The following is a 102,704-nucleotide window of genomic DNA, read 5'->3' as shown; positions in this document are numbered from 1 at the left end:
GACCGACAAAAATTGAGAGAATTTATCAAACGTCTCTCTAACACCCACCCACCCATATTAAGCAGAGAAGGGCGCTGAGCATCTCCTGTTCCTGTCTCACTTGGCTTTACCCTGGGGTGGCTCCCCATTTCAGGCGGGGCTGCCCCGGCATCACTCACCCCTGCCCTGATGCGGCTTGGCGGGGTAGCGAGGGGGGAAGAGGGGACTGAGCCATCACCGCTTCCCAGCGCTGTGGGTGGGTTTAACCTACTTTGAAGGTTTACTCTGCTTCTTTGGTCAAGATCCAGATTAATCTAATCTCCAAACACTCCGGTTCCCCCCTCTTCAATCTAAAAGAAATTCCATGCCGGACGGAGGGACAAGTCAAACCCCGTTTCTGAAAAAAAGTCCCCAAATCCCATCTCCCCGCCTGTCCCACGGGCAGGCCTGAAAACCGAGCGGGCGGCGTGCCTCGAGCAGGTGTGCGGGGCCCCGCACCGCCGGGGGGCCACCCGCAGAGGCGGCCGCGGGGCCCGGCCTGTCCCCGGCCCCGCGGGGGCTCCGCGGCCGCGCAGGGGCTGCCGTCAGGGCAGACCGCCCCGACCCAAGCGCCTGTCTGCCTACACCGGGCCACTTTTCATTTTAAAAGGGCGATTCGGGATTTATTTATTTTTAAAAAATTAAATCCGCGCAGCTGCAGCGGCCTCACCCCTCCCGCACGGTGCGGGGCGGCAGAGGCGCGGAGCGGGGCGCGCACCCCCGCGGAGGGCCGGTCGAGCCCCCAGCCGCCCGCCGCGCTGCCTGCCCGCTTCCTCCGGGCGGGCGGGGGCGGCGGGGGCGGCCGCCAGCACCACCCGCGGCCCGGGTGCCGCCCCTCCGCTCCGCCCCGCCGCCGCCGCCGCCGCCGCCGCCGCCGCCGCCGCCCCGCCGGCGGCCCCAGGCCCGCGCCGCGATGGAGGGCGGGCCCGGGCTGCGCGGGGCTGCTCGCCTCCCCCCGCCGCCTTTTTTGGGTTGGTTTTTTTTTGCCTTTTTTTTTTTTTTTTTTTTTTAAGCACCCCCCTTCCCCATTTCCCCCTTTTCTTGAATGAAGCGTGAGGCGGAGCTCTAGGAAACCACCGCGCCCGGCTGCGCCGCGCGGGGCCGGGGCCGGAGCCTCCCCCTCGGGCTCCGCTCCTCCCCGCCTCTCCCCGCCCCCGCCGCGCCGCTCCGCTCCCCGCCGCTCCCCGCTGCCGCTCCCCGCCGCCGCCGCCGCCGCCGCCGCCGCCGGGAGAGCTCCCCGCCCGCGCCCGCCGCCGCCGCCGCCGCTCGGAGCCGCCGCCCGGAGCCGCCGCCGCCGCCGGCGGCAGCAGCAGCAGCAGCGCGGAGCGCCCGGAGGATCCGCCCGGAGCCGGCGGGGTGCGCGGGGCTGGGCGGGCGGGCGGGCGGGCGGGCGGGGAGCGGCGCCGCGGTCCCCATCGGCACCAGTCACACCGCACACACGCCCCGTCCGCGCCCCTCCGCGGCAGCGCCGCGGGCTCTTCCTCCTCCGATACAAAGCTGCTCGGGAAATGGCATTTCTCCCCGGAGCTACAGTCAAAAGCGATTTTCCTTCTTTATTTTTATTTTCATTTTTCATTCTTGTTTTTACGCTCTTCCTGGTGAAAACGAATTAATTACCTAAATACATTATTTTTTTTTAATTATTCTTTTTGGTGTGTGCGTGCGTGTGTGTGGAAGCACCGGGCTCCTGCGATCGGTGTCTGAATGAAACTACGTAAATGCATATGTCTGTACGTTGCACTGGAGGGAAAAACAGAGCACTTCTGCGAGAGCTTGGATTCAAATGCGGTTCATCTGGTCTCCAGGATTTTCCGTCTCTTTGGGGTTGTTCGCCTTCCCGGGCTGCGAGGCGGGATTTCTGAGCTTTGACACATCTTTGGAGATGTCAGTTAAACAGGAGTCTGGGAAAAAACAATCGAAATCGTAGAGATTTTTTTTTTTTTTTTGGTCCCCTTCCCATCCCCTTGGTGACTTGAAGCATCGACGCGGCCAGAACTTAACGTTTCTGAAGACTTGTGATGTTTGGGTTTTGTTGTTGCTATTTTTTTTTTTAGAGGAAACTTGACAGAGGAACATATTTATAGTCCAAGTAAGTACTTTACAGAGGAAATTTAGTTTGTGTAACTTAACAAAAAAAAAAAAAAAAAAAAGGCAGTGTTGAGGTTTCTAGCTTAAAGTGCGTTGGATTAACGTTCATCCAAGGCTGTTTAGCAAATCGTATTGAATTGCAGTTTTTACGGTGTGTGTTCGTCTGCTCCTTCGTGTCCGTGGTAGTTCAGCACCTAGGGGAAAATGCACCTGATTTTGAATCGGTATAATATTTTTTAAGATGTATTCCAACACCGAGGAGGAAATGGTCCTAAAGTAAATTTATAATAAGTAATAAATGTGCACCTGGAAGTAAAGTATTTACAGCATTTTAATCCCTATTTATACTGTGCATCTCAAACCGAGGAGGAAACACTGAGAAGACAAAAGTACCTCCGAGACCCTGAGAACTCCCCCACACCACCATGAATGAAACCGTGCCCGATACAGTAACTGGATTATAATTTTTGGTGTTATTAATTTTATTATTATTGGCTGCTTTACTTTTTTGGGTTCATCCTGCTCCTCTTCTTCCTCTCTCCCTTCCTCTTGCTGCTTCCTCTTGGGAATTATGGCTCATCCGGGGAGAAGAGGCTACGATAACCGGGAGATAGTGCTGAAGTACATCCACTATAAACTCTCGCAGAGGGGATACGACTGGGCTGCCGGCGAGGACAGGGCACCCCTGCCTCCGGGTCTCTCTCCTCCTGCTGCTGCTGCTGCTGCGGTTGCTGCTGCTGGGACTTCCTCTGATCACACTGGGCTGGTGTCTCCGCACCCCGAGCCCCCCGGCTCGGCTGCTGCTAGCCACGTGCCCCCGGCCGAGGGGCTGCGCCCCGCACCCCAGGTCGTCCACCTCGCCCTGCGCCGGGCGGGGGACGAGTTCTCCCGCCGCTACCAGAGGGACTTCGCCCAAATGTCTGGCCAGCTGCACCTGACGCCCTTCACGGCCAGGGGCCGCTTCGTGGCGGTGGTGGAAGAGCTCTTCCGAGACGGGGTTAACTGGGGCAGGATTGTGGCCTTCTTCGAGTTCGGCGGCGTGATGTGTGTGGAGAGCGTCAACCGGGAGATGTCTCCCCTCGTGGACAGCATCGCCGCCTGGATGACCGAGTACCTGAACCGGCACCTGCACAACTGGATCCAGGACAACGGAGGCTGGGTACGTCCCCCGATCGCTCGTTCCCTCTCCCGCTTCTGGCCCGCAGCGGGTGGGGCTCCGGGGTGGGCCCGGGGGGTTGCACCCACGTGGCGGGGAGCAAAAGGTTTGCCTGGGGGGTGTCTGCACTGGCGCATGCCGAAGCAGCGTAGGCCTTTCGCCAGCTGTCGAGTTCCACCTCGTTGCATGGTTAGGGTGGAGCAGTTTGGGAAAGGGGGAGCAGCGACAGCTCGGGAGCAAAAAGGATGAGCGAGACGCCCTCTTGATCAGTGGTCTCCGCTCTCCTACCTCCGTCCACCCTCGCCCGCTGGCAGCACCAGCCCCGGTCACGGCAGGGTCCCGCGGCGGGGTGGGAAGGGGCAGCAGAGACGCCCGTTCCAGCTGCCGGGGCAGGCACGTCGTGGCAGGTCGCAGGCTCAGGGGTGACAGGGACCGCGTGTGCGTGCGCGCAGGCATCCCTGCCCGTTAGGGGTGACGTGCCAGGGAGGCGGACGACGAACACGGGATCCCCATGCTACAGGAGAGCAGGTGGCTGTCGGTGCTGGCGACTACAGCTGTGGTGGCAACGGGGTTTTATGGTACAGGATACGTCTAGTGTGAAAAATCTGTCTTTGTCTCGAGATAAAACAAAGGTGCCAGGAGCCGTGTCTGTGGGATTGTTCTGGAAAATGAGTGTTTGTTGTGATCCAATGAGGGACCGTGTGTCTGAGGTAGAGATCACCTCTGGCCAGGGCTGCCTTCAGCATCACCCAGAAAGGGAAGATTTCAATTTGTGGAAAATGGACAGCTTTTACACTGGTAGTAAATCAAAAGCTTTTCCTTTTTCTCCCTCCCTCTTTCCAAAATAAATAACCGCATTGAAATTGGGAGGGTATCTCTTTCCTTTTTCCCTGTATTAATTGATACACTGTAACAAAACGTGGTCCCAGACACTCTCCTGCAAACCAAACCTGTTGTATGTGTAAAGCTTATGACATTAACGTGTTGGGGGAAGAAACGCTAAGAGTGATACCGAAGCAGAAACTTGAAGCACAGGCTGAGAGCTGGTGTAAGTCACCTAGAAATGGAGGTCTGCTAGGTAGGAGACCCGCAATTTCAGGTCCTGTCCCCTGTGAAATGCAATCAGAGCTGACTCTAGTTACACAGCACACCTTTAAGAGGCGTGTGTAAAGGAATGTGAAGTACAGTGTATGTTTCCCAGTTAACATGGTTTGCAAGCCCGGTGCTTGTGAAGCATTACCACATTAAATTCTCAGCATTGGGTCTCTTGCTAAGTCAGCGTTAGGCTCGGTAACGTGTCATCCACGGTGACCATCTCTGTTAAAAAATGAAGATGCTGCCTTCCTGATGCTGAACCCACCTGACCAAAGGGCATACGTGTCCGGGGATCCAGAGGACCTCTATATGCTGCCCCACCGAAGGGAGTGATGCTCTGGGGCCCTTTTCGCAGCATGAATCCACATTGCATGCCTCCCAGAGGGGTGCTGCAGGTCCCTGGCTACAAGTCATGTTGGAGGCAGGATCGTTCTCCTGCTCTCCCTTGCTTCCACCAGGAAGAAAAAAAAATTTCAAGATTCATGGGGCCAGAAGGGGGAGCAAAAAATGTGTGTGCGTGCGTGTGTGCGTGTCTGTATTTATATACATGTGTGTATACAAATATGCATACATATACAGACACACATACATATATACACACAGATAAAATTACTCCAGCGCTCAGTGGTTGGGAACACACTTGGGAGAGGGAGACCTGTCCCCTGATCCACTGTTTCATGGATCACTGCAGAGGGTTCATTGTGTTATCTTTTTTTTTTTTTCCTTTTTCACAAAACAGATAACTGGCGGGGGGGGGGAAACTCTGCAAAAAGTTCAGGCTTTTGGAGCCCTTGGCCGGTTAAAAGACGAGCAGCTAAAGGGTTAGGGATTTTGCGACTGCACTTCTGGGCTGGGATGCCTAACTTGTGCGTAAGTCCCTCCTCAGGCTGGAAGCCCGTTTGCAGAGCTGGGGCCCTCGGTTCGCTCCAGAGCCAGTGAAGTCATTCTGTTGACTCCAGTGAGCTTTGGATCAAATCCGTAAGCATGCTGGAGATATATTGTCCTGCGGGTGTATTGTGTAGAGAGAAGCATAAATAATGATTAAAACTGAGAATGTGAAAAGACAGGTGTTACCAGGTGTGACTGGCCAGATGAGGTGAGTGCTGGAGCTGTTTCTCGACAGTTAGAAATGCAAGAAACTCAGAATATGAACATCGTCTGCCTTTAAAAGGAAAAGATACTTCTTATCGATAGCCGTTTAGTTGTTTATTGAGGTTTCCTATAAACAAAATCTCCAGAATTTGGAGGCATGTGATGCCATTTACTGCCACGTGTTATTTGTAATGTACACATGGAAGAAGATGGGCAAAATATTACCCCAGGGTGGCTTTTGCCGGGCTGTCTGGTAAATGGCTGGTACCTTTGAGCCATGGGGTTTATTAAGCACAGACAAAACCTTCTAGCTGGTTACAAAGAGCAGAAGACTAAAACAAAGTTGCAAACGCAGCCTTTAGGATCCTCTCTTCAGCCAGAAGAAATCAAGGATGGCGTGGGGCAGTGGATTTTTCTGTTTTTCCTTTTTGTAGCTTTCAGGATCTGTCGGTGGAAAAGCATACATTAACATATGCAGTCAGTCTTCAGCTTGGCACTTGCAACATACCCCGCGTACAGACCTTATTAAAGCATCATAAATGGCTCTTCCGAAGTAGCTGATCGCCTTGTAGGTGGTGGTGCTTTGTAGGACCTCAGCACAGCTGCGTGAAGATCTCCCTGTCACGCAGGTTCCTACAAGTGGGAGCGCCGGCTGTTGCAGCCTTCTCCTCCATCACGTTGTGGCTCCCTGGTATGTTGCGGAGCAGTGAGTTTATTAGAGTAGGGAAAAGAGTAGTAGTAGGGAAGAGAGCATCGGAGTTAGTCACAAGCATGTGTTACACAGTGAGTAAGTTGGACAGCATGTGCTTTTAGTCTATTGTATGGGCCTGTGTCTTACACTCAGGCCTGAACTTTGGTCAAAATGACTTTCTTATTTCTCTGTTTCTTTTGAATAGGTTCTATCAGTTGAGAATGTATTTTCAGGACATGAATTCTTTATATTGCAAGGAAAATGAAGAAGGAAAGAAGCATACCAAAGGGCAAGTTGGAAGGGGCTATAGCTGGTGGAGTACAAATTTCGGGCTCTAGACATCGCTGTTAATGGTGTCTAGGGATTGTTAATACCCTTACAATACACAGCATCATGGGTTTGTTGGAAACTTAGAATAAGCAACAGATGGGGACTGCCTGCACGGAGGCTGTATTATTAGCTTGTGGTTCTGGTGGCAAATAAATGCAGCTTTCAAAGATTTTCACGTAGGCCAGGATACCGCAATATTGTACTTTGGCCTGATAACATCTTAATTGTGTTACAAAAGAAATAAGAGGAGAACCAGCTCATCTCTGCAATTTCGTGGTACTTGGTATAATGTATGCTTTCTGATTGACAACTTAATGGCTTCATTTCGTTTTTTAGAGCCTGGTGTTTGAGCTGCTGCAGAAGGACTGGCTTGGCAGCGGGCTGTCGCGCTTGGCGACTTTTGACTTTGACGTAGGGAACATTGAAACGATGCAGCCGGTGTGGGGGAAATAACTGTGTTTGTCTTGCACTGATGGCTTCCCTCTTTGGTCACACAACCTAACACGCGTGGGAGCCGTCCTCAGCTCTGGGCGCTTCTAGTCCAACATATGGCTTCCTCCCTGAGCTGTTCAAGAAAAATCAAGAACATTGAGAACTATAGAAGGAGACACAGGCACCATCATATATGTGTAGACAAGTACATTTTTGGTGTAAAGAAGCACAGGTGAGGGAAGGAGCATCATGCTGAAAATTCAGCCAAGAAAGCATGATTTTAAATGACAATATTTACATTTGATCCAGGAATGTGATAGTCATGTGTTTTCATCCGATTCTCTTCTTTTATTGTGGTTCTTTATTCTGTTTGAGGGTTAAGGCCAGGCATGGGGGAGGATTTAAATGTCTGAAGTGGACCTTAGGTGCTGCATAAGTGCTTGCATCGTCTGAATGCCTGCCTAGCCAGAACGGTGGCAGAAGTCCCTGGCTTCTCGCTGTTCCTCGCCCAAACCAGTCAGGAGCTGCTCTTGCCCTGGGAGAGGGGAGCCGCTCGGCACGCTGTGGGGGACACCGTTCCCAAGAACGGTTGTGTCCCGAAGCCCACAGGCATCCTCTGGCCCAGCCACTGTCACTCATGTGCCATCCTCACGCACAGACACAGCAGGGGAGAAGTCCCTGTGTTTCCTGGTGGCTCCTTGGTTAGGGCCTGTCCCAAGATACCGGGAGGTTTGCCTACGACACTTTCTCCAGCCCAGCAGGGGGATTTACACCCACATCTCTAACATCTCAGGAGGCTTTGCCTGCCAAGTGGCTGCTGGTTTTGCTGAGGTGTCCTCCCCTTTGGCAACAGGGCTCCTCCTCCTTCTGTGGGGGTGAGATTTCATTTGGTTGAGGAGGAAGAACCGGAGTGTCTAATTCCTGCTGTGTGATATGTTTTCTCAGGTGGCTGTCTACAGCCAAGTGAATAAATGTGTCTTGGACTAGCAACTAGACCCCAAGTTTCCCTTCTCCTGGGTTGACTGCCCTAATCACTGAGCTTCCTCTTTTTTTTTTCTTGCGTAGTAGATCATTAATTCTCTTTGCTCGGTGGCATGCCTTGGGAGGGAAAGGTGGAGAGTTGCTGTGCCCCGCAAGGGTCCCATAGCCCCCTCAGGAAGGTGAGGGATGGCAGGTGTGTCTGCCTCTGGGACAGTGCTAGAGGTCGTGGATATTGGTGTGAGGCAGGGGCCTTCCTGTGCTCGTGTGTGGGGCACCGACCGACGTCTCATCCCTTTCGGGCTCTGGAGCTGCTCTCCCAGCAGCTCGGCCAGGCACCCTCCTGCACAGCACGTTGCTTCTCTTGCAGGTCCCAAGCAAAAGCCTCTTGCTCATCTGGTACAGGATGGTGCCTTGCTCGGAGCCGGATGCCCTGTGCTGGAGCAGAGGTGCTTTGAGTTTTTTTTGCCAGCGACATGCGGCCTTGTAACGACTCAATCCCCAGTGGGGCTAACCCCAAGTCACTGTTTGACTAGTAAAAGGAAACTATCTGAAATCCACTCAGTTAAATAAATGAATTGGCAGTTTCAAGTGCTACACCTTCTAGGTCCTTTGCCAGTGTTTGTGGCTTTGTGGGTTTATAATCAAATTCTCAAAATATTATCAAAATATTTTTCTTTTTGCTGTTGCTGAAGAGTGAGAAATTCATTCTGCAGAGGATCTGTGCTGAAGCAAGGAGTAGAAGAGCTAGGGCAGAAAGAGAAAATGATTGTGGTTCTCTAGTCCCTTTCATTTATAATAGCTTTCTCCGTAGCTTGCAACAATCTTAGGTTGCGAATTTTCTCAGAAGTCTCTTCTATTTTTTTTTTCTTTTTTTTTTTTTTTTTTATTAAACGTATGTATTGACCGTGACCTTTACAATTTCAGAACCAGGGGTCTCGGTTATGGAGATGATGTCATTTGCCTTGATCTTGCAAAGAACCATAAAGTTCAAACAGCAATCCTATTAAAAAGTTTTACTTTACTTTCAATATTGAGAAAGAAGTTAGTTCTGTGCCTGCATTAACACAGGCCTCTCTCGAGCTGCTGTGTTAGCTCTGCTGGGCAGTAAGTAGCTTAGTTTGTCAAGTGCATAGCTTGAAATTCAGAGTTGGTAATCCACAAAGAAAATCCAGTTGAATTTTTCTGCCAAGGCACAATCATTTCTCCGATGGCAAAGCACAGCTCTAGCAGGAGAATCACAAGACCTATGCAATGATGTGTGAAATTGCATGTGAAGCAGAAGCATTTTCTCAGCAGCCAGATACGAGGGCCTGGGCTTCCTAAGGCAGCATGGGAACTTTGTACTGCATCGCTAGCAAACATTAAGCTCTGGTGCCTGATACAGGCGTCCTTGACGAGAGGGTCATCTTTCAGCGGGTTGGATCTGGGATAGTGGAGGGAGGTGGATTTAGAAACAGGAGCAGCACTTGGGTGTCGCTCTGAAACCTCTGCTGTGGTTTTGGTCTCGTGTGACGGTTTGTGCCTGGCGCGCTGACGAGCCAGCCTCGCGCTCCACCGTCGCCACCGAGGGATGCCAGGCCCAGGACTTGGGGCAGAACTGGCTCAAGTGGCAGCTCTCCGTACGCTGCCCTGCTTGTTAACGTGAGCTGCCAGCAGTCTTGCTGCGTCCTTGCTTTCCCTCGCTCCGCAGCCACCTCACCAGGCTAGCCCGCACTGTTTCAGCACCGCAGTCCTACCCCGGGGCTGCCAGCAGGACAGCGGGCACACGCTCCTGGCCTGGCGTCTGGGCAGCTGCAAACTGGGTCAGCAGCCTTGGCAGTCGAGCAGTTGTAGCTAAAAACCAGCACGGTAGGTCTGATTAAATAACAACTCACCTGTGGCAAAGTGAATTTTTATTTTTTGGCTATTGCGTTTCCATCCCTTTTAGTGATTGGGTTTCAGTGAAGGGCGCAGGTGGGCAGGGGTGAGTGCACAGCCGTGCACCCCGTGGCGTGCCGGCCAGGCATGCTCCCCACTCCCATGGCGCACACGCTTGTATTCAGCAGGTGTCTGGTTCTTTGCCTGTTTTGTCTTTCTGCGTCATGGAGGGCTGGTGGTCCTCGGCTTTCTGCAGGCTTTTCTGACCGCCCCTTTCCATCACCACTGCTGGCACCGGGCACTGGGCATCAGACACAGTCCTGGGTGCTGCCGCCCGGCCATGGGCTGTGGCGTGCACCGGGTCCAGCCCTTCCCACCTCCCTCCCTGGCCTCATTTCCCTTCACGCCCTTGGGAGGGTGGAGCCCAGCCCCGTTTGGTTTGTTGTTTTTTAAAAAATTATTTATTTATGAGCACCTGGTGGCTGCTCCCATACCTGCTGATTTAGTAACAATAGTAACGCTTGTTTCTCGGTGGCAGCAAAATACTGAATATTTCTGAGGGTAGTACCGTCCTGGTTTATTTTCCATTTCATACATAATAATAGGATGGATGGAGGTGTGCTGTGTTCCTCAGCAGGATAACATCCAGGCCTTCTTGGCAAACATGAATGCTGATGACAGATTTGAGGGATTTTTATTTTACTCTTGCCTTCAGTCTCATTAACAATCTGATGCCCTTTTTTTTCCTCTCTTTTTTTTTTTTTTGCTCCTGAAAGACAATGAAACCAGATAACTTTTCCAAATGTATCTAAAAGACTGGAATTTAATTTCTGTTATTTTATCCTAATGTTAGTTTGCTGTCATAATTATTGCATATCAGTACACTTTGCTAAATCCCCCTCTCTGGAAAGTTCCCTGCAGGTTTCTGGATTTTACACTTAATGAGTAAGAAAACAAAGCTGGTTTAGAAAGTGTTGCTATTTACTTCGATAGGAACAGGAAGAGGCGCTTAATTGGACAATTGTAGTTATGTTTACTTTGTATATGCGGCAAGAAAAATAAGATCAAATGAAAAAGCCACAGCTTTTTAATTAGTAGAGAAAAACGGCCTTTTCTGCAACGCATGACTAAACTTTGGGAGCTGTTTTCATGGGAGAGCTGTGAGTGGAAGTACTAAGCTGCATTCAGGAAAGGTTTAGGTATTTATGAGGGTAAGAAAAACATCTATACTTGTGTTTGAAAAAAATTGGAAGGGCAGTCATACACCTTGGGGTAAAAAGGGTAAAAAGCTGCTGAAATGACATCACCAGGTGCTGAGGGTAGATGTTTCTCTGGGGAATGCTATTTTGAAATTATCTATTACGTTGCTTTTCCCCCAGACCACCTGGTGCTGGTCAGTGACTGGAGATACTGGGATGGATGCACTGCTGGTCTCATCCATCTGGGGAAAAACTTATTACTTCTACATGTGTTTTGTAAAGGTAATTGTAAATGCGCTTGTTGTGTTGCTAAGAGCACCCACATCACTGAATTTGCTCCTGCGCTGACTGAAGATCTGTTATGAATAGCCACATTTAGAGTTAGTTAAAAGAAATAGTCAGCATCCTTCAGTGCATATGTAATTTTATTGCTATTTTATTTTATTGAAGGAGAAAAGGATGATTCCGTTTTGTTGCTTGAAAAGGCAACTCAGTGGGTTTCAGGGTACTTCAGTGAGTGATTTATGTACACGGCCAGGTACAATCAAAAAGAAAAGGCCCCATTTTTCCCACAGAGTGATTGCAAGAGGCTGTTGTGCAGTTGTTTGAGAAAGCAAGCAACTGAGAGTCAAAACTTAACTTCCTCTTCTTGGCTCTAGTACTGAGTACACAATAAGATATGGGGCAAATCATTAGTATCTCTCTTTTCCAGTTAACCCAGCTATGAAATTGGTATTCTTGCTAGCTATTCAGCACACCAGGTCTGGGAAATGTATTGTTGCCCACCATGCTGTCATGAGTTGGTTTGATGTTTCTTAAATTAAAAAAAAAGTCATACAAGGTACAATATTGAACAAAATGTCCGTTGTGGTAATTTGGGGCTTAGAATACAATTCAAATCTGTAGCATTACATTTTGTCGTTGCTGGAGCTCGCTAGCCTGAGAAAGAGCAAAGTGAGTCAGACTGTGAAACTACCTGGTGTTGAGATTTGGGTGGAGAGGGGAGATAGAAGAAAGAAAGAAAAAAAAAAGTTAAATGAAAATTAGGCTTAAACTTTTTCAGCTCCACTGTTCGGATGTGTTTAGCAGTGCTTGTGATGGAAACAGATTAAACAGATCAGTTTCAGGTGTTGATTTCTAGGGTTTGGTTTTTTTTTTAGGAAAAGGTTGAGCAGTGTGAGAAATGGCAACTGGCAATGTTAGCGTTTTCCTTTATGTATCAGCACAGTTCATCGGGTGTTTCAACGAACGAAATTGTCCTTCCTTTTCCATTCCCACTGTATGTAAAAGCTGTCTGTGGCACTTCAGGGGTAGGAGCAATAAGCTGTCTTACATGCACCTGTAAGAAGTATCTTCATGCACACATATTCTTTTGCTTCTGTTCACAAGCTTCATTAAGTGTTCAGATACAGGCAGAATAAAGCCATTTTAAAACATCCAAAAAAAAAAAAAAAAAGTGAGTAGTGATCAAGCCTTTGGGCTTGACCACGAGGTTGAAGTTAGTTTTAACTATCTTGCTGACCTGAGGCTTAGGAGACAAAACTCCTGTTGCGTGCTCTGGAGGGACTTGCGTGAGTCACTGGAAAGCCAAGATAGGGCCTTGGATGGGAGACAAGTGAAATGCCTCCCTTTGTGGTACGGGACAGACCTGTAGTGCATCTTTGCGATGGAATAACTATTGCCACCTTTGTCTCTAAGAGAAAGAACTCCTTTCTTAAGAAAATTCATCACATGTTCAGACTGTGTATTATAAAATGTAGCACAGGACCCTAATTCTAAACTTTTTTCTAGAGAAAAATGAACTAAAAATAATTCAAAGACAAATTCAAATACAGTAGTAAATGACTTGGCATTTCCATTAGCAGAATAAGATGGTCAGTGTTGTAGATTAGTAAAATCTGTTGAATTTCTCACGAATGTACGCACAGCTCAAATAAAAAATGCCATTAAAAAAACTGAACAAAAGACTCCCTCATTCATAACAGAAGCAAATCCTACATTGTGCTCCAAGTGTCTGCAAATTTAGTTCAAGTTAGACATATCCAAAGACCCTCTCCTGAAGTCATCTGGCAAATCACAGTAAATCACGCTGTCTAAATGCCTAATCCCCAGTCTGCTGCTGGATGCAAAAGGTCCTGAATATAACCGAGAAGGAGGCCTAATGCCCATGTTATTTTCAGGTTCCTGTATGACCTGTTCCTTTCTCCGTTGCCCAGATCTGCAATAAATAGCAGCACTGCCATGAAGCCTGGATAAGGGAAAGGCTTTTCTCCTTGCGGGGCTGGAGTGCGACGGTGGGGTGCACCAGCAAGGGAGGAAATAAAACCAGTCGCTTGAAATGTCAGGTGGCAATCAAGGCTGCAAATAAATGAGCTGGCCTGGAGTCTGTTCAGGCTGCTGCAGTAGCTCACGGCTGTCTGCAAAAAAATCCTGCAGTAAAAAATTCACATATTTGGCTCTGGACTGAATGTGTGAAATCCTTGCCTGGTTGGAGTCAATAGCTTTTTTTTTTTTTTTCCAGCACAGACACTAAAACCAGTGGTATCCAGCCTCATATAGCAGTAAGCATGTGGGCAGACCCAAAAAGAGATCTATAAAATGTTGTACAAAGCCTTAGTTGTAGTGGATGGTTGGGCACGTCTGCAGTGGTGGAAAAACTAGAGTGAGGCTGCCTTGGGTTTTGCCTTGAGAGTGCTCCTCAGCTTCCATAAGCATCCTTGCTATAAGGGGAACCTGGCCAGGGTGCTACAAACACCCCTCTGAAAGTGCCTGTATGGGCCTGGGGTGGTAGTGTCCCACCAGGACCACAGCAGCTTTCTAGAAATTGGTCCTGTTCAGCTTCAGCCAGTAAAGCGAGCTGATGAGCCTCCCTGGTGCTTTGGGACCATGAGATGGGGAGCTCCCCACTCTCCAGAAGTTGCAGTGAAGGTGAAGCTGCCATCATCCTTCTTAATCATTTTATAGACACGGATAGTCTCACCATTCGCCAGCCAAACAATGAATGCCCTGGGGAAAGGGATACACTGGCACATAAAAAGCTGCGTGCTTTACGAGGGCGCCACGTTCTCACCCTGTGTTAGCTCAACTGCAACACACGAGTCAGGGCTGAGGCGGACGAGCTCAGCGTGGTCCAGCTCCACGTTGGCACACAGACAGCAGTGCTGCCGCGCCGTGAAGTCCCGGGTGCTCCACAGCTCTCTACAAGTGGTGGGGAAACCTGTCAAGGCGTCTCTTTGTACCCTTTTTCGTATCTGTTGAAGTTGTTTGTTTCACAAAGTAATAGCGTATTTATTTTGCAAGCCTTTTTAAAATTATTTAATTTTATTTTCCCCAACCCAGTGAGAAGGGTGTTTGGGGCATAGTAGCACGTTCTGCAGGCTGGGACTTCTGGGGCACTTTAATGGGTTGAAGGAAGAGGCAGCACTGGCACGCTGTTAGGCTGTATGAACTGTCTTAGGTTTGTTTCAGAAAACTTGCTCTCTTTTTTCCCTCTCTGCTCCCTTCTCTCCCCCCTGCAGACACAAAAACATCATTCTCACAAACGAAACTGTTTAATTTTAATAACTAGCCTAGAGCTAAAACTGACAGTGGGAGAGGAGCTGTTTGGTTTGCAGTTGCTGACAGCTGGAATAAACTACCTGTTCCCTTGGAGGGGATGGACAACCAGCTTGTTTGGTTTTGAGACGCTTTGATCCCTAAAGAAACTCCTCTCAACAACAAAAAATTACTGAACTGCGGCAGCTTGGTGTTCCTGACTGCTCTTTATATGTAAGGCTCTAAGTATGATGGAGAAACACTATGTGCAGATGTCCCTTGTCTCTGTAGTTCAGATCCTTCTGTTGAAAGAAACTCCTCATTGTGAAAGGTCATTGTCACCAGCACCTTGGGAGAGGCTTGGGGTCCCGCTAAAATAAGTTTCCTGTGATCAAGGTCCCTACAAGGCTGGTTTGACAAGAGCTCTTCAGTATAACTAAATGGCTTGGGTTCTTAAAACCCTGCCTTGAAGCGACGAAGGCTGGGTGATTAGTTAGATATTAAATAATTTTGCAATGACTAGTTTTACCTCTGGCTCCCTAAGAAAGTCAGCCTTCTTATTTTGCCAGTTGTCAGAAGAAAATGGCAGCACTCCCATTTCCTCTTCTCCTCCCTCAGGGCCTGCCACCCTTTTAATTTTTTTCCTCCCAGGGCCATTAGACAACATGCAAATTATTGTTAATAGGGCCAGAACAATACTGCATTCCCAGGGGGATCATTAGGGTCAAAGTCATCGTGTGCCAGCTCTGAGTGTAATACTAATTTTGGCCATGTCTGCCCCAAGGTTTGGAGGTCGGACAGAAGGGGGGCATGAAGCACGAACCCCAGGAGGACCTGTCCCTGCAGCCCCACTGCCCCACAATGAGCTCTGGATGGGCTGTGCCTGGTGGCTTTCCTGACCACTCCCAGCAAGTCTGGTGCACTACAAGGCACCAGCTCCTTGCTGGATCTTTCCTGCAACCTCATCAGAGGACCCTCAGAGGAGACAAGTCCTCCCCTGGGCAGAGACCTTAGACACCTCTTCCCTCCCTCCCTTCCCTTGCTGCTCTAGAGAGGCATCTTGGCGCTTGAGAAATAAGCAAGCAGTGCATGGCTCATTTTTATGTAAGCTCCCACTTGAAATACAGGGATGCCTGGTAGCAAAAGGGTGGCCATGGGGCTGGGCTTGCCAAAGGGCAGCTGGCAGCCCTCATCCACCCTGAACTTTGGTGAAGAGTCTCCAGGGGACAGGAACAGTTTGGGGGAGCTGTGGAGAGAATGCTCTACCCCCATGTCTCCCCTCCTTTGTCCCAGACCCTTCCTCCTGGAAAACCTGAGAGTCCTCCCATGGAGTAACATGAGGGCAATGAATGTTTTAGCATTAACTCTATAAACTACATGGACTGTCTGCCACAGCTCAAGGAAAGAGAGGGGTTGCCTTCAGACCTTGGCCTTGGACTAGTTTCTGTCTTCACCTTTGCTTCAGAATCATGGGATTTTGTCAATGGGATTGTTGGGAAGGAGAGTTAGGGTATTTGCAAGGCTCCTTTTGTAATACATGGGTAGGTGGCTGTAACTATATTTAAAAGTTAATATAGGGGAGGAAAGAGAAACGTGCCTCCGACATCACTGACTGAAGTAAAAGCAGACTACACTGGATGTCTCTGTCAAGGCTGGGGTTGTGGGTTCCCTGTTTCTCCAACAAAATTTGCTGAGGGGCGGTTACCCCTGCCACAGGGCAGGGGCTGAAATCCCAGCCTTGGTTGCCCTTGTGGAAGTGGCAAGTCCCTCATGTGATATCTTCACCCAGGTTTTGGGGGGTGAACAAAAGGAACACTTTGGATGTTATAAAGTATTTCAAGTAATGGTTTGGGTCTTTTTCTTTTTTTCTTCCATCTTTCTGACCTTGCCAGGGGTTCTGCTAGCTCCCCAGTGCTGCAAACCCAGATGTGCTTACCTTTAAGAGGTAGCAGTAGCCTTGCTGAAGTCCCTGACTTCCAGGGAAGCAGGATGAGAGGGCTGAAGCAGAAAGTGAAACTCTCTGAAAACAAAAATGCAACAGAGCAGCCTTCTTTCATTTTCCCAACGGAGCATAATGCAAAAAGTAAACAGTTGGCACAAATGACTAATGCAGGTTTGCTAGGAGGTTGATCAAAAACATGCCAAAATCAGCAGTATGTTTTGCACGAAGTTCAGCGGGGTTTTGCATCAGACCCGTAGCAAGGTAGGCAAGAATATTTTTTGAAAGAAAAACGTCATTTAAAAAAATGTGGAAAATTCTCCTGTTCTACCTCCTACATGTTTCTATTGTCAAACAGTCACCGATCTTATTTTAGACTTGACCTTCGTGTTCTTTCCACAGCACGCAGGCTGAATGACATGTTATTCAAGTTCTCAGACAATATTATGATATATCTGCTTTTATATTTAGCTGTAACTTTTATTCTCCTTATAAACAAACCCACCTAATGCAACCACCACCTATCCAGGGAAAGTATTTCCATTCCCCTTGGTTTAATTTGGACAAATTTGGCATGAAAACATTCAATAGTTCCATAATAACCTTTGCAACAGGATGCCTGCTGTGCTGACATGCAGGTCTAGAGTGACTTGTACCATGTGCCAGGAAATTGCATTCTTAAGAAAAATCTAGACATAAATTCTGAACAATCAACACTTAAATTTTGAAAAGTCTGGCAGCAAGCTGTTATCTGCCTCATGGGTTTTCACTTTAATAGCTTTTTACTTTCTGAGCTCTACCTCTCTGTCCTTTATGCAGGCTGTATGCCTCTGGCCCAAGTCAGCTGAGCTCTGTAAAGTGGCGAGAGGGGGCAATTAGTTGTTTCTCTCTTGCTGTTGTTGTGTGCCTGTGTGCTCCAGCACTGCACCTTGACACGGTGGGGAGGTGATTTCTTACCAGAAGAAAGCAGAGCTTAGCTGGAAGTTATGCAAACAGGCGTTTGGCTCTCAGTGGGCATGCAAGCAACAGGAGCTTGCTGGGTTGCAGTGCAGTTCAGCCTTGCCTCCCAGCCTGGGGACTGGAAAGCGTATGGGAAGAGGTGAAGGACCATCAGACCCAACTGTCCTGGATCAGATGGGGGTGTCCTTCACCCTGGGACAAGCCAGTTTGCTGAAATATGAGGGGACCAAAGAGTAGACTGACTCCAGGGTGAGAAAAAGTTTTCCCCACCTTGAGATCTCTGGGCGCTTCAATCATGCTGCTCATCTCACTGGAAGTGGAGCAAGCAGTGTCATGTGGATGTCCATCTTCCAGAACTGCTGATGGCTTGGCTGGAAGGCGCCATGACTTTCAGATGTTCTTGAAACCTGCATTTCTCCTACTTAATGGAGTGACAGCTTGGCTGGAAGACCTTTATGTGACTCTCTGCCAAGACCCTTGAGATATGCGTCGAATGTTACATCAGCAAAAAAAGAGGTGGTTGTGGACACACACAACTGCATCCGTGAGCTTTGCCACTAGGAGACTGCAAGAAAAACTGACAAAATACACGTGGCTCCTTGGGAAAGAAAAAACCCACTGGCTTTTGCGATGAGTTCAGTAAAGCAACCAGCCAATTTAATTGGCAAAACATTAAGTGGGATTCTAGGAGGAGGCGGGGACGGGGAGGGGATGTTCCATGGATAGGAACTCAAAGTGAAATGAAGGGCTGCGAAACCGTGTGAACTGAACCCCATTAGGGAAGGCTTACTAAAACTTGAGCCAGGAAAAATTACAGAGCTCTATAAATAGCTAATTGAAAATTGAATGCATTTGTGTGTGTGGATGTACACATCTATCTATGAGGTCATGTGTGTAAAAGAAATACAGTAGTACTTCATGTGTTGGGTTTTTTTAAGCAGTGGAAAATGTTTTAATGATTTTTTTTAATTTTTTCCTGGAGACAGTACATTATGTTCTGTCCTTAGGGCCAAAGACACAAAGTGCCTATTTTCATGAGGAATCCTACAGAAGGAGGAAGGGAAAGTATTATGCAGTGTAGCAAGGGTATAGTAGCCATTCCACAGTGATTACACATCCAAGCAAAGCCTGCGCTAGAAAACTCAAAAATATATTAGAAACGGAAAGCGCGATGTGTGAAGTGTTTCCTATTCCCTCCCCACAATTAGTAACAACCAAGCAAGCAGGGAGGCGGTCATGGAGTTTAAATTTAACCCCTTGTTTTTGATAATAAGACTGTATTTCAGTGGCAGGCAGCAAGCACGGTATGTACACACTGGATTGAGGACATCCTCTCTTTATTAATTTTGCTCCCTCAAAACTTTCAGTTATTTTCAGTATGATAAAATAGTCCAGGCACAAACCAGAAGTGACTGGAAGCACTAAATAATTCAGTAGTTGTTCAGGAATTAAGGTAGCTGAAATGAATCCCAGCCTGAACAGCCCCTTAATTAAAATACGAAACTGGTTTTAGTTTTATACCAATAATTTGTGATTCAAAGTCTGATCCCCCCGTTACCTTTTAATAACTTTCATTCATCCTGTGATGGTCAACTGATGAATGAAATCAGTCTTCTGAAAGAAAAAAAATATAAACAAACAAAAAGAGAAAAAAAAGGCTCTTTTTCATATGGACTTCAAATGCATTAAAGAATCTGTGCAGTTGTTCAATTTGATTTGAGAGCAAGATGCAGTCTGGAGTGTAATGCCCTCATACCACAAGGGAATCGAATTTGTATTCGAGTCTCCTTTGCCAGTTTGTTTAATCGTTTATGATAACATCAGTAGCTTGGTAAATGATGTAATGGGAGTTAAATCAGGATGACCAACATAAACATCTGTCAGTGCATGTGAACATTTGATGTATGACCCCAGGGCCCAGCGCAGCAGTCAGTATCTTGGCAAACAGTCCTTGGACGTCAGCGTCACTCGAGGTTGCAGGATCACACGCTGGAGAGGATACATGCCGTCTACTCTGTGCCGTTAGCCAGTAACTGGGTACGTGATCTGTCTGGTTGGTATCGGGTGTATCACTTGGCAGAGTGTCCCCTCCAGTTTCTCACCGTGGGCAGAACTCACCCTAGTGCTGATGAGGGTCAGGGCAAGGCACCGGCATGACAGTGCTTCTCCCAGTGAGACTCAGCTGACGTTAGGTGATGAGCAGGCTTGCACTGGTCCTTGGAAAGGCAGGATTGTTTTACAGAGTTAACTGATATCATTCTGGATGGCCGCATAGACTGAGAGTCACCATCCAATTTGTACCCAAAAAAATCAGCCTTAGTGCTTTGTGGCTTTAATATCAGAGGAATCATTTCCTACGCTTGGATTATGCTGATGTTATTTTTATTCAAAATCATCCTGTCATCATGTTCTTGCATGGATTTTTATTTTCTGAAAGCAGGCTGGCTAGTAGCTTCATGTTCCTCATTAATCTTTCTTTTTTTTTTAATGACATTCATATGGGAAGCTAATAGTATCTAATACGACAAATACGTAAGTTATTGAACGTGTATGCCCTCCATAGAAATTGGCAGACAGGATCTGAAAAAAAGGGGTTGCAGAGGAAGAACAGAGATAAGGGAACTCTGCCTGTTGTGATTTGGATTGAATTGTTCTTCGAAGGCAAAGTCTTTGGTGCAAAGGTAACACAGGTGAGAAATGCCTCCATGAGGGGTACAGGGGGTGGACGTCTCTGGCTCCCTTGTCATCAACAGAAGCCTCAGCCTATGCAGTGGCTGGACGTGAAAACAGTGGTTGGTCCCATGTGCCCACCCACCCTGAGAGAAGCTTTGCTTTAATGCGTGGAGTAACGGGAAAACAGTTCCCATTCATGCTACATCCTTGCTGTTACAAACATGATTGTTTTCACAAAAAGATAGGCATATTTAGCTATTTTACTCCTTTTTAATCACTTCAAGGTACGTGCACTTATAATTTACTTCAGAAGAAGTCTTCTATAGGTCTTCAATAAGTACATGAAGTTGCAAAACATAGACATCTTATTGCCATGACTTTTCAAAGGAGAGCTGGCAGCATCCCTTGGTTTTTATTATTAATATAATCTAGAGTCTGTTTGCAACAAGGAGGAATAAGTGATATATTCCAGACTTATTAGGATTTTTGGAGATTAAATGCAAGCCATTCAAGAATGCAACTTAAGCTCCATTACTTCAAAATGAATTTGTAGAAATAAATATAAATGCAAGCTAAAATATTTTATCTGTTTAAAGAGGCATTCCCAGCTTTAAAAAAAAATCATAATTAGCTGGACATGTTAAAATTAGAAGTGCCAGAACAGCCCATGGTTATTCTAAATGAGAAGGAAGACTGAAGAAATAAACCACTCCTCCTCACCCACAAATGTGCACACATGCACCACACGTGCCCAAGTTGGTTTTTACAAAGTATGCTGTCAAGTGAATACTGTCATGTTCCCTGTTTAATCAGTTTCCTCTTTTATTCGCGTGCTGTTGTATATAAAAGGAAATCTGCTTGTAAAGTCAGGCTTTTTAATAATTCATTCAAAAATGATTAGAGTTCAAGGGGAAAGTTGTTCCTTTAAATGACTGAGCCAAACAGGAAAAAAACACAGGTATCAGAGGGTGAATTTCACTTCTGCCTACATTATGTATGGTATATTTAAATTCTGTGTTCAGAGCTCAAAATCAGGCTTAAAATGAAATGTCAGGAGTTATCATCTCTATTTGGGTCCTCCTCTTTTTCCCTTTTTTTTTTGTTGTTCTTTACATATACTGTGTCTTCGCAAAACAGGCTGAAAAATCCCAGTTGGATTTTTTTCTTTTTTTTGCCAGTAGTGATCTTTATCTTCTCTTCAGGCTACACTCTACTAAGACGCCCAGCAGCACCCCTGAGAAATGGTGATTATTTCCAGCTGGGGTGCTGGGGGAGGACCAGGTGCAGCAGGGTAGTTGCTGGAGGAGAGCAGAGATGCTGATCAGCTCTCCTTCAACCACCATTTAAACAAGTGAAATGGTGCTGACCAGTTTGGCGGCATGACATTTAGGGGCTGGCAGAGGGATGGTGTGAGCGAGTCGGTGGGTGGGCAGGGCGTGGGACCGGCCAGGCTTCAGCACATTGGGTGATTGCGCCCATGCCCTGGGAAAGTGCTTGCAGTGGGTTTTTTATTTCATGTTTACCCTCCTTTCTCTTGTGCAACAAAACAACTACCAAGGGCCTGGATTCAACAATGTGTTTAGACTCAAAACTTCCCTTTGAAATCCCTGTCAACACTTTCCCAACATTCAGCTAAAGCAGTGAAACAACAGTGCATGAGGACGCTGAAGCAGAGATGAGAGTCTGTGCGTTGTACTAACTCTGGTCTCCAGAACTGTCCACGTGGCCCCAGAAAGCCTCCTTCTATTAATATTTCCTTCAGCTGCTTTGCCTTCCAGAAGCAGCCTAACCAGCTGCGACCTGTGTTTCCAGTATTTGCTGGGGGCTGGTTTTGTGAGTGCTGCTCAGAGCTTGTGTGGTGAGACACAGACACCTTTCCATTTCAGGGAGGCTCAGCTGGGGTGGTCTGCACTTCCCCCATGCAAAGCTAGTATGTTTGCCTGTGGTTAGCGTGTGTACCATCCTTGGGAATGCTGCCATGCCTTGCGCTTTGTCTCTTGTCCTCCTGAAGCCACTCTTCAACGAGTGGAGCGTTGTCATCCAAGTCACTCAAGTGTGATGATGCCACTTAGACGTGTCTGAAGCCCAAAAGTTGGTAGAGATGTGAAGAGGAAGAAAGACAGCACTTGTCAGGTAGCACTCTATGGTCAGGAGATCCAAAGATATTTATAGGTCAGTACTGCAGGTATGGTCAGGAACAACTTGGTCATGGGAATACATCGTCTCATTTCTTGAACTGGAGCAGCCTTAATCCAGGCCCCTGGTACCATATAAGCTGATTCAAGTCTAAGCTCTAGGCTAGGGAAAGAGTTTGGTAAGTCCCAGAAGTGTCGTCAGGGTGTATCTGCTATTGGGAAAGGCTGTTCTTAGTGACAGAGGGACCCTGAACCTGGTGGGGTCCAAGGTTTTCGTGGGCAAGTGACAACTGGCCATGGCCTGCAGGCAAATTAATAGTTTGATGCTAGGTACGGTACCAGTAGATGGTGCTGAAGAATGAACAGCACAGTTCCCAGGTTTTGCAAGGATCCACTAAGACTTCTTGTTTGGGGGCATTTTACTAGCTCCTTGCATGCCAGTCTTGGTGTGGAGACCATATCGTCAGCTGGGGACAACCTGGGCCCTGAGGCCTGAACCAAACAGGGTATTGAGTATATTGCAACTTCAGTTTCTCCTGCTAAATTGAAGATGTTTCATGGTTCAAAATTGTGCGTGTTGCTAGTATAACATTCCCTCTGTGAAGTGTGCTCTGAAACTGCTTACTCACTGGCAGTAAACAGCATTATTTTAGCGGCTTATCATAACACCCAACAGCTGCTCATTTTCAGTGAAAGGCCAGTGGTTATTGGCCTCCTGTTATTGCCTCTGTGCTCTTCTGTCATATACTACTTTTGTCTCAGAAGGTCTGCATTCCTCGTGGGCGTGATCCCAGTCCCAGCAGACTCTCATTTGACCTTGGTACAGTTTGAGTCAGATCCGAAGCCGTCTTTTTTCGCCTTGGGTTGTGTCCTACTTGCTACAGGTCAAAAATGCTGGTGTTCATAACTGACTAGGTCATTGCTATAGTGTTTTCCATTTGATTTGAGGTAGGAAACTGTCTATGAGAAACTATGAGAAAAAAAGGTAGAATTTGAGATTTTTTCATGAAAAATAGGTTCTGTATTTTACAAGTTCACTTATGAGTGATTTTCCATTTTTAGCTTTATATGCTTTTAATGTTGAGTCTAAATTAGGCCACAGGAAAAGGATGGTCTATCTTCAAAGAAACAATTAGGCTGATTGCGTTCTTCAGATTCGTGGAAAACAGCTGTGGGTGTAGCAGTAGCTCTCAAGCTTTCTTCCATGCTAGCATACCAGATGCGGGTGCAAGCTGGATACTTCTGCTGTGTGGGAGTTTGAAGGAGAGGCTTGGTAAAACTGGTTAGTGACGTTACCAACAGAGGTGTAGAGCTGCGATGGTAAGGCCTTTTACAGGTGTGTGAGCACCTCCTTATGCAATCATTAAGCCTCACTGGATTTTCATGGACAGAGACCACATTGCACAGACGCATGAATACATTCTTTTTCACTGCTGCCTGCCCATTAAGAAAAGTTTATTTACGTACATAATTATAATTCCTTTGATTGAAATGCAACCCTACTGTTTTTAATGCAACCTATGGGAGGCACATCTTGTGCATTTATTACGCATTCACAAACCTTTGTGGGATGTTTTGAAGGCAAGTGGGTATGTAGCTAACTCTGCGGAATTAAGAAAGATCTTCAGAGAGGCAAGAGTAGGAAAAGAAAGTATTATCTTAAAATGTATGAACTGTACTTAACTGTTCGGTACGTCTTCTTGCTAGCCCTTGTGCAATGCACTTTTAGACTTAAATTTAGAAAACATATTAGACACTAATTTCATGTACTTGTTCGCTTGTTAACTTTGATACATGAAGACTGAATTTATATGCAAAATAAATTGCTTATTTTCTATGTGAGAATACCATTTTGTGTGAAAAAAAGGCATGTTCGTGCGGGATCACGTGTACACAGAGTGATAGGCCGTGAAAATTGCCAGTGATCTGGTTGTATCCAAGCTGGAAGGTGGTACCACACGGAGGGCTCCACGAAACCCTTTGGGAAGCCCACGGTGGTTCTGCCAGCAGAGACCCTGCTTTTTGATCTTTAAGGTTTTGTAGTGACTGTTTTTCTGATTTCCTAACAGCTTTTCGTGCAGCTCATCCAGGACAGTTAGTTAACCTCAGCCGTTCATATCTGGTACCCAGTGACCTGCATGTAGGTGACTAACATATCTCACTAGTCCATAGCTTGACATTTTTGGTGATAGAGATTTCCCAGGATTTCTCTACTCACATGTTATTTAGAAACAGGTATGGAGGAGCAGCTGTTCCTGAACAAGTCCACGAACCAGAAGTCTTTTTTTGGAAAGAGGCCACATTGCTCCTGAGTAGTCTTTAGTGTATTGCAGCATTGGTTTTGGCTAGAGAGGAGCAAAGCACTGTTATTGCAGAGCAAGAGTGGCAACTCATGGAAGAATTCAGAAATAGCTGCTCTTCAGTAATCCCACATAAAGCTGAGCTCTATTCTTTCAGTGGGCTCTGCGGATGTGCTGCAGGGCTTGGTTTGGCGCTTCTGAAGACCTGTCTCCACAGTTTATGTTACTTAGCGGTTGTCTGAATGGTGACTTCAGAAACATTTAGCTTGGCAGGCAAACTGAACAAGCTTTGTTGAAATAACCAAACAGGTACAGGAGGCTATTTGATGTTTGGAATTGTCAACAAATGACGTTGAATATATATTTGCAGCAAAATCTTTGTAAGTTTCCTACTGCTTCAAAGTACAAATTCAGAGATCAAGGTTGGTTTGAGAATATTAAATGTACAGGAGTACAAGTGCTCATATGTGAGGTGCTGCAGTTTGGTTTGGGCAGGCATCTATCTGCTGTCTTGCCAATCGTAACAAGCAATAGCTGGGCCTTGCAAAAACATGTGTTTATCTTCTTCTGGGAAGCTCCAGCCCTTTCAGCAAGTACAAAAAAATTAGCTAAGATCTTCATTGTTTTGGTGTTGTGGATTTCACTGGCACCTGGAAGAGGGAGGCAGTTCATAATTTAAAACCTCTCCAGTCTCCCTTCCAGCACAGGCCAGTTGGTGTTTCTGAAATAGACTCTCTTCATATGTGTGTCCAGACAAGTCCTGTAGCCCATCTTCTGTTTTAAAGCTGAAAAATACAAGAAGTTGTTTTGAGTGGTGTTAATTCTACCTAATATTCATTATACCTTCCTTCTGGCTAGGCTGTGATGCCTTTGCAGATGCCAAGGACTGCTGGGGCTATCGGAGAGCAGCTGCTGAGCCTCCGTAAAGCTGCTTGCTCTGACCCCAGGCCGCAGCAACGGTCAGACCCTGCAGGCTGCATTTGTGCCTGAAAAGCCTAGAGAATTTATGTGACTTTTTTGTGTGTGTGTGTGTGTGCGCAGCAAATGCTGATATTTCAGTACAGTGCTTTGCATTGCGCTCAGTCTCTTTGGGTTTGCACATTACTGAGACTTCGGAAGCCTTCTTGTTTATTGTTCCCTCTCTCACTTTCACATGACTTTTGATTGAGGGCCCAAGCACTTCTTAGGCAGAGTGTTAGATTCAACATTCTTTTTAAATTAAATGTACTGGGGTGACCTAATCAGATGCTAGCTGGTTGACCACAGGAATGGGAACCACGATACTCTGTAATCTAGTTTAACATTAATTCACTCTTTGACCTTAGGCAAACAGCTTAGTTGCTGCAAAATGGGGATGATAATTCCTTTGAAATGTTGACAGAAAATTGAATAAATAAGCAAGTTTTACTCTCTGTGGGTCAGATAGTCTTATTTTCAAAGGGACTTCAGAGCTTCCATTCTTTCAAATGACTTTGGAGTCAAGGGATGTAGCACAGCCTTCTGGATCACCGAGGACTTACCGTGTTTTTCAATACTGACCTCTATGCCTCAGGTTTTTGTAATGTGTGTGTGGTTTTTTCAGGATAGACTGAGGGATTCATGCCTTGCCTCGAATGGCCATGCTATTTGTCATCTTACACCTTGTGGCATGTAGGCACTAGATGGATGGACATCTTACTTCCCTTTCAGGCAGAAATATGCCGTTCAATTCCATGATGCTTTTAGTTTTGAAATAGTGTGCCTTTATGCTAAATAATGACATTAATGAACTCAGCTCCATAGGGTTAAGTGCAGCAGTGGCTTAATTTGCTGCCTCTCTGGCTTTGCATGAAATTTCCCATGAAGCCCAAAGCAATCCACTTGCTGTTTAACATCCCAGTGACAAAATACCTCGTGACAGCAGAGCAACCTTTCCAGTTTTTCATTTCTCAGTTTTTCATTTCTTAATTGTGTTTTTTAAGCTTCGAAGTGCCATTTATTTTGACACCTGGTATTTTTCAGGCCACACTTTTATTTGGTGGGAATAGCATTAGCATGTATTAAAGGCAGAAAAGCCTGAGGAAACGGTTAGAAGTTATTCCCAGAATGTAAATAATTTCCTAAATTTTGAGCTCTGCAAGTCTGATGTGTTTTAAATGGCCTTCCAGAGTGCAAAATGAAGCTCAGCATGGCATTTAACCAACAGTTTACAGAGGTGCTAGTTATTCCACTTGGCTATATTTAGGAGTCCAGGAAACAACAATGACAAAAAAAATAGCGAAACATTCTTGCAAAAAAAATTAAAGGAACAGTTTCAGCTATAAAACTGATGTCTACAGCAAAAAACCACAGCTGCTAAATGTTACCAAATCATAATAATTGTGACAGAGTTACATCCCGATCTTTCTTTAAGACATCTTCACCCGTGTGAAGGCCTCTTGATTTAAACAGGGCTCTGCAGCAGCAGCAGCAGTGGGGTTTATGTTAGAGGATCCTGGTAAAACTGGACTCTTCATGTAAATCAAGGCTTATTTTTCCATTCCAAAGGGTGAAAAAGTCATATGAGGGGAGTGAGATGCAAGACGTGAAGAAACCTTTATACAGAGACTCCGGGCTGGTGGAGTCTCAGCTGGATGCTGTGCCTCGCTTCGAACAAAAAAACAGTCTACCAGTCTGAGAGGGAGGCCAGAGGACTTCCCTGTGGCCTGGTGAGCATCACCCACAAGGAAAATCAGAGCAAATGCTGCTTTTTTGGTCTGTGAAAGAATGCAGAAGGCTAAGGGATTGCAGAATAAGTCTTCAAACGAGCGAGAAGCATCCACAGAGTCCGAAGGGGGCTGGAAAAGAGCAAAAGTGTCAAAAATTACATAGGCATAGTTGAGGGACCATCTCTAGCCTAATGAAACCTTGCTTTGTAAAGATGAGACAGCCTAATTAACATAGGTAAGTGGCATAATTAGTCCCTCTCCAGCAAATAAAGTAGGTAAAATAACTTAGGCTGATATTTTGCATTCTGCCTTATGAAGTGATGTAACTTTTACCAACCTTTAAAATACTGATTGTGAATGAGTCAGTGTTTCTCAAGGGCTTTGGTCAGCTGTTCCCGTTTACTGGTCTGGAATCTCACTTTTATCACCCAGTCTCCCTGAACTTCCCCTCATGTGTTTAAAACCAAAGTTACCATCGTTATACTGAGATGCTGTCATAGTATTGAGGTCAGGAATTCACTGTGATAGATGCTACTTAAATATACGGGGAGGCAGAGTTACCTGCTTTTGCAGGTCTGTGGTTGAATTGTTTTCCTGCTACTGTATGGTTCATTAAGGCTGTGATTTCTCATCACGGCACTTTTATAACCCTAGCATAAATGCAGTTTTATCATCAAAAGGGTGTTTTTGCTGCAAGAAAGTGCTAGAGAGTGTATTGATGCAAGCTTCCTTCCTTAATCTCCACCCTCCCCCAGGATAAACGGCGTTTGCGCTGCCTGAGCTCGCCTGTGCGATCAAGCTGCCGCAGCTACACCGGTCAGCTATTCCTAGAGCCGACCTGGCCTCAGTCCGGGCTGCTGTAAACACAAGATGCATTGCAGATTAGAGGGCACCCGCCTGAATAGGAGCATCAGCAGGCCCGGGTCAGGCATAAACGCCGTATTGTTAGGGAGTGGAGGGAGCACTTCTCTCAGGGCTAGTCTCAACATCCTCCAGCCATGCCAAAGGGAGAGCCTGGGAATGACTCTGTTAAAGGGTGGGTTGACATTCAGCTCTCGTGTTTCTCCTCTAAAACTTTTGCCACTATCCAATGGTGATTATTCGACAGGCAAAACACCCCCTTTGACCTCCTCTCAGGCAGGTAGAAAGTCATTTTATAACTGAGCACCCTTTTTTCTCCGTCCTCCCTCCGCCCCCGGTGCCTTGTCATGAGCAGGTCGATGGCAGTGGTCAGAGGCATCCCTAATGAGGTCCCTAGCTGCTCACTGGGCTGATTTGGTTGTATTTTTTAATAATGTGAGGTTATTTTGCTAACGGCTTTACTTTCCAAGTCTTTTTCCCCTTCCAGCACCCCTAGGTACAGCTCTACTGGATCAGTTACCATCTGCTCCAGTGTTTGCATTTAGCCTGCAGGGCCTGTGATCTCAGAAATATTTCCTGTAAATGGGATCTCTCATGCCAGGCCTGTCACACAATAGATATATAATTGGATAAAACCTAAACTGAAAACAACAAACAAAAAGAAGAAAACTACATGTTGTGCCATACACAGCGCGTGAGGCTGTCCAAGTTGGGATACGTTCCTTGTTTATGTCTGAAGCTGCTCTCGTATATCTTTTTTATTCCCCTTTGCTGCTTAACAAAATCAAATTAATGTAATAACTAAATTCCACGGCGCATTTTTTCCCCACTTAATATCCCACTCGAGCAGCTTGCAGTGCACAAGCAGAACAGCATTAGCGCCACAACGAATGCATTTGCTGCATTTTAAGTCTTGATCCTGGTCTTGGATACCAGGTGGAGCCCGCGTGTAGGTTGCAAATCTTTCTCCTCCATGGGTTGGCTGCACGCAGCTTTTCTTGTGCCATGGCAGGCAGGATGATGCACGGCCCAGGGGCAAGGCTGAGCCCCGGGGGAAACAGCAAGCAAACCACAGGCAGCCAATCCCCTGGTCAAAAAGAGCAAGGATGAACATGGCAAGTGATGTGTCCCTGATCTTTACAAAGGAAAAAGAAATGCAACATGTCTTTAAATCTTTTAAACTCCTGAGCAGGGTACAGGTTTGCCCTCTGGGACTACTTGCCTCTGGGACCTGCCAGCCTTGCTGCAAGAAGGCGGAGGTGATGAAAAACATTTGATGTGATGAATCCACACCTAAACGTAAAAAAAACCCAACTGATTAAATAAATCAGAAATTGATCACTGTGATTTTCCCCTTGCTCATACTGGGAACTTTCTTCATCATCACTGCAAGAACGAACTGTGTGAGTTGTGTCTGTGCCGTTATTCTAGTAGTAATAAGCTTACAAATATATTTTCTGTTTTGTTGGAGGGACTGCAAATGCTGTGCACTAGTCATAGCTTGCAAAATCTGCTCAGAAGTGCACTGCAGAACATCAAGAAAGGAATTTAATTCAGCTTCAGTCAAGACCAGTAATTGGTTTTTAGACTTAAAAAAAAATATTCCCAACCAAAAGCTGTTCATCTGTCTCTGGAAGATAAAAAAAAGCCCAGAGTTTGGATTGGAGTGCCCTCCCTTAAGGTAGTAACAGTAATCCTAATAAAGCAGTTGATTTGTAAATTTTTCCCAACAGACTGTGCCATGTTATACTAACTTAGGCTTATTTATGGTGAATGTAGTCTAAAGCACCACAAATATAAACCTTGAATCCTTTTTAATTCCAACATAAAAGGATTACATTTTATCAGTATAGCTTATCTCCTAGCACTCTGCCTTTTTGCTTGCATCCTTTCTTATGAACCTGCAAAACATGTTTTTCTCTCCGTTTTTATTTTTTTTACCATAGCCAGCAATTTCTAAATCAAGAATAAAATCCTATTGCCCTTTTTGGCAATGGGTTATTTTATTGATTTCTACAATGCTAGCATTTCATCAATAATGGTTAAATATAGGCCCATAAATTTACCCTTCCTAAAAGAAAGTGGCCTGATGTTTTGTAGCAGCTTCCATTTGCCTTTGACTTGAAGAGTAGGTTTAGTGGTTCAAAAAAAAAATTGAGTTTGACGAGCCTTAGAGAAACAAATAAAGCAAGCCAGAAGCAATCAAAAATACATGCAAGTTCATAAAAAGTGAGCCTTGGTTTCTTTGTCTAGAAGATTAACACTTCCTCAGGAGGGCTGTAATAGGATTGAACCTTCCCTGTGGTACTTCAAAGACATGTGCTCCTAAAGACTTTTACTGAGTAACTTACAGTATCGTTGGAAGCTTTGCCTTCGCTTTCCTTCCCAGTTTCTTTCAAAACTTCAAGGTAGGACTGAATTGAGGATTGTGTTGCTCCTCCTCCTTATTTTTGTCCTGCAAACATTTTCTCTCTTTAGTATGCAAATTTTTATCCTTAAAGAAAACAGATGTAAGTTGCAGTTGGACAGTTGGAGATTCTTAAATATCCATCTCTTTTATGTTGCCACTTCAGTACTTTCACATGCCATATTCATGCATTTAATGCTGTATAATAAAATACATGAAATAATTTTTTAATTCAGAGAGACCCACAGCACATATTTTTGTTACGTCTGCAGCGCTGTTGTTCTTCCTCCAGGAGGACACACTGTAAGCTTTGATTTCCCAGGCACTTTGTACGGGGTAATGAATTTAGCTCTCCGTGTTCATGTAAGGTTGTAACGTGCCGTCTCCTGTTTATCCGTGCTTGGGCTCTTTTCCCCACTGAGGAGGACAGCTCCTATTCAGACGGGTAGGCTTCTTTCCTTGGTGGTAGAAGCCTTGAAAGCCTTCAGAATGAGAAAGCCACTCCCGAGGTAAGTGTTAAGTGCTCTCCTGGAGACAGCTACTGCTACGTGATTAGAGAAAAGAAAGCAGCCGTATTACATGGGAGAAGCTGGTCTTGTGCATGGGTTGGGCATGCTCTACTGGTTTGGCTCCATAGGTAACAGGTCCCACCTGCTCGGTTTGGGCAGCTTCAAAAAGTAAAGTTGTGGTGACCCAGCAAGTTTCCCTGGCTCCAGGGCTACGTGGTGCTGAGCTGGATTCTCTGGTTCTCGCTGTGGGTCTTACAGAGACCTGTGGAGCCTGTGTCCTGCTTAAACGCTTGCAATTGCCTTTTCTGGATCTGGCCATGAGTTGATGTGCCCAGAGTCAGGCAGGGAGCAGAGAATCAGACCCAGATATGTGCAATCTTTGTCCAGTTGGCTGAATCACTGGATGATACTCCCTCCATATGCCCCTAGGAGACATCAAGGAAAGAACCAGAAAGTCCCCAAGCACCTTGTTCATTTAGTTCTTGTTCTTTCTATGACAAGTTTTGCTCTCATACTGATTGAAATGAATGGGATTAGATGGGGCACACCAGTTAAAATTTAATTTTTCACTTCAAATGTGCTGTCAACCTCTGTAATTCTATTGCCAGGATTTCTCATAAAGCATCTTGGTATGTTAGTTAATACATTTAAATCTACTTAAAAAGCCTCTCTCTTGAGAGCAAATGGAGCCCTGCTTAACATTCCTTATTAGCTTGCTTAGAGGGAAAAGAAAAACGGTTGTCCGTGCCGTATTGGCTTACAAAGGGAGTTGCATTCTTACTCTGTGTACTTTGCTAATTTGTAATCTTTCACTCTAACTAGCTTGTTTCCATCTTCTAGCGATTTGGTCATTTTAGTATCTGCCTTGACTAATAATGCGGTGTAGCAGTGCAATTTTGATGACCGCAAAGAAGCAAGCAAAAGTTGCAGACTAATTCTGGTAGTTGGATGTACCCAAACAGAAATTTCCCGCCCACCACGCGTCATTCACCTCAGCCCCAGCGAAGCAGCCCCCTCTGCCCAGCCTCTGGGCTCGCTTGTCACCTAAGCAATTACCAGGAAACATTAAACAAGCTATGGAAAGTACCCTTCGCTGGCACTTCTCACATTACTAAGTGGTGCACAAGGGCTCCAGCTGCAGGGTGGATAATCCTAAAGTTTCCCAGCACAGCTGCGGGGTGGCAGGACTTGGCGCTGGGAGGGCATCGAGGGCTTTTTGGAGCAGCTGGGTGGGATGGAACCCTCTTCTGGTCCTCACCTGAGGAGGGTGGTGGGTACCTGGGTGGTCCTGCTCCGGTCGGTACCCAGGGCTGTGGCTGGTCACATTGTCCAGGTGTGACCCAGCGTGTAGCTATGGCCCGTGTGATGGAGGGGGAATGGGTGGTGTGTCATTGACTTCTTTGGGATTGGGATTGGGCTCCTGGCTTATTGCAATCCTGTAAATCATGCCTTTGCTTGCTATAAATTAAACTCCATATTAAGTGCAAAGTCCAGAAATAAAAGGACATAAATACTTGCGTTTGAAAGCTGTATCATCGTCTGTAGATGTTTAAGCGGGGATTTTATCCTTTAGATTAGAAATACCACTTATCTCATCCGTCTGGTTATTTTCACTACCCTTCTAACTCGGAGATAAATATCCCTTAATGGTTTTTTTATGTGTTTTATTTCTTTTTCCATGATGATCAGATCAGTTCTGACTGAAAATGAAGCCAATTATCAAGAACAATAAATAAAAAAGAAGTGCGCGTTGCTCCTTCTGCACTGGAAGAAAGAACAGTAAGTTGAGACAAAACAAATTTGGTTGCCAAGTCCAAGTACCAAAGGCAGCAAGGAGAACTCGGGCCCCATCCTAATTAAAGAGATCTAAACACAATGAAAACATATTGTACTGATGTCATATGTTAAAATATTTATAATTGCACAAAAAGGAATTTCAGCCTATTGAAAACATTTACAGAGCTCGCCATTTCTGCGAGCTAAAGAGAAGAGTGACTAAAAAGGACCGGTTTTGTTCAGCCATTAAAGTTTTGCTCTTCAGGTTTCTCCTGTGAGGTCCAACATTACCTTGCCACTTTGTCTTATCACTCGCTAAGGCAAATGAAGAGCACTACTGACGTCCGTTGTATCTGAAGACAGGAGATGGTATCTATTAGGAATTGCTCTTTCCCCCAGGCATGGTGGCGTTGCAGTGGGCTCTGCTGGAATGATTTCAGCTGCCGGGAAGCCATTTGCAACACAAGGACCCTTCACATCGATCCGGCATGCTGGGTTGCGTGTGGGAAGGCCAGGGCCTTCCAAAAGGAGAGGGAGAGGCAGAGGAGAGCAAGGCAGGTGCTTTCCTCAGATACATTCACCAGGCTCAAAATTCAGTTTGGCAAAGAGAGGTACTTTTGCCCGCGTGCTGCAGGGAAATAGCGGGGTGGGGGTGGGAACTGATGTGCTGGAAATCACAGTTCCTTTCAGCAAAACCAGAGAGGCAATAGGAAGAGCCACAGCTGTATGTATAGAGATCTCAGAAATGCTGGCAAGTCAGGCTGAACCAATTTTCCAAAGCTGTGTGCAACAGGGAAGGTGGGCAGAAGGCACGGGTGGTTCGCAATGCTCCAGAGTCTGCTGTCTAAATGTGAATCCACCTATGTACATTGTGTGAACAAGATTCCTGGTATATGTTCCCACAGAAGCTTATTGCAGATGTGCTCACTTAAATACTTTGTGTAGTATAAAAATAGGTTTTTGGCTGCACATCATGTACTCATTGGAGCAGGAACTTTTCAAATGTAACTTAATTTAATATCTTCCTTGTTTGTGTTTATGTTTCTTGGTATTGATTTCATGTTTTTCCTCAAATGCTGGTGAGAGCCTTTTGTAACTAAGTAAAACTAATACAAACACCTTTACGATTAAAGAGCTCTATGGCAATGTGCAGACAAACTGAGGTTTCTTATTAGCATATTGAAGAGCATTTATTAGTTACTTTTTTAATTAGGAATTTATATGGCATATATTTATATGGCATATATATTTAACTAGTTAATGTCTACCTATGGTATTTAATGAGATGACAAACCAACTTGTAGGTCATACAACAGAGTAAAAATCGGGTTACCTCTCTGAAATTATTAGTCTGAAATTATTAATGAGCCAAGAAATGCTGTTATGCTGTTTGTCAGAAAAAGATTAATAGCTCTGCAGGGGTTCAGGAAAGAACAAAAGCAGGTTAGTGGGGGAGTGCTAAAAAGACATGTACGAGGGAAGATGGCTGCGGTTTTTCTGTGTGGCTGTGTCTCACAGTGCGGGGGATGCGGACAGCCCTGTGCTCATGGTGCTTACCCACCAGGGGCAGCTTGAAGGTTAAGACAGTTCCAGTCCAAAATCCATACATATGGGTGAGTGTGAGACTGTCCCCAAGATAATGCACTTGCTGGAAAGCTGGAGACAGTGGCTGGAGTAAGGTCCTATGCTAACATGGCTGCATGGCTTTCCAGGGGCATGGAGGCAGTGCAGCTCAAGGGTGGCCGGAGTGATTGACTCTTGGTAAGCAGGACTGACGGCAAGAGCTTGGTGGGGGCAGAATGCCACTCAAAAAGCAAAAATTTAGCTTAAGTGCCAAGGAAATCTTCCTCCTGTAGGCTAAGAGCTTTTAAGGTTTGCAGTTTTCTGCTGAGGGAAATGAAAGATGGCAAACTGCTTGCAGAATGTGAGCCAGGATAGCTCTTCTAAGGCCAGACAAAAGTGATACCTGTTGAAAAGTCTTCAGAGGCATGGATGACCACTCTAGTCTCCAAAGCATACCCTCTCCACCCTTCAGGTTGGTGGTTCCCCACCTGCAGCCCGGACACGGCAATGTTACCCGAGTCTACACCAAGTAGCATATAACCCTCTCGTGGTCAGAAGCAGCCGCCACATTTGGGGATACCTGCTAGCTTTTGTCTTCTTCTCTTGATACCGCAAGCTGCAACAGTGCATGGCCAGCACCCTGCGATGGCTTGTTTCTCAGTGCTTCCCAACCCAGGTTTTCTAGCCATGGTCCTAGCAGGATGGCGCTGGTGTTTGCTCTCCAAGAGGCCAGCCCACCACCTGTGCACGGCTCTTTGCTAGAGCAATGTGGCTGCTTGCCTTACCCATTGAAGCAGACTTAGCTTGCCCTTCTGCTGCAAAGCTCTGTTCTTTATTTACTCGTACAACAACTCAATTAGTTTGATGGAAATGAGATGTCAAAATGCCCCAGGCTTCAGTGACTTACCCAATGTCACTCAGAAAGCTTTGGCAGAGCAATGCCTCCTGAAACCTGTATGCCGTCTAGCACTGGGCTATTTCTTCTCCTTACCTTCAGAGACAGCTAGGGTGAGTGAGAGTCTGAGGCATTCGAAGGACAGTTAAAAAAATTCACTTGTTTATTTAACTTCCTAACAACTTAATCAACATCCTATTATTATTATTAGGAAGTTTAGATATGGCTCTACTTTTGTTTTTTTTCCCTTTCCTTAATGCAGCTTGACGTATGCACTCCTGGGGTCACTCCTTTTATACAAAGCTTCAGCCTTGGCAAGATATATCTAGACTAACACACATGAAACATATTTATATGATTTGTTTAATGGAGTATGGACGTATTCCTACAATTCAGTGATTAGCAATTGAAGCTTACTAGGAACTTAATTTGACTATGGGGAAAAAAAACCCTCACTTATCTTCAAATGCTGCATATGAGACCTGCCTAGCTGACAGATTACAGAGCAGGTTTTAAAGTGGACATGAAAAGAATGCCAAATTCAGCTTTCCTGGCAATAATTGCTGTAGAAAGAAGCTGGATTAGGGTAGCTGGAATAAAAAGTCAAGCACTAAAAGAAAAATGCTAATTACTGGTTTCTCTAATCATGCAAAATGAATGTTTTATGACATTTTAATATGATGCTTTTAGCCTTTCCCACTTTGTCAGCGCCAGCATCCTCTGAGCAGCTCAGGGATGCTATAATTACGTGCTCTAAGCGATCAGCTGCATTGTGCCTTACCTGACTGATTCAAGCTGAGCTGGAGACATGATATTCCGACTCAGTACTGTGCAAATCACTGCTCATTGGGAGGCAGAAATAAGGACGCCAAACCAGAAACCGCTAGCACCTACTGTAAGCTTTTGGAAGTGGATTTCTTATGGAAACTGAGGCTTGGATCTAGACAAGAGCTTTGCATCTGAGGTGTCTCAGTATGGTGAGGTGTCTCATTATGGTAGTGTATCTGAATGCAGGCTTTCGATACGGCTTATTAAAAATGCATGGACTAGTCACAATCTCTGGATATAAATTTAGACCTCCACAAAGTTTAGGAGCATTTGGATCTCAGCTTTGGGCCCCACCTCACCTCTTCAGTGAGATGAAAGCCCTTTACATATTTATTAAATTAAATTTGCCTGCCATCAGCCCCTAACCATCTTCGTTTTTGAGAAGGTTCATTATAGATTCATATTTGAAAGGGGAACACTCATCTACCCTTTCCTTTTCTTAAGGCTTAAAATTTTCCTAAGGCCAATATTAATTCTCGATTGATGCCTAATTTAGATGGTGAGATGGCTTATTTATGAGCTGACTTGGGTACACTACTATTGAAATTAGATCTGCAGTTTAATTTCCCTTTTAATCTGTTTCTTCATCAGAGAGAATCATTATTTCTTGGTAATGCTCTCTGTAGGAGGAGAAGGCTGCTGTTTCTGTTTCAGCATTGAACCTTAGAGGTATGCTGCAGGATTTGGACTTAATGCATCTCTGTGAAGTTGCTGATTTCCTATATTTATTCAACTATATGATTTTTAAATAGTATGGGAAAGTAAGGGGAAAATATTCTCATTTCGTGTGGATGGTGCAGACCGTATACAACTGTTTTCCACCCTACCCCCCATAAGGTCGCGAAACAGCTGGTATGTCTCTCCAGAGACTAATGTGCTGTCTCTAGCTCCATTTTGCCTTCGTAAGCCTGAGGCATTACTCTGTAAGTGCACTCCAGGAATTAAATTAATTTACAAGCTGAGGAATACGCTGTTTCTCCTTACTTACAGGTCTCAGGACTGCTACTGTATGGTTGGGAGGATAACGCGCATGTTGCTGTCAAGAGTAACTAGCATCTTCCCAGGGCAGTCAGCACATTGGCCAGGGCACAGGCAGCCTTGCAGTCTGCACCCCTGTCTGCCCACATCATTTCAGGTCCCAGTAATGTTAGCTCACTAGTGGGGTTGTTAGGAGGTAGTTCGTATAAGCTATGCGTCTCCTTGTCTTAACTTTTATCCCTGCAGTGTACATATTTCTTGATATGCCAGTTTAGTTCTTCTAAATCATGTCCGTCCGTACTTAAAACCAAATAATTTTAAACTGTCTCCCCAGAAAAATGACTGCTTCTGGGACCTAGCTCATGTTTTCTTGCATATAAAATGCAGCCGGTGTCTTTGAATCTGTCAAGCTCCAACCCCAAATACGCACTAGCTGCCCTTAACCAGCTAATGAGAGCAATCCAAAATGGACCATGTTTTTTTGTTCATGTCAGTAATAGCCATGTTGGTTGTAGTCGCTGCAGTAAGTCAGTGATTCCTCCTTTCTCCCCTCTTTGCCCGGCCCCCCCTGCTAGGGTGTATGTTTAGGTGTGCTGCTGCAGAGCTTCATCCCTGACGGCCCTGGCACCCTCCTCTGCCTTCCCGCATTGACGTTCATCAACATATGCATTTAGTGCCCACCCTCGTTAGCACTGAAATAAAACAGAACTTTGCTCCTGCCTTCAGCCGGAGTGGGATTTGTCTTTGCAGTGAGACCACGATAAGATCTGGTCTTGACAGCGTCATGGAGGCTCTGCACATAGGCACAATTGGGAAGTAGGGAATTATCTTGCCTCATACTGTATTACTCTATTAAAATAAGATTTTTGACACAATGTTTCAGTGTTCCGGGTACCCTTAATCCTGCTGACATCCTTCCTCGGCAGACTCAGCCCCATTTGGGGCTATCCTCCTACTGCTTTCCATCTCGCAGCCGGCTCAGCAACTTATATAATCAATTGAACCCAGCACATCCATAGTTTATTTTTCTGTTTCAACATTTGTTGCTAGGGAGATTCGCTATACCTTGCCTTACGTCCCTTACAGTGAAACGCCACTCACAGACAGGTTGTGTGTGATAAACAAAAGCTGTACACCTACATGGAGGCACAGGTGAAGGGCACCAGCCCTGCTGCATGCTGGTGTTAGAAACCCAGCAGTGAAACGGCAACATTCAAATTAGAAAAGCAATTTTTAAGCAGCTTCAAAGCATAATTCATGTCACAGTGCAGGAATGCCAAAGGCTTTTTGATCTTCATCATCAAGGACCTAAAGGTGAAGGGCTATTTTTTTTTGGGGGGGGGGTGGGTGGAGGGGTGTAGTTTCTTAAATCCCCCGAGAAAAGGTAACTATAAGGGAGCAGATGTGTGGGAGTAAATGCAGCTGTAACTGAATCCAGACGCTCTTCTGTATGTAGGGACATGAAGGGAATGTTCCAATAAAATTCACGTAATAAAAATCTGAGCCCTTTTATTTTTTTTCTTGCTTAAACTTGGATTCACATGTGTAGAATTCCTGTGGACTTTGATGTGGATTGACATTAGCACCATACAAAACTGGGCTGGGAGAAAGATTTTTAACAGGCGTGGGGTACTGGAAGGTAAATGATCTATGGAGAGCTGCAAATTTCAATAGAAAAACACTTGCCCAATTAAAGAGCTTAGCAAACCAGATATTTAGGTGATGCAGTCACCCTAGTAGGATGAACTAGCTGGTCTCGTAAAAAGTTTCTCAAACTTTCTGAAGTGGGACTCCCTTTTTGCTCACCTGTTTCTGTGCCACCCTGAAAGCCACGCAGAAGCAGCTTGGCTCCTTGGGGAAAGGAGAGCAGAGAGAGGGTGAGCTGGCTGGAGGTGCTCATGATTCCCCCCAGCCTAGAGAATGGAGCTGCTGCCGGTGACTAAAGGAGGTGACCGGTGCCCTGCCACAGGTAAAGGATCCCTGTAGATGCTCCCTGTTTGCTCTCCTCTACTCTGAAAAAGAAGTTTCTCATGGTTGCTGCCTCTGACACTTGCTGACCCCTCACTTTCCTTTGAGCTGCCTGAGTCCATGACCAACAATGTGAGCAACTCTCTTTCTTCTAGGAGAAAGAAAAAAGCCGAGCGGCAGGGTAAGCCATCCACTCCTCCTTGTTTTCCTGTAGTTCGAATAGCTCTGTGCTCAATTATTTTTTTACCAGACAACTTACATTGCACAGTAGTGTATTTTGTTCTTGCCCCACGCATGCTTCCAAACGCAGGCAGTACCAGACATTTCAGCGCGGCCAAAAGTGCCTTCCATCTGCCTCACAGCAGCTGAAATCCTCTTTGTATACAAAAACAATTTCATTGAATGCACACAAATGCCGTTTGCGCTCGCCCTTGTGTTCCTCTTTGCCAGGATGTAGTGGGAACACTGCGGCGTTGTCCTGGCGGGACATCTGTAGTGCTTAGCTTCTTCCTTCACATGATGTTCTTCCCCATGCCCCCACAGCCGTCTCCCTCCCACAACAGGGAGGACAGCCACGAAACATCACTGGCTGTTTCTAATCAACCCGTTCAGTCGTTATTTGCGGAGTGTGGGCTCATAAAGCACCAGCAATCACGAATTGTCTGCAGGGCGCAGCATCAGTTGAGCAGGCAGAGCTCAGTGCATTTGCTGAGATGTTGGGTACCCATATAAGGCTCTTCTATGAGTCTGTCTCTGACATAAGACTATTTAATTAGTCCAAACTCTGTCAAGCATCAGTTTGCATAACAATTTATCAGAGAAGTGTTTGGTGATTGGTACATGAAAAAAATGGTGAGCTCTCTAAAGCACTGGCCTTGTCTTTCTGTAGATTTTCCAAGGGAGGAATATGTATTTCCACACCATAAAGCTGTATTATTCTTATTCTTATTCTTATTCTTATTCTTATTCTTATTCTTATTCTTATTCTTATTCTTATTCTTATTCTTATTCTTATTCTTTCTGATGATGATGATGTTCAGTTTTAAGGAATAAATTTGGGCTTACTTGGGACCTGTTTTACAGCTGTCCTTAGTGGGTGATACCAGGAACTGAGAGAAATATGGTTGTTACAGACTTGTTTGCAGTTGTTTGGCCTTCTAACCATTTTAATATTTAGTTGTTATGCTACTTGCAGAGGAAAATTCTAGTTCTTGTCCAAACGTACTTTGGAATTATATGTATGTAGATTATCTCCTTGGTGTCTTAGCTGTAAATATGTAGCTATATGCATCTCATTATAGCTGGAAAAACTTTGCTGAAAGCCCTTTTCATGTAGCAGGCTGCAAGTTATTTTATTGCTTTCGTTGGAAGATGTACAGTGGAATTACTGCTGCATTGTAAGGCTCCTCTGCTTCTGTTTTGCCATGTCGTGTATGCTCAGTGCCACTCACTACTCTGTGACTGGGGGATACATGTTCCTGGTGGAAACAAGTCACAGCAAAGACTATTTTGCATAAAGTTACTACGTTCAAAACTGTCCACCTGCCCAGCATGTCCCTCTCGAGCACCCCTGGGTGATATCCTGCAGCGCTAAGCTTTGCGCTAACCTTTGCACCTACTGTGGTGCCTTTCCTTAGGCTCTGGGTGCTGCAGCTGAGGATCCTGTAAAACTTGGTATTCAAGGATGATCTGAAAGTTTTGCCCTCTCTGCTCTTTGCCCAGGCCAGGAAATCCAGGTCTTTCTGTTGTGTGTTTTGATTGTAGACTTCCCTGCTTTTAGGAAATTTGGATTCATTTATTTTACCATGTACAGCCCGATTATGCCATTGAAAATTTACTCAGTGTGCTTGGTAGAAATGTCGATGCTTTGTTAGGCAGACAATGCCAGCTCTTACCCGGCAGGGGCTGGCACATGCCCACAGCCGGGCTCCATTTCCCCTGTGCCCAGCACACAAAGGCTGCGATTCAGCTGCCTCCTGAAGCGTGGACACGGCTTTTATGTACCTAAGGAGGCCCAGGAACTAAGAACGATTCAAATCCTGTGGTTCAGCGTCTGGCTGGCAAGGGGTTAAGTTGTTTTACATGCACTTTGCACAGATGGAAATGAGTATGGAAGCAGTAGGAGAGTGCCAAGGGGGAAGCAGTAGATACAGTATGTACGTCTCCTTTTATCTCGCCGACCTTAGTGTGGCTACAGCTTTACATAGGGGGCAAATGGAGAGGAGATATTAAGACCTGCTTTTTCAAGCCTAGGGTTGAGTTTCAAAGTCCTATCCACCCACAGCTCCCCCTAAGGTCTGGGTTATTTATTTCTGGGTTATTTGCTGAATACCCCAGGGAAATGTGGTAGCCCCATCTCTGTCTACGTCCTGGGGTGGGGACATCACCACCCCCCTGTTGAGTGTGGCAGCACATTGGTGGCAGCAAAGCTGTGGTTCCCGCTCCTCCTGTGGGTACAGCGAGGCAGAGGGATGCAGTCCAGCATCTCAAAGACTTTCAGGAAGCAACTGCCCACCTCAGCAGCCAGTGTCCCACCAGAGGGGACAGTGCTGATGGGGCAAGGGAGGGTGGGCTGCCCCACTGGGGTATCCAACAAGCAACCTAAGCTGCTAAGGTGGTCTCACAGGGTGCCACCACTGCAGCCTGAGCAGTGAAACAAAAAAAAAAAAAAAAAAAAAAAAAAAGAGGATGTCCAGAGATCAGCTGTAGATGTTTTTGTGCCCTCTGCGTGCTGTACCAAAAAAAAGGAAGTGTTTTTTCTTAACATGAAACAAAAGGGGAAGATTAGGCTATTGAAATCTAATCTGTGCAGAAATTATTTAGTAATAATGATATCATTCATTATGGTTTTATAGCCTTAGTGAGTAATGAAGGGTGACAGGAAAGCATCATGATTGCATCAGGATTTCCTTGCTAACCGACCTTGCTCTACCTGAGACAGAAAGAAACTGAACGCTGAGGGGGAGAAAGGAGGGGGAGAAAAGGAACAAGGGAAAAAGTAGAAAGTAAAGGGAGATAAAGCATGAGATAAAGAAACTGAGAAAGAGACAAGATTAGTACCATGGTCTGTACCAACAAAACTTTAGCCATGTTTCCACATCTCTGTGTTTTAGCAATATAAAGCCCGACCATTTAGTTTTTTGGTTTAGTGTTTGTAGCCACAAAAATGTGTATTATTTCCTTCTTACCCACAGTGTACTCAGAGTCATCCATCCAATACAGAAGTTAATCCCAAATAATATTGTCACCCAGAATAGGGAAAGTGCCTTCAGTTTTACCACCCTTTTTTCACTTTTTACTTACATATGTATCTTAGTAGAACTTGCATTACAATATTTCAGAGTTTATAACCCTCTCCTTGCTGTTTTTTTACATAAGTAACTTCCTTAGCAGTAAGTTATGCTTACTGCCAGTTTTTCTAACTGTTGTGACATAGTTCACAAACCTGGCATTGGAATGGACATGCTGAGAAGGAATTAGTTCATCATAAAGTAAAATGTAATATAATCTCTTTCCTAGATTTCAGTGCTTAAGTAGTGCTTAAGATCCAAGAGCCTCTGTATTTTTGTAAGCTATTTATATAGAGAAGATGATATAATTTAGAGGTTGGTGGAAAGAAGTACAGCTACGTTCAGGCTCACCCATAGTCACTGGCTCTGCCCTTAGACCTGGGGAGGGAGTTGTTCCATTAATATTATATCAGAAATGCAATAACTTGATGCTGTTATCATTTAAGTTGTCCATATACCTCAATGGGAGCATTTCCCAGAGCTTTGATCTTTTTCTGCCTGTATGCTGGTAGGCTCGACAATATTAGCGTTGCATCAGGTCACATTCAGCAGCTTTCCTTTGCAACTGAACAGCATAAGAGCTGACTGCTTCAAGCAGGGAAACTGCTTTGGGGCTAGGGGAGAAGACCTGTGATCTCTGCGCATCCACTAAGTCCATTTCTGCTGAGAGGTTTCGAAAGACATTTTCTAGAGAAACAGATTTAAGAAAAAAATCCACTTCTGTCTATGATATCAAAGAACTAATGGTGCAGTAGTAGGAGCGTGCTAAATACCTGAAACTTCATGGGCAGGAGGTCTTAATTTTCCAGGCACTAACCCTAAAACCCTGAAGTTTTCTATGGCAAAGCAGTAACATACGGTGCAGAATGCCCAGGCTTTCAGTTTTAGTCACAGTGTTTTTTATCATGTAGGCTTTAAAACACTTGAATAAAAATCCCCAAGCTATGCAGAGCCTCCCTAAAACTTGTTTGTAGCAGTTTGGCCTGAAACGGGGAGAAATTTTTACCCTGGGGATTACCCAAAAGAGTGAAATCAGTCATGAAAGAGAGACTCATTGGTCTGAATTTGAGGTAGTCTGTCTGTTGACTTGCTGTTCTAAGTGTCTTTTGGTATCTCTAAGGCACTTGTCACTGTGGGAGCAGAGATGCTTTTTGTCTGTCTGTAGTTCAGCTCAGATGAGCCTCTTGGGTTTTGGAGGCCTTTCAGGCTGCCACGTACATTGGCAGCACTGCCAAGTCATACGGGGCTGAGTCTCACCCTGACTGATGTTCTTAAGGCCTCTGCTTCTGGAGCTGATTGCAGAGAAGTTTCTTGGTAGCGGAGAAGTCCTCTGAAAGCGCAACACCAGTACAACCTTAAAGGGTCAAAAACAGAGGCTACACAAACCCCCCAGAATTAGATTTTTCCGAAACCCGACATGTTATTTTTAAGCTGATGGTTTGGAAGGGGTTTGTCTCTCACGTGGGAATTCACTGGGGAGTTTTCTCAAGAGGGGAAACTCTCTGTCATCTCTGTCATCCTAAAGCAATTAATCCCTACAGCTAGATCTGTACTGGAGCTGGACGCCAAAAGTAGAGCGAGCAACAGGCACAGGTTTATACAGGCAGGAGAGATTTGTGTCCAGCTATAACATCAAAGTGGGGTTGACCCAGGAGCTCTCTGTTGTTTCAGGCAAAATTTGGCCTCACAACAGCACTTATTCAAGAAGGAACCCATCTAGCAGGTGACTGGAGAGAAAACACAAATGTAGTTCAGCCCCTCCTAAAACATATGTAAAAAGCTAGAACTACAGAAAACGGCATGTTTGCTGCAAAGTTTGATTATGCGTTTGTATTTTCTTCCTCACCATCTCGACTAAGAGACTTACTTTATTTCAATTGTGTAGTGTGCCTGATGAAGTAATAGTTTCTTCAAGCATTTTCTGTTGAAATGTAGCAGCTCTTCTGCTTGTTTTCTGTCGGGAGAAATTGTTGAGATTACGAAAATTAAGAATTCAGTATTTTTGTAATTACTGCCAAAGAATACTAGATAAAACACTTACGTTACTAGCCTTAGATAGATTCATTATAGGGTTTATTAACAATTTAGTAGTTAGCGGTGATTGTGCTTTTCTGCATATGATGGATCTGAGATATCTAAAAATTAGGCATCCAGCAGACAGACGCTTTCAGAAGGTGATTCATCTTGTCCTAAAATAGGTAGGGCGAAGTGAGATGATTCATCCAGGGAAAAAAACTACATGATTAGCTTAGTCTAGACTTGCAGTTTTAAGACAACTTAAGCTAGGTAAAATGCATCCCACCCTACATTTCTTGACTTCTCTGAGTGGCCTGATAGTCCAAGCAGGGAACTGACAGCGAGGGCTCAGCCGGTGGTTGTACTTTGTCACCAACACAGCGGTGTTTATCCCCACCTGCAAAATGGGCCCAACGCTATTTCCATACCCAGGAGATGACAGATGGATGACAGAATTCACTAGCACTTAAAAAAATATCTTTAGATCCTCGGGCTAAATAGATGATATAAAAAGCCAAGAAGGATCACCGTGACCCGGAAGAATACCCATCTATCTAACGGCAATAAAAATTATAACGATGGCATTTTTCATCTATTTCTCCATTGTAGGAGAAAAAGGCTGTAAGATTTTCCTATTTCTCATTCCACTGCTATATTTAAGAATAATTAAAGCCATTCTGGCTAAGGGTGATATAATGCATATATTCAGAAGCAGGCTTTCAGTTTAATTTTTCCAGCTGGTGGGCCTGTTAGCCCATTTATTTGACTAATCTTCACACGTTGACTGAAATAGGTAATTGCTCTGTTCCCCCTGAGATTTCACTTCCATTTTTTTCAGGCATGAAAGATATTAGGCTGTGTATATTTTAAATTCAAATACACTGTAGGATAGATTTATGTCCTTAAACGCTATGCAGATCTAGCTATTATTCATTTCATATAGAACTGGAAAATGGATTAAAACAAGAGTGCTAGACAAGACAATCCAGAGTCTTATCTGATGAGGCTGGAGTCCTTTAATCCTCGCTCCTTGAAGTGACAGCAGTATCTCCCTCCATTTTATGTTCGTTTCACATTTTTATCTTAATGGGAATGCAGGATCTATTTGTTTGTTTTTAAATTTTTGGTGTTTCTTTAACATATTGATGTGGGACTATGGATAAGATACTGAAGGGGTGTAAATCAGGATGGCACTGCTGAACCTGGTGGGGTTGATTCAGACCTCGCAAGTCCAGCAGTTGGCCTTGCGGAGTGGCTTGTGTGGACCCTCGCCTCAAAATGAACAGGCACCAAATATTTTTAATAGTCAAAGGCTGTGGACTGGCTATATTCAGAGCTGGACCCGTGCCAGCGAAATGTTACTAGAGGAAAGAAGCAGCAAGAGTTTTAAGGTCCAATAGCTCATAAATCACCAGGGGTAGAAACACATGCCGTATCCCACGGGAACGCTGGGATTATACTGTTGCAACAGTATCCAAACAATGTTCTAGCTCTATACTATCTGAGGCTACTAACCTTATATAAATAAAAGTCTTTATTCATGTATATATAGATAATACTTGTCATCTTAATTCAAATTTCAACATGCTTTTGCTGTCCATTGTGTCGGGAACTGTTAGACATAACAACTCCCTTCTTCATACAGTCCAGAAACGCAGCATTCAGATGGTGCAAAGCCGGGGTTGCTAGTCTGAGGAAATTTTAGCTAGTGGGCTGCTAAAATAATTTTGGATTTAAACAGCAGGCTGGAGATGGGAGGATAGGATTCAAGGTGCTATTTAGTATCAAACGTGACTGAAGTACACAATTTTTTCAGATAAAACTCCTGCTTCCAGGATGCGTTGAGTTTCCCAAAAAAAAATTGAAGAAAGGGAATGATGTGGCAAGAATTTCTGAACTGATATGCAGACGGTTTCCTAGGTTTATTTGGTTTTCACCAGCTGTTCTTGGATTACTAGGGTTGTATTTTTCAGGTGCTAACAAAAGAGAATGACATTTTCACGTAAGAGGAAATCTTAAATGCCTAGGTATTGGGTAGCATATAATATATATATGTGTATTTCCCCTAAGGCAAGTTTAATGTCTTCTCCATTTTTGACAAGCTGCAAACACCATGAATTCTCTCCCAGTTTATTGTGGTGGAGCACAGTTTTCTGGGTAGTAAAACAGGGTTGCACTTACATTAAGTCCTTTGTTACAGATTATTTATCTTGAACTTCGGAAATGATTTAACTAAACCCAAGTCTTCGTGGTACCTTTAAATGTGTGGGTGTTGCTCAGAAGTCTATTTTTTGTTATTACTGCTTAGGTATTTGGCTCTATCAAAAATACAATGCAGAAGGATGGTATGTCATTGTGTATTACCATTTTCTTTCAAAATTACCTTAAAATTGCTTGATATTTTGTAGCTTTTTGAGGAACTGGATTAGACTTTTCTTACCTATTTGCTGCTGCAGAAACCCCATTTTGGCTTCTTGCTGTTTGGGAAAACATTCCAATATGTCACCATCTGTGAAAAGCATGAAATGCTGGCTGAGGCCTGGAACCCATTGATTTCATAGATATCTTGTCCTCCGAATATTTTTCCCATAAACATGAAGTTGCATCGCACTTTCTGGTTTTTCCTCCTCCTCCACCCCACCCCCCAACACTTGCAACTGGCAATGGAAAGCAAAAATTAATTAAACTCTCTTCTCCCGCATACACTTTGTTTTGGTTACAGAGTTTGATTGAAGCATTTTCGTAAAAGATTAAGGCCACTATTATTATTGATAATGAGTAGAGAAAATAGATATGAGAAATTATGAACTACATCTTTTCCAGTGCACTTAACAGTATAGGTTGTCTTAATCCCATACCCTTCTGGGGTAAGACTTTAGAACTTAATACCAAGAGAAATCATAATCCACAATTTAATATGCCTATTATCTGGTTTTATCTGTCTGTGAAGAAGATTAAATTCCAGATGGTAGAATTTATAAGCCAAGCCTGTTATGAACACCAAAATGAACCAAATAACCACATGGGAAATGGTCTCACCAGAATTATTTGTTCAGGAGCTTATCTGCCGTAGCTGCCATAAGAAATGCAAAATATCGTAAGAATATTGGAAACAATTTGGACAACAATGCCCCCCAGCGAACTGAGAGCTGTTGTCAGGCAACATACCAGATGTGGTGAAAGCCCATTTCCTAGGTCATCACTTTGGACCAGTTTTTCAGTCACCTTCTTACTGTCCACCTATGTCCCCTCCTCATGTACGTCAGCCTTTGGAGAGGAGGAGGGAAGTAGGAATGAGAGCAGTACGGGACAGGATGGGAAGCAAATGCCTATGAAGAACTGCCCTGCAGTGACGCTTGCCTGGTCACACTTTGTGGACATGGTCAGGCTCTGCTGGAGGCAAACATGAAAACACCAGAAGTAGGGTGAACTCTACAGCGGTGCCTCCAGCCCTGGTGAGATACAGGGCTCATCTGGCTCCACCATCCTGAGGTCAAAGCGGGGATGGTCAAAATGCTGTCCATGCCCATAGGTGGTCTTGGTCTCTCTCCCTGAGGCCTCGCAGTCTGACACTGACAGAGATTTGGCAGATGTGCTTTCAACTTGTGCTAAGATTTAAGGCTTAACAAAAGCTGCCATCTAATCAGTGGTTCGTGTGCGGCTTCCCTAGAAAATTGGGCTGTAACATCCCCCTGAAATTGCATAGGTCAATTATGAAAAGTACGTAAGAGGAGCAGTTTATATTTTAATGGACGCTACCAGCAGAATTCATGCCGTTTTTATTCATTTGGTAATGGCATATGAAATGGGCAGCACAATAGAGTTTTCTGGGGTCATTCAGGGAAAGATTTCCTATAACACAGCTCAGAAGCTGCATTTCAGAGAGATGTTAAAAACAATGCAGCATGAGTACTCATGTATGTGTCAAATATGTGATAATTCCTCCTGTTAACAGTGGCTTCCCTGCCTAGAAAAAACGTGTCATGTCTGCATGTAGATAAGCAGTCCTATTTCCATTTTTGTTGAGGAAGAAATTGAGTTGCACCATGGCAAAGTGACTTATCTATGGTCACCCTTAATGGGAACTGGACAGGGCACAAAAACAGGTTCCCCTCTTCCCAGCTTATCTCCTACATGTCCCAGTTTCTCCAGTCATTCCAAAACATTGACTCCCAGTCAGCTGCAGAGATTTCCCAGTAAACAAAGTTACTTCATGTAGTCACATGCAGGATCCCTAAAGGATTTACTTTTTTAAAGGCTATGATTTGTAATAGCCCCTTTTCAAGGACTAGCCATGCTTAGGTGAGGTTAAACCAGCGATTATTCCGAAGTCCTGTTTTCAGTGCAAGCTCTCCGGATGGTTGCTGATTTTGTTCCATTTAAAGCATTTTGTGGCATGAACTCACTTTGTTTCTGCCCACATCACTGCATTCCTGGGATGTTTTTCACAGGCCTTAGCAAGATCATCTGACAGCAACTAGTGAGGTCAATGAACTTTATACACAATTAAACACTTGAAGCTAGGAGAATTAATTGTTATTTTTTTGCCCTGCAAAGTTAGGGAAGGATACACGGTACGTTATAGTCTGTAACAGAGTCAATGTTATGTGTGGTAATCAAGCTAGTTTCACACGATTTAATGCTGAACAGAGTCAGAAAATGATTGCATCCTTTACATGGGCCTCACAGAGCAGTCACCACCCACACTGTTTATTCAGACTCGGAGCTCTGCCATTCACTGTTTAAGCCAGAGGAGGAAAAAAAATCCCTTCGTGAATGCTCTTGAAGCCATGTATTCTCAGTGCAAAGTGGAGCTGGGGGGAGGAATCCAAGTAAGGTCCTTTTGATTGCCACAGTTGCAAGGAGGTGCGATTTTCTTCGAACACCCAGCATCAGAGTAAAGGAAGGATTATTTGAAGCCAGGGACATTGGGGGGAATCAAACCAGACGTTTGTTGATGCCACTAAAATTTCCAGAGACAGCTGGGTAGCTTTTCTCCTCCCTGCCTTCCCATCTGTTAGTACCTGAACAAAGAGGTAAAATTACCTCCTCCGCTCTGTGCAAAACTGGTACAGTTTGCTGCAAATGCATGTGGTATCGTGGATTTTGTTCAACTCACCTCTTTCAAGAATGAACGGTTTTTCTGCTGTCTTATGCCTTAACTTTTTTGGTAATAGAAATGTTTGGGAACCAGTTCTTTGCTCCCTCATGCCTACCTATCTATCTGTCACAAAGGAAGCTCTAACCAGAAAAGGTTGAGAGCAAGGATGCAAGACATCTATGACAGCCTAGTAAAATTTTATATGCATCCAGTGATAGTGCGTTTACTCCTTCTATATCTAAACTGATCTCATCAGGAAGCCTTTTGCTACAATTCCATTGATATTTTCCCTTTTACAGTTCTTCACATTTCTTCTGCCTAATCCCTTTCTTTTTAAAAGGGATTCCTGACTTCCTCAGGCATTTACATTTTAAGTTTCTGCAGTTATAAGCCACTCTTTTAAATTTATATCTGCAACTTTCTGAGGTTATAGAAATGCCAAGAGTATATCATCAGCTAGTCTAGAGACATAAACTAGAAAAACCCCTCTTAATTTTATGCAGCAATTAAACTTTTCATCTTAGGTGCCGGATAATCTGAGTGGCAAGCACAAGCTGGTTGGTCCCTCATCTGAGACTGCTCCCATGCCACGCTCTAACCAACACACACTTTGGGTCTATGAGTGGAAGATTTTGTTTGTCCTCTCCCCACCTCTTAGTTGCTGGTCTGCTTGGTGTTTTTTTCCCTTCTGATTTGTTTTCAATAAATGAAAGAAGGATTACCTTGCCCAGTAAACTTACCAAAAAAAAAAAAAGAAAGATTAGTTTTTTCCTTCTGACAATAATAATTGTGTAATATCTAGTGAGGTAGTGTTAGCGTGGTACCTTTGTGTTATCTTATTGCCTTGAAACATTTCACAACCCACTCAGTTTGTATATTCTCTTCACTGGAACAGTTTTATTCCAAGCTCAGGTATCTCATCCATTTTTCCATTTAAGAACTGGTCATGAGATGTGCATGATCTCATGAGATGTGCAACAAAAGCATCCACGTGCTTTTGTTCTTCTTGCCAGACTCTTGCTTCATAAATTAGAGCTGAGCCATGGTAAACCCAGGGATCTGGAGTGTCCTCCAGGTTGCCATCTAAAAATACTTAGGGCACTTTTCCATTCACCCAATATCTAATAAGAAGGATTTGTTTTGTGCTCATTGTAGTTAAACATTAAGGGTGAAATTCTTTTTGGAGAAGCATTAATGGAGCTCTCCCTGACTTCAGTGGGAGCTGCATGTGCGGATCAGGGAATAAAACTTGTCCAGAATGTCTCCCATTAGGAGGTTACGGGGCACATGAGCTTACAGAGCACAATGACTATTTCAGTCATTGTTTTCCTTGTTATTCAAAGCACTTACATAAGGCAGTGCCTGGAGGGAAAGAAAGTTAATTATCCCCAAACAGAAACCCCTTTAGATATAGTAAGGGTTATTGAAGCAGTATTTATATTTCCAGCATAAAGCTGCTTTCCCACTTGCCTTTGAGATGTGACAGAAATGTTCCTCTCCTCCCGCCAGTGAATACGATGTTAATACAGAATTCATTGGTACCAGAATTATATTTGTATTTCCACACTAGGTCATTTGAGTACTTTTAACCCACATTTGCCTCTTTCCTCAGCAGCCTGGAAATCGCAGTGCATAGTCTTTTGTCTTGGTCAACCTTGGTCAAACAACCAATTGTACCTTCAGCCCAGCCCCACATGTTTTGAGTCTCCTTGATAACAGGTGCCCCACTGAATCAGCTGGCTTAAGAGGAGGAAAATTGTTATTATTTGCTTTTTGAACTGAGTTAACTTGATGTAGGAGTCTCTGTGGGATTAAATATCTTTACAGATACAAAATAATACTTGATATGGAAAAGTGAGTCACCCAATGCTTTTGGTTTTTTCCTAGGCATTGCTGGAGCCCTTTCACTTTCCTCCCAGAGCTGTCAACCTTACAGGGTCAGAGGGGGAATGCATGAAATCTTTGCCCAACTCAGGCCAATAAGTGTAGTAATTAGCAACCACTCAGTTCAGTGGTGCCCTCTTTAGATTATGGCACAAACTACTGTAGAGCTCCTCAGGGTTTAGCCAGTTCTGCCCATGGGCCATGGGCAGGTGCTGCCAGGCTAGGCTGGCATGTCCCACTTGTACATAGTCCCTGTTCTGCCTATAACTGCATTTTAATTTCTGCCCTCTGTGATCATGGCTCTGTTAGCTCTCTCGAGGACTCAGGGAGTTGGGAAACTGGTTTTTCTATTGCTCATTGCTTTTCATAGGCCCTGCTCCACTGATGTTTGGGTCCTGCATTACTCTGTACCAATATGGTGCACGCAGTTGTCATTTTACAGCAAATATTGCCCAAAATTGCAAATACATTCAAGGAAAATGTCAGCAGTCATTCTGAGGCTTTGGTACTACCAGTGGCCACCTTACTCTGTGAAAAGCATCTTGGTTTTTACTGCTGAAGTGTTGAGACAGCCTTCAGTACTGCTGGATTTATTGCTGAATCCTGACCCTCACCTAACAGTGAAGGTCAGAAACTGTCTGACTGTGGTCACCTGGAGCCTGTTCTGCCAGATAGGGCTTGTTAGACTTCCCTTTGTCAGCTGGAGAACAAAGTCCTTGCAAACTTGGATGGAGAGTGAGGCTTGTTCATGGTAACACGCAGCCCCTTGACTCCTGAGAAGCCCTGCCAAGGGCAAGATTAAACCTAGACTGAATAGAAGGCTTTCAAGTCACCTAGAAAGCTCTTGTTGCTCTTAAAATGCTATAATATGCTAAGAGAGCCTCAGATGAGACTCTCTACCTTCTGACTCCAACCTTCAAGAGGATGCTTCAGCAACAACTGAAGGCTGTGCTGGGACAAGACCCACGTGCCTTTTTCTTCCTCCCCCTGGTTTCCTTGGATGGGGACAGACACGCGTGAGCCTGGAGGAGTGCAGGATGTGCCCCACAAGTCTCTTTCTTTTGAGGACAATCTACGTCTCTGGAGCTCAGATTTGAGTTGCACTGTGCAAGTGCAGCACTATTAATTGCTGTTTCTTCTTGCCTATCTGAAATAGTCAAAAAAAGCCTGCAAAAGTAATGTTACTGGCAGCTTGTCACATTAGGCACAGGAAAACATCTCCATGGGTTGTTTTGCTGTCCCGTTCCACAAGCCTTGCCCTCCTCTTCCCCCAGGACAGAAGCTGCTTTGCCAAATACTTTTTGTAACCGCGCAGCTCTTGTGGACCCAACTTTGGATACCATCACACTGTAAAGGCTGTTCATGCTTCTCCGCTGGAAAAATCAAGTGAGCCCAAAGTGGCCCTGCCAGCCCAGCAGTGCTGGTGGCAGCGCTGGCTAAGGCTGGGCCACAGCACGTAGCCCAGACAAGCCGGAGCTTGTGGAGTTCACTAGTCCCACAGGTCTCCACAAAGGGTTAAGCGTGGGCATTTTTCAAGTGTGTTTCTGAATTGAGATGCTTGCTTGTTTTGGAGACTGATTTATTTCCTCCTGTACGTGTTTGGGATCAGAGCACTTGCTTCCTCTGACTCCTGGTGTCTCTGTGGTCTCTTTGGACTGCAGCTCTGCGAGGGAGGGATTCTTAGGTTGCTATGAAGCTGGCACAGTAGGGCCTCTCGGCACCACTGTAACCCAAAAGATCAATAATAATAAGTGGTGGAGACATTTCAGATGCCTTACATTAAACAGTCATATGGAAAAAGAGTTTGCATTCCCCATGGCTGTAACATGGATGCCTAATAGGGTGGCTTAGGAGGTTGTGTTGGGAGTCAAAATGCTAGATGTGCATCTGAAAATCCTTGCTTTTGGATGGCAGAAGCTGGGGGGTGGGGGTGGAGGTGGGATTTAAGACCCTTAATTCTATATAAATATAGCTTTGTGGTTTAATGTGCACAGCAGTAGCTCTGTGGTTTATCATTTACTGAGAACTATGCTTTTCTAAGAAAATGCTCTCTTCCTGGTGCATATCTAAGCCAAGGCCTCCGCTGTCATTTCGTTAACTGTAAGGATTAGTCTTTAAAATAACTGGTAGTAATAAGGCCAAACAATTGCCCGATTCACGCCACAGGTGAGTTTAACAGAAATCGTGTTGACTAAAGCTACCCTGAGCAAGACATCAATGTTGCATTTGAGTATTTGCCAAGAAAAACCTGAAAGTTCCTAAAACTGGCTACAAGGACAAGGGATTAGCCTGTCCTTCCAAGTCTGTAAATAAGGTCCTCAGACACTTTGTCCACTTGGGAACATGAGCACTAACTGTTTATGTTTTTTAAAGGAAAAATAAAAAAATCCCATGATTTTGCACATTGCAAATAGTCAGCTTTGCAGTTGCTCAGCTACCAGCATGTGGGTCATTTGATGTTTTTTTCTAATCAGGAATGCATTGTGAAACTGCTGTTCCTTGCAGTGAAAGGTCACTGGATTTTTAATTTCTATTTGACATTTATATTTTTCTAATAAATCACACCCTCTGATAAACCAATGACTGAAACCATGGAACAAATGAAACTTCGAAACAAAACCTTTCCTTTGGTACACATATGGATCCTAGAGTTTGCCTGAATTTCCAAATAAGGTACCTTTTTAATGAAGTAGTTGGTTATTGGGAGGCAGGCTAGGTTAAGAAAATAAAGGGCGTGCACTCTGTATAGCTGTGTGAGTTTGAGCTGCCAGAATATTTTGGTTTGTTTGTAAGCACAGATATTTAGTTTCAGAATTAGTATAGGGGCCGAGAAGTTGACAACCCAAGCTGTTATGACTACATTCACAATGCAGAAATATATCCGAGTGCAAGTTCCAGAAAATATAGCTTGATATTTGTGGTGCTGATAAAAGGCATCTTCTGCTGTATCTGTTCAGGAAAGACCAAAATCATTGCTTTGTTGCTGCATTTTATGCAATGCGACTCCTGTGAAATGCCTCCATATAATGGATTATTGGTAGAGAGTCCTTTATTGTCTTCTCTTTCCTCTTCCCCTTCCTTAAAAAGAAAAAAAAACCCTGACTTCTAGGGCTGAGGGCTTGCTTGTTTTCAAATAATGGAAGTTGAACTGGTGTAAAACTGGAAGAAGGCAACATTGACTCAGACTCAGAGCTTCGTTTTTTCTCCGCTGGGACCTCTGCTGGGACAGAGCTTGGGTGCGGGAGGGAGTGCAGCCAGGCTAGAGCTCCCTGGCTCAGAGCTGCTTGGCTTCGCCTCTCCCTGTCACTCCCCTGCCGCTGAAGAAAATATTTCCATTTGTTCTCTCCAGGTACTTTATGGCAGTGCGACGTGGCCAGAGAATGCAGTCCTCCCTCCACGAGAGGGGCAGGACATACATCCTTTATTTCAGTGGCCTGCTGCTTCTGGTGTTGAGCAGTCAGTCTCAATTCTGGCATCTCGGACCTTTTGAGTACTTGCCTTTGCAAATTTAGGGTTCTTTTGATTGGAGAGGGTTTTTTTTTATGTTCTGTCACTGCAACTCACAGATACTTTTTTCCCTAATCAAAAGAAGAGGGAAAGAGAAGACACATGCTTTGTTTTGCAGATTCAACTGAGACACAAAGGGTGCGTTGTTCTGGCCCTCCTGGCACGCTGGTAAATTTTTTATGTTGGCAAAAAGGACCTGGACCTAAGTCCTGAGCACTTCAGGTTTCCTATGCGAGAGCTGGGGCCTGCAGCATCACCCAGCGCAAAGTCTGGGAGTTGTGTCCGGCAGACAAATCAGGAGTCAGCAGCCTGCAGACAGAGCATTTCCCAGGGTGGCAGGGGAGCTTTCCAGCATCGCTTCCCCACTCAGCTGAATGCTGCTGCCTGTTAGGCATTGGATAGACGCTATAGGAAATATTTGAGGTTCTGCAAGTGCCTCAGTTAGCAGACATCTGACTTGCCCCACAGTACCCTGTGTACCCACGGCAAGCTGCCTGATTCGCCTCACGTGCTGCAGCGTTATGCATGGCCTTAAAGCTGTTGGGAATGTGCCTGGCCCTGATTTAGTGTCCCAGACCCCATGCACATTTCACAAGTGATTTTGGTGTGGCAGACAGCTGCCTCCATGAGCCAAAGGGAAACCTGCCTCAGGGCCAGGAATCCCAGCAGCTCCAGGGTGTCCCAGCAGCTCTGGGGGATCCCAGCAGCTGAGTGCAGCCACGCTCAGGGTGGTGGGGGCTGAGCTCCCTCACAGCACTGACCCTCAGCTAATAAGGCCTAGGGCAGGACGATCAGACAAAGGCAGCCCAAATGTTTGTTTTCTCCTTGCATTTCTTTTCTGGCAGCCAAAATGATTCCCTGAAGCAAGAGGTGTCCTTTAAAACAGGGCAGTGGTGAGCACACAGATGCATCACTTGGGTTCAGAGGAGGCCTCCTACATCTGATGGGCAGAAGAGATTGTAACTCCAATTCACTCACACAGAGGAAGCGCCCCATCCTCACTCAGGGGGTTTGCTTCCTTGCTGGGGAAGCATTAGTTTAAGCTGCTGCCTTGCTCTTCGCCTATTCTTCAAGCCTTCAGAGGGAAGAAAACTTTCCACAGAGGACACACAGCAGAGCTCACTAGCATTTAACCCTGTGTGTCAGCCAGGTATTGCAAGAGAACAGCAAAGGATACACTTCCTCTGGTGGGGTGTTTTTGTACGCCGTGAGCTTGTTCAGAGGAACAACTTGCTTTTTAGTTTTCTGTGGGACCAGCCCTCTTACTGTGAAGTGCTTTGCCTGCATCCTCCCTCTCTCCCTCCCTCCAGTGGACACCCCTGAATGGCTGGGATTAGGGCTTTGGCTGCAGCAGCGGGGGTGCTGCAGGCTCGCCCCAGGACCTGTCCTCTCTCTGCTTTCTGCAGGTGCGTCTGTGAGGACAGCCCCACTTTTGCCTCCTGTGGGAAATGCCAGCGGGGGTGTTGTGGCTAGTGAGGCTGGGGGTGTCCCTGCCGACCTCCCCGGGGCCACTGCAATTCCTGGTCCCTACCCGCCGCCCCAGGAGGGATGATGGAGGCCGGGATGCTTCTGTTCCCCTCCTGCCCTGTCTCAGTGGCAGGCAGAGAGAGCTTGAGCCCAACCAGAGGTATCTCCATCAAGGCATGGGGTGCCGCTGGGAGCCCGGTAAGGGCCGGGGCGGAGGTAACCATAGATGGCTCTGATTCATTTGGCTTCCTGTCTCTCTCTAAGAAAAGGATGTAAATAGCCAAAAGCCGGGGATTCCAGTGAAAAGTGCAGGCGGGTGTCATGCCGTGCCTTGCTGAGCCGGCTGCGGCGCCCGGCCTCGCGGAAGGCCGGTAGTGGTGAGAGCTGGGGTTCTTAGAAGCGGGGGAGGTGCGGGCTGGCGCAACGCCGCATCACCCCATCACATCGGAGAGGCTTCCTGCAGACAGAGGAGAGCGTGGAAGGAAAAACCCCTGACTGCAGAAGGGGTACACCCGTGTCTCTGCCCCCTGAGTGGCGGTGCTACCACCAGCGGCCTTGGAGCCAGGCGGGCATCCCTGCTGACAGCTGGAGCTACTGTGGCGTTTTTTGATGGGAGCTTCATGGCTTGAGGCCACTGGCAGGGTAATATGGGCAAGTTTTGTGTCTATACTGGATGCTCATACTCAAGCCCATGGGTGTGGAACAACTCCCTCCCTGTAGAAATACAGCCTCTCATCAGCAGTGTTTTCCATTAGAGTGATTAGAGCAAATTAGAGTGATCATACAGAGGCTCAGACACCAGTGTCCCACTACCGTAAGAAGGCAGATGTCACTCTGGCCTCTCCCTGTCTTGGAGACATTGGCTGGGCAGTCACCTGAAACCAGCTGTGCTGGAGACACTTGGCAGCGAGGTGGCAAGCTCCATCCCCCAGCTCATCTTATGCATCACCTTTACAGTCATCAGCCAGCTAAAGACATGCCACCAGCACTGCCTCCACCTAGGTGTCTCCAAGGTCCTTCTGCCTCTTGCTGTTTCCTTACGCTCAAAAGGAGAGCGCTGAGGGGGCGATCCAAGTTAAGATGGCACGAAAGGGTTTCAGTTTTGTAGCATGGGCAAGTGTGTGCTTGTAATTTGGATAAGGTTGTCAATGGGTGTGGGGGGCATTAGGTACCCACTGTCCACTGCCAGTCAACAGATGTGGGTGTTCACCTGCATTGCTTACCTGTGATGGTAATCTCTGTATAAATATAACACCCTGGTACCTTTTTGATGAGGAAGCAGGGAGGATGTCCCACAACACGGTGCTGGAATAGCCCATTTGGTGTCCACTCCACGCCTTGGCAGCAGGAAAGCAACACATGCTTCTTGCGTGTTTGCCCTAACTGTCTTTAAGGCTGTTGCATACCTAAAAAATGCAAGAGCTGGGGGTAGAACTGAGGCCCAAGGTATTAACCTGAAGCAGGGTTTGAGACAAGCACAGCTTTCTGAGACAAGGTCACAGTGACAGATTTTGTGGTGTATTTGGAACCAAAGGATGAAACTTCTCTTGGGACAGACTCGTTTGAAGGCAGCACAGCTCTGCTTATTTAGGAGTAGCCACATATTTAATGAAGCTTAAAGACCTCATTACTGCTGTATTTTCTATACTACAGGCCTAAAAATTTGTCAGTGGTGAAATTGCAGGCAGCAGAAGGTGGGAAATGCAATGGTTTTTACAGAGAACAGTAACCTAACACAAAATACGTTCAAGGCTCTGAAAAAAACAGGTGTGAGTGAGGATTAGCTAGCTGTGTCTTCTAAGTGAGGGGTGTAGGGATGCTTCCAGGTTGCAGATAAAGCTGTTCACCCATAAAGAAATTCTCAATGTAACAGATACTAGCAAAACCCCACAAAATTTCACAGACAGACTGGTTTAATATTTAGGAATATATTTGCTGGTAGAAGACAAAGTTAATCTACCGGGTATCACTCTGGAAGAGGCTAGAACCACTATTACTGACTTTAATGGAACAGTGATCTGCTTTCCCCACCATCTTCAGTGCCCTGTCAATGCACTCTTTTCCCTTTCAGACTGCTTAGAATGGTTTCTGCTGTCTTCCTGTAAGAAATTCAAGCTCCACCTGTGTTTAATTAGATAGTGGATAACCTGGGTTGTTGTATTACAAACATCTAGGGCAAGAGTCTAGAAAAGCTAATCAGTCCAAGGTCAAAGAGCAATAGTTCCAATTTTAAGCCAAGTGAAGTGATAGTAGGTATAGAGCATGCGACCTAACAAATCCAGAAAAAATGTTAAAAAAATAATTCAGTGACCCCTGTTGTTCATATGTACTGGCTCACAATGTATTTGTGATTGCATAAAGAAACATATAATATGATCTTTCTCAAAGACACACAAAAATTTTAAATTTTTATAAGAGATTTGCATTCCTCTCTTGCTTCACAGCTTTAGGAATTGGGACTTATATTTGTTCTACAGGAAATTTTAGATATACAAGGTAATTCCTACTCGCAAAAGTGAAGGATAAATGAATTATTTGCCTTTAAATGCTCATGCCAGTTGTTGAAGAAAGGAAGGAAAGCACAGTGCGCATGCCTCTGAAGGAACTGCTCCAGTGATATACAGCATTTCTATGTCCTAAGGTACCATGCAGGGAGTGCAGGGATCTGCAGTTTGCAGCCTACCCCAGTGAATGCTGATGCTAGAGGGAGGCAGGGTTTCTAAGGAGAGGTGTCATCTTTTTAACATTGCTGATCTAGTGGGTGGCAGTGGAGAACAGATGCACTTTGGGGCATGCAGCCCTTCTTTGGTGCCATACATGCTGGACCTCATGGTTTTTCCTCAGTGAGGGCATCTGCTGATGGATCACAGGGCTTGTTCCTCCCTCTGTCTCAATAAATTAGCTGAGCTGTGGAAATCCTACAGCAGGATTGCTGTGTTTTCACCTCGGGATAACCCACAATGTTGGGTTTGAAATGAAGTGAAATAGTGGGCTGCTATCCCTTCAGGCTGGGAGTGGAATGATCCTAGGTCTTCCCATATCCCTGCAGAGTGGGGTGAGCCCGGACCCCCCGGGTTAGATCAGAGAAGTAATTTTGGAAGCAAAAGGAATGTACAGGCCTCTGGGTTGTTTTTTTCTTTGAAGGAAAGTAAGTGCTTCCAAATGTAAGTGTCTAAACTCCCCGAGGACGGAGGCATTGCTCTGCAATCCCAAGTTAACCCCACACTTTGGCCTTGGGGTGAGGGCATGGTTTGTCTTCTGCATTTTCTCTGGGCTAGCTCTTTGCTCAGCCAGCTGATTTCCACTAAGTCATTTCTTAAATGTTTAAAACTCCCTCTGCTCCAAGCAGGGAAGCCCTGGCACCACATGTGGGGTGGTTAGCTGGACTACTCTAATGGCGAGGTGCTTGCAGGGCTTGGGGCTGTCATGGGCAAGCCTCTCCCAGAGCAAGGTGGATAGGCATGTATAGTGCCAGGGGATGATTAGAAAGCCTGTGGCTTTGGTGCCATCTGCTTGGATATGTGAAGATGTCCTTAGTTATTAGAAAACTTTCTCAAGATCTCTGTGCCACAGGATTTCATTTTTCTAGCTGCAGGCCCAGTGCAACCCATGCCATCTCTACAGCTGATGAACCTTCAAGTTCTCTGCAAAACCTTTCAGCCTGCAGATGCTAAAATACATGACTCTTTCACCTTCCCCACCCCAAAATTTCAACAGCACAGCGGCAGTACCCTTCCTCCTACAGCATCCACCAAGCTTTCCCTTCTGACTCCTGCCAATCAATGGCCAAACTCTCTTGCCCTTAATTTGTTTCCCTGTGGGTGAAAAGGGACTCAGCTCTAATGGCAAAAGCTCTGATGGTTATAAACATCCTTATTTGCTCTCGCAAGAGCTCCCCTGCCACGCATACACTTGTCCTTAAGAGCTTGTGGTCTCCTTTCACTGCAAAAGCTCTGTGAGTCAGCAAAGCCCATTGGAGCACCCACATACCTTCACAGAGAGCTTTGTAAATACTGGACTTTGTTTTTGCAAAACAGCCAAGTAAAACTTACCTGTTTATGTTATGATACCTGCAGATGTTCTACATACCTTCCAGCCTCCATTTGTTAGGTACAGTTCCTCTGCCATTGGACTGACCCCAGTGTGGCTTTGCATGCCTTCTGCCTTGAGATGAAGAGCAGATGTTGTATTGCCACCTTAAACTGGCTGGGAGGGAGCTAGCTCGAGGGTAGTTAAATGTGTTTCTGATCTGTGGGAAAAAGTAAGTCTCCTTAGGTTTGTAAAGGTTAGTGGCTATTAAGTCGTCTAGCCTTCTTGCCCATGTGTCATGCATAAGTTTCGCCCACATGTTCATTTGCTAAGCCTGAAAGATTTTCTATTGCAGTGTTTTAGGCCACAAAGAGAAGGAAAAATGAAGTGTCACCAAGTAGTCCCAGAAATATAGGTCAGATGATCACAGCAGGTAGATGAATCACAGTGGTAGGCTTGTTTCCTGGCCCCAGATCATTTTTGTGATTCTCTTTTCAGTTTTTCTATGTCTCTCCAAGCTGTGGGACCTTTCCAAACCATCCTGTGCCACTACTGTGTGTGTGGCAGTGATGTGCAGGCTCCAGGCTAGCTGTGGGTCCAAATCAGGGCAGAGACAAACTAGTTGAGCCGGAGTTTCACAGCTCCTGGTCCTGGAGAGCAGCATCATCACCAGCATGGCATTGCACCATGCTGTGTTGCCCCCAACAGTCTCAGGCGTGGCTCCCAAATGCGGTGCTTTCCCCCTGGATAAGCCTCATCCTCCTTTCAGTGGGTTGGGACCATGGAAAGGGGCAGTAGGCTTTTCACACCAGCTCTTATTCTGATTTTTAAATCCTTTACTAACTGAATTTATGTCTTTTTGTTTTTCATACCATCTTTTATACTCATATGTTTTATCACTGCTTCTGTATCTCCTTCTTTAGTAGAAATGTCCTTCTGTCTAGACTAATAGTTTTAGGTGCTTTTTTGTTTTGAACTTGCATGTAGAATTCTGGATATCTTTTTATAAAACCATGTTTTTGTCAGTTCTTTCTATTGCTACTTTTTGTTGCCAGTCAGTTATGCTAATATGTCAAGTTCAAGGATACTGACGCATTTAAATTTCTGTCATACATTTCCTTGGTCGATGCTTTATTCTACTTGATCCTAATATGGTCATCGTTATGTACAGCCACCTGCTAATTCTTCAATCTGTAAACTCTTTTTCTTTTTTTTTTTTGGCCTATCTGAATGAGGTCCGTACTCATCTCAAGTATATTGGGTGCATGACCGTCTAAGGTATTTTTTGAATGACCACATGAGATCTCCAGCAAATATCTCTGAGGCTGAAGTCACCAGCGATGGTAATTCCTCTTTCTACACATTACAAACAGATGGTTGAGGAGATGTTCCATTCACTGGTAAAATTTGTTCAGTAACAGATGCCTGCCAGCTGCCATTCCCTGCACTGCTGCGTGGTTTTATGGAGCTAACGAGATTAAGAAACTGTCGAAATTGATTTTTGCTTCTAAATACAGCAGATCTGATTCTGAAAATGCAGGGAGGGCTCTGTCTCAGGTGGTGCAAGCTGGCGCAACTCCAGTAAAAAGCCAGCAGAGCCGAACCACGTCACATCAGCCACAGCACTGCCTTGAAGATCAGCCTTCTTAAATGGAAGTGTCGGCATTAAGAAATGAACAACAAAAAGAAGTTTCCAGAGTAGAACAACAGTGCAAAAGTGGGAAGAGGGGAGAGTTCGGGACAGTTTAAAAAACTACCCTTCACTCATACCAGCAGTTCAAAACTGCTGATACTTCTTGAAAAACGCCTTTCATTGGAAACTCCGGTACATCAGATAGCTTATTGCTCAGTCTCGGTGCCATGGCAGAAGGTTGTTTTGCAGTCTTCGAACTTGGTCGCTAATGAATCAACACTTCCCACCTGTAGCCACTGGGGCTGAAGCCACAAAACCTCCCAGGCTGAAATCCTTCTGCTGATAAAAATCTAGAATGAACTCGGCATGAAGCTGTGGAAAAATGCAGACGTATATTTTGAGAATCCATGGTCAGGCTTTGAACAATCAGATGAGTATTAAGAGAAGAAAAATGCAGTAGTTTAAAAATAACAGATCTACTGCATGGCAGCCATAAAAGGAGATTTTAAGGAAAGGAACAGAAAATCATGCCAGACGAATGCATTAGGAGCAGCAGTTGATACAGCGTGTACAAATGACAACATACATATCTCCTTTCTCTCCAAAATGCATGTGAGAATGTTAGAGGAGCAGCCAGAGCCCACTGTTGAAATTTTACTGGTACAGATAATAGGGTTCACCACATCTTTTTATCACAGTAGACTTATACTGAATGCTACTGCTGTTGCTTATGTCTCCAGCCAAAATTTAAACTCAGATCAAAGCTTTAGCAATGCTTAATTGAACAAACCAACTTAAAACATTATGGGCTGTTTGAAAGCATCTGTGACCCGACAGATTTGAATAGTGAAAAACGTGACATTCAGCATGACCTTTCCTTCCCCACTGCTCTCACAGCTCCTTCTTGTCAGTAGGTGTTTGAATCTCTACCATTTTCCTAGTCTCAGTGCCTGCTGTGCTTAGTTTGCTGCATCCGCCCCACCAGGATCACTAGTTGCAGGGTCATTTATTCCATCACTGTTTTGTAAAGGGACAAGAAGGCAGCTCTGGGTCTCAGCAGCATCCCCCAGATAGCCAGACAGTCACAGGCTTCACAAACACCCTCGTCCCCAGAGAGCAGGACTCCAAGGTCTGTCGTGGTTTGATCTAATTGGCAAAAGAGTTCAGGCCTGCCGCAAATGTCCCCGGCCATCACCACCCTGCAAGCCCAGCTTGTCTTAAGTCACTGTTTGCCTGCTGCCTACATCAAAAGTCCTTTGTGAAGAGCACAGTTGCTCCTCTGTAACTGATCTACATGGAGCAGGTCATCAGCTGCTTATGAGGTTTCCTTTTTTTGTTTTTCAGTTTTTTTCTTTAAAAAAAAATGTGGTATGAAGTCATGTTAGAAATAAACAGTCTTGTACTTCTCCCCTAATTATAGAAAGAGGAGCCTTGTTAGGCTACGTGTGATTTTCAGTGTCAGCTCCTCACCTGGGAGGATGAGTGGGTTTCCATACTACAGAATAGGTGTCTCTACAAGTTACAGCAACTGGATTTGATAAAACCTGAAACAAAACACTTTATTTTCTGCAAGTCCAAAGGGTGATCTTTGCATTACTGAGTCTTTCCTCAAGGTGACTTTGAAAGCCATCTCCCTCACCCCAGCAACGCTATCTCTGTGCATGGCATACAGCTGTGACGGTCCCTGGAGAGTTTTGTCCAAGCCAAGAAATGAAGAGCCCCATCTAACGGGGTCACCGGCTGCTAATGAAGTTGCATGTTCATAAACTACAGCTACAGCCCTCAAGGGAAACTCCTTGTCATCCCTGCTTCGGGAGGTGCAGTTTGTCTGTGTCATAGCAGCTTATAGGACCAGGGAGAGCTGCTGGAGGCAATCTGCTGTGTGGGCTTTATTTTCTACCCACTCCCCCCTGCCGCGCCAGGTTCTTCTTTCATTCCTAAATTGAATTGAGCAGAGTTTTAATTTCGGTGCCTGTGTCAATTTGTCAGCGGTAGCCAAACGAGACGGGAGTTATTCAGCTTTTTTTCCTCCTGTGGAGGATCAAACAACAAATCTGTATAAGGAATTCCTGATGGAGAAGCCTAAAAGCAAGATTATGAATTTTCAAGGCAGTGGCCTTGTAAACCAAGCATCTCTGCAGAGTTCAGGGAACAAGAGCTCATTAGGAATAATCATCTAAAACCTGACTGAAATCACTGTAGCTTTTCTGACTTACACCAGATGAAGACCTGATCCGTTCACCTAAAGTCCAGTCATACGCTCTTGTGGTGTAGACATAATTTCCTCCGCATGCTGTAACCGTTGCTTTGCACTGTGACAAGCAAATGTTTATTGGGCTTTGTATGGCTCAGTATGAGCTTATAACACATTTCTTTATGGCATTTATTTTGCTATCCGTGATGTATATTTTGGTGGTTTTGCTGGTACTTTATCTGACGCCTGAGATCACTAATTTCTGAAGCACAAGTGTGACATCTTGGGAAAAATAGCTTCCACTCACTCAGTACTAATCTATCATGTTGACTTTATTTCTGTCGCAGCATACTGAGAGCAAACAATTTCCTACTACTCCATGCTTTTCGGCTAAATGCCTTTTCCAAAAGTCTAGGGAAATGCTTGTGTCATGGAAAAAACAGAATCCAGCTACGCAGAAAATAAAGCAAGAGGTGCAGTAGATCAGGCTTAATTGAGCACTTAACAGGTTCAGACTAGCCTGGGCTTATGTTAACTGAACCACTGAACCCATCCAAGCTGAACAGACATAGAACATTTTGGATATGCAGTTAACATACGCGTTAGCATGGTGTTCTCTATCTGCAAGTAGTAACACATAACCACCTGGGCAGCCATGCTGAAAATGACTCTGCAGCAACGGGCAGGACAGAAGGGCTGCTGAAGCAAGTTAGCATCTGTACAAGGCAAGGTGCTGTTGGGGGTCTCCGAGTACGATATGCCCCTCTGACTCTGAAGATGCAGCTAGGGATGCTCCCAGGGTCTGGTTCTTTTATTTTTTTCCTCAAGTGTTTGACCTGGGAAACCGGTGTTGGGGGATATTCTCAGGATTTCAGGTAGCTCGGAGGCAGAGGAGCAAAGTGGGTGACTTTGTCCTTTCTGCAAGAGCTTTGCTCTTGCACGCCTCTGATGTCTCACTGGTGTGATGCTACTTTTTCCTTTCTAAGGAGCCAGTATCTCAAAGTCAGTGTGGGGATTGCCCCAGAAATCTCCACCTCACTGGGAACATTGCTTTTAAAGCTGAGCGTTAGTCTTTGCTAACTAGATGGTGTTGCTACCACCCCGTCACACCTGTTGGTCATTCTACAGTATTTTCTGCTAGAAAATGGGTTTTCTTTTTGACCTGGGGAAAAAAACCCTGTGCACACTGTTGCATTTGGACAGGTGATAATGTGCCCATCCTTGGTGATCCCAAGACAGTTTCTATCATTATTATGTCTCAAGTTAATTTAGGATTCTTTAAAGCAAATGTGGGGAAGAAAAAAGTGCATGATTGCATTTTAAGGTCATGGTTATTACAGTATCTCTGGCTCTAGCAGGCAAATCAGGAACATTGTAGCTCAGCATTTTCTGGATTGTAGGGATCTATCTGTTGGCTTAGGCTTTGCTAAAATGTAAGTGGTATTTACAGTTGCACTTGGCCATGAGCTGCTTCTTTTTGATACGAGTCCAAATGCTAGGGTTGTAATTACTGTGCATATTGCATCCTGCAATCTGGAAGCATAATCTCAACATGCATTGGGTTGGTCTTCCCAAAGAACTTGCTGAGGGCTGCAGTGGCCATCCCTGAGGAATCTTCCCACAGCCCTGAGTTACGTAGCAATCCCTCATCTATGTTGTCTCCTCTTGATGCTGTTTCATTTTGCCTGCAGTATCTCTGCTAGACACCATTGCAGACTGACTCTGCAGTCTGATGCTGGCCCAGGCATAAAATGTGGGACTCACCCTCTTCCAGTGACTAATTTTAAATACTTCAAACAAAATGGGAAATCTTCAATAGAGGGGAGACCCACTTAAAAAGGGGTCAGTGTTGTAGGTCATCTTGTAGTCCTTGTAGTGAGCAAGGGAGGGAACAAGCCTTGATTCTCCCAAAAAAAGGAGTACTAGCATGAGGATAATACAAATCCTCTTTTTGTAAGGCCTGATCCTGTCAGTGATCTGTGTAGGCGCACGCCAGAGCAAAGCCAGACAGGCAGCCAACATCTAGAGACCTAGGAAAATATTACTGATGCGAAATCAGGACATCAATGCTCGCAGCGACCGAGAGGGGCTACCTAATTTTGGGACTGGCATGCCTACAATGACAGCTAGAGGTATGAAAATTTTGTAGGCCTGCCTGTGTGCTGTTGGGTGTTGAAGGGTTTGGCGTTGCCAGCTGCCAAGTGGTAAGCTTTCCTAAGAGTTGGGTAATTGATATCTCTCAAGCCAAAACAGCACTTGAAATATACTGGATTCAGTGCATGAAAACTGAAGCTAAAACCAAAGCTGAAAGTTTGGGCCAGGCTATAAATAAGTAAACTGAGGAGAAATGGTCTTTAAAGGAACCAAGTAGAGGGAGGCAGCTGTCCACACGCCTTGCACATCAGTTTTGGGATGCAGCTTGGTTGACCTTCATTCTGGTGGGTAATACAGTGTGTGCTTACAACAACTACATTTGGACAAACATGGATGCTACCCATCAGCAATTTGTTAAGAATATCTGTTAAATTTGGTTAGCAACAGCCTTTTCTTAATGTGTAATTGGTGGATTTCCTATGCTAAACATATTGTCTTACAAACATAGCAAAAGAACATTAAGAGATTCTTACAAAAGACACAGGTAAGCCCATAGTCTTAATTTTATCTGTAAGGAAAAAAAATCCCCTGAAAACTAAACAGATCTCAAAATATTCTTCTCTAGATTTTGGTTTTGCACTGTATTCTGAATTTGACACAGCAGAAAATTTTTAGTTAGAGGGGATTTTATACAGACTGATTTGTTCTTTTTGTCCTCTGTCTGTGAATATATTTTTATATATATATACACACACACACATATATATAGTTTAGAGAAGAAAAAGATGAAACATGCCTTCTTTAGCTTTGTAGTAAAATTAAGTGAAGCCAGAGGAAGGCTTTGGCTGTGTATTCAGCCTCTGCAGGTAGAGTCTGATTTCCAGCTTGTTCTATAAACAGACTCTTTTCTTCCATTATTTAAAACTGCTCAGCTGCTTCTCTGCAAGAAAACAGCAAAGGCAATTGAATACAGCCTTGGTCACGTAAGTAGCTCTTTTTTCAAAAGCTAGTTTGTATTTGCTGCTGTCCTAGTTTTTCTTTTCTCAGTCCCATAAAGGTCCTTTTTGGAGTTGAAGAACTTCCAATTAGTGAGCACTGGAATCAGTGTGTGAGCAAAAAAAGTACAGTGTATAGCGTACTGCTATAAAATTACATATAAATATTTACATACCCTTTAATGTCACCTCATGCTCAGTTAGGTCGTTGGGGTTTTTTTTGCAGCTTTTTTCTAATCTTCATTTGGCCATTTCAAGCATGACTAACAAATTTTGAATTATTTTTAAACTTCCAACATCTTCTCTGTAACAACAGTGTTCATGAAGGTGCAGGTGGCTGTGCTGAGTTCAAAGGATTAATTTGCTGAGGAGACTTAGGACTTTCCAACTGTATTTCTGTGCTTGAGGTACTTAATAAAGCCACTGCGTTATCCTGAACTTAGGCTAACTCCATGGTTACAGTGGTGTCAATTAACCATAGTGTCAAAGAGAAGAATTCAGCCTGAAGCAGCCAATACAGGGGTTTTTATTTTCCTCTCCTCTTTACCAAGCATGGACAAAGGCGTGGGTTGCTACGTATTCTTGTTACACCTTATCTAAATATATTGATCAGTTCCTCCAGACTCTTATCTGTTTGCTTGGCAATGGCTCTGGTTCATTCACACTGGGATTGCAGGGGAGCTGAATGGATACGGCCACGTGAAAGGTACCTGTGGGCTGGTTCAAGCTGGGTGACACCGTGCCTGGCTTCTCTTTTGTTTCTCCTGGCTGGTTGTTTGATATCCACCAGGCTCTCTGTTCATTAAGTCGGCGTGATGAATAGAAGGCAGCAAGTGTAATTCGGGCAGTTAGGGCCACCTGCTCAATAAATATAATAAACATCCACTAGTGCATCTCTCTCAGCACCACGAGCGTCAGTGAATTGCAAACTGGAAAATATATGATAGTAAATGGAAATCTTAAACTGATGTGAAGAATCTAGCAGTTTCCAGAGTCACACTGGCTTCTCTTGCCCCCAGCCTTTTAAAGCCCAATGAAAGAACATTTTCTAAGGTGAGGTTCCCACAGTAACAGAGGTTATATTCATGTAGTGTTATTTTTCATGCAGAAGACATCTGGTTCTTCTAGTTTTTACACTGGGATAACTTTAATGGAGTGGATCCTGCACTGCCCCAAGGGTAGGTGTACCCAGCCATGTGGGATCAGGGTGGTGCATATAGTTGGCACAGAGGTTTCTGTGCCATCCGTGCACCACGTGTGTGGCACAGGCGATGTGCTGGGGAAGGCATTACAGGTAGTCCTTGGGAAGAGAGAGCGGAGGAAGCTCAGCCCACAAGAGTCCCAACACCAGCTGATTTTAAACACCAACTTTGCACTTAATACTCCCAGCCTGTGCTTTTGCTTGAGCTGAGTCCTGCAAGTCCTGACTTCAGCAGTGTTACTGTGGGCAGGGGTCTGGGCTCAAGTCAGAACCAGCGAAGCACCATGTGGGCTCATGACTTGATAATATTGACTTGTAGATGCAACCTTGGACTCAATGCTGACCAGTGAAGGCAATGCTTATGGCGTATGAGAACAGCCTCACACTGGCCCGTGAGTGTAATGTCTTTAGCAGACTTTACATCATGAAGCGGTTAACAAATTCTTTTGTACTGAAGGGCTGGATTCAATAAAAATTTTCTGGGGCAAGCTACCATAGCCTGCCATACTGCAATGCGTCAGGCAGACCGTTTTTTTCCCTTTTCATTTATTTTTTCTTCCCCTTTTAATTTTAAATTGAGTGCAGCTGACTGCCTCCAATGCTGTTAACAATGGCACTTCTTTCCCTGGGACAATGTAACATTTAAAACAGATAAAAGCCCATGTGGGGCTAATAAAAGTTTGCCCCCATCCTCATTCCTGTAGGGCAAGTTTCCTCATCGTTAACATTTTAAGTAGCAGGCAACTATGAATATGAATGTAATTGACTTTTACACACTATTACTCATCAGCGGGTAACTCCGAACAGGCGTCACTGGAGGGATGTGCTGAATCGCAAAAAAGCTTTGCGTGGCGCAGCAGCAGGGCAGCAATGCAGAGCTGCGTGAGTTGCAGCCCAGTGGGGACTGGGGAGTCAACGGGCAAACAACTGTGGGGACCAGCGAGCTGGGCCTGGCAGCTCAGCTGCCCCAGTCCAGCAAGAATAGGGAAATGGGAAGCATCTGCAGGTGACAGTGTTTTGCCCCAGTAGGACTCCCGTGTGCTCCTTCTGGTGGCTAATGGAGAGAGGGAGCAAGTCAGCGGGTTTCTGGTCCAAATTTTCCAACTGAATTGCTTGTGCAGCTTGGGTGAGGGGTCTAAATGAAATCCTCTGAGCACTGGTCTTTCTGTCCATATCAAGGAGAAGTCATATGGCTTGCATACCTTCTTGGATGGAGAGTATTCATTGAATCCTTACAAAAATCCTTGCAAATATCATTATGATTTCCAGGGCACTATAAAAGCATTAGGTTTTACAAATGCAATTTGAGGTGACTTCTCCCCTGAGCAGTTTCTGCATGGTTTATATGTGCATTTACATGATTCAACCTAAATTCTCCTTCAGTCTGCAAACCAACTATTTTCAAAATAGTGTGTGTGTGGCAGGGGCACGTGTTTTGACTGCCCTCCATCCAGAGCTCAATCCAGAATGTCCATGACTGGAGTCTTCCCTTGCCTTGGTCTTTGGATAAGGCTCTGAGTTGCTTTGTGTATCTGCACATCTCTATGAGGGGTTTGGGGTTTTTTTTTCAGAAATGGTTTGAAAGCCTCTATCAGTGCTATGATGGGAAGGTGCCTCTGTTCCTTTCCTCCACCTCCTCCTTGTCTCCCTGTTGCTGGACAGCTCTTGGTTCCCCTGCCAGCTGCTGGTGGCTGTAGCTACCAGACCTGTCCTGCTGCGTGGGCTGAGCCCCTCTCCTGCCATTCCTACTGAAAACTCACATCAGGAATGGGACCGAAGAGTCAGTACGTTATGGACTGTTTTTATTTACACTCTAGAAATACAATTGCTCCCCACCGGTGTTTATCAACTATACATTCCAGCTGAAGCACAAATGAGTCATTTTTACATTGCTCATAGAAAATAAAAAAAGGCTTAAACACCCACAAAATTTGCTTACTCTTCAGGTGTAGCCCCCGGAAGGGTGAGGACAGCTTCCGCCATATTCTGGTTGGAAATATCACCCAGATGACTCTTGGAAAGTCGAACAGTCCCTACCAGTGATAGGTGATGTGCAAAAAATAAGGAACAGGCCATGAGGTCAAATCCTGAGGACAGTTTTAAAAAAAGGCTGGAATGGAAAAAGTGTACTTGACTTTGGTAAGGCCTTTTCATGACAGGTAACCCGATGATGCTACACAGTGTTTATAGAATTAAGCCGGTCTTTATCCACACAAATATGAAGTTAGACCTTGCGATGCATTAGTAGCTGTTGGCAAACCGATACGGATCGTCATTTTGTTCAGAACAATATGCACACAAGTATCCCAGAGGTGAAGCTCAAAATACCCGCATTGCTCTAGTGTGCCACTCCCTCTATTTCCATTAATGCAAAATGACTCACAGGCTTGAAAAGACAAACATTGATCAAAAGACTGAAGAGTGATTTACTGGTACGGGATGGGACAAGATGTTGTTTTAGCCCAACAAACAGTAACTGCGTTTAGAGGTGAGTATTGCCAAGGGACCCCAAGGCGGTGCTTGCTTACTAAATTGGGTAAAATGCAGGGATTTCACCAAATGCAAATGACAATGAACAATATGTATGACTCAATATATCCACTATGCTTTCAATGTGCAGTCAGAGGGTGGTATAGCTGACCTTTTAAAGTGATGCTTTTCAAACCACATTGTTATGATTAGCAAAGTGTTCATTTCAGAATACAATATTTGGACCCACTCCCGTTAATATTCGCCTGTATCGTTTGAAGGCTGTTTTCCCAGCTGTTTACAAGAAAGCACTTCCAGGCAGCCCCTAGAGTGTCATACTTTTATTTCTATGTCTAACCAGGGACCGAAATTTGCCATCAGTTCTCCAAGACTTGACACACACCTCTGGAATACTTTGAGTCACGTATGGAATTAGCTAAAATAAGTTTGATGGTGATTTTGTGAGCCCTTCCTGTGTGCCAGAAATAGTCTCCGAGAACAATGCGGGGCGAGAAATATTCTCTGCTCTTTAGCCTCAGCTTCCTTCTATCTAAAAGCCGTCAGTGGCATCACTGGCACCTCAGAGCGGATCCCAGCACAGCTGCTGCATGACTCCAGTTTTGCAGTACTATAAGAAAGAGGAAAAATCTGGCATTAAATTTGTAAATTTAAGTGTACAAAAGGCAAAAAAAGAACGTTTAAAATAATCACAGCACAGTGTCTCTAACATGGTGAGCCCGAGGCCAGCAAGCAGACTGGAACGAGGCTGCCACAAGTCTGAAGAGAGGCAGTTTTGCTGGGATGCATTTCCTCCCCATCCTCCATCAGCCAAGCCAAATACTTAACAGGAAAAAAATAAAAAGGAAGCCGTACAGAGCAATTTGGCTGCACAGTGGTACTCATTACAAATAAATAGCCGGGGCCCGGCTCCTCCGTGGTGCGGGGACTCAGCGTGGTGCTCGGGGGCCAGGCGAGACACTGCCGCTCTGACCAGGGATGGCCACCACCCTGCTCCCCGTAGCACTGCTCGTCCCTGAGCAGTCACCCCTCTGGCCTGCGAGGGGGCCTGGCGCGGGCTGGGCCAACCACAGTTAAAGCGCAGCTTTCCTGAAGCATGAGCTGCAACGGTCAGACAACCAATCGGGTGAAGAGTTAAGTACTAAAAAAATAGCAAAATCTTTTATCGGGTTGAGGATGCCTTATTTTGATCGTGGAGGTCAGACACAGACGTGGGAATTCCCCCAAGTTGGTTTATTTGCAGATTTGTTCAGACAGTTTCTTTTCTTTTTTTTTTTTGACAAATCAGCCTTTTTTTATAATAATCTCATCTTGAAACTTGAGAGGAAGGGAATGTAGGGGTGAGCAGCTAATATCTGTGAGTTCTGGAAATTCCCTTTTTATGATCTCTCTCGTTTAGCAGCTGTACTGTTTTGATGCTTTCGTTGCATTAAAAAGTTATTTGACAATACTGCCAATAAAGTAACTTCATCTGTTCCAGTAAAATTAGCTTCATCTCACAGTAAGTTTGAGAAAAGCACTGCTAAGTAATATTAATATACAGACGACAGGGCTTTCATCTAATATATCATAGAGAAGAAAAACTTCAGAGGTGTTAGGATCGTAGAAGGCAAAGCTATTTTCATTTTTCTTTACTGATCATATTTCTGGTTCAAATATTAATTTAAGAGTGTGTATGTAGTATCTAGTGACTGGTAGATGTAAACATTGGTTTAAAATTAATTTTAAAATATCTCATTATACAAAGCAATATATTTACTGATTTAAATCATACCCATCTGGACATGTTTATCAAAATCAGTCCTTGTCTACTATAAGCCATTTGCTGCCATTGCCACCCACTGGCCAGGGACAAATAACCATCCTGTTACTGACCCAGATCAACAAATATCCTGATTAAACAGACACATCTTGCTACACATCCAATTGCTTCCTTTACAGCATCTTTCCTTTAATATAAAATCTGGCCAGCTTTGTAGAAAATGTATTCACTGATTTTATCTTCAAAACAAAAGTCATAGTCCAGGAGAGAGGCAGAGGGGAGGGAGCATGTCTTGCAGACTGTGAACTCTGATCTGGTAGTTTCATCCTTCTGTGATCTTTTTAAGTGTACTACTTAAAAACCAAAGAATCTTGTCCTTTTATGTTTCTGTAATGCAAGACACAGTTTTGGCAATATATAGTAAAATAATTAAACTGAATTACAGACTGTAGGGAGCCATTTTTCTCACATAGGGGTCAGTATACATGGTAATACTTCGGATTAAGGATGAAATTACTGGAGGACTGTAATAACTAACCTTATTAATCTCCTCATTTTCTTAAGAGTAACACAAAAAGAAATATTACAGCAATCGCAGCTTAACATTGAAATAATTCTCTACTTTAACTACAGTCCTTTATGTACTGTGATTTTGCGTGTTATTTTGTACTAATCATACTCACAATTACTTTTATTAATTGTATCTGTTGTTGTTGCTGGTTTACCACTTTTCTTCACAAATTATTTCAGGCCCAATATTTGGGCCTTTGATACAAATTTGAAAAACTGATATAAAAATTATTCTTCTTAGGGGAGCTGCTCTTCACTTAGATTCCCATAAACAAAAGGTAAACTTATGTTTCCCTTTCCTGTGCCTTTCGGTACCATATCAGGTGCATACCACAAATGCTGAGATAGCCTTCTCTACAAATGGTTAATCAGAGGCGAAGAAAGGCAATAATGTTTTGTTCTCGGCATCATTAATAAGGGGCAAGGAGGAGAAAGACTTAGCAGAACAACTGCATCTTTTGTTTTTAAGTTCTTTGGAACAATTCTGCCAGGCAGCGCGTTTTCCCTCTGTTTCATTTCTCTTTGTTATTTTCCTATCTAATTAAAATTCTGCAATGCTGTCATGGAATTGTTGTCCATTTAAGGCCACAAACAGCTTCTGTCCTAATGAAATATGAATTGCATTAGTTAATTGAATTGTGCACTTATTGTGTGTTGTGAATGGACTGAGCGCACTTACATTCTTAATATATACTGAGCATTTTATCAGTCTAGGGAACGTGTCAACATAGAAAATGCTGCTATCATTCTTTGCTTCACAATAGGGAGATTTAGTTGTCAATACATGGGGCCAAGAAGTATTTGTGAAGGACAAAAACTGTAAGATCTCACACGGGGATCTGCTAGCTGGGATGAGGTTGGCTCTTCAGTGGTCTGGGGTCAGGTCACAGTCCTGAGTGGAAAGCTTGAATAAACACGTATTATGCATGGTGCCTCTGTGACATCTGCTAAAATAGGAAGAATCAAGGAAGACTAACAAAACATCTATGGCCTTCTGCAGCAGCAGGTTTTTTGGGTTAAGCGAACCTTGTAATCAAAACCCTCCAGACCATTCTCCTCCAGGACCTGTCTGGTCTCTATCATCTGTAGTCTAGTATCTGTGATATACAGTCTATGCAACCTCATGCAGAGCCTACCCTCACAGCCCTGGTGACACAACAAGCTTAGCTCTGGGGTTCTTTTCACAGTTGGGAGATTTTTCTCTGAACTGTGGGAAAGTTCAGTTTAGCACGTCGAGGACCTGACCAAAGTCAAATGAAATCAGGGGAACTCTTTCTGCTGACATCAAAGCTCTGGATGAAGCAGGTGCTTAAGAAAAGTGCAGGCTCTAGCACTCAGCCTTTTCAATGTCCAAGATGGATGTGTTGCATCTGTAACCACTCGATAGTGGACTCTACTAATGAACCAGGCTATTTTAGAGAATGGTCATTAGCTGGGAAAACAGTAATGGAATACTAAATTTAATGTCTTTACATGGGTCTTGATTTTTCACTTAGTTGTTCAAACCATTCAGCATTATACAGTCATACACATGTGTATGTATATGTATATACACATATATATTATACATATGTATTTGATATACATATGCATATAGATATCTCTCCAATGTTTAGCCTTTAGTTTTATTTACAGAGAAAAGTATGTTTGGATTCTGCATAATACTTATGTAAGATAATAGAGCCGAATATAGTACCTTCCAGTTACTCTTTAACTTGACAGGTGTGGAGAGATATCTATTGTTCTGTCAAATAGTGCCTCCCTTAGCTTGAAACGATATTTCATTCAACAGCTGAAAGAAAAGATAAGCAATGTTCAGGTTGAAGAGTAGCTGAGAAATTTCTTCTTATTATCATTTTCCACTCAAGAACTGAGGAGATATGCAAATGCAAATGACAGTCTTTCTTTTACTGCAGCAAACTAATGCAGGAATATAAAACCACTTAAGATAAACACAGCTAAAATTGACTTGCCGTGATACACAATTCCCAAAGGGAAATACCATGACCCCTTCTACAAGAGTAACAGGGAGAAGAGTATCTATCCTTGATCTGAGCAGGCACGGACAACCTCTTTGTGTGGGACTTTCCAGCTCTGTGCATATGCAGAGGCACTCATAATTTCCCACTGTGGGTGCTTCTCCACAGCTGCTGTAGCACTCACCTTCCAGGAACACTCCTCCACATGCCCCAGTCAAGCAGTTCATTGCCACCATCCACAGATGATGCACCGAGATACAGAGATTAAATGAGGCATTCTCACTTGGGTATGTGGGCAAGGACTTTCCCTATACACTTAATAGGGGGAGAGAGGTTTCTCCAGAGGGCCGCTTGCGGATAGCCACGTTAGGCTGCTGCTTCTCTGAATCACCTTCTGGAAGAGTTTCTCTCTCTCTCGATCACTGTATTTACTGAACCCAAGGGGACCCACCTCTGGGTGTAGTTGTTGCATTACAGAAGTACTTCAAGCAAATGAGTTTCCTTCACTCCCCAATCCCTCCGAGACAGTCATACCTGCTAAATCTTCTGACTAAGGAATTACCCACTTAGTGCCCGTATCACTCAGTTATCTCCTCTCTCGCTTTGAATTTTTTGCATTTACCACACTACCGGCAGCTCTAGCTGAGCTACTGTTGACTATCCCTGCCTGCATGAAAGCGTTCGGGAGGTAAGTAAGAAGGGGTGGGCGTCTGCAATGGTTTGGTGAGGTGCATCCTGACAGAGTCACAGCAGTGGGCAAATGACTGAGAGTGAAAGTAGTGGGATGGGGCGTGAAGGGTGATTGACAGTGGTTGCTTAGTGGTCTGAAAAGAGGTGAGTGAAAGTACTCGGGTTGGGGGGAGGGGAGTCTGGGAAGCACAGTTGACTGTGAGAAAGACACCACTACATTACCCGTGGCACACTACAGGCGTATATGCTGTATTCTCTTCTGTGACTGTAATTTTAAAAGACTTGATGTCATTAAAAATATTCACATACTTCTATCTAAAAATATATACGATAGTGATGTATAATTAATGAGGGGAGGAAATGAAAGAGATTCAAGGAAGGATGAAAAATAAAAATAAACCAAGGAGTCCTCTAGGGAGAGTAGAGAAGAAGCAAAGACCCATATAGCCTTTCAGACTATAACGTGGCTTTGTTGTCGTCTGCAGTACCATCACGTGCAGGGAGACAGTCTGGGGCTCTGCTGCTATGGGTGGCCCTCCACGAGGACACCTGTGCTCAGGCTGCCCTTCTGCCCTGGGTCCAGACACAGGGTCCAGCTGCCCACCTGGAGCTAGGTGGAGCCTTATCTGCCCCAGCACCATCAGCCGTACCTCTTGTGGCCTTCCCTCTTCCGGCGGCTGCCCCCGGCCCTGTGCGGTGCAGGGACTCCGCTCTAGGTGGCGAAGGATGGTCCTCGGAGTGGCCTGGGAGACCCTCCTCCCCAGCTGCAGTTAATTAAAGTAAAAAAACCACAACCACAACTGTAACCATCACAGTCATCTATAGCTGGACAAAGGAGCGTGGACACCCATACCTGAACAGTAGCATTTTATACGCTGGCATAGATTTAAATTCGCTATCATTAGCAGGTTGTTTAGCGCTTTTCTTCAGTTAAATAAGGAACATGGGTATCTTTTCTTTTTAATATGGCCTCTTCTCTTTATGTTGCTGTCATTATACGTTTAATGACTATTCCTTCCTGTGGATAAAGCACATGGACAAAACCAAATTTTTATTCTGTTTACTGTTTAGTTTTCGTTATATATTTTACGAAAATGATCCTTATAAGATTAAAGAACTTGCCCATTTTTAAAATCTGTCTTAAACTTCATTTCTTAACCTTTTATTATGACTAGCATTTAACTTCCAGCAATTTTTTTGAATACTAAATAGTCACATTAGCTTTCTATGTAAAAAGACATAGTATTTTTTTTCTTAAAGTAAAGGTACTATGTTGCTCATTTTTTCAAATTTCTATACAAATCTTATTTTAGGGGTCCGTGTGTTTTTTCTCAAAGTCTTTTTTAGTTAGATGAATGCTAAAAATTTAGAAAAAAAAATTTAAAACACTGAAGGACACAAAATTCCCCCGCTCAACTGATATACAAGTATTAAAAATTGCCCAACTCCAGCAAAATCGTGATCCATCCAGCACGGAATATGCATGTGTTCAGCACCACCTGCTTCAGAAGAAGGCAAAGAAATACCACAACAGGCGGATTTAAGATAATCACTTCTCTCTCCCATCCTTTCTCCTGTCCTGCTTAGTACCCAGGAAGACCTAACATTAATCACAAGAATTCAGAGATTGATTTAAACCTTCAAGCATAAGGCTTCCATCATCATCATCATCATCATCATCATCATCATCATCATCATTATTATTATTATTATTATTACTACTACTACTACTACTATTCTTTTGGAATAACTGTTAACAGCTTTTGTTTACTATAGACATATTCAATTATCCTTTGAAGCTTGCTAAACTCACTTCTCAGCATCCTGTAGCAACCATCTAATTTAAATAATACGTGGTCTAATTGTAGATCTTATGCAAAAGTACATCCTCTTACCAGCTGTGAATTTCCTGTCATTCCTTGTGTAATTGAAATCCCTCTATTTCTTGCATGATGAGGACTGGGAGTGCTGACTCTCCATACCTACATTCTCTCTTGCTGTCACTCATTCTTCAATGGACTCCCTGTTCAGTTGGTTGGTTATTTACTATTATGGCTAGTTCCAGTGCCCTCCCTATTGAAAAGTTTTTTCTGTGCTTATAGTCTCATTGCTCCACTCTGATAACCATCAAATAAATAGTCAAAAAAATTAAAACACAATTTTTAGAAAATATTTTTCAAATCCCATCAATTTTAATTAAATTATTATTAATACACTTATTATTAATGCATAATATTAAAATTTTAGAGATTGGATCAGGAATTTAACTTCCCTTGTCCCCATTGAAACTGTAGCTTTGTAATGTATTACTTGGCCCACAACTTCCAATGATTGGCACCTACCTAACTTCAGGCAACCAAGGCAGGAGGTCCCCGCTGTGAAACTCAGGCTGATTTAGAAATTTAGACGCCTAATCATGTGTTTAGGAATCTAACTTGAAAGCTTTTTTCTTTTTTTTTTAGGTTTAGGGAAATGGGATATATGAGAATGAGAAAGAACTCCCTTGGGCAATACAGCATGGGCAGTTATTTGCCCAACCAAAGCCCACCGTTTTATTAAAACTTAAGCAAGTAGATAAATTATAGAATATAGAACACAGAATATAGAATATAGAATCATTAAGGTTGGAAAAGACCTCCAGAATCATCAAGTCCAACTGTTAACCCAACACTACCATGTCTCCTAAACCATTCCCTGAAGTGCCGCATCTACCCATCTTTTAAATACCTCCAGAGATGGTGACTCCACCACCAATCTGGGCAGCCTGTTCCAATGCCTGACCACTCTTTCAGTGATGAAGTTTTTACTAATATCCAATCTGAACCTCTCCTGACGCAGCTTGAAGCTGTTTCCTCTCATCCTATCACTAGTAACTTGGGAGAAAAGACCAACCCCCACCTCGCTACAACCTGTCACGTAGTTGTAGAGAGCGATAAGGTCTCCCCTCAACCTCCTCTTCTCCAGGCTAAGGAACCCCAGTTCCCTCAGCAGCTCCTCCTTAATAAAAAGATAGTAACTCTTATTTTGACTAGGGAACTGGTTAAAATATCTTACCTTCTGTTAAGGACCCTTGATCTTACAAAGCTTCTGCTTCTTTACTTTCAAATTTTCTGAAATCCCATAAATGCCTGTGAGAAATTGAGGGATCTCAGAAGCTGAAAGGTCATCTGGGAGAGGAACGGTGGCTCTTGGGCACAAGCTACCCAATGCTTTGTTTTAAGAAGCCACCCTCCTGATGGAAGAGAAGCTCGGCTACAGAGCAGAGGGTAGGATCACTCTTCTCTGGCAGAAAATGCGATTCTTTGCAACTGAAGATGGCTTTTGCCACCAGTCAGAATGAAACTGACAAGAAAAATGCCCCCAGTTGTCCCCAGGAATGCAGTCATGAGGAACATGAACTTGGCAAGCTTCTTAATATCAGCCAAAAGAATGGATGTGATGAGACACTGGGTGAGATTTCCTTACCAGTAAGTGAGAGAGATTGTCTGGGAACTAACATCATTTGGCTACATAGAAAACTCTGGGTCCAAGACAAGGCTAATGGCTTTGACGCAGTTGTTCCCAGTTTCATATGCAAGCATGATGAGACAGTGAGATCTATGCCAGTTCTAAGTGTGGCCAGAAAAACTGTGCAAGAAGGCGTTTGGGTTTGTTAGATAGAGAGTGAGGAAACCTTCTGGGGAAAGGAGAGCCTAGAAAATGGAGAGGACCGGAACAGAAGTAGATCCTGCAAATAAGCCAGAAGTTATGAGGATCTGGGGAACATATTAGTCAGATATGTCTATTAAAGACATCTGTATAAATGGCAGCCTTTTCTGAATTCAGAGAACATGGTGCCAATTACGACCATCGGAGAGTCATAATTTTGGTAAATGCATAAAAGGGAATTCAGTAAAACTGGGAAGGTATCAGAAAAAGGAGTTGAATAAGCATAAGTTACAAATGTAATAAGCTTAAAAGCAAAAGAACACTTGGACTATTTTGCCATGAAGGATGATTTAAATAATAATAGGGGGTAGGGAAATGTGGTGGGACAACATCATTACCTACCCACAAACAGTTCAGGAAAGAAAGACTGGGCCACAGCAGCAGAAGAGATGCCGCTGTACAGAAGGATAACTTGAACATTATTTAGCTGAACTTTAAGTGGAAAGGGCTATGCAACTAAATCTCTGAAGACAAATAAATAAATGCTAAACTAGAAATTCCAAAGCATATTAACAACTTTTTGAAAGTAAAGACATTAGCAGGTCTTTGTTGCTAACATCCAGCTTAAGAAAAGGAAACTGGGTGCGCAATGTTGAACTCAAAAGAACTGCTAAGAAAATTGTAGTAATAGGGACTTTGGCTACTCCCCTATGCCCGGCCAAATAGATCAGAAGGCACACAGATTAGAAGAGAGAATTCTTGACACCTGAAGCAACAGCCTCTTGGAAAACTGACACGCAAAAGGAAGAAACTAGGTGTTAATCACAAACTGATTGATTGTAGCTGCCTCACTAAGTCTTAACGTCTAGGTGGATCACAAGGCTAATTCAGTACAGGAGCTCCTATGTTCATGGATCATACCTTTCAACTCTTTGAGGTGATGCTATTTTGTTTTCTTTAAAACTGTGACATAAGTATGTATTTTAGTATCTAAGAAATTCAACAAAGAGCAACTTCATCTTCCTCCTCCTAAATCTTCCCTTAAAAACGGGCCAGAGGAGAAGTACTAAACACAGCTTTATGAGCCGCTCCTCCTGGGAGTGTGAGAGCCTTCAGAGAGCTTCTCATATGGCTCAGCGGATACCAGCTTCTTGATAAAACACACAGATGCACTGTGCCTTCTGCATATTAGGATTCACTGAGCACAGCTGAACTATATCTGTAGAGTGCCCAGGTATTCCAGCTTTCCAAACATGGTTTTATGTTGGCGTCACAGTAAAGCCGGTGTGTGTGCCAAGCCTTGTTTCAAACATTCCTACCTAACCCTGCTTGCTTCTAGAGGAACACCACCTCAGCTTAGGTTTATTTGAGACACGAACCGGGTTTTGGAGTCTCACTGAGTACTAGGCTGGGCTAAACTTCACTGCAAGCCACCACTGTGTCACAACACAACCTTGAGGAGTCCCCTTGGCACAATGCCCACAGTGACTTGGCAATTACATCCACCTAGGCTGCACTCAGCATTGTGGCAGCCAGCTGCAGTTAAAACCTGCTGGGACCACAGCTCAAGCACGATTAGCTGGCACGATGACAATCACGTATTTGTCTTCGCTAACTTCAACCCTATAGACAGGAATAAGCAATATACCAGCAAGAAAAGGCATAACTTGTATACGCACAAATGCTTTGTGGAAACTGTGCGAGTAGTACTGGATGCATGAAAATGAATAGTGAAAACAGAGGTAATGAATGCAAGAAGTTTACACAGCCGTAGAAAGAAGGAATCACACAAGGAATGGCTGAAGAAACACACAAGAAGGAAAGCGAGTACATGAACAAAACATGAAAAAACCCCCAAGGAATGAAAGGGATGCAAGTGAAGAGGTACAATTTGGGAGTGGACAAAGATGACAAAATTAGACTAAAAGGAATGTACAGGGTCAGGCAGGCATGAGAAGAGACTTACTAGCCCTCCCATGGTTGTTGCATACACAGGAAGGCCATTTGGATGGGACAGAAAACAGGTAAAAAGGACGCAAAGGAGCAGTGTATTTTTTCCGATCAAAAGCTGTCTGTAACCTATGCTGAAAATGTCTTTTTTTCTGCACTTCAAGCATATTAACTGTTTAATATATGATAGTATCACTGGTGACACAGAGAACACTTGGCTTTAATGAATCAATAGATTTGTTTCATCTTTAACTAATTTGAACCTTTAATCCTCTTGCTTGTGCAAAGTCTTCTTCCTTCAGGTCAAAGTATTAAACAGGCTTAAGAAGTAAATAAGGAAATAAATACCAGAAACCCCCTGGGGAACATTTAAATTAAAGTTTTCTAATAGTCAGATCAACTTAATGCTGTGATCACAGGCTCAGTTCATCTTCTTCCCCTCCCCCCCACCAACTCTGTGGCTAAAGCTGTGGGAATAAATAGCCAAAAAAAGGAAGGGGCTTTGGTTTTCTTTTAGTTTCTTGATGCCTTGATGCTTGTGTTGCTCTAGACTGTTTTGGGTTTTTTTTTGGTTGGTTGTTTTTTTTTTTTAATAACCGCTCTCATTATAGACATACAGGAACTTTTAAAACACAAATTTGTAAAAATTGAACACATAGCCCAAAATACTGGCCTGCAAATTTTCCCCATGTTTCATGCCTGGTTTGCACTCTACTTTATGCCCATGTTGGTCCTGCATCTGACTATTTTATGGATATAAATTATACTGGTGCAAACCCCTGTGTAGACAAAATCTTGCTGATATAACTGTCTTCCACCAGCACAACATATTTCAGTTAATGAGTCAGAATACACTTTGATATCAGTGTAAATGGTTCCTCCTAGGGGGAGGATTGCTTCTTTACTGTTAAAGTGTAGATAAGTTCTGAACTTTTCTCTTCTTTTACTTGGGCTTAAATTAATCAAACCCATATCTAGTATTTCTCATCCAGAAATAATACAGCTTCTTTTCATCACCTTTTTGACTGCTGGTCCCTTTCTGTGTTCTTGCTTCGATTGTACGGTTATCAGAAAAGGGTATGTCTAAAATCCTCCTGAAAGCAGAAGTTATATTTCAAGCAACAGCAACCACAGGATCAAAAGCCTCCAATCCTAAAAGAAAAAGAAAGACAACCGATTTGAAAGTTTGAAGCTAAGAAATGGTTTGTAGTTGGCTGAGACACTTGTATTTAATATTGAGGAAGCAATGACTCTGGCCTCCAGTGGAACATCTCCTAGACAGACAGACAGGCACACAACAAAATGAAGCCTTAATGCTGTGAGCTTCTTGAGAATGCTACAATAACATTCTGGCAGACTGGGCTCCCTTGGCTCCTGTACTCACTGCAATTTGAACATCTCTTTTGGTTTAGCGTGATGCTTGGCAAGTTTCCCGACCTTACATTATCTGGGAAAGGAAGACAAGAGAAGCTGGTACATTCAGGGAGCCTTTGAAGAAGCTTCTTCACAGTTAGCTTGTAGCAAAACAGTTGGCTGCGTGTAGAAGTGTCAGGACTGCAGCTTAGACTGCTAGCTTGAAAAGGGTTTAACTGAATTGCATCCAGGCACCGAGATGCTCAGATACCACAGCAATGTGTGTGGTATAAGAACCTAGATAGAAGAAGATTAGATAGCAAATCAGACAGAATTTTGCATGTGATTTCCTGGGTTTGTCTAAACTTATAGCAGCAACAGTTAATTATAGGAGGTTCTGAAGGCAGCTCCTGGGTGGGTTATGTCAATTATACATTAGATTCCAGTCATAAATTGCCAGCTGAGAGTTATCCCAGTGGCAGGAATCCCCTACTGATGCAAAACTCAGGGGTAGGAGCAGCAGACATTGATGATGGAAGATCTGGGGGAGAAGCAGCAGGTTGACAGTAATGGCAGAATTCCAATGAAAAGAGCATCAAGATGGCCACAGGTCATCACCCAAAGACTGACAGACGCAGGAGGTGGTCGCATACAGGAGTTATTTGTGGTTATCCTCTCGGTGATTGCTGTACCTACTTCCAGATCTAGCCCCTCTCCTTCTACCACATCTGAATCCTTCAGCTCCTGTAATCATTTCCTCTGGCTCTTAAGCAAGGGCAGCTCTTCAATTGCAGATTAAAGCTTTAATGAAATTCTTGAGGCTGCTTTGAAGTGACTGGGCAAGGGAGACCGGCCTTTCAGCAGCAGCTGCTGGTGCAAGAGTCACTGCACACGTTGCTGTACAGGGAAGGTGTCACCGTAAGACTCTCTGTGCGCAGCAGGATCCATCATTTTTTCTCTGGTAGTGCCTCAGGGCACATCTACACAACACAGCGCGGCACTGCCCACGGCTACTTGAGCTGCCTCTAAACAGTGGTTGCACTAGTTTCACAGTGGGGATAGTCAGCCCACCTGGAATTCTACCCTAATATACCTATCGTGCTTGCACCCCTGTACTTGCCCCTGAGTGGGCTTGTTCAGTGCAAGGTCAGCTCTCTCTTCCTCTCCACAGAACTGCACTCTGCCATGTGGACCCACCTGCACTTTGAAGTTTTAAAAGAGTAAATTATAAAGTTTAGGACCTTATATCAATTTTGATCTGCGGTTTCCCATCTGTGGGGTCTTATTTATTTTAGAAAGTGGGAAAGCTTTCAAGCACTGATTTCATAGGTAATGCATTTATTTTTTTTTTGGCTGATATTCCCAATTTTGTTTTTTATTCTTTCCTTTGAGTATCTGAAATTTTACATGAAATTTCTACTCACTTGGAAACACCAACACATGGAGTAATTACCAATCTTTCCTGCCTCAGTTAATGGCCTTCTCCTTCCTCGTGCTGTTAGTTCAAGGTCACAATGATAGGTTTACATCCTTCATGAATTTTCATCTGACTTGTTGTCCACAGAAATTGTTCATTAAAAGATCCAATTTCCATTGGCATTCTCCCTTTCAAAGGATGTCAACAGGAAATATAAATGCTCAGCCCTTTGTGAATGACATGCAGGCTTATGAAAAAAAAAAAAAGCAGCAGTTAACCAAATCCTTAGTTTTTGTTTTGAATGACTGGCCATAGGAATGCAGGCTAAGCTGCATTTCAGCTGTTCCCAAGGATGTGTATGTGTAACTTGTTGATAGTGGTAGGTACTTCAGGCTCCAGTGACAGGTATGTGACCACTCTGATGATCATTGTCCTGTAGCAGAACCAGCCCATGCCTCCTCTCAAGAACACCGGGAACAAAGGGAAACAAAGAGGGATCTGTTTTTTCAGAGGACGGGCACTCGTACCTGCTGCTCTTTACCAAAAAAAGAGAGATCCTAGGTCACCTCAGCTCTCACCTTATGCTCCCAGCAACCATTAGTTTGTAAGGAACTGCATGACTTGCTCCAGAAATTGATGTGAATGTCTGATACCTGGGAGAGCTGAGACTTCTGCCTTACAGGACCTGCAGGGGATCTGATTGATAGGAGCAAAACTCAGTACCCTGAACACCAGCTTACTTCACTGGGAACTACCCGTCACCACCAAAAAGAAAGAAAAGCCCACCACAGCCTTAAAGTTTCAGTGTTATGTTTTTAAAACCTTACCGGTATCCAAGGTATATGTCTTTCACAGTAAAAATTATTTGGAGTACACTGTGAATGCACAGACACAGATCAGTGCTGAACATCTGGTTAAAATAAATTACAGTCTTATTTTGCAAATAAAAGTTCCTAGGGTCTACATGACAAAGTCTGGCCAGCATAACTATCTCATGGGGAAAAAATCACATCCCTAGCCTACAAAGATAACTATTTTGGCATGATTCCGTTCCCCACTATGTAGACTTACGTAGGCTTACACCAAATAGAGGAGTCATTTTGCCAGTATAACTCACATTGTTTGAGAGGTACTTCAACCATGCTGGCAGACTCCTGCAGCTGGTATAAGCCATGTCTCCGTCAAGGGATTTGGCCAGAACAGTGACACCAGCAAAGCCCCTGAAGTACAGCATAACCCTTTTTCTCCTGATACTAGTCTCTTAACATTTTTCAGTTTTAAAGCTTCCTGCTAAAAGGAAGCATGTAGAATTTGTGCCCTTTCTTGTATCAGCAAGACATTATTTCTTTTTACAGAGGAATTAAAGTATTCATATGGGTAGGATGTTGCTTTCAAACATCCCAGTGGTACTTGCTTTTGGATGGGAGAAAATCCCACTTCTGTAGAATGCCTGTTGTTTGTTTTGGTGTTGGTTTTGGAGGTAGAGGGGTAGAGGTGGTTTGCATTTTATTAAGTCTTCATATTTTGGTTTTGCATAGTAGCATTTGAATAAATCTAATGGTTGTAGTTAATGGATTACAACTGTGTATGCAAATGAATTTGAGCTGTTTTGAATAACAAAACAAAGTCCTTCAGTCTGTTTATGAATGGTATCCTTACACTCTGACTCTTACTTGTTTTTTCACGTGGTCCCTGTTAGCTCTTACCTTAACATCTGCCAAAGGGCCTTCTGGTTGAACCCAAAAACTCAAGATTTACCAGCCAACCCTAACCTATGAGCCCCCATAAGGTAAGGCAACTCATAAAGCTGTCTTGGCTTAAAAGCAGGATTCAGCTCATTGTAGCAACAGGCACTTTTCACCTGTCCTATTTAGACAGTTAATTTTGTCTAAATTCCCACTTGCCTCAGTCTACACAGACTCTCCTCATTCCTTTCCCTGCTCCTTCACCCTCCATTTGTCTCCCAGGTCTTGTGCTTTTGCGCAAGTGGTGAACAAGACAGGAAGGACGAGAAGGAGGAGTGGAGGCACCCAAACCAAAAACAATCTCTTCCAAGCAGATGCAGAACAGGAACTTCCTCTTTATTTTAATTTCCCATTATCACTTAGCTGTGAAATGATGAAAACATGGAGCAAGCCACTGAGAGGCCTCCACTCTTGCATGCAATATGTTGGACAGGGTGCACTTGCAGCTTGCTCTGTCAGGCTGCCTGACTGCCAGGACATGTCTGCCGCCCCTACAGCTAACACTGACACACAGTACTTGGTGGAGTACCGCACCCAAGGGCTGACTTAGGAAATGGCAAGAGAAAGCAATAATCAAAAAATGCTGCCTCTTCTCTGCCTCAAATAAGGCTTTTACAGGTGAGCAGAAATGGTTTGGGCTGCTAATGAGGTGTAGGCTGCCAAAGAAAACACACGCACAAATTCATATTTTCCAGGTGGCTGCTGGAAGAAGTGTAACTGTCCATTGAAGCATAAGCTTTTTTTGCACTTAGTCATTAAATTGCAGATTTATTGTGAGGTTACTGTATCATAATGTTAGCTGTGTTGTCTCATTGGCCCTGTAAATCAGTTGATTGTCACAAGATTTAGAAAAACCAAGTGCTTGCTTCAAGTCACGTGAGGACCGGTGCCGTTGGCTTTGCATGACCTGTTGCTGCTGGAGCACCAAGGAGCGCCAAGGCCACCGCTCCAGCTCAGCGTTACTCTTGCTCAATGCTGAGCGTGAGTTAGTCAAGCCAAAGGGATTTGGATCAGAATTGAGTGTTGAGACAACAAACATGGGATGGAGTGTTTCCCTGAGGGATGTTAAAACAAGAAGCAGAAAAATGCATGACTGGTCCCTCGTGGTTCAGTCGATGGGACAACCTGCTCAGACTGGTTTGATTTCACCCTTCTTGTTCACACGTGCACCCTGCCTTTTCTGGCCAAGGCCACCCAGAGCCAGGACCTCCTCACCAGACCGACAGCATTGCTGTCTTGCTCTCCCCTCTCTACCTCCACTAATACCTGTGTCTCAAGCCCACAGCTGGACATGCTTGTTAAATAAAACCCTCCATGGTCTTGATGACAAATGCTGCACCACAGACCTTTGAGCATTTCCACAAGCAGCTACTTTCGGTTCCCATTTCTCAGGCAGTTACGTGATTTAACTCTTTTGTGGCAGCCCAAGAGCAGCGCAGGCAGCTGGAGCAGACAGGGAACATGTTCACATTTCTTTCTACAACCAACCTCCCTGCTGCAGCCAAATCTCCAGATTTGGGCTTTTAAATTAGGCAGGCTATTTCCAGTGTAAGGGCACTCATATTGAAAGTAAGTTACAAGCAAGATGGAGAATTTAGACAAGATTTTGAGAGAAACAGGCCTCCATTGTCATTCAGACCCAGTTTGTCATTATTTTCATTTTAAAGTCATTCTGAAGATTTGACAAGGGTCTAACTTCTTTTCAGAGGATGCAGGTGTAAGAGCAATGTTATGGGATGAGAGAAGTCCTCCCAGCAACTCTGTGACACTTGTTCTCTCCTCCAAAGTGATTCACAAATTCATGAATGAGTGTTTGCTAAATTTAGTATTGTATGTGAATGTAAACTCTCTAGAATGGGTTTGATAAATTTGAGCAGAAGGACAAGAAGGTGGCCAAAGACTGAACGGTTCTTGGTGCACTGAGATTCACAGAAATATGTGCAGAAAACTTTGTTTTCTAGGTAAGAGTTACACACAGCTTCTAGCACTCTACCTAAGTAGGGTATCTTTGGAAAATAAAACTAAGACTGTTAAATATTGATGCAAACAAATAGCAAATTCGTTGAATATGATTATCAACCCACAAAAGATCTGAAAATTGTGAAGGATCAAGTAGAGCAGTTTTGACCATGTTGTTTGAACATTGAGGATTTTGTCCAGAAGGCCTCCTCACCTTCTTTCTCTCATTAATGCTAATATTTCTCCTATTAAATACCACCAGCTAGCTGCTGTAGTGACATTACAGCTGTACACTGATGCCAGAAATACCTCATTTTAGTGTAGGCCTTTCCAGGAATAAGAAAACAAGGCAGCCTCCACCAGGTCTGGGCTTTTGCACATTGCAGACCCACATCTAACTGAATTAAGTAGAGACGCCAAGACTAAATTACTGAAACATTTCTCATGCTGACTTGGTTTAACAAGAATGCAGCCTAGTCTGAACATGGCATGGATTTCCATGCAAGCTGAATGATCAACACCTTACAAATTCTGTGTTCAAAGAGATGGCTTGACCATTCCTCAAAGCCTGGGTTTGTCCTTCGTCTCGCAGAGGTCCAGAGGAAATCTGCCTGCCAGCAGGGTCACTCTCTGGGAGCGTGGACAGGAGGAATAGTCATCCCCATTATTAGAACCAATCACATTTATATATTTCTAAGCATATGCATCAGTTTTCATGAACAAACCTAACCACAATTAGTCCCTGCTCCTTAGATGTCTTCATCTGAGTGCCATGTTTAGTCAGCCTTATGCAAATAATATTTCCACTGATTTCAATTCACACAGACTTCAGCAAGCATCTGGCAAGACTGGGACCTGCAAGATATGCCCCCAAGATCACAAGCTTACCAATGCAAGAATTTATACAAATAGATAGAAAGGACAAGGAACAAATAATTTAGGCAAGACCACTGCAATGAGAACCAGTTTTGTCCAAAGTCAGAAACCTCAGATATCACTAGTGAAAAAAAAAAAAAAAAAGGCTATGCAGCCAACAGCTAACACATCAGCTGCAGACCTAAGACTGTATTAGGCATTGTGGAAACAGACAATTCAGAATAGACCCAAAAATGAGGGGCAGGGGTTAAAATACAGATGGGGAATTAGTCAGGGGTGCATGTGCCAAAGCCACTCCCCAGGTAGGTTCTCTGCCTGTGGTCAGCAGGGCTTGTGTGGTAACACCTTCTTTTCCTTCCCATTTTAATTCGATAACGTGCACCTGGCTGGACTGCCAGCATGTCAGCACTCCCAGGCGTAAAAAGATATCAGCCTCTTTAAAGTTACCAACCTCATGAAACACCACACCTCGGCACAACACAGTCAAGGTCTGAGCAGTCCTTATTTGCATGTACTCATGACCTAGGCTTGCATAAAAGACCCATAAACTCTTTAGGAAAAGAACAGCTACAGATTTGCTTATTTTTTGTGTTCCAAGAACTTTTCTCGTTAGCTTCAAGATGACATTTTAATGAGGTTTCACTGCATAGAAAACATGGGACGACTTAACCAGCTCTCTCTGCTCCCTCCCTCCCTCTCCAAACTCTTTCTGAAATGAGATACCATTCAGGAACAAAATCTTTTATAAGAATTTATGTCGTTCATATGGAGGCAGGGGTGAGGAAGAAGTCATTCAGCTGCTAAACCTTGGCATTGGAGCTTATGCCATTCCCTCTCCTGCCCTGTACTGGGTGGCAAAGATGCTGTGTTCAGATCTGTGCAGGTTTCTTCAAAAGCCGGGAGCTAGTGTGTGTTTGTTTGTTTGTCACGCAGAGGGCAGCGTAAAATAGCCGCAAGGCAATTCCCGTTCAGTAAAATGGAAGTCTCACCAGCTCTTCATTCAATACAATGTGGCTCAAAAGGATATCCTGTCAACCCAATGATAACGAGGGAAATAAAGTCACTTCCTCACCAGCTGTTTGATTCAGGTAGAAAAAGGAAGCCTTTACTTCCTTGTGTTTGCTCTCCCCACCGCCCCCTCAGTCAGAAATGCCAGGCTGAAACTGCCTTCTCCCTCTGTATTTTCAGTAAGGAGCCGTCAGATCCGTAATGCTTTGCTGGGCTCAGTCTATGGGAAGTACGTACTTCTCTGTGGCTGAGAAGCTATATCTTGCCTCTCAAGCAGGGGTGAAGGCTGAGCTGCAAAAGCACTGAGACTGAACAAACTCAGCTCAATGGGCAAGCAAAGAATGCCGGTGTAATTAAAGATGATATTTGTTTCTTGGATCGGAGCTGCCAATTTGGGCCAGTGGAAGAGCAGGGTAGTATGAAGTGGTTGCTTTGTTTTGAGAGTGGCCTGGCTCAGTGCACTATTATGCCTCCTAATCCTCCGAGGGTGACAAACTCCACTGTTGCCCTGGGCTCCCTGCAAATCCTAGGAACTCTGTCCAGGCACACGCTATCTCCCCCTGCATGTACAGTTCAACAGGCAAGAGACCAGCGAGGGGTGCCCTCGGGGCAATCTTCCTGGCCTGCCAATCAAGCCCAGGTAGGTGAAGCAGGCATCTCAGGTGCTTTGGTGCTAAGAGGAGCTTAGGCAGAGCATCTTTCCTTTCCCCACTGCCACCTTTCTTGCTTCACAGAAACAGTCGACGTAAAGCTGCATAGTAAAGCAGCAATGGACTGATTTGACTTAATAAAAGCTTCTTAAGAAATTACTTTTTAAAAACTTACAGAGCTGAATGAAGAGTTCTTTTCCATATAATTTTTAACTACCCTGATATAATTTTACATCCAGGATATAACTTTCCATTAAATTCTGAATAGGTAGGTCTTAAAAGCAGGGCCTGCAACCATTTTCTTTCCAATTGTGTAAGACTTCCAGAAAGGTTGACCAAGCCAGAACTTGATTCAGTCTATTTGCCAAGGGGACCCTTGCTTTCATTATAAAGAGTGCTTTTCAGAGGACATCAAGTTTTTCAAGGAATTTTCCTAATCTTATTTGTTTTAATGGAGATTCTTTTATTTTAAACAGACTGGTTTAAGCACAAAAATCCAGTGACAGATACATGGGTTTACAGACGGAGACAAACCTTATGAAACAGTTGAGATTCTGTTTAGGGTTCTCTTTGTGCTAAAATAGTTTTCAGCAATGGGTCATACTTCCCTCCCTCCCCACACCTTGTTTTAGTACATAAAATGGACATGTGTTTATTTAAAACAGGTTTGAAACTTAAACAAATAGTGACAGGCTGTTCAAACAAGCTTCGGAAATAGGCCTAATCAAGATGTTTGAGAAGGGGAGGGGGAACGATTATAAAGAGCTACTTGTAATATATAGTGCAGACACCATTAGGTTGGGTTCATGTTATTGTTGCAACAATCTCGGACGAAAAAGTACTGCATGCTGCACATTTTTTGTTAACATTCCTCTTTTGAGCCATAGGTTATGCCATACTTCTGTCTTGTCTAAAAGTTTTACTGTAACCCTCCATCCATCTTCATACCCAATACCAGGAGCTCTACTGAATCATTACAGGTGGTTTTCCAGGCAAACTGGGAGGAATGTTCCTAAACTGGGATAGAAAGGAGGCACAAAATATGTTCATTCTGATACTGATACTGTGTATGCATCGTCTGTCATGAATATGCAGAAGTGAGACCTTCCCCACAGAAACAAACCATGGAAATCTTAAGGTTAAAATGTTTTCACATGACTTGCATTTCCATGAGGTTTTTTTTTTTTCATTTCCTCTCTTTTCCACCCATAATAATATCACCAAGTGTTGAACTTTACCCTTCTTGTATTTTTATAAGGCCTGATCTTGAACTCCCTATACAAAGCTCCCATGGAAGTCAGTGAGTCTGCGCTGGCGACAACAGGATTTACCCCAGTCTGTAACATTTTAGGATATTGTGTTACTTCATAGCCTTAAGGAGAAATAAAAGCAGCTTTCCAAAGAGCTGCACAGCAAACTGAGTGCGCTTTTTCAGCTCTGCAACAGCACAGCAGAATATTAAGGCCAGAGTTTGCAAATGTCTATTTCAAAAACCAGGCAGTTAAGCAAAAGTTGCCAAATTTTCTCTAGAATGAAAAGTTTGCATTAAAACCTTCCCCCCCAAAGGTTAAGCTGCTTTCACTTAAGAATTTACCTTTGGAAACCCAAGTTTGAAAATGATTGCCTGGAGGAACAAGCATTGAGAAATAGCAGGCGGCAGACGTATTTTCAGGTCAATCTGCTGGCCAAAGCCTATAGCTATTCTATTACTGACCATTACCTACTGACACCCACTCTTTCCTACAACATGCACCAATACTACTTAATGTAATAACATATTTTGGGAGTAACTACTTGTTATCTAGTTGAATCTTACTCAGTGCCTAGTGAACAGGAGTCAAAATGGCAAAATATTAAAAATCCTTACACGCCCTCTCGTGGTAAAACCACAAATGCTCTTTTTCTGACAATAACTAGAGATGGCTAATGATGCAGGCTAATTTAGCTACATAATTTACAGAAAATTAACTTGGCTGGAAGCTTTATATTAATAATGGAGGCCTTTCTCTCCTTAATTCCTGCTGTAAAGCATAACATGTAGGCATTTTAGAAGGCAGGTTACCTCCTAGCATAGTAACATTACAAAACAGCTAAAGGCACTGTAACGTAAATAGAGAATGCTAATTTCTACCAGAAATGGGAAGTGTAGAGCAATGAAGGTAGAGATGGAAACCCCCACATTAGATAGCTATTGCATGGATTTATCATCTCAGTAGTTTGGGAGCAGACCTCGATTGGTTGCACAATAAAAGAGTTGTCCTAAATGATGCTATCAGTTTTTTCACATTTCTAAAGTCATGCAGCTTCACTATTTACTGCTTTCATGCCACAGAGTATGATTTATCTCTCTCTCAGGAATGTTGTGAAGCTTCATGTTTGTTAGGAATAGCAGCCTGAAAGAAAGGCGTTACGTGCAGAGTATCACCAACCTGCTCATTAGCCCAGTCAAATCCCACTGTATATATGAGTCAGAAAAACTTTATATTTATCTTAAACATCCTTTCTATAAGGTGTCCACACATACCTCCAGACTCCCCCAGAGCAGCTTTACAAATCAGCTCTCCATACAAGGAGGACTGCAGCTCAAAGAAGAAAGCCAGGGTGGTTTGGGCTGGGCTGAGGGAGAGGACTCCCCCTACACCTCACACCACGTGACTTGTCAGCAGCCATGAGAAGTGGCATCACTGAATGCTTCCTCTCCTCTGCCTCTAGCTGAATGTCTTGGCTGTAGGCTGGAGGACAAGTCAGACTGACAAGACAATCCCATGGCAAGACAGCTCTTTTTTAGGCAGGGCTGTCAGATCAGCTGGTTGGCCCGACGGACCCTACAGCCAGACCACTGCCACATTCAAGGCATGATTAGCAGGAGCAGGGACCGAGGTGCCACCCCTTTTGGTGACAGTTGTGAAAGACCATCAAAGGTGTAATGCAACCCTAATAGCTTCAGTTCATATGGAAGAAACATCTGTGGCTACTGCACATAGTCTTCTGAACCCATCCCAAGGGAACCACATAAATACTGCCTTATTTTCAGCAAAGCTGAACAGCAGTACAGATGCCCCCTGTCTAGTGGAAGTGAAAGGTTTGGAGACTGAAGGTCTATTTACTTCCTTTGTGCATCTTTGTATATACAACATTCAGGAGCCAAAATGGCGGTGCTTATATTTAAAAATGCTGCTCCTATATATGCTGTTAGCCTGGGAATGCCTAAAGCAGAAGTCATGACCATAAGTAATGACAGTGATATTTGTAAAGAAATAGGCAGGAGAACTTTGTGCTATGCACTGCACAAAAACATAGCTCCCAAATCACGATTTTAATGGGTTTGCGTGAGGTTTTTGTGCCAGCGTGATTGCTGGACAACCACTGGTGTGAAGCAGCTGCCCTCCCTCTCTGAAAAGTTACTGCAATTCTGATATTCTGTTATTTTCCTTCCTAGGATGCCTTTGTGGAGTTGTATGGCAACAGTATGAGGCCTTTGTTCGATTTCTCCTGGATCTCTCTGAAGACTATCCTGAGTCTGGTTTTGGTGGGAGCTTGCATCACTCTTGGCGCTTATCTGGGACATAAGTAGAGTCACCCAGTTTTTCGTGGATTACAAAAGTCTTTCAAAACAACAAAATAATATTTTTTTTTCTGTAGCACAATGATATTTTATGAGCAAAACAACTTCCCAGCTAAAGATTAAATCAGCTATTACTGCCAAAGGAAATATCATTTATTTTTACATTGCAGGAAAATTATTTATTAAAAGATATTTACATTTTAACCTGCTATTTTCAGAAACTCTGCAAGTTGTATCTGTCATCACATCATGTTGTTATTCTTAACTTTAATGAGCCCCAAAGTCTTTTAGGTCCTTTTTATTTTTTAATTAATGCAGCTAGCTGGATTATTTTATCTCTGAAGAGCAAATATACTGACAAAGACCTACCTGCTTACACTTACAAGGGCAGTTACTTGAGCTGCTAAAGGCTGCGTAATTGTGTTGATTTTCCTTGCATTTTCCAGCTGGCTGGGAGGGAACTGAAAGACAAGTTCAGCATGAACAAAGTTCTCACCCTGTCCTGCTGGCAAGAACTGATGGAGTAAACGATTCAACATGGTATCTACATGGAGTCAAGATGGAAACTTCTTGAAGGAAACGTGGCTATCCCTACAGGAGAACAGTTGGAAATATGATTGCCTATGCCTTGTAAACATGCATTTTCAAGTTACCAGTTGTGCCATCACATCATAATCACAATACCCTAATACGTGTCAACTGAAATACTTTTTTTTTTAATAGAAGTGTGAAGTTAAATCATTGGGACTTGCAGGAAATTGCCGTTCCAATGATTTCCTCAGCAGTAAAATGTTTTTTGCGGCTACTGACACAGAAACATCAGGAGACCTTAAGTGCCTGCTTCAACAGAGCAGAGCTGGAGTCTGAAGACCTGACCTGTGTCCCACTTTAGTGGGCTCATATCTGCAACTAATCCTGTTTACTTACTGAGTTCCTCCAGGGGTTTGAAACCAATTAGATGTGGTCTCTAAATCCCTGAAAGTTGAAAAAGATCTTAATTCTATTTGGCAAGAAGCAGACCTCAGCTGAGTTACAGATTAGCTCTGACTATCCTTGTTTATCAAACTGGACACCAAAATCAAGTTCATTTTCATAACAGGAAAAGAAAGTGAGCTTTATCCTCCTGCCCCTCGCCCTCAAAATTATTTCATGCTAATAATTTCCTAAGACTGTCTACAGAAGAAAAGATGATGAAGAAACTCCAAATCCTCTCTCTGGACAGAGACTCTCTGACACCTCGATCACGCAGGTGCCTACTGTTATTTCAAGCAAAAATAGGGTGGAGGAAAAGGGAGGGGGTGAAGTCATCTGCTCATGTTACAAAAGGCAACTCAAATAAAATTAATGCAGAGTGCTCAGTATACAGTTTTATAAACAGACCTGTGTTCTGAAACCGGATGTGTCAATGCATTTTAAAGTGGGGCTTTCTGTGTGCTTGGAGGGGGCCAGGAGTCCCGACGAAGCCGAAGAGTCTGAAGCCTGCTCCGAGGTGTGGAAATGTCCAGCTTCAAATATTTGTCAAGCACTCCTATTTTTTCTATGAAACTCTTGAAATCTGGGATTTGTGGGTAAATGGATGTCCAGACCTAAAAAGACAAGGTTGCAAAGCTCTAGATAAAATGTACCCGACAATACAAAAGTGCTCTAAGGGTGAAAGAAATACAGAGAATAAACTGTAGATTCAACCTCAAGATTGAAGTCAAATAACTTAGTGGCATTATATGCAAAATATCTCCATTAACTTGGGAATGTAATATGTTCAATGTTAAGGCTGTAGTTTGATGTTGTGTCTTCAAAGCTGCTTTTTTGTTTTTTGTTTTTGTTTTTTTTTAAGAGTTGTACATCTCAGCATTTTTACTGCTATTTAGTCGTGGCACCTACACTTTGTATGAGCAAAGATGGAGCGAGCTTACATTTCAAATTTGAAATTACCTTTAATCTTATAGAAACATAGAAAGGAAATGTTTCTAAGAACACAAAAAATGTGAACTCTGCTTAATTAAAGAAAAATGAAAAACCCCACCATCAAACAAAAAGCACCTGCAATGTTTTCAGAGTGCTTATGTCAGAAGTGGGTATGCTTGTGTAGGGTTTGTATGAAAAATATTTGAAATGGGAGTAACCGAATATTGTGGATTGAGTGTGGACTTTGGGTTTTTTCAGCTTCCACGCTGAATTTGTCTGCAGCCAATTTCACAACTGGAACTGGCTGGTATCGAGCTAATTTTTTGTTTCACAATCTAGTCTTCGTTTCAATTTGTGCCCATATGCCCATTAAAGTTCATGAACTATTAGACCTCAAATTTTTTCAATATTGTTTATTTTATTAAAGGTTTACATTGTCAAAAGTAGTAAAAGAGTAAATATCAATTCCAGTGCTGCTATACTAACAGGAAAATTTGAATGGGTTTTATTTTTTAATACCTTCCAATGGCAAAAGTTTTTTAAAGCTGCTTTAGAAATAATATGAAGAAGACACATGATACACATTTAAAAAAATACTGAGGATTTTGTGTTCTGTTGTGTCTATTCACTGGAGTTCCCAGTGTATTAGTTAATACCAGGCAAAAAGAAGAGTCATGATGACTGTTGATGATTTTATTTTATTAAAGAGCTAATGGAGTTTTCCCTTCCTGACTGCAGAATAGTACAGTATTGTGGCTGCATTAGGTATAATGATAGTTGATAATACATTTAAGAAACATATTAGAAACATTGAATGTATATAAAAGCTTGAACTTCTTTAATAAAATCCTCTCCTCTCACTCCTGCATTTCTTTTGCAATAATTCCTGTCTTTCCTATTCTTCGTTACACTTTCACATACGATTTTTTCCCCACAAAATGCCTTATAGACTTCCATGCTCCAAGACTATGCTTCAGTGAAAATCCATCCTCTGTCACTATGTATGCACACACAGCTGGCCACTCCCAACATATCCAAGTTGTAAAAGCAAAAAATAAAAAAAGAGGGACACATTTCCGAAGTTGGTTAGGTGTGGAAGATCGGAGGACAACAAAGGAAGAGGTCAAGAAGTGGAGGGAAGCAGAGGTCACTGAAATATCTCCTTGGTTAAAGATGACTGTTACCTGGAATTTGTTCATCTCATCGTTTCCCTTGAAAAGGGATGATATAAGGGCAGAGTAAAGGATTGCAGAGATCCCACAATTATTTTTCACTATAAAACTTCGTTGATTCTGAAGGCAGTCTTCCGCAAAACAGAAAATCTGTAGGAATTTAAGAGAAATATTTGATTTTCCTGTATTCAATTTATTTGTTGTGAATTCTTTTTTCAGTCCATTTATTAAGAAAATAACGAAGGGAAATATTTTGCTTCTGAAAAAAAAATCTGTAAGGTCACCTAAGATCTGTGATAGATCAGTAACTTAGGAACAGATGGAAAACCAAGAAAAAAATTCTGCAAATTAAGTATTCTGAAATCAGGGCTGACACAGAGGACATTTCTTAAAAGAACAAGCACTGGTTTCACCAAAGGAGTAATGGGGCTGTCGAGGTAACAGAGAATATACAGATAAGGAAGGGGGCTGGAAGATATGGAGAATGACATTGGTATGTAAGAAAATCTTGAGTTTCATATGATGCAGGAGTTCAGACCCAAGGCAGTCTGAAAATAACTTCTAACTAAAACCAGCTACAAATGTGTGCACTACATGACTACAATTACTAAAAATTTTCAATCACAAAATTATTTGTAAATTATTATAAAATTATCCAATCGCTATAAAAGTTCATCTCTTTGCTGTTGTGATTGGGGATTTTACAACCTGAGTAGGGCTGTACTAATAAGGAACAATTATGAATAAAAAAGTTTCTCTGAAACCGGATGTGCAAAGGAAACACGAAGGTGATGCAGTTCAGAGACTACAGCTCCAGTACCCCCAATCCTTGCATGTACAAAGTCTCTGCAGCTGAGGCAGTAGGAGTCAGTGAGGACTGCATGCTTTGACCCTGAAGCATGACACTGTGCTTAGCTGTGCACCTGCACTCCACAAACCTAGAAGTCCTAATGATTAAAAGTATAGTGAAATAGCATGTTTAAAGCCTATCCTTTTTTCCCTCTATCTTTAAACAAGCTAGCAAAATGATTCATTTGTATTATGAGTTTACAGTTCAGTACTATATGAAAAATTAAACATCTTCTGATTTATGGATACAAAAATTCTTTCTCATTGCAAAGGCCCAGCTTCATTTTTCATGCCTATCTCTCTTTCAAACAAGGCTAAATACAAAGAAGACGAAAGAGCTAATTTAATCTGTATTTGGTTTAAATCACACTCCTCTACTAAGTTAATGCAGCTTCATCACACAATGAAAAGTTATACAGCATTAAGAATTCCACACAAAAACTGTATATTTTTATAATTTAAATAGCATATTTTTTCTGTTTCTTCTGAATATTTGAATTTTAATTATCACCAGCATAAATGTACATAAGCAGATATCGTTTATTCAGTATCTTTGGATGATGTATGTATGGTAATGTAGTTTGTCAGTTTATCATCATTTAGTATAATTATGTTGTTCTTTGTCTTTAAAATGTTATAAGAACATGCTGCCATTAAACTTTCCATGTCTGTCTAGTTAATATTGTGAAAAAATAATAAAGCACACTGTGAGTTACTTGTTTTGCATTTGCATTGTTTAGGCTTTGTTGATAAAAGACTACTCAAACATTTAGAGTGTAATCCCATAAACAAAACATAATGTTTCCTTCCTGATAGTTCTGTTTACGTGTTCTGCTCAATATTGGCCAGTATTCGCCAGCCTTCCTCAAAGGCCTCTGTGCATCGAGACGCAATAACCCAGGTTTGATAAGCTACTGCGGTGTGAAATACAGTCCACAGGTGTACTGTACACTTTGGGACCTGAGGACAGTGTCACCCATTCTGCTCTCGCATCCATCTGATGTCTTGTGGAAAGTGCAGCAAGTGTCTTCTATTTATTTGCTAAAACTACTTTTCATCCTTGTAGAAAGGAGCTGGAAAAGCATATTAGCAAGTTTCAACAGGAGAAAAAGAAGTATTTTTGTTACTGGTGAAGGTTTGTTACAGTTATGATTGGTTTCCAGCAGGTATTTAGGTATTTTGCTTCTTAAAGGCTCATATTAACTGGCCCCCAAATAGCAGTTGCTGCCACATACCGTCTGTGGCTTTAGTTCATGTAGAACATAGCTAAATGAGGTCAGGTAATGAGTATTTAACTGCTTTAAGAATTTACCCAGCTTCTTGAATGGGTTTTGCAGCCTAACGTGCACTGTGCTGTCATGGATGAACTTCTTGTGAGTGCCTGAAGTTAGCAGTTTAATGTCTTTCAAGGACAATTCAGACACGTGCAAAACATCTACCCCTCTTTCTGTGTCCCTGAAGACAGAGAAGGTGAAGGAAGTCAGCCTGAAACTGAAAGAAGAAGCATCAGCAGCAGAACACAACTCATAGATTCTGTCCTCTGGGCTCTGGAATTAAACCATCCAGCAGAGAGCAACGTCACTAAACCCTTTGCAAGGCAGAAGGTAAGCAAATCTGTAGTTCTGCAAGTACTGCTATTTCCCCCCCATTATTCTGCGAGACTGAAAAAAGAAGAAAACAACTTGGAAGAAAGTATTCTCAGCACTGTCTTTTTTTCTAGCTAAAACCTTACAAAGGAAGATGGGATTAAATTTCCCTAGGGCGGCAAACCAAGTTCAGCAAAACCAGGTAAATCAGTTCAGTGATTCTCTTCTTTCTGCCCAGTCAGCTGACTCCAGTTTTTCTAAAAAGCTAACGGATTAGCACCCATGATTAAATGCCTACCTTAGCACTAGGACCAAGCACAGTGAACATATGGGGAGAACACAAGAGGTCTGGATAAAGACAAAATGAACATTAGACCTGATATCTATGGTGGGTTTTGGCTATCTGAAAATTAGGTAGGAGCACCTTCAAAACAAGTTTTGCTGGGCCAAAACCAGAAAGCTCCCTTCTCAAAATATACTCGAAAGGTTTCAAGCACTGTAAGTCTCCACAGAAGCCGCACTGCTGGCAGTGCGCCTGCAGCCCCTCTGCGGAGGAAGGCTCTCAGTCCCGTAACACCTACAGCTCCTGCTTTTGTCCCCCTAGCTTGTTAAATATTTGATGGGAGACTGCAAATGATACTAAGTGAAATTTATTCCAGTATGAATGGCCAGATAACAACTGCGTGCCATTTAAGTTTCACATAACACCTGACCCTAAGAGGAGTTAGCCTTCTCCTTGTAACTTTTTGGTATCAAGAACTGCCGCTGAGGACATTTTTTTACTTAGGGCAAAAGACCAAGTAGTCAAGATTCATGCACTGCAGGAAATTTACTTGCGCAGATGGACAAATAACAAAGCAGCTCTTGAAGCATCCCTTCATAGTCTGTAGTTTACTGCACCCCACTACAATTAAGCGCCAGTACTGAAAATGTTCAGAATGGCTCTCTAAAACCTCAAAGGGATAAATACACAAGTCAGTAAAAACCATCAGTGTCTAATTTTTTCAGGACTTCTCAAGGTGCAGGCACACTCCTTGCTATCCTGCCATATACTGAAACGTGTATCTGGATTAGTTCAACCAGAAGGCGGCTCTTCCTCTCCTATGGGGATACCTATTCTGGTACTGTCCTGTGCAACTAATTTTAAATGTACTGAGTTGCCTCTTGGATATCCTAGGGAAAGGAATTACTGTGCCCTCTTCTGCATGTGTCCTCCAGAACTGCCATCACAAGCATGACCGCAATGGTAGGAATGCAGTGCCTTGATTATACTGAGAAGCTCTGACATCTACACTCGGACAAGGTCCTGGTCATGCAGATAAAAATATGCATCTGGAGCAGACAGTACTGGTGCAAAGATTTATAAAGCCATAGATGAAAGAAATAAAAGCCAACCAATCTATTTATTTGGAGATGAAATGGAAAAGGAGCCTCCTTCCCTTTCTCTGTCCACCTGATAAGCTCCAGACACTTACCAGCCTATGTGGTCAGAGATGCTGTCCAATGCCCTAGTTAGTAATTTTCTTGAGGTCACCTGGAGTTTCATGCAGGTTTAAAATCTCTCCCTACCTGTACGTTTCCACTCCAGAAAGATTACTGATCCCCAATATATCCAGTAAGTAAACTCTCCCTTTTCCACCTGTGCCTCCCAGCTTATTACTGTTCTCGCCTCTCTGGGAACACTAAAGACACTTTGGCAGATAAGGTGTAATATATGTGGATAATACTATTAGTGGATTAGTAACATAACATCCAATGGGTGTATCTCAGGCTATGCTACTGTGATCATAAGGACCGTGGTGGTCTCTGCATTGCTAGGGGTTACACTGGAGCAGGACTTCGTGTAATGCATTGATGTAAATGCATGCCACGCAACTACTTCATATTCCCTCAAGAACTGCTCTTTCAGTCAAGTACCATGAATCCCAAAACTGGATTTATTGTACCACTGAAACACAATAAGCTTAATGTTTTATACACATGAACTGACAAGCATATCTGATGCAAACACATGAAAGGTCAAGGCTGTTACTGACTACTGACTGAGGCCACAAAGTTGCTCATTCACACTGGAGTGGCAACAGCTTTGATAGACCCTTAATCTTTGTCTTTGTTGTGGCAACTACATCAGAAATTGTGGAAGCAGAAAATGCTGCATTCAACACTAAAACAGACAAAAAACTAGACTGTACATTATTGCCACAGTGGAAATAATCATCCCTGATTTATTAAAAGCTTACTCAAAAAAACTGAAGACAACTCACTTGCCAAAAAGCCTCTTGCTCTCTTCTGTGGTTCAACCCTCCAAGACACTTGTGTGATGGCACATACCTTTGCTTGTCTGAGTGTCCTTAGCAACATTCAAACTGCAGAGCCTTTCATAGAATCATAGAATGGTTTGGGTTGGAAGGGACCTTCAAAGGTCATCTACTCCAACCCCCGTGCCATGGGCAGGGACATCTCCAACTAGATCAAGTTGCACAAAGCCCTTTCTAGCCTGACCTTGAACACTTCTGATGATGCGACATCCACAACTTCTCTGGGCAACCTGTTCCAGTGTCTCACCACCCTCATCATTAAAAACTTCTTCCTTATGTCCAATCTACACCTACCCTCTTTCAGTTTGGACCATTGTCGCTTGTCCTGTCGCAACTTACATATTTCAAATCTTAACAGCACCACAGCACTATTAAATATAAACAAATTGACACTGTGACTCCTGGATAGTTTGGGATGAAAACATCAGGAGATTGGAAAGTCAACCCAAGTGCTACGTGAGATACCGTAACAGGCAACAAGGCAGTTTGGAAATGCACTTCCTTCAAGATAGTATCACTGCAAAACGCTGAGAGGCATCACTCCTCCATACCTGTTACTACGCGATCCCACAGCACTGCAAACAGCAAATCAAAGTGACCTTGGCTAAACAGCCCCTCTTCCTGGCCTGCGCTGTACCCACTGCCCCCTCCATCCGAACAGCAGCGGTACCCACCGGCAGGACCCAGCAATGCAAAACAAGTCAATCAACCTCGAACACAAGTTTTTGGCAAGCCCACTTCTGTAGCATAAAGATGCCAGCACCCTGGAATATGCCCAGCAGGCAGAGGAGAAGGCACAGTGCTGCAGTATAATTAATGTTGCTTTTCAGCAGGGAGCCGGGGCACAGACAT

The 102,704-nt window shown here is 43.8% G+C and overlaps 1 protein-coding gene across 1 annotated transcript; it reads left to right on the top strand.

The window, feature by feature from the left end:
- The first annotated feature begins 878 nt into the window (after nucleotides 1-878).
- On the top strand, nucleotides 879-98,663 carry BCL2 (BCL2 apoptosis regulator). Its single transcript, XM_064443472.1, has 2 exons — nucleotides 879-3,265; nucleotides 93,897-98,663. Exons 1-2 carry the CDS (start codon nucleotides 2,678-2,680, stop codon nucleotides 94,029-94,031), a joined length of 723 nt encoding a protein of 240 aa, XP_064299542.1. The 5' UTR covers nucleotides 879-2,677; the 3' UTR covers nucleotides 94,032-98,663.
- Nucleotides 98,664-102,704: the final 4,041 nt, after the last annotated feature.

Source organism: Phalacrocorax carbo, chromosome 2, assembly GCF_963921805.1.
Source record: "Phalacrocorax carbo chromosome 2, bPhaCar2.1, whole genome shotgun sequence".
Classification (NCBI taxonomy): Eukaryota; Metazoa; Chordata; class Aves; order Suliformes; family Phalacrocoracidae; genus Phalacrocorax; species Phalacrocorax carbo.
Note: the sequence above shows the minus strand (reverse complement) of the source record. Positions and strands in the feature narration are given on the sequence as shown.

Bases quoted from the DNA above. Each gene is read 5' to 3' on its own strand.
- BCL2 (XM_064443472.1), top strand. From the start codon at position 2,678: ATGGCTCATCCGGGGAGAAGAGGCTACGATAACCGGGAGATAGTGCTG. The intron at 3,266-93,896 runs GTACGTCCCCCG...TTTCCTTCCTAG, and splicing joins TCCAGGACAACGGAGGCTGG to GATGCCTTTGTGGAGTTGTA.